Consider the following 102186-nt stretch of genomic DNA (forward strand, 5'->3'; position numbering starts at 1 on the left):
CCAGAGCCATCGAGGCCCAGATATACCACACCAGACAAGACCCAAGGTGTAGGTTGTGCAAAGAGGCACCTGAGACAATCCAACACATAACTGCAGGGTGTAAGATGCTGGCAGGGAAAGCCTACATGGAACGCCATAACCAGGTGGCTGGCATAGTCTACCGAAACATCTGTGCGGAGTATGGACTGGAAACCCCAAGGTCAAAATGGGAAACACCTCCAAAGGTGGTGGAGAATGACAGAGCGAAGATCCTGTGGGACTTCCAGATCCAGACTGACAAGATGGTAATGGCGAACCAACCAGATATCGTGATCATAGATAAAGGGCAGAGGAAAGCCGTTGTAGTGGATGTAGCGGTCCCAAGTGATGGAAACATCAGAAAGAGGGAACACGAGAAACTCGAGAAATACCAAGGGCTCAGAGAGGAGCTGGAGAGAGCCTGGAAGGTAAAGGTGACAGTCGTGCCTGTGGTGGTCAGAGCACTCGGGGCAGTGACCCCCAAACTAGATGAGTGGTTGCAACAGATCCCGGGAACAACATCGGACATCTTAGTCCAGAAATGTGCAGTGCTGGGAACAGCAAGGATACTGCGCAGAACCCTCAAGCTTCCTAGCCTCTGGTAGAGGACCCGAGCTGAATGAGGGACGGACACCACCCGAGGGGTGAGACGAGGATTTTATATATATATATATATATATATATATATATATATATATATATATATATATATATATATATATATATGTATATATGTATATATACATGTGTATATATACGTATATATATATTTTGTGTGTGTGTGTGTGCACCCACATGCATGTGGAGTGTTGCCACAATGCAAGGGTGGGGTGACCCTCCTAAGCCTTCTCCACCTTTCCTTCGTTCTATGGGAACCTGCACATTGCTAATCCTCCTTTTTGGCCTGAGAGAGCTTCTCCAAACAAATCATCCGGCTCTAAGGCCCACTGTTCCTCAAGTGGGCTTCTGCCTCTCTTTGCCAAGTCGCACCAAAAAAATAAATAAATAAAAAGGTCCTCCTTTCTTCTCGCTTTTCTCATATGCTCCACATAAAACAGCTACCTAGTGTGAGGCAAATCCCACTCGCCTCGATCTCTTTTCTTCTATGGGCCAGGGAAGGAGAAATGAATAGGGTGTGGATAAGACACACCAGCAGGGGATTGTCAAGTTGAAGATTGAAGTTGAAGATGACCCCTTTTAAAAATTTGGGCAAGTGTGACTAATGCTGTTAAAGACGTCATTGTTTGATTGCATGCAAAGAGCAAAGTGAGCATGAGAGATGCTGCACCTTATCCAGAATTTCCATTTAATTGCTTCACTGTGTACACACAGTAATATATACAGTATAATTAACTGGATAGCAGTATTTAACTCAAATGGTAAGGCCTCTTGTTCTTCCCTCCGAGTCCCTGTCTTCCAAGCCTTTCCAGCGTTTCTTGTCAGACAGTAGATTTTCAGTTCCTTATTCTACAATTTCCAATTCCAAATACAAATATTCTCTCATTTTGAATTTGATGCCTGTAGCACTTTCAAAAATAATAAAATAAAAAAGCTGGGACAGGTGCAGCAAAAGACTTGGAAAGTTGAAGAATGCTCAAAAACACCCATGTGGAACATTTCACAGGTGAACAGGTCAATTCAGCACAAGTGACTATCATGATTGGGTATAAAAGAAGCATCCTCGAAAAGCTCAGTTGTGCACAAGCAAGGATGGGCCCTACCAGGGTTGGAATTGTTTAAGATTTTTCATTGTATTTTGTTTTTATGTTGTTTTGTGTAGGGCTGCAACTGCAATAATTACTTTAATAATAGTCTGTTATTTATTTCGCCGATTAAGCTGTAATTTTGCTGATTATTATTGGTGTTTTATTTTCATCCCTTTCTTCAAAAACTTTTATTCAAATTAACAGAGCAGAAAAAATACATTAACTGATTCAGTTGCATGTAAAAATTACTTGTTACAGGTTGAAACAAAAACAACACGATAGATGTATAATATATTATATATCCCATCAGGGGCGGTTCTGGATCAATTTCACTGAGGGGGCCGGGCTGGGGCCAGGGGTTTTGATGTGGGGGCACATTCAACCCAGGGCTAAAAAGACAGATTCGAAATCTTATTTGACTTTTTATTTCTTCAGACTTTGAAATTGTAGTCATAACATTACAGTGATGAGAAAAAAACAGTATTAGGAGGGCTAAAATGTCTGCAAGCGTAACAATACGCCGTGTCCATCTGTTGAGAATATTCAAGCCAGGGGATGATATGGTACCAGCCTGCCGGGGACAAAAATTGCAAATACACTGAAGCTAGATGTTTTACATGCATATAATTATCCAAATTTTAAAAGGTAATGTCTTATATATTGATCCTGTTAAATAAAAATTAAAATAAAAAGGGAGACTAAAAAAGTTACACACACACACGCACGCACACACACGCACGCGCACACATGCGCGCACACACACGCAAACACGCGCACACACAAACACGTGCACACACACACACGCGCACACACGCACACACACGCAACTAGCACTCGTCGTGGTAATTTCCTTCTCTGCGGACTGCTTCTCATTTTCCCGCTCATTTTTAAATGGCGCAGCGCACTAAAGGGTCTGACTAGAATGTTAAATCACGCACTTTGGTTCCACCTTTCGCGTCGGCGACTCGGCACGACTGCGTAATCTGCGCTCGGAGGGGGGGCCACAGGGGGGGCCAGAATCGGTGCTTCAGGGGCACTGGCCCCCGTTGCCCCCCCCCCCCCAGAACCGCCACTGTATCCCATCCATTTATCATACTGCTTGTGTTCATTAGGGTTGGAGCTGACCTGAAGCCTCTCCCATGCAGCTTTTTTGGGCGAGAGGTGGGGTGCACCTGACAATGAACTGCCCACCAACCAATCGCAGTCAAGATCACAAAGAAAAGATGAATATCGTGTGGTTGAGGTAATTTGCATTCCCAAACTGTGTGTGTCTGAGTAGGAAATGGTGATTAAAGATCAACTTGATTATCAATCATTATGTATGGTTTAATTAAATTTGTATTGTTATCTGAATTTTAACCTGCATACCTTCATGAATAGGCAGCCCCTGGCAAAGTCCACCACCCGCTGTTGGAATAAAACATGTCTTCTGTAAAACGACCACAGAGGGGCGCTAATATAGTGCTATTTTTATTTGATTTTTTTTAACCTTTCTTTTGTTTTGTTACAGTTCTTCAGTCTTCCATCCATCCGTCCATTTTTAACACTGCTTATTCTGAACAGGGTTGCGGGGAGTGGCTGGAGCCACTCAGCTGACTTCGGGTGGAAGGCAGACTAGACCCTGAACTGGTCGCCAGTCCGTCGCATGGCAAAGAGACAAACAACCATTCACGCCGACATCCACGCCGTCACTGAGTGGGAACCGACCCCACGCTGACCGCAGACAAATGAGGCGAGTTTATCACGACACCACCAGTTTGAATGACGTCTGAATGATTAAAAAATATTAATAATAATAATAATAATAATAACAGTCAGGCTGTACACATTTCATATGATTGCATGATTTGTACTCCAATATAATCTCAAAGTCTATGAATACTGTATGTTAAGAACTGGAAAGTCATAATTGTTAATGTGCCTCATTTAATTCTGTGAAGGGCTGCCTCACTGTTTTTTTTAAATGAGTGACATGAATTTAAAATCCACTAATGACACTGTATTCATACAACACAGAGAGCAGGTGCTCATGCACAAATCAGTGATTATCTGGGATTTTCAGATGCATGCACACAAGCACAGTGACATTTATTGAAAACCACCATGCATACGAACACACACAGAAATTCAAAGCAAAACAAGTTCCTGTTCCTTGCGGTTTCAGCACACATGGGGCAATATTTTGTTCAACCCCACAGAGAGCACAAAACACAGCTGCACACATTTACGGCATACGGGATTACACTATTCAGTAAATGAGATTAAAGTGGTCATCATAATGAAGGCAAAAATTGGCAAAGTAATGGTTGCCAAGATTTCCTCAATTAAACGTGAATGTGAATGTTTGTTGGGAAATTACGCGATAATCACTAAATATAATGTTTTTTGTTTTGTTTTGTTTTGTTTTTAATTTTGCATGACTTCATCTGTACACAATTCCTCTTCCTCCAGTTAAAGTACAAATACCTTTTGAAGGGACAAGGCCTGGATGTGCCGCACTTTATTCTCTTTTTATCTTTGCAGTCCTGTTCATGCTGAAACTCAACATATAAAGATCATTTTAGACAATTGTGGATCGATTGTATGATATTTAAATTTAGATATTTAAATTTAGAAATTCAGAGAATTATTTTTAAATGAGTAGTGGCACAGTGTTCATTGTTGTGTTAATAAAGAAGCTGTGGTCATAATGGTTTATTACTAGTGGCTCAGAAAAACAAAACAAAACACAGCAGCATTTTGTGAGAAGCAAGAGCTTCTTTGTTTGCATTACCTTTTACTGTGGCCATCTGCACCTTCCTTCCGTGAGACTTAGTGTGCACTGCTGAAACCTCAAACGGGAAGTAGGTGCGGCTTATGTTGACAGACTGTGATGCACAATGTATATCCATTCCATGATGTCAATTGTTTGTCAAAAGACAGTGGTGTGAAGAACAAGAGAGCATGATATTTTTGATGAACCTTTTGTACATTCGATTTTTTTTTTTATGGACTTTGGGGTTTTTTTCCCCTCTGGAATTCAGTTGGACTAACAATTTTGGAGTAAATATTTCTTGGTTAACAAGCACATTTTCTCCAAGAACTGAGAATGAGAAATATTTTGTGCTTCAAAGGAAAGAGTGACTCTGATCTGTTGCGTATCTATATTTAACTTTGTTGCAATGCCCGCGATTGTTCTCGAGACTAGAGACTTTGCAAGTCCTCTGTTTTTGGTGAGGTCATGCGAGGTCCTATTTAGTTGTATTACATTCAGTCTGGTGACTGCACTAGAATCATCAGAGCTAACCAAGAATCCACTGCATCTTCAACACCTCCCCACCATCAAGATCTTCTGCATATTTACCTGGTGCTTCTTCTTCACAGTGACCCTGCTGATCCACCTTCTCAGCACCATCCAGTTTCACAGCTTCCTTCCAGTGTCATGGAAAAATCTGACTGCGACCGTGGCAGTTTTGGGGTCTCTGATGTGTCTCAGTGCCTCCGTATTTTTTCCATGGCTCATCATGGAGCGCCAAAAGGCCTGGCCACGACCCGTGGCGGCTGCCGTGACATCAGTCCTCACTTTCCTCGCCTATGTCTCGGAGTCCTACGTCCTCTGCTCCCAAGTCCAGGAGCAAAAAGGTTTTATGGGCAGCCTACCTGGTCTTCTCAAGATTGTGCAACTTTGGGGAGGTTTTCATGTGATTCCTCTGTTTGTGGAAGAAGATCATGGCCTGTCCAATGGATTGCATCGTTGGCAGCCGTGGGTGTCTGGAACGTCTTATGGCGTCTGTATCCTCATGTCTCTTGTCACAATGGTAGTAATATTGGGTGAATTTGCAGGGCGGTGTCGTCTCCCTTTTGACAGATTAATGGTTGGCTTCACGATTATTGGACTCCTGCTATATATGGTTGCTACCGTAATTTGTTTTAACAAGCTACTAAAGCTAATCAACAGTGAAAACAAAAGTTCAGAGCTGGTTATAATGGAGGCAGTGGTTGCTGTTATCACACTGTTATCTTATACTGTGGACCTTACATTCTCTATTAAAATCTTGTGTGACAGGAGTCACACATGAATGAACTCTTTGTGATAAATGTGAGTGGTGATATATATTTGATGAATGTTAAAAATGATGAACCATTGATTTAATGTTATGATCTTCACACAAGTGGTAATTCTTCAGTTAGAAATACCAAAAAACGTCATCCATCATGTGACCTCACAAAGGTCGCAGGTGTGTTGGAGCCTTTGCAGCTGACTTCGGGAAGCAGCCGGGTTATTCCCTGAACTGGTTGCCGCCAATCGCAGAGCACACGGACGAACAACCATTCACACTCACAATCACACCTAAGGACAATTTAGAGTTTTTAATTAACTTACCATGAGTGTTTTTGGAATGTTTTTTTTGGTTGTTTATTGAACATAAAAACATATATACAGTAATAATTTGACAGAAAATAAGGTAGATAAAATAGTAAAAAGAAAGAAATCAGTCTTCATTCAACAGTTATTATGTTCAAGGGAGTAGGAAGAAGTAAAAAACTTATCTAGTCCTACCCCGTTATGTGTTTATATCTAATAAATGATTTTTATATCAATCAGAAAAGAAAAAAAGTAAGAAGAAATAAGTCTCCATTAAGGCTCATACTTTACCCTTAACCGTGATATTTTTACAACTTTTGGTTTGTATCGGGATTATATACATCCATTCACCCTGTGAATGTGGGAGGAACCCGGAGTACCCGGTTTGTGAGACAGACGTGCTCACCAGCTCAGAAACATGTTTACATAATGTAAATAAATCATATAACTATAATATAAACATATACTCCTGACTATATGCACTATAAATTTTATTTAGTGACTCTTAAGATTGGATTCAGATTTATTTATTTATTGATGTTTGTATTTATTGCAACAAGATAAGATAAGAGAAGATAGCTTTACTAGTTATAACCTTTAATAGTCTCACAATGGAGAAATTCCCACTTCACAGCAGCAAAGTTATGAGAGGAAAAAGTAGAAGAACAAAAATAGGAGATGCTGGAAAGGCAGCCACTCTCGCGGCACCAACTTGAAGTCAAAAAAACACAACAAAACATATAAGACACAGGTAAACCTTCATTGTATTGCAATTTCCCCTTGCACCTTACCCCATGCATCAAATTTCACGCCTTATTCTTATTTTTTTTATCGATGTTTGGTGTTTTTCTCCTTTTTAAGAGTGTTTGCAATTAGGCATGCATGTTTTGCTTTGTGTTGTTTTCGTTGTGGAAAGAGTGAATTTCCCAACCATCCACCCATTCATCCATTTTACTGGACAAAAGATGATTAAGGTCTGCCTTTCGGAACGTAAATGGAGTGCATGCCCATATTTTTCAGTGTTATCCTAATACCAAACCATTACACTAGATGGCAACATTGTTTTTCCTTCACATCTGCCTCATCTGTTCTAGACTCACTAAGTAGCTGCTTAGAAACATCGCTCGAAACGACTCCAGTGCACGGTGAGGCTATGATCGATACTCGGTGCTTGACTATTTCGGCCTTTACGACAACCAATCGTTGTTTTGTGTGTTTTTTTCCCCTACCTATAAGGAATTGAGTCAGTTGTCAACAGGCGAAGCAGGACGGTGAACAGTTGGCCAACCGATGACACCCGTTTGTACATGTAGTGGTGTGGAAAGAAATTCGATTATTTTCAGGAAAATCTGCGTTCTTTGACGTATTTCGGGAAAATTAAGTTTGTTGTCCCCGGTAAGCTATTCTGTTTTGATTTTCGCAAGCCTGTTCTAACAGTGGCGAGGTAACCTTCGACCAACGAAGACTTGACTTGCCAACACTGGGATTTAAGTTGTAGCAAGCTAACCACTTTCTCTTTCGTGTATTTTGTTTTCTAACGTCTACTTTGGAGAGTTGAGGAAGACTGTCAATTGATGTTGGTATTAGAATCTATGTTTGCTCAACTAGCAGTGCGTATGTTTCGTGAGCGTTGCCTGATATTTGTCAAGAGCTCGTGAAGACTTTTGAAGCACAGACGTTTACGTCTCCATCGACTTGGAACACGGTTCATAATACTACTACCACTGCAGTCTGCTTGACAACACTCACCTATTATGTGACTGTTGTTGTACATTAGTCAAAGACTCAAAACAGTATATCCCACAATCGGTGTATATTTTTCTTTTTCACTCAAAATTATTCTTGTGGTATTTTTACAGAAGTCGCCTGAATATCATGAAGATGTGAAACATGACTCTGAAGTGGGCAGATGGACGTCCCCTGCTGCATTGAATGGCACTGAGAATACAAGGTAAGCACTTTGCCAGTAAATGTGAACTCATTATCGATCGGTTTCCTGAGCTACAAATGACCTTCTGTGAGGATAAAGTCCAGCCAGATAGAGAGAAGAGGGCGGAGATTGAAAGAAATATAGTAGGAACCTGAGTAGAATCAAATGTAAATACACAAATAAGCATATTTTTTAAGAATCCAAACACGTCTTATGGGACAAAGTACACGACACATACATGTTCACTGTTAATATACATACTGGAAAGGATTACTCAGTCATACAGCTTTCATCACATGGAAAGCCTAGTGCCCAGTGATGTGCATAAACCTTTTGGAAATAGAATAGGCAAATTAGCTCTCCAGAAACATAGCCTCAAGACAATTACTCAAATGTGGAGAAAGTTGCAGAAAAATCTCACGCATTCTTACAATTATTCCAAATTCTCAAAATTACTTATCACACGTGACAATTTGACATTTCGATCCAGATTTTAGCAAGTATCATGCAAGTTGACACAAACAATTTTCTTTCACTGGCCACATGAAATAATGTGGTGGCCACGGGGCCAGGAGTTTAACACCTGTGGCACAAAGCATTGCTTAAAAAAAGAGAGGTGAAGAGTGCAAGTGTCAACAATGGTCGAATTACCAAAGGGTCCAGTGATGCAGTAGTTGGTGTGCGGTCTGTTTGAAAGGCAAACAGCTGTGTCTCTACGTCTTGAAATGCGGTAAAACAGGTCGTGGCAGTTTTGTTTTACTTGGGGTTGTTTTCCCTCTTGTTTGTTGAATGCATCACACGTCAAGCTCAGGCAGAGCTTTGAGCAGCTAAACTAAAGATGCATAGCTTTATTTTGTCTTTTAAGAATAAGATACTTTTGTTTGTATTGTGTAACACTGTGTAATAGTAATAATGAATATTTTTGTTTTCATAAAACACAATAGTCATACTTAAGAAATGTGCCTTTTTTGTTACTGTATGAAGTATCCAAGCATTCAAATGAATGCCTTGGGACTGTTTGCAGTGTCCCCGTAGATATTTAAAAGCATTGAATTTATGAATTTGGAATAAATACCTTCAAAAGTGTTGAAAAATTCTTGAAATTTAATATCAGGGTCTTGAATTTGTGTGGAGAGACCCTAAGAAGTTGGCGCAACAGGCTGTTAGGACTGGATGGTTTTGGACAAAAGAATCATCACATTTTGATTGAGATTATTTGCTGTAACTTTGAACAGATTTCACTGTAGTTTTGCAAGAGTCAGGTGGTATTGAGTCAAGACAGCGAGTTGATTGTTTCAACTGCTCAACCAAATCAGTTTTTTTTTAAATTATTATTATTATTTTTTGGAGCCACTGTCAATTTATGTCACGGTTATGTAATTGTTCCTGGGTGATTTTTAGTGTTGCATCCTTTTGTAATTTTGCTGGTTTGCGATGATATTTCACCCCATGTATTGGACTTTTTCACGAAAGTAGCAGGCAAATTCATTGCATTTATCTGTTGAGAGGAGTTGGGGGATTTGTGAGTTTGTCGACTAGAGAAAATAGAGTGCGTGTGATGTTTAGTCCTTACCAATGATTTCAGAAAAGTGTTGTCTGCCTTTTACTAAAGCTTTAAAACTACAAAGACATTGTCTAACCACGTCAAAATGACCTTTGGAGTTTAGTTTTTCTCCAGTCACGTGCTCGTATTGCACCTCCAAGATGTTTTAGGTCGGCATGAAATGGTCTTAGTTTTAGTCGGAGTAACAGCATCCAGGGCATTTGAAATTTTCCAAGTGTTTTTATCCAGAAGTTCATCATCAGCAGTCTCCGCATTCACAGTTGGTGATACAGTCATGATGTTCATAAATGTCTTGCTTGTGTTCTCATATATATATATATATATATATATATATATATATATATATATATATATATATATTAGAGCTGTCAAACGATTAAAATATTTAATCTAATTAAAAATGCAACTGTCATAATTAACTTAAATGAACTAAAAAATTAATCGTGATTACTCACGCATTTTTTATCGTTTCTGAATTTCCCTTTATATTTTTTATCCTATTTTTCCCCATTTTAATGCTCTCATCAACATGGAATCATGAATCCGTTTTCTATGTGCAAAATGCAAATATTTACTGAAATAACAATTTCAATTTTCAATTTGACATGAACATTTTTCACTTGGAACAGTTATTCACACATAATCTCTCACACAATATTACTGTCCATCAACAACAGTGAAAAAAATATTTTGTCACACAACAGCAGCTTTAACAGCTCTTTTTATGGACTCAAAACAGAGCAATATAACATGATAAAGTGCATATCAAAGGGAAACTATAGTACTCAGCCTATAGTGGATTTAAACCATGGTTGCATACTTCGTTTTTCTCAAGTTTGCTTTGAACACAGCAGTCAGGCTATGTTGATTCTGTTGGTCCTTCTTGCGCGGAAGTCTCTCTACGGTTTGGTGTAGACATCATTTCAGATGACTACACTTGGTTCGATGACAACACTGGAGACGTTTTATTTTCGCTAGGTCGCTACCACTGCAGCGCACCGTCACTGTCAGACGAACACAGAGAAGCTCCACCCGCTCTATTTATATGGACACGGAACGCTGTAACCTTCCGCACAAAATAGTTCCAAACAGGTAACAATCGCATCAGTGGCATACATCGTATACCTGTATGATACAGGTAACTTTGGTCTTGTCAGTGGAGCAATCTGGCAACTTTTTAAAAGTAAACTTTCCATTCATAAACTCTTTAAGTATCTGTTTTCGGTGTCTCGCGCTGCCGTGGCTGGCAAAACAGACATGGGCGTGGACTTCTGCAGCGCGCTTGTTGTTTTGTTTCTAGTCTATTTATAGAGCAACGTAACATCCGCTTGTGACGTGTGCCGCGTTAATCTCGCGAGAAAAAAATTAATCCCGTTAAAATTAATTTAAATTAATGGCAATAAAAAAGCGCTAAACTGACAGCTCTAATATATATATATATATATATATATATAAGCTTTTTTTTGATTGGCACAATGGTTGTCTGAAATTTGGGGATCAGATATAGTTAATTCAAGTACACACAGAAATGATCTGAAAGAGCTTTAACATCAACACATCTTTATCATCAACAGATGAAATGTCAACACCTGTAGCGATAACGTGATCAAGAATGTGACAACCTTGAGTTTGTGTTGGACTTTTGGCATGTTGTAAGATACCAAAAGTATCAGATATAGTGTAAAATTCTTTGGTGCTTTTTTTTCAAGATTGTTAGTGCCACTTTTCATATAAATTACTCGCCAATTTATGATTTAAACACCATATGAACAAAAGCTGGCATACAAGTATCTTTTTACCGTTCATCATCATTGTATCATAATTACAGTGGGTTTGTGTGTCTATCGGTGAGATGGTGGCGAGGTTATTTGGCTGTGGCCCTACCGCTGCAAATGTTGCCTTCATAAGCTTATTTTGTTAACAATAACTTTGTTGTGAAGCAAGCAAATCTACTTTCCCGTCTGGGATGAATTAAGTATCTGTCTGTCTCTCTGTCTGCATTGAACAGTTTACCTCATGCAACTAATCAATTGTTTCACATGGCTTTCAATCAGGGATGAGCAATAACAATTTTTTGTACCGATGCAGATACCCAATAACTTCCTGCCTCTCCAAACGATGCAGATAAATGCTAACATGTTTTTCCCTTATACTACAAATAGATCTGTTGTTGTATCTTAAAACAAAGATTTCAATCCCGCTTCCTGCCAATGCAGTCGGCTCGGTGTATGATACCAAAAAGTGGTCAGCGACAATGTACAGTCCCCTTTTTGAACTCTGCGTATCACTACCTATTTATAAAGACAGTCATGTTTTGTTGGCACCCCCACTCGTGTTTTATGCACTATATTTAACAGGACGGCTTCAAAAAATAAATCACTCGCAGTGACATTTCTACAATGCACTTTGCACACACATACACGCGCACACACATCATTTTAAATAAATGCAGGACTCCAAACATTTTCGTGCTCCTATCCATTTTCATGTGGAAGTCATTTGAGACCAAAATAAACAGTGATTAAAAATACCACTCACCATAGCTGCACTTCAAGGACCATTTGGATTACAAGTTCAGTGCAATGTCACAGCATTTGCTATCCATTCATGCGTTTTCTGAACCATTGCGTTCGCTATTAGTGATTAGATTAGCCATAGCTCGGCTCGGCTCCCCCGCTTTTGTTTATGTTGCCTCGGCCGCCCACAACAAGCTCGTGTTCGAGCTGTATATTATTTTCAGAATAAACTATGTGCATTTGTGGTGGCTTTATGATTAAACTTTATTATTAACCTAATTTACTGATCTCAGACCTGCGCCATAGCACAAGACATGAGACGAAACAAAGCTACAACACAAACAACTAGATTACAATAAACACTTCACACAGTAGTGAGGTTGACATACAGGTGTAGCATGCGTAACAGAAAAGGCATGAAGTTAACAGTTGTATTTTTCAGTCATGAGTGAGTTTAAAACTAGACTGACGGGAGTGATTCCAAATTTAATGTGGCTTGAAGTTCATTCCAAAGAACACGAGCATATGATGAAAGAACTCTTTTAATATGTTGTGTTCTTGTCAATGGTGTAGTTCATAGCAATTTTTCTGATGAGCTTTTCCTGTGAACACTACTAAGGTATACAAGCAGATGTGAAATGTAAAGAGGAAGTTTATCCACAAGCGATTTAACAATAGAAATCAGTGTGTGGGTTTTCATTCTAATGTAGAGGGAGGATCGTTGTACAGTTTTATACAGAATGCAGTTGTGGGTTTGAGCTGATGCATCTGTAATGACGTAGGACTGAGTGGAACTCCTGTTGAAGAAGCATGCAAATAAATGAGGTCACTGTAGTCCAAGACTGATTAAAAAAAGTGCACTGCACTAACCTTTTCCCTGCTGAAAAAAGGAAAGCACTTCTGCATTCTAAAGAAAAAGCCTAACTTGGGTCTGTCTTTTTTTTTTTTTTTTTAAGGGTCATGGAGTTAAGTTAATGTTTCTTTCTGTATAATGTTCAAGGCAATCTTTTGTTGGAAAGTCATTAGCCTCAGCATCAGTAAACACCTTTACTCATTTAGTTTGTGCCAAGATGTTTAGTGCAGCTATCGCTTATAAAATCCAAGTCACTCTTTTAAGAATTTTGAGCAGAGTCACTCCCAATGAGCCACAGATTTTTTTTTAAACCATGACATAACCCGCACCATTATAGTCTCCCATGAGTTGTTCATTCACTTAATAACAATGTAGTCCTTTGTCACTCTGGCTTAACTAAGAAATGCTTTGCCCAATTACATTGCCCTGACAACAATGATGTATTGTTATGGTTAACTGGACACGATCATGTGAGCTCGGCTGTGATATGAAAGGAAAAACCATTAGGACATACTACTTTTAACCACTTAAATGAGCACCTTGAAAAATGATGTATTTAAGATATTCTGTTTAATTTTCTCCCTGTTATAATTTTGCCTAAAGACGAGGTAGCCTTGTACACATGAGAAATGTCAGCACAAATGGACGTGACAGGACCTCTTTCACATCAATTTTGCTTTAAAGAAACCTGCCATGTATAAAAGTTGAGTGTCCATAATTTGTATGAATGAATGGAAGTTCAAGTTCATGATGTAACCGTTGAAAGTTCAATTTGGAGAAAACGGGGAAGTCTTTGTAGCCACATTAGGGAGCCGTTTCTCTCTTTTGAACGTTCCAGTATTAGATATGGTTGTTTTCATCTTGGTTGGAGATGTCTCTGTTCTCCGCTTGTATAAAGCTATAGATGATTCTTTTTTAGGAATTTAAGGCCACCTGGAAGACGATGTTAACAGAGCAGCTATATTTAACATTTAAGCTATCGTTTGCCGCAACTTTGATATGGTGTAGTTGTCACATTTCCTGTCCCGTACGTAGTATGTTCCGAGTGAGAACTTGGTGGCACTCTTTATTGCACAGAGAAATCTGAAAATGAATACGAATGTACTGTTAGACCGCATAAGCATTTTTGATGCACGCTGGTCAGAAAATGAAAAAAAACACTAAAACACAAGCATACGTTCACCTACAATGCACGTTAAATATTTGACTGCGGAAGGGGTTGCTTTGGTTTATGATCAAGTTGAATTTAATAGTGGTAGAATATAACCTAAATTTGGATACAAGTCAGAACACGCTGTAGGCTATCACTAACGTTTTCTTGTGCAGTGGTAAAGTAAATGATGTTCAAAGTTGCAAGTCAGACATATTAAGTCTCTTGATAATATTGTGAAAGCAAACAAAGTCTGCAATACAAAATTCAATCTTTCAGTCAAATGGCCTGCAACTTAAAGCAAAAACCAAGAAAGTAGGACCATTTCTTTGAGGTAAAATAATGTTCATGTGTTTTTCAAACTCCACATCATACTGGTTTGATTACTTCTGGTTGTCATTTAAAGGGCATGTCAAATTATCAAGGAAGACATTGTAGACAAACGAGCCTCACTATTTTACCATTTAGTAGGAGAGTAAAAAGCCAAATGTAAAATAACTGCGTTATGTATCAATATATCAGATCTGTTTTTGATTACTTGCAATAATCAATTCGCAATTGGTGTAAGAATTGACACAAGAGAGTTGATTGTTGGGACCCGAACTGGAAATTAATTAAGGTATGCGTCATCCGGGAGGGAGGAGTTGCTTATGAGGTTTAAAGTATACTGTATTAATATAGAATATTGAATATTTTTATTGCTGTTATTTGTTTGTTTTCCCAATACAGTGCTAACTTTTGACGTTGACTTGAGAGATTGACACAATAACTGTTCTCAAAATTATGTTACAGTAGATTTTTTCTTTCCTTTTTAAAAAAAATCAATTTAGCTTAACCAAAAGAGTCAACCATACAACCCACTCAAAGTTCAAACAGAAATTTATATTTGTTTGATACATTGCCCTTCTGAAAAATGTTTTTCCACAATTTACTGCTATACAAAATGTGAATTGAAGAAATGAAAACTTCATTATCCCCCCCCCCCCCAAAAGAAAGTAATTTTCATTCATAACATTGGCATATTTTTATTGAGGAATAAAAATATTGCTTCAGGTCCCTGGAGTTAACCTTCAAAAATTATTCTTCAAAATTAGAAATCAGTTTTTGTTCCCGTGCCACATGAGGAATCGAAGGTCACAGGCATCCCATGAGAGTTTTCGGCTTTGCCGCTTACATGCAGTGATTTCTCCAGATTCTTTGGACCTTTTGTGGTATTAGGGACCGGAGATGATAAAATCCCTAAATTCTTTGCCATTGTATTTTTGAGGAGCATTGTCCCTAAACTTGTTTGCCTATTTTCTCACGCAGTTGTTCACAATGACTAGAACCTCGCCCCATCTTTGTTTGTGAATGGCTGAGCAATTCAGGGAAATTCCTTTTATACCCAATCAGGACACCTACTTGTTCTCAATTAGTCTGTAAACCTGTGGGATGTTCCAAACATGTGTTTGATGAGTGTTTGTTCCTCAACTATCTCAGTCTTTTTTGCCACCTGTCCCAGCTTTTTTGGAACATTTTGTAGCCATAAAATTGAAAGTTAATGATTGTTTGCTAAAGGTTGGTCAGTTTGAACATCAAATATCTTGTATTTGTGGTGATTAAACATAGGTTCAACATGATTTGCAAATCATTGTGTTCTGTTTTTATATATGTTTCAAGTCCCAACTTCATTGGAATTGGGTTTGTACATCAAATCTGTTGGAGAATGTGCACTGGGAAACGCTGTGGTTCTCAATAACCATGTTTACCTTATTTATTTTTAAAGCGGTTTTATATCTGTACAATGACTCGTGATTTTCAAATATTATTTCTGCACTCACTACTCACTTAACTAGTGTTGTCTTTTTCTTCTTACAGACTACGCGGGAGGACTGCAATGACTAGCCAGCACCCTAGCCATGCAGAAAGCACTTTCTCCACAGACAAACAGCCACCGGCTTTGGCCTCTAAGCTCCATGTGCGTCGATCAGAGTCAAATGAGACCCTTACAATCCACTTCTCAGCTTTTGGGAAGGAGGAAGAGGAGGAGGAGGAAGAGCTGTACACCACATCGGTCTCCTCCACATCCACCACTCAGGATGAATTCAATATTGTGACCGGAGTTGAGGCTAGTGAGGAGATGTTTGAAGCACAGCAATCAGACGGTTCCGGTGATGTGGCTCCCACAGCCCATTCTACCAAACGTTCACCACTTTCTACTTCTCACACCACTTCGTTGCCACATCTTGCTGAGCAAAAAGGCACAAGTTCGAACTCATCACCGACCAAATCTTTGAGTTTTCCGTCTGCTGACAAGTCCTTTCTAACTTTGATGAAATCGTTATCTTCTGACGTTGAGTCGAAAGATGGAGTCTCTTCTATGACTGCTCCCACAACAAGACATCGGCATATTATGAAATCCCTGGTTAAATCCTTATCGTCTGACACATCACAGGACTCTTCACCCAATCGCCTTTCAGAGTCCCGCCTTAATCTGCAACTCTTCAAGCAATTAACTCACTCCAGGATGCACAATACTACTACATCAGCAGCTAGTGATTCAAAAACAGCCCCTTGTTCACCGCTGATTTCGCCAGATAACCGCAGCTTCTTCAAAGTATCAGAGGTTGAAGCACGAATTGAAGACACTAAACGTCGTTTCTCTGAGGCCATCTACGAACCACTACAACTCCTGAGTAAGATCATGGATGAAAAGAGCAGCAGTAGCCTCAGTCGGCCAAAGGCTCTATCTGCCAGTGCATCCGAACTCTATAACCTGAACTCTGTCACTGGCCACCTTGAAAGCAACAACAACGACTGCATCAAAGAGGAAGAAGGCAGTGAATTGGAGCGGGAAAGTCCAGAAAGTGGAACCTCTGCTCCAGCAGATTCTCATGTGGCACCTTTTGGCATGAAGAGCCCCAACAAATCCTCCTCCTTCCCAATATCTTTGGATAAGTGCTCAATGTCTGCTCTTGCAAAACAAGAGGATGAGGACTTTTGCATTTTGTACAGCGAGGACTTTGAATCTAGTACTACCGACAATGATGTTGGTACTGGAACTGATGGGCAGCCTCAGCTGCCATTAAGCGGCACTACTGAACCTTGCATCGAGAATGAAACGGAAGATGCTGAGCCCTCACCTAGTGTGCCGCACAAGACCCTTTTCATCCTTACTATTCTGGTCTATGGGTTTTTTATATTGCCTTTGCCAGACCATGTCAGAGGCGTGCTGATTGGAGTGGCTCTAGGATTCTTCGTCACAATAGGAGTTGTGTGGCTGGCTGGACCAAAACATGACAGACCTTTCACATATTGTAAAAACCATGGAAAATTGTGGAATCTTCCACAATTAGACATTAAAGAACCAGAAATATTTAAGGTCAGTCAAAATCTATTGGTAAACGCAATTTATTAGTGAGGTATTCACCTAACATTTTCTTGACCAAGTAAATGCAAACATAAGTGTGTATTTATTGAAAGCTCATTGTTAAAAGTCTTTGTTAAAACGTAAAACATGTCAAATGTTCTTCCTCTTCAGGGCTGGATGAATGAAATAACAAACTATGACCCAGAAACCTATCATGCCACATTGACACACTCTGTGTTTGTCCGCTTGGAGGGCTCCGTCATCCGTCTGTCGAAACCAAACCACAATATTGCTCGACGTGCCATACACAACGAACCAAAACCAGATGTAACCTACATCAGTCAGAAGATCTATGATCTGACCAACAGCAAAGTATGTTCCTGAATGACTTGTTTCCGCCATAAAAGCAACACGCGTGCTTTATCTCACACCACACCACACGCACGCACACAAACACACACACACACACACACACACTCACTTTCTCTCTCTCTACTACATCAGGGGTCACCAACCTTTTTGAGACTGAGAGCTATTTCTTGGCTACTGATTAATGTGAAAAAGCAGTACCTGTTTGATATACATGCTTAAATTACCGTGAGTAATGTTATTATTATAATACTTGTATGTTACTATTAGTTTGGGTTTTTTTCTCATCAGTTGTTAAATTCATGCATGTGAAGAAAGCCATCAATGGTTTCTCATAGTACTTAGGAAACAGATAAATATCAATATGCCACACTTATATAGCACCCTGCCAGTCTTTACATTTTCAGTTAATCATTCTACAACATTGCTAGAAAATCCTAATATCCCATCACTGGTGAGCTGTTTTGTTTATGGGCTACTCGTGTAGTCCTTGGGGGTCTAACTCGTGCCTGTGAGCACCACCTTGGTGACCCCTGCTCTATGTAATTTTAAAGTATATTTCACCAATGTGCTCCAAACCATCTTCTAGGTGCATTTATTGCCTCAAAGCCTGGCCAGGAAACGGATATGGAACAAAAAATATCCTATCTGCATCGAACTTGGAAAACAGGATGATTTCATATCTAAGGTGGAAGGTGACACCAGTGAGAACAGAAAAGAGGGGACAGGAGGAACTCAAGAGCCAAACCGGCCAATGTCCTCCAGCAGAGATCTGACTCTTTATCTGTTTGGAAGGACTGGGAGGGAGAAGGAAGAGTGGTTCCAAAGGTTTATGTCAGCTTCTATGCTGAAGATAGATTTGAAGAAAGTTACAAGTCCTGCAAGCTCCAGAAGTGGTGAGCACAATCATTTATTTTCCTCAAAAACATTCTCCTTTGCTGCTATATAACTGTTGCTTTTAGTAAATGATTCATTGTTGATTACATCATCATCCATAAATACACATGAATATCAAATGAAAGCCTCTGAAAACTGTCTATTCCTCAGCCCGTTTTTTTTTTCTTTCAATTACTGCCCACAGCGCTCAGCTCTCACAGTCGGAGTAGTAGCCGCAGCAGTCTGGATGAAGCCCTCGCATCACAGCCCAGGACAAAAGATTCCCCAACAGCAGGCAGTGTCAAAACCCAGCTTTTGGACTACACTGTCTACATGGCTTCATTATTGACAAAGCCAATTGCACTCAAATCCCCAGCTACCAGCTCTGAGCTTCACTGTCCCCAGAGCAGCCCTGGAGCTGAAAAGAAGGTATCATCATTGGATAGTAGAATCACGAGCGCTTCGATATTCTTACTTGTGTGTATGTTTGTCAACATACCCGGTATTGTTTCTATAGCTTCAGAGCCCCACCTCAGAGCAGGAACAGCTCAAGGAGGAGGGGGAGGACGCTGTTGCCTGGGTGAATGCAGCTGTTGGCCGGCTCTTCTGGGATTTTCTGCGGGAGCCTTACTGGGCTGAAGTTGTCTCCAAGAAGATTCAAATGAAACTCAGCAAGATACGGGTGAGCAGCTTGAGGCCCATTTCATGATTCCTCTACAAGTGTAAGAATTTTAATCAGTGAAGAAAGTCATTTTGCATGTTTGTCAAGGTTTAGAATGGGGCACGCGAAGGATTCAGACAGTGGCGTTTTAATTTAAGATTTTTTTTTAACTTTAGCATTTGTTTCCTGTCTTCTAGCCATTATTTGTTTGACAATAATATAGTTGCAGACTCCATAATAGATCCTAATTGCTTTTCTTCTTCAATTTGTTGAGATTGTAGTCTCAGTCCCATGCTGGAAAATGTTTGAGCACAGACATATCCACAAGGGACTGACATGTACAAACAAGGTTTCTTGGGGTGTTATTTCTCTGTAGTTGTGGTGTATAGAATCCTCAATTCAAATTAAATCGAGACGTTGTGTAAAACATAAATAAAACGGAATTCTTGTTTTTCAAATCCTTTTCATTATACATTTAGTTGAATGCACTACAAGGACAAGACATCCAATCTTCAAACCGATCACATTTTTGATACCTTTTCAAACATTTCAAAAAAGCTATGAAATGTTTACCACTACGTTACCTCATCTTTCCTTTCCTAACAACACTCAAACATTTGGGAACCGAGAACAGCACATTTTCAATGTTTGTAGGCGGATTTCTTTCCCAGTCTTGCTTGATGCAACCCTTGCAGCTGCTCAACTGTCCAAGATCTCTGTTGACTGTATTTTGAGCTTCATAACATGCTACACGTTTTCAAGAGACAGATCTGCCAAATGTAGCGTGACGTTTTCTTCTTGAAATAAGCAGGAGCATTCCTGAAAAAGGCGTTGCTTGAGTGGTAGCATATGCTACTCCAAACCCGTATGTACCTTTCTGCATAAGTAGTAATAGTAAGCACACACCCCTATGCCATTAGAAGCTGGTTTTAACATTGCCCTCAGGGGAAAACACTTAAATTTCGGAAAAAAAATGTCATCAAAAGGTTTTTATGTTGTCATGAGGTGGTTTTTGAGACATGTCAAAATAAAAGTATATTGTAAAAGTATCATGAAAACACATTTACTTTTTGCATTACCACGTCATGTGACAATGCCTCCAGCAGCTACAGCGACGAGTGCTGGTTTGACGGAGGACAGACGGGAGACATAGTGAAACATGGCTTGCTGTTGGGAGGCCGCGCCGGGAGTGGGGGGCCCCGTCTGAGTGAAGGGCACAGCGAGCATTGTCCCGCTGTGCGGCGAGGTCGAGACAGGGGAGCATTGTAGGACATGGCAGTGCGACGGATACCGAAACCCCTTGGCCTCCCCAAGCCTTTCCAGGTCCACCTGGAGCCGGTCGTGGTACACCGCAGCGGGGGAAGTGCGCCCGGCCAGGGGGCCGTCGTGCCCCAGGGAGGGGATGACCATGGAAATTTATCCTGCATGCCCTTTACCTCTCAATGATTTCACGTCCTGTTGCGAGTCTCACAAGAACATTTCATGATATTTTACAAAAATTACGAAATCTTGCTAGACGGGACGTTACGAGTTAACTGGTGGTTTTCTTAAGTGTTGCTGAGCCCACATGGCAACTTCCTTTACGCAATGATGCCAGCTTTTTGTATGCAGTGCCACCTGAGGGATCAAAGGTCACAGGTTTTTAATGTTGTTTTGTTAGTTTTTGGCCTTGCTGCTTTCCAGAGATTCTCTGAATCGTTTGTGATATTAGCGAACGTTGATGATGAAATCCCTAAATCCCTTGCTTGTTGAGAAATATTGTACCAAAACTGTTGGTCTTTTCGCTCACGCCGCATTCTTCCTGGTGAACAACTGAGCCTTCCAGGGATTCTCCTTTTTTTACCCAATTGTGACCTTAACCTGTTTCCAATTAACCTGTTCACTTCTGGAATTTTCCAAACAGGTGTTTTTTTGAGTTTTTCTCAACTCTCCCAGTCTAAGTGTTGCTCGTTCCTGTCTCAGCTTTTTGGAAACTTGTTATAACGACCTCCCTGTCTACGTTCATCAGTTTGAATATGAAATATCGTTACTTTGTTGTTTATTCCAATTGAATAGGTCAAAATGGATTTGAACTCCTGTTTTTATCTGTGTTTCACACAAGGTCCCATTGGAATTTAGGATTGTACTTTTTGTCAATTTTTTTTAATGTTATTCCAAATTGTAAAATATGTTTGGGGGAAAAAGTAATTTCTTCTTCTATTTTCCAGTTGCCATACTTCATGAATGAGCTAGCCCTGAAAGAATTAGACATGGGTGTGGCCACGCCGAAGATCCTTGGCGCATCCAATCCTTCCATTGACTACAAAGGTTAGCAAAAGAAAAGAATTGGGGCTGTCACTAACAAATCTCTATAGAATCGGTTATCCTATCGATTATCCCATGGATTATTTGGGATTTCCGTAGTGCATGTTTTAACAAGGGTGACAAATACTTTTTTACACAGGGCCAGGTAGCTTTGACTAGGTTTTTTTCTTTAATACAGTCACCATTTAAAAACTGCATTTTATATTTACTTGGGTTATCCTTTTTTTTTTTTTGATGACCTTAGACATTGAAGTTGGGAAACTATGCAAGAAATCACCGATATGAGAATGGGAGAAATACTTTTTCACAGCGGTGTACATATTTACGGACTATATTACGTAAAATTACAAACAGCTTTGCTCACAGAGTTATTTTTGGGAATTGACAACTAGCAGCTGTTTGGTTGTTTAATTTCACACTTGATGGCTGCACAGGCACTCCAGAGGCACAATTGTATAAAACCAATTCTGGCTGTTTTGTCTCTCGTAAAATATTTTATTTTTCTTTCTTGGCTTGAAAACAAAGAACACATTTGCACCCTTTGCCTACGCTGACATTTCACATGCAGATTGCATAACCTCTACTGGAATGAACAGGCACTCTGTGAGAAGTTGTGGATTTGAAGAATGTTCAATTTATTACATGCCTGAATGGCCAAACAGATCAACAACAACCGTGCTAGCAGTTTTCATCAGGAAATGTCTTGTCCAAGGGTGTCCATTACGTCGATCGCAGACTGGTTCAAAGTCGATCGCGAGTGGTGTAGAGGTGAAAAAAAAAAACCCAACCATGTGTGCGTCTTTGTGCATGTTAGTAATATACAGTATATATTTTTTGTGTTGATGCACACGGCACCCTAATCATTATATCAGTCTCACTTTCACAAAAAAGTATTTAAAAAATAAAATTTAATAAAGCAGGTAAATCTTTAACCTATGGTGACACGTCACCTGCGTCACCGGAAGTTGTGAGCGCTCAGCAGTCTGCAATTGCAGCTTGTGATCAGAGCTGTTGCGCTATATCTTTTATCGTCATCATTATTCTCATTCATAGTTTGTTTCACATACAATTCACAGAGGGCACGGGCAAAGAATCGGAATCTAGCGGGCCGAGGGAAGCACTTTAAAACGGTACTTGTGAGCTACGATAGTTAACAGGCTGCAAAAGAGTGTCGCATGCCTCCGTGTCATCATGGCGTGCGTGTGTATGTGTGTGTGTGGTAACGGGTCGATCGCCGGAGGTTGGTTGATCGAAAAGTCGATCTTCAGCAAAAGAAGGTTTTGAATGATGGATTTATGAGATAACAAACCTCTTGTTTCCTCATTGTTTTGTAAGGTTAGGCGAATGAACAACCCAATAAATCTGCAACCAAATTACTGGTAAATGATAACCAATCTGTTTAGGATTATCACACTTTCTCATTCCTGCCTATATTGCAAATCCCTATAGCGCTTCTTAAATTGGATTATATTTGTGCACTGTTTCAACCCTGTGGCCCGGGGGTCGACTGGTTAGTGCGTTGGCCTCACAGTGCAGAGGTGCAGCGTTCGATTCCGGCTCCGGCCTTCCTGTGTGGAGTTAGCATGTTCTCCATGGGCCTGCATGGGTTTTATCCAGGTACCGGTACTCCAGTTTCCTTCCACATTCCAAAAATATGCATGGCAGATTAATGGAACACTCTAAATTGTTCCAAGGGGGTCTGAGTATGAGCGCGCTCTGTGTCCTCTGCAATTGGCTGGCAACCGATTCGGGGTGTCCCCCTCCTACTGCCCAAAGACAGCTGGGATCGGCTCCAGCACACCCTGATGAGGATAAGCGGATAGGAAAATGGATGGATGGATGTTTCAACCCCTCCACTCAAAATATTCCATGCCAATTTTAATTGCATCACCTTCTTTTCAACCTTCTTCATGTTTGGTAATGCTGCAAGTAAGCCATGACAAAGGAGTAGCAACTAAGTATTGCCTTTAAGATAAGAAAACCTTTATTAGTCTCGCAATTCCCAATTCACAGCAGCAAAGTTATGAAAGGAAGAAGTAGAACATTTATATGAATAACCGTACTTTTCAAACTTTATGAAGAAGTATTCACGCAATTTAGTCTCGTCGGTCAGCCTAACTTTTTTTTTTTTTTGGAATGGGGGAAGAAACCGGAGTTCCCAGAGACATCCTATGCATACAAATGGAACATGAGCCAAAATTCAAGGCACTTGATCGTAGCACTATTCATGTTGGCTTACAAATCGGCCCACTTTCAAAATTTTAGCCCTCTCATTTTAACTTTTCCCCCACAGGTCTGTGGTTTGACTTGGACATTTCCTACAGCGGTTCCTTCCTGATGACCCTTGAAACTAAGATGAACCTGATTCGCCTGGGCAAGGAAGGAGAAAGCCTCCGTTTCGGGGAAGATGGGTAAAGAATCCAAATGATAATCATCACTAATTGAAAAAAAGGGGACTTGGTTGTTTCCATCTTCTGTTTTATGGGTTTTCCCCCTGCATATAATATATATAACGCTACTCTTCGTCTTCAAAAATCACGTTTTGTCGAGTCAACTTCACCTGTTTTTCTTGATTTTTCTGACTTCTCTTCCTCCTTTCTACTTTCTTGGATTCTGCTTTTATGCTGCGGTTGTACGGATACATTTCTGTTGTTGGTAAGTGCTGATTGACCACATTCATCATTCTATGCCTGCTGGGTTTGGGATGTGGCATTTTATATCTATAAGTGTAGTGAATTCAATATTATTCTCGAGAACCCCTTATCAGAAATGTAGAGCAATAATATGTCGAGTTAATCGACAACTATGTTATTAATATGCAATGTGCCTGTACATTCTTGGGGGGTAAATCACACAGAGAAGCGTGTTATGGGTTTGCACAGACCGTGGAGATGTGATACAGGATGTGAACAAGGGGGGCCCTGCAGTAATTGAATTGTATGTCTGTTGGTGTTGTGATAGATCCAGACCCCGAACTTACTGCCTGGCTGACAGTGATGAGGAGTCCTCCAGCGCAGGCTCATCGGATGAAGAAGATGCCACTGAGCAATCAAATGAAGTCCCTGGAGCAGAAGGGTGAGGAAGGGTCTCTAAATGTTATCATCTGTGCTGCAACAAGCTTGTGTTGGGCACCTACTGATGTTTCCCAGAAGAGGAGATACTGTATTTTCCACACTAAAAGGTGCACTGGATTATGAGGCACCTTCAATTAATGGCCTATATTTAAAAAAATTTCATGCATTATAAGATGCAATCTACAATGCATCCACTAGATAGAGCTATGCTCAAGGAAATGCTGACAGAACACTACACCCTGATTTATATAGCGACGATCAGATGTCAGTAAAACTTATTTAATAAAGCAGCGACACAGCTCATTTAACCAACAGCAAGTTATAAAATTGACTAATTAACGTTGAACTCTCTTGCCGCCGCTCTATTTCCGTGTTCAACTGCGTAACCGATCGCCCTAAGTTTGAACTCTGCGCTGTCAATATGTCTCGAGCAAGGAGCCATTTTAGGGTCGAAATATTACAGTAATGACCATACACAAGGCGCATCCGATTTTAAGGCGTGCTGTGGGCTTTTACGAAAATGGAAGGCTTTTGGGTGTGCCTTTTAGTGCGAAAAATACGGTACTCATTTTCCTATGTGTCACTGCACAGTGACCCATAGCTACTACATTGCTGAGTAATTTGGTATCGGTGACTCGCACTACCGGAGAACCAAAGCATTTCCTTGTTTCAGCTGAACCAAAGCATTTCCTTGTTTCTTTCAACTTGAGTGAATGCCACAGATTGTGGGCACCATGCTTCCCTCTGCTGATTAAGAAATTAAATACAAGGTGCCTGATTGCTTGTGAAGATTCAAATTCAGCCAGGTCGTTCAATTCTCGGTGCCTCGTTATTAGATTGTCCTATGAGATTATCTTTATGTCTGTGGTGTGTGAAGTGTGGATTTGTCCCAATAATGAGGACCAAAGGAGTATTTGGTTATTACGTGTTCAGTATCTCTGTCCAAAAATGTCCATGTGTGGAGCGAAAAGCTGATGACTCTCGAGCTGTTTGACTCAGTGGATGAACAAGAAAGTTGGAGTCAAGAAAAGAAAATCTGTAAAAAGTATATTCCAAAGATCGCCATTGTACAACGCTCCAGCAGGTCACGTCAGCGTGTGTCCGTGAGCATCACTTCTTTGATTTTGAGTGACCAGGTATTATCACTCGTGATTTCTGTTTCTGTGGTCATTGGTGGTGGAAGTGGATCTTTGTGAATGTGCGTGTGCGTGTGTGTGTGTGTGCATGTGTGGTGCTCAGTGTTGAGATTATTGAAGCACCCCACCAATAATACGACAGTAGCTGTTAATTGCCTGATTTTTTTTTTAAAATCTTATATCGTTGTGTGAGGTCTGCTAAAGCTAAAAATAAATAAATAAATAACAAAGAAAAAAAGAAGTGTTGAGAAATCCTAGCTTGTACCTGCGCTAAGACAACCAGAACAGTCCAGTTGCAATCAATTGAATGACCTGAGAAAGTTGTGCTCTTTTGTACTGGTCTGTACATTTTGTACTGATCTATTGCTCTCAAAAGTGGCAACATATGTACCGTAGTCAGGTTCATCACAGTGACATGCGGTGAGTTCATGACTGATGAATCCGTTGCAGGATAGAGTGAATAAACAACTTCAGATTTTACAATGTTATCTTGTAATTTTCATCTAGATATGCTTTTGTTGGAGGACACAAACCCAGCAAAATCATGCGCTTTGTCGACAAGATCACCAGGTCCAAATACTTCCAGAAAGCCACGGAGACAGAGTTCATCAAAAAGAAGATGGAGGAGGTATCCAACACCCCTCTCCTTCTAACGGTGGAGTTGCAGAAACTGCAAGGAACTCTTGCTGTCAATATACCACCCCCGCCCACTGACAGGATTTGGTATGTTGAAAGAGAGTTTCATCTTCATACTCTGTTGTCAGAGATTTTCTCGGACAAAGTTAAAGAAATGACTCGGCACACAGGAAAATTGTCTTCAATATCGGCGGGAGCGGATCTCTGAGAGCGAACGACGGTTAGTTGCTCCGCGATCACACTCGAGCTCCCTTCCCGCCAATTCAGGCTTTTATTGTAACATACAAGGAAAACACTGCCCCCGATATTTGCATACCGCACCCACGGTCCGGCCCCTCTGTAGTGATTGGTTACCTGTGTTAAACATGGAACCACCAGTACGTTGGCGCCTTTTCTGTCTGGTCTACATCGAATTGACATGTTGCAGACTTTGCGGATGGCCAATGTCGCCTGGGCGCGACGGGTGTTCTCAACTCGTCTTTTGTTGTTGAACCGCTGTTCCCGAATTATTCATTCCCCTTTTGTGACCGAGTTTCACCCTCTCCCCCGTGATCGCCCACCTGTATTGACGTGCTAATTGTGGACTTCAACAGCCCTCCGGCTTTGTGCACAGGAATTTGGGGGTGCTGGATACGCACCCAAACGTTTAGATGTGCCCAGATTAAATGAAACTTTAAACATGATACAATTTTGCTCATAGATTCCTCTAACACCTGTGAAATGAATATCATGCACTTTTAACATCAAAAACTGCAGTGAGTTAGCTGCCTTCTTGTTGTCGTAAATGTAAACTTTTAACCGAATGTTTGGGAATATGTTTTTCAGGTATGGCTTTAGGAAGCCCCCGCACTTGGAATTGAAGGCACGACCTAAACTGGGAGAAAGAGAAGTGACTCTGGCTCATGTTACTGACTGGATCGAGAAAAAACTGGAGCAGGAGCTTCAGGTACTCATGCGCCGTTTATTGCATAGCATTTAGATTCCCAGTCACTCAATCTTAGAAAGACAAACATCTCTATGTGTTCAATTAATGATGTCGTGCTGATCAGTAGTTCAATTTTATCCACCATTTTAAAATTTAGTCTCAGTTTCAAGCCTGTTTCAATCACGACTGTTTTTGTTTGATGACAGTGAGTCAACCCTGTCCCGTTTTAGTCGACTATAAGTTGAGCATTTTCATCTTTATTTTACTCCCAAGAAAATGGAATTTTATTTGTCTAGTTCTAGTCGACAAAAACTCAACTCTTAACTCAACTGTATTTATAGAGCACTTCAAAACAGCCATCGCTGTATACAAAGTGTTGTACATGGAGCAAATATCATACATGCAACAATAAAACAAACAAAGACAGTAGAAAGCACAAAACGGTAAAACTAAGATCAAGTTTGAGTCATTCCGAGTCAAATGCCAAAGAATACAAGTGAGTTTTGAGACGAGTTTTAAAGATGGTCAGCGAGAGGGCTTGCCGAATGTTCAGTGGGACGTTCATTCCAAAGAAAGGGACCAGCAACGGAAAAGGCTCGATCCCCTCTTAGCCTCCACTTAGTTCTTGGTACTTCTAATAATGTCTGGTCCGCAGACCTGAGGCACCGGGCATGTGAATCGTGCGTGAACTTCATCGAGAGAGTTGGTCATCAGTGCCAAGAAATCCTATTATTTTGGTCTCGTCTTTGTTCATGAACGAAAATGTCCATAGATTTTTGCCCGGTCTTTATTTAATGAACTACATTTTCATCTCGTTTTCACTCGTCCACCAAATTGCATACTGATTTAGTCCCAGTTATCAGTTCCCAGCTCTGTTCTGCATACGACGAAAATTGAAGTCTAGATGTGATTAGCTTTTCTTTGGCTTGCCTGATTGCTTACCACAGAGATATTTTCAGAATTGTGACAGTTGAATTTTGGAACATTTTATTTTTATTTCCTTTGTTTCCAATTAGAATTTTTTTTTCCCCCCATATATGAATTGGAGGTAAAACAGATTCCTGGGATTCATTTTGTTTATACATGAGTCGAAATGTGTAAACAATAACCAGTCAATGATCTCGTCACTCTTTCTCTGCTTTTTTTCAGAAAATTTTTGTAATGCCAAACATGGACGATGTGTGGCTGACAATCATGCACTCAGCCATGGACCAACGAACCGCTGCTGGTACTTTGGCTTCTTCTGCAGCGGACCAACAGCCGTCCCACCCGGAGACCGACGGCACCAGCTAGCCACAAAAAAAAAAAAGAAAAAAAAAAGCCTGTTTACAATACAGTATTCCCCCTAAAATACAGATAACCCAAAGTGGAACTTGGGGTTAAAGTTGATCGGAGATTGACAGAAACACTGTCGTCTCTCACTGTGTGAATGCTTTACAGTATCACCCAACCGATAGGAAATGTAAATGAACAAGATCGTTAACACAAATACTGTCACTAAAGAAGAATGTATGTGCTGCTCTGATATATCGCATTTGTCACGTTTGGAAGGATTTTCATGGAAGAAAAAAAGGTAATGGGTGATTGAATGGCTTGGTTTTAGCTCTTAGGGCGCGATGTCTGACCTCCTTCTTGCGCTACAGATATAGATATATAGCATTCACCAGATGTCTTAAGGCCTTCAAAAAAGAAGACGCTATTGAGGCCATAGAAAGCGAGCAGACAGCGTAGCGGGTTTTGAGGGGGCAACTAAAATGTAAAGCAGGGTTGTTGTTGATCAGGTGCTCACGAAAAGTATTTCTTTGTGCTGTGATTTCAACCTGAATGCCGTCTTACGCTTATGCCAATAACGCCCTTGATCCATGCCTGTCTGGGAATAATGCCCAAGGGCAGAAAATGAGAATTTACTGTGTACATTCCATACCTACAAGTGAACACAAGTGCAATGATCTAAAAATGCTGCGTCGACTAATGAATGATGTGGAAGAGGTGTAAAAGTCTACTGAGAAGTTTTTTTGTTTAACACATCTATTGAAAGTACGTGTGGGTGGTTTTGCTTCTTTAATGATAAAATGAAGAGTGTAACTTTTTGATTGAGGTATGCAAATGACTGCACGGAGACGTTTTCCTTTTGACGTTCTTGTGATAAAACTATGTACAGTGTGTTTCGATAATTATGTTGGTGTCATTATCTTTGCAACGTTTATCTTTAACAAACATTGAAGGGTTTGAAGTAAATTGAATTCAGCAACTGAAATGAAAGGCCAAGCTTGCAGAGGGCTCTCATTACCATTTGTAAACTCATCCTGTAAGTGCGACTGGTAGTCTGTTTGATGATGCAACGGTACTCTTTTCGCAAAGACTCGCTTGCCAAGAATGTATAGGCTTGTAGGTTACTTTTTTGGGAGAAAAATCGATATGTCATACTTCCAACGTTAACCAGTCCTACCATTGTGAATAAAGTGCCAGACATCTCTGCTAAAAGGTACACACGCATCCATTACAATCAATGTTATGTGTTACCGTAAGTTACAATTGCTACATCACGTTTATCATTGTTTACAGGAATCCCCCCGCCCCCCCATTATTGTAAGTATCCGCGATGAGTCAATGTGATTGTTTACCCATATGCCTTAGTAGCAGCTTTTTGTCAAGTGTATTTTACACAAAGTGACGGGTGGCTTCTGTTTCTGTCTACTTTGGAATGAATTGAATCACGATTTTGAGGGTATATGAAGATCGCAGCTGTTTGTGTCTGAATTATTACTGACCTGTTAAAATGGATGTGCAATTTTTAAGGCCAAATTTAGTCATTGTGTATCTATCTTATTTATGGAGCAGAATAAATCTCAAATTGATGAAATCTCTTTTTTATTGGATCAGGGGTGAGGCCGGAGGTACCAGGGGTACGGTGTTTTTTGTCTCTCGACGTGACTGCTCTGAATGGTGGTGTTAGGTACAAAGCACACAAATGATAAAGTACAAATTTCTGACGGATGAAAAAATGCATCATTTGGTGACTTCACTTGCAGCTCATTACAAGTGGTGGGTAGTCATGAAGTCATACTTAAGTATTTTTACACCTTGGTTACTTGAGTTTTTATGATAATTTTCCAACCTACATTTGAAAATCAAGTACAACTTTATTGTCAAATGTGCTGTATGTGCAACATATATGTACTGTATGTACTTTATACTGACTTTGTGAAAGTACTGTAGTCTTAATGTTTTTTTTTCCAATCTCAGCAGAGAACAGATGTAGTTCAAGTCAAACATGGGCGACAGCTTGATTGAGATCCCGGTGTCCAATAAAGTGGAAAAAAAAGATGGGACTGCAGTGACATTGAGGGACTAACCCAGGAAGGTTTAATGCCAACAGCAACATACAGTATTTGGAGAAGCAAGATATTACCATTGTGGGTTAAGAGAATTGAAAACAATTTTTTTCGGCTCTTAATTTACCATTTGGGTTACTTGTGTCACAACGTTTGCAAAGCTGTTTGAGAACACGCATTGATAGCATAAGAGTTGAGCCAATGCTCGGATCTAGCTCTATAGCATCATGCTGGACTAAACACTTCATGTCAAAAGTGTATCACGTGGCCAGCCTGCTTAATCACTCCTGGAGAGTGTCTCGTCATCGTTTTTGATGAGTCCCACCAGAGTTACTGTATGTATGTCATCCGCAAATTTAATGAGGAGGTTTTTGAAGCTGGATGCTGGAGTGCAGTCATGGGTCATGAGAGTGAAGAGGAGGGGACTCGAACTGTCGACCTTTTGCCACATTGTGTTTTGTTGTATTTATCATTAAGATAAGATAAAAAAACCTTTATTAGTCTCGCAATGGAGAAATTCCCAATTCACAGCAGCAAAGTTATGAAAGGAAGAAGTAGAACAACAAAATATAGGAGCTGCTGGAAAGGCAGCCACTCTCGCGGCGCCATTTTGAAGTCAAAATAACAAAAATAACACAACACAACACATAGGACACAGACAGTCGTGCAATCTTCACCACTTTTCTGCATACACTTTGTTGTCTGAAGCAGTTATAGATGAAAGGGGAGAGGATCAAAGTGTCCTTTCACCAGTGGATCAGAGACGTCATGCTGAAAATGTGCACACGTCTGCTACAAGCTAAGTTTTGAAAGCAAACACGAAGCTGTAGCGTCCATTGACGAAAAGAGATGAGTTCACTTCTCCTGTCCCACGTAATCCGCTTCAAACTTCAAGCTGCGACTCCCAGTTCCAAATCCGCATCAGCGCTCCGCGCTAACGCTCCTTTCTTCTCATCGTCGGCTCCTCAAGCCTTACATCCATCCAGCCGCAGACCGTTCAACAGCACCGATCTCTCCGCTGAACAAAGCGGGGCTGTGAAAAATGCTGCCCATTACAGGCGCAAGACACAAGCGCCCCGGCTGTCCAGCAACGACAGTCAAATGGCGCCGACATTCCTCCCAGTCAAAAACAGTGCTGGTATACCCATGCTGCCAAGAAGGCGCAACCACCAAGCACAGAGTCTCCTCCTTGATGAATGCCGTGGCCAAAAAATGCTGAAAAAAGTCCACATCAGGTCCACACGACGTAACAACAAACACAAAATGACAAAACAAACACAAAAACAACAAAAAAAGCAAGGCTCATGAGAGCACTTGCTGACGGCTGCCTACTCGGGCGCCATCTTGACTTCAAAATTCTGGCGAGGTCTTTTGTTTGTAAAACTTGCCTGCTTGGTTGAATTGCATTTGAGCCCTCACCCTGCTTTTTTGCGCGTTTCTGTCATGAATTCAAGTACTTTGGAAGGAGTCTAGGGGTGGTCTAGTGTCCCCCAGAACTGGTCTGCTCCTGGGACAACAAAAGATGAATTATTATTATTATTATTTTTAATTCTGGCATTTATGCAGATTTATTCATTCATTCATTCATTTTCCGATCCGCTTATCCTCACGAGGGTTGCGGGGGGTGCTGGAGCCTCCCCCAGCTGTCTTCGGGCAGTAGGCGGTTGGACACCCTGAACCGGTTGCCAGCCAATCGCAGGGCACACAGAGATGAACAACCATCCACGCTCACACCTCGGGACATTTTAGAGCATAGGTGTCAGAACTCAGGTCCCGGAGGGCCGCTGTCCTGCATGCTTTCCAAGTCTCCCTGTTGCAACACACCTGATTCAAATGATCAGCTCATCAGCAAGCTCTGCGGAAGCCTGACATTGAATCTGTTCATTTGAATCAGGTGTGTTGCAACAGGGAGACTTGGAAAACATGCTGGACAGTGGCCCTCCAGGACCTGAGTTTGACACCTATGATTTAGAGTGTTCAATCAGTCTGCCATGCATGTCTTTGGAATGTGGGAGGAAATCAGAGTACCCGGAGAAATCCCACGCAGGCCCGGGGAGAACATGCAAAGTCCATACAGGGAGGCCGGAGCGGGAATTGAACCCAAGACATCTGCACTGTGAGGTCGACGCGGGAACTCCTGGACCACCCGGCCGCCTTATGCAAATTTTAATTTTACTTAATTTTCAAAGTCCGGATACAACCTTGATTCCTGATACAGTTCGCATTCACCCAATAGGTGAATGTGTTTGCTGACAACAGAGAGATAATTTCATAGTATTATTTCAAATCCAAATCACGGGTGCGACTATACATGCATTTATTTGTTGCGCTTTTATTTTGAAGGTGACCAAAGCACAACATACCAAGCATAACGTAATGCAAAGTCGGAACAATCGTGGTGGCGGCTGGCTTCACTTCGTTTTTCCGTGTGGACTATGGAGGCAGATTTTTGAATTGTAGTTCCGTATGACATTAGATTCGGTCTTCCTTCCGCGGAAGTTTAGGGTTGCCAAGCAACCCTTTGCGGTCCGCGGCAAAACTATGGAAGTGCAACGCTAGCGACTCTGGGTAAGTCGTCAATTAATACTAAATACACATGTCGATTTGTTCAACGCTGGTATAAATTTTGCGTCAGGATGCAACCTACTACCTGCGTTAATTAAAACGATGTTAAGTAGTTTTGTTCATAGTTTTTCAAATTGCACTTGTTATTTTTACGAGCCGGTCGTAATTAATTGTCCGCGTCAAACGAATGATTGCATGTTATCGTACCTAATGTGGTTTTATTGCCAACTATTAGTCTGGATGGAGAGAGCCGAAGAGCAATTCGCAGACGGGGAGGGGTGGGTGGAGGCAGAAGAGAAGCAAAACGAGCTGCTTGTTGACAGTGAACAAGAGGAGGCCGACGCTGGAGCAAATATGTCCCCTCCACGGGTAAATGTGTAGAGCCGACAACCAGTTTGAAGACGATGTATTCAATTTCAATAATTCCATTCAAATCACCGTCATTTTTCTCACATCAGCCAGGATCAGAACCTGTTGATGTGGGCCAACAGTCTCAGGCCGACAACACTGGTGCTGATGGAGACCCTGCTGCAACTGGACTTACTGGTCTTGGTCTGTCTTATATCTCATATACTGTATTCTAAGATTTATTGCAAAGAAAAACAATGTAGTATAAAAACGACAAATTCCATAAAGATCTAGTGCAGTGTTTCTTAACCTTCTTAGAGGTACTGAACCCAACCAGTTATTATGCACATTCACTGAACCCTTCGTTAGTGAAAAATAAATGTTTACAAATTCAAGATATGGAAAAAAACCCCGCATTCATTAAAAACAGAAAAAAGTAAATAAAAATTCATGAGATAGGTATACTTTTTTTTTTAATTGTGATAGTACGTCAGTCACACGTTGACTACTACGCAAACTAAATTTCCCACAGCATCGATTGGACAAGCAATACAATGTGATCATCTGCAGCCAGTGATGGCCAAGCAGGCGTGTCATTACTAATTGACATCTTGAGTCGGGTCTGTCTTACCCTCTATGGCAGAGGCTCCGTCGAACCCCTGAAACCGATTCACCGAACCCCTAGGGTTCGATCAAACCCAGGTTAAGAACCACTGATCTAGTGTGAGCTACTTTAAAATGGAGCATGGTATACAGGCATACTAATTTAGTATTACTAATAAGCATAATTGAATTTTTGCATAACTATTCATGACAGTCTTTTATTTATTTTTTTTAAATGTGGTATTATGACTTTTGTCTCTTTTTCAGAACAGGACAATACTTCCCGGGTTGGGTCACCAAGCCACTTTGTAAACTCATCAGAGGACGTGGACGAAGAACCACTGATGGAGGATGAAGATGAACTGATTGTTCTTGATTCTGAACATGTTTGTAGTACCTTCAATATTTCTGAAAATACTGTATATTCATTTCATGGTAGATGTCATTTAAATTCCAATTCTGTTCAATTTAGAGAATGTATGGTAGTTGTACATTCTGGAAAATAAACCAAAAAAAACAATTTTGACGCTCTGGAGCTGTGTTTTCCAACTTTGTGTAGTTAAATGTTGCTGTTTAGAAATCACTGCTCTCAAGAGACAAGTTTGCTCCTGGATTTCTTGCAAATGTGAACAGAATGATTCAGATTTCATGTTGGACATGTTGACAGCCTCTGGTTGCAAAGAAGCAAGCTGCGCTGAAGAATCAACTAATCAAGGAACTGGAGAGGCTCACACTGGATCTAAGGGAAGAGGTTAGATTAGCTTGATTTTTCATGGGGACGCACAAAGAAGTGTGTGCTTCACATGCACTTACTGTTAACATTTCCCTGATCACTCATTTTATATTTATAGGCTTTTGTGTGTGTGTGTGTGTGTGTGTGTGTGTGCGTGTGTGTGCTTTCTGCTACTTGTGCAGTTGGGAATTGAGAAGGCAGAGGTGAGCCAAACAGAAGAAATATACGTGCAGTTGTTCAGGGAACAGGAGAGGCTCAAACGACTCCAGACAAGACTAGATGGCCAACAGCAGACCAAGATCTTGGCTGAAGGCAAACATCGACAGGTGCAAGAGGAACTTGAGGTGGTAAGATCTTGCCAGTCCAGCACTACCAGCCAGTGCAACAAGGAGAGGGCCAACGGTGAGATGCTCGGATCACTCCGAGATTTATTTTCCTCATGACTTTTAATAAACCCTGACCTCATCTTGCATGGAGTTGTTTTGATGTACAGTATTCGTCACTATATTGAAGTAGAGGTGCTTGGAGTGCTTACTTGCAAATGGCCTTGGAGTATTTTTGGAAGGACTGGCCAGTGTTTAATGGTTTCCCCAATTCTTAGGATGGTTTACCTGTTCAATCTGTGCTCCCTGAATCGACAAAAGTCGAAAAAGATGCAATGTCTGCTCTGTCTCGATCTAAACAAAGTGTACATACTTGGGCTGCAACTAAAGATTCATTAATAATTCAATAATAATAATTGATAACACAGTGGTACCTCTACTTACGAACGTCTCTTCATACGAAATTTTCAAGTTACAAAACGCCTTGACAGGAAAATATTGCCTATTGTTACGAAAGAAATTTCAAGACACAAAAGATAAAAATACAGCGTGGGCTGCTACTCGCAGCTCCGAGTTTCCTGAACGCAACATAGCTGCTCTGCCATCGGCTATTACCGAGCACCATCCTGGCATCCCATCGGCTAGGTGGGACCTCTTCCGTATCTGTCTATGTGTGCAGATAGATAAATATGTGTCAATGCAGCGTCCGCATCATTCGCCCCTCAGGCCATGAAACCTTCCGATAGTTTTACGTAAATGTGAATCACCCAGAAAAAGTGTTCACCAGTCGGACGATCACTCACTATGCTGATGTTTGCCCAAGACATATTCAAAGGATTGTTAAAAGCCTTGGATCAGTTCTTTACAAAACGCCAGTCAAAAACCACTTCTGAGCAAGAGAGCATGGACTAAAGAGGGCAAAAAAAAACGATGATGACGCAGTCAAAAGTTAAATGACCATCATTTTTATTCTTTACTCTATTCTTTGTTTTTTACATTATGCACAACTCTCATTTATTGTGAAATAATCAAATTGTAACATGTATTTGTTACATATTTTTATGCATTTTTATGCTTTAGAAAACATTGATGTCTGAATGTTCAGGGGGCTTGCAACGGATTAGGGCATTTACATGGAAATCGCGTCTCTACTTACAAAATGTTCTAGTTAAAAATTGTCTTCCAGAACCAATTATTTTTGTAAGTAGAGGTACCACTGTAATAATAATTCTTAATAAATAATTCATTTTTTTTCCAATTTAAAAAACAACAAGCTTTTAACCCAGAATCTTTGTTATGAAACAAACGTTCTAACCAGCCCGTCACCATGCTGCCAATGTACAAATCACCTTCACGTGGATTTTTCCTATCCATAGTATCCAACCTACAAACAGAGCTGGACAAACTGAACTCGCACCTCAACTTCACACAAGAAGTTGGTGAAGATCTGCATTCTAATGTCAAAGCCATGAAGAATGTCACACGCAAAACAGCAGCTCAGAAGTCCCAAGTCGAAGAGCAGAAACTCAAACAGGTGAACAGGTTTCGACACAATATACAGTGCCGTGAAAAAGTATTTTCCTGATTTCTGTGTTCTTTACATATTTATTACTCACAAAGATTTCAGTTCATCAAACCAATTTAATATCACACAGAGACAACCAATGGTGATTTCATTGACCAACGGGAAATAAAAATTAAAACCTATCTGGCTCTATGTGTAAAAATTAATTGCCCCTATTGTTAAATCACAAAGTAGCTGTGACTAACGACAGTTTTGGGAAAGCTGAGTTCAATTTCACTGAGTTTGACACCCTAGCACCACATTTGTTGAATCAAGAAATCACCTCAATAGAATCTGTCGGACAAAGTGAAGGAGGCTACAAGATCTCAAGAAACAAACACATCATGCCACGGTCTGAATAAATTCACGAAGAAATTTAAAAAAAAAAAGGGATTAAATCTGATCAGTTTGGAAAAGGTTTCAAAGTCATTTCCAAGACTCTGGGGCTTGAGCAAACTACTGTCAGAGCCGTTATCCACAAATGAATAAAACTGGGAACAGTGGCAACATGACTATTTCACAGCACTGTGTAGAATCCATTGCATCCATTACATTTATGACCGCACCAACAGGACATGTATGTGGAGCACCTCACAAAGGGCTTGGAGCGAGTGACACAACAGAAGGATATGTATGAGGTCCAGACCAAAGCCCAGGCAGAGACAACGGAGGCAACCAAGGAGGCTCTTTCTGAGGTACGTACAGCACAACATACTGACAGTTGTGGACTGTGAAGGAAACGCATTCTCCCCAAGTTGCAGTGAAAACAAACATTATTCTTTGTTGAGACATTGGAGCCCTTTGTATATCTATATCAGGGGTGGCCAACCAGTCAGAGACGAAGAACCAATTTTGTTTTACCGTATTACTGCAAAGAGCCACATCATACCCTTCCTCGTGCGCGCTCGCACACACACACACACACACACACACACTTTTTTGCCCAAAGATCGACTTTTGAAGCGACCAACTTCCCACGATCGACCCGATCGCGAACGTGCAAGCATACATACACACCCACATGCGCTCGCATGCACGTGGGTGCCCACCCGTGCACTCGCATACGAATTGACGCACGCCACGAAGAGCAACAGTCCGAACGGGCCGAAAATGAACGAAAGCTAAGGACACAAACAAATAAATCTTTTTTTTCCACCCATTTCCTCTTCCCACCCCTTGCGGTCGTCTTGGGACCAGTTCACTGGCTCCCGGTCGATTGCGATCGACGTATTGGGCACCGCTGCCTGAAAATCAGAGGTAATTTGATGACTAGCTTAGCGCCGTTGTTTGCGCATGAGCGATGATGCAGTCATCTGATTGGTTGCCCTCTATGTCAATCAAGTAATAGGATTGATGGTAGGCTGACGTAGTACGTTCTGTGTATTTAGCGCCTTTGTTTGAATGGCATCGCCACTGCCGAGGCATTCTCAAGGCTTATCATGTGAAAGCCCGGGAGCCGTATTGAACCAGCCAAAGAGCCGCATGTGGCTCGCGAGCCGCTGGTTGGCCACCCCTGGTCTATAGTGTTCCCTCACTTATCGCGTTTTATGGGGACCGAGAAAGTCAGTGAAAAACCACAAAGGAGGGTTGACTCCACCCCTTGGGAATTTTTTTGTAAGTGTATGTGGGTACCAGCATGTTTAAAATATGAAAACAGGATTTATACTTGACATAAATGCCCGAGTAGGCAGCCGTCAGCAAGTGCTCTCATGAGCCTTGCTTTTTTTGTTGTTTTTGTGTTTGTTTTGTCACTTTGTGTTTGTTGTTACGTCGTGTGGACCTGATGTGGACTTTTTTCAGTATTTTTTGGCCACAACATTCATCAAGGAGGAGACTCTGTGCTTGGTGGTTGCGCCTTCTCGGCAGCATGGGTATACCAGCACTGTTTTTGACTGGGAGGAATGTCGGCGCCATTTGACTGTCGTTGCTGGACAGTCCCGGGGCGCTTGTGTCTTGCGCCTGTAATGGGCAGCATTTTTCACAGCCCCGCTTTGTTCAGCGGAGAGATCGGTGCTGTTGAACGGTCTGCGGCTGGATGGATGTAAGTCTTGAGGAGCCGACGATGAAAAGAAAGGAGCGTTAGCGCGGAGCGCCGATGCGGATTTGGAGCTGGGAGTCGCGGCTTGGAGTTTGAAGCGGATTACGTGGGTCAGGAGAAGTGAACTCATCTCTTTTCGTCAATGGACGCGACAGCTTTGTGTTTGCTTTCAAAACTTAGCTTGTAGCAGACGTGTGCACATTTTCAGCATGACGTCTCTGATCCACTGGTGAAAGGACACTTTGATCCTCTCCTCTTTCATCTATAACTGCTTCAGACAACAAAGTGTATGCAGAAAATTGGTGAAGATTGCACGACTGTCTGTGTCCTATGTGTTGTGTTGTATTATTTTTGTTATTTTGACTTCAAAATGGCGCCGCGAGAGTGGCTGCCTTTCCAGCAGCTCCTATATTTTGTTGTTCTACTTCTTCCTTTCATAACTTTGCTGCTGTGAATTGGGAATTTCTCCATTGCGAGACTAATAAAGGTTTTCTTATATTCTTATCTTATCTTATATTTGAGACAAAGACTACAACAGTACACGTAGTCATTGAAATCTTCGATTATAACACCTTATACAGTAATTAACATTCGTCAGCATTGCCTTCTGAGGGAGAGACGAAGACACTTGTGTTAGTCTCATTTTACACTCTTGACGGCGTGGCCGCCGTTAGCCTCCAGCTAGCTACTGACCAGCTATCGCCGTGCAGCCGATGTGTTTATGATAAGACAATTAATCGGTAGTGATGAGGAGGAGGCGAAGAGAGACCTGCTGCTTTTTTCGGACAAGCCCAATCAGTCTCTCTCTCTCTCGAGCGCGCACGTAGCAAACACAACAGAAAAGAGTATTCCTGAGAGAGGCAGGCGAACAATCAGATAGTCAACAGCGTGATGAGACACTGATCAGAGTCAACAGCGTGACAAGACACAAGGGAAGATGCTGGGTAGGGCTGCGAAGATGGGCAGCCAATCAGCTCACGGGATAGATCCACTCTGGAAGTGGTTCATTGGTCGACGCCGCGCTGGAACCAGTCATGCGTACAGTCATGTACAAAACCCCTAAGTCATTTGGCATTTCTTTCTGAATACAGTACTTTGTGAAAAAAACGTGATGTAGTAAAGCTGCGATAAATGAAGCGCGATATAGCGAGGGATCACTGTATTCGAATTGATGTGCTGATGTCTCACAAAAGATTTGTTGAAGATTTTAATTGGATCAGCCATTTTTTTCACCAACATGTTTCACTCTCTGTCATTAATATTGTAGATCAGAGAAAACTCTGAGGTTAATCTTTGAAACGGTGAAAATGCACTAAACCTGTGGGGCATTGTTGTATCATTTCGTGTGTGCTTGTGTGTTTACGTTCTTCTACAGGCGGAAATGCAAATGGTGTCTCTGGCGATGTCACAGAAACACCTTTTACAGCATTGGAACAGGAGCCTGGTGGATTTGAGGAGGCAAGATGAAGACTTCAGAGCAATGCAGGAGGCTCTTCGGTCAGAACCGACTTCAACATTGTATTCGTGTGGAATTCCCTTGAAGTGGGAATTAAAACAAAACATTCAGTCGTAGCAAAATGCGACTGATGCTCTCCTCTGCAGTGAAAAAGGAATAAAATTCACAAAACACGAAAGTGAAGCCGTGCATCATTTTTTCTCATTCAGTTCCCCGTACTTTCTTTTTTCCACAGCATGGCTGAGCACCAGGTGATCGTGCTGAACAGCGAAATTGAGGGTATGAAAAAATCCATCTCTGAGCTACAGGAGGAAAGTGAAACTTTGACCATGCTGCTTAACTGCACCGATATGGACTGCGACGTCTCCAAGAAGATGATCAGTCAGAAGCAGAGCCAGCATGAAATTCTGCTGGCCGAGTACAGCATCTACCTCCGTGCTCTGGGGCAGACTGAGCGGACGCTTGCAGAACTCACTAAGGTTGACAGAAGACTTCTAATGAGGTAGCTGTGACTTGATTGGCCACAGAATGAATGACTTTCCTCTCTTTCTTTAGGAGGACAGCACTCTTCAGGCTGAGGTCGCTGATCGGAGACGAAAGTTGGAGAAAGACAAAGATAAGCACTTGGAGTTAGAGAACAGCATCATGACTCAAATGCTACAGAAGTTCATGGACAACAAGGCTGCTCAGTATTATCAGCGACTTACCAACAAGAAGGCCTCCCTCAAAAAGGAGAAGGTAAACTTTTAAAAGAAGAATCTGTGGTATTGGGGCTATCATGGTTACATTTCTATGTTGAGGTTCAAACTTCCGCATAATTTTCATTTCAAAAATACTACCGGTTAAAAAGCTGAATCAAATCTAGACCACAGGTGTCAAACCTAAGACCCCTGGAACAGATTCAGGCTGCATCAGTTTATGTATTGATGGAAATGGATTTCACTGCCAAATGCTTCGCGAATCTTTTTCCTCAACTTCTGGCTCTAAAATGAATCATCCCAAAATGAGTTGGATTGAAAAGATATTCATACAATGCAGGGACAGTTATATTTCACCCTTTCATGCAACTTGTAACCTGATAACATGATTAGCTGTCCACTGTGGTAACCGCAGTCCGACAGGGTAAAAAAATCTAAAAATTCTATTTACATTCTGTATTCTGTCGTCTATATTTTTGAAAGCCCACACAGGCAAAGAGAGACAATAGTCAGGGAGCAGGCTAACATCTGACTAGTTATATGCTGAGGCAATTATACATTTACCGTACTTTATATGATCTCACACTTTTAACAGGCCCACAGGAGGCAGCCATAAAACATCAAATTTGACATACAGTTTGAAAATAGCTTATCGGTATGTGTTAGCACGGGTTGATATTTGATACTGTTTCCCTGCTCGTATATTGTTCTTTAAATTCATCACCCTCTACTTTTAAATGAACATTTTATGCTGACAATGATGATTCAGACCAATCTGACATAACAATCCCTTCTGTCCTATTAGGTCTATCAGTTGTGGCATTTAGAGAGTCAAGTAATGGCCGCAAAGGTGGAAAGTAAAGTGATTGACGAGAAACTGGAAAACTTGGCCCGATCACAGAAGGAGCTCGATGAAGAAATCAGAAAGTACAACAAGGTGGTCGAATCAAATCAGGCTGAGAGTTCCTCCATTGATGCACTTATCACACAGAAACTGACTGCTATCGCTAACTACAACAAAAAAAAGGATCTCATTGCAGCTCGCACCGGGGTAAGGAATCCTTGATTGTTTAGCATATATTGTGAGGATTTGGAACATCGGTGTCAGATTCAAGGTCCTGGGTCCAGGTCCGGCTCACCACATCATTGTATGTCATCCAAGAACTCTGTACCTTCATTTTTAACAGACACAACAAGCATTTTAATGCATTCCTTTCTTCACACACACATGAATGAGATTGTGTTTGCTGTAATGTCTTTGTTTGCGGATGTTGTCATTGATTATAATCCATCGACCGTGTATAATTGACACTAATTTTAATACAAGATATGTCTCAATTCGAGCCTGCCTATCAGATCTGTGTAAAGGTTCATTTCAAATAGAAGTTGTTGAAAAATAAACAGTATATAGTCGTTAATGTCACTCGTATGAATATAATGGCTAATGAAAATTCGCGTGACACCCCTTTAGAATGTTCTATGCCAAATAGTCTAAATTGAGTGTATGTGTGTGTGTGTGTGCGCATGCTTGTTTTCACAGCATGAAGACCTCAGTCCTCTGCAAATCAAAGTTGAGGCAATAAAGACTCAAACTGAGGAATTAGCCGAAAAAATCAAGAATGATCAGCAGCTGTGGCTGAAGCTTCAGGAAACACTTGTGGGACTGACCCTGGAGATTCAGGCATACAACAAGGTGTACAACAAGCTTCAGGCAAAGTACACTGTGACCTGTCAAAAGAAGATTTATCTGGAGCGTATGTTACATGTTTTATGACACATTTTTCCCAAATAAAATCAGATTTGTCATTTGCAAAATGTAATTCATGAGTGCTGATATTCACCGAAACCGCGACCAGGCCATCTTGAAGTTGCCCACCGTGAGGAGAATGAGGTGGAGAAGAGCAATAAGATGCTTCAAAGAGACCTGCTGAAGCTCAACGCGCTTGTGAGCAAAAACACGCAGCTGCGCGATGCTTTGGAGCAGGAGAACGCTGCGATAGAGACTGACTTCCTTCACAAACTCAAGGCATACCCTTTCTGTCTGACACAAAATCTTTTTTCTCCTTCAAGTGGTTTTAATGCTCCGTCTGTAATGTTATATGATTAGGTGGCAGAGCGGGAATCTATCGAGGTGGAGTGTAAACTGGAGAAGGCCCGGGGGGAAAAAGAGAAACTCCTCAGCAGTTTGGTGGAGGCTGAGTCAGTCGTTTGCTCAATAGGAATTCACATATCAAGTAGACGTGCATCTGCTGTAGTCACGCGTTATTCACCAATGTATGCAAACATCTGTGTGCGTTTTATGACAGGCGACAGATCATGCTGTGGGAAAAGAAGGCTCAGCTTATGAAAGAGACACGTTTAGTTGTGGAGGAGGGTCACGGAGACATCCAGATAACCAAAGATGACATTCACCGGATGGAGGTACGTGAACTGGTTCTCCTGGAAAACGTGTATGAGTGCTGCTCATTACATCTTGGCAGTGATTCCCTCGAAAATCTGAACCGATATAATTCTGACATTATATTGATTTTATATCATTGATAAAACTCTCAATGTTCATATAATCTTAATTCAAGATGGCGCTACTTAGGATGCTTTCAGGTGTCCAGGGAGGGCTTGGGGCGAGGGTTTGAAACCGCTTAACACTGTGCCTATGCACAGTGGAGCGACTCTTCCATGAGGGTGTTCCCTGTTGATGTCTTACCTGGACCGCACTGAAAAGAATCATATGATCGAGCAAAACGAATCGCTTTATGAATTTATTTTCTCTCAAAATGGAAAATTGAAATGGATGATCACACCTATTTCGCTAATTTGATTTGAAGAAATCAGGACAAAAACCAACCACTTTGATTGTCGCTGCTATTGCCAGATGGAGAGAACCATACAATGATAAAAGAAGGTGGGGTTCTGGTGTCATCAGTCAACAATAAGTGTTGCTAACCTATTAATGCTTTTGTTTTTGTCATTTATGGTAATGTAGTTTCTTGCACCTTAAATGTGTTTTTTTATGTGCTAAACAGCGGCAGCTCAATCAGCTGATGAAGCAGCGGGAGCAGCTAGTGAAGGAGAGTGTCATAGTCGTGGAAAGGAGGGGAAACATCATCAAGCGCAATGATGCCCTGGCCCGAAGCACGAAAAAGCTAATTACGAAGGGAACGCTAAATCTCATCAATGATGGCTTGCGGCGCAAAATAAAAGAAACACAAAAGGTGATACTTTTTGTCTTTTGTCTGTATACATTATTCGTTGTGTAATAACCTAAAAATGTATGTTTTTAAGATGGTCAAAGAGTGGGACCAGGAGCTCAAAGAACTGCAAGAGAGCCGGTTGAATCTGAGCAACATTGTTGCACATCAGAAGCAGCAGCTGATGAACCTGTCTGGCACCAGTCGTGACCTTGAGACTGATCTGGAAAAAATCCAGGATGCCAAAAACAGGGTATGTTGTCACATAAAGTAACGCATATACCATGCCATTGTTTGTCCCAAGCCCAAACAAATGGGTAAATCTCAACAATATGCGCCTTGGAAATTTTTCGAATGCAAACTATGTGACATAGCAAAATAATAAACACTGCATATATATATTTTTTAGCATAGCATGATATGAGCATGAACTTGAACACCAACTAAGGCTACTTTTTTTAACCGGTGAAAGCATCACAGTCGCAGTTTTCCACTCATCTTTTCTACTTCCTTTTTAGGACCAAGCTTACCTAATGGAATTTCAGAGCAGGACTAAGAAACTCCAAGAGGTGACTGATGGGAAATATCGACCGTCATCCTCAACTAGTCAATCAGTGGAAGCCGCGACACAGAACCTAAACGAGCGCTTGCTCGCTATCGGCACCATTATCCACCGTGTGTGCGAGGAGTTCCCCATTCACAGAGAAGCTCTCTGTGCTCTGTTACTGCCTTTGGAAGCAGGCACACACAGTCTCCAAGAACAGGAAGCAACATGTGAGTGATATGCAAAAAGTATAATGACCGAGAGTACTGAAGAGCTCTAGGAAACATTTGAAACTCAGAGCCCCCTATTTAGGTCTGATGGATTACATGGAGGCAGTGGTGTAACGGTAATACGTTCATGAGCAGGGCAAGATGTCTTTTGGCGAAAGGCAGGGGACACCCTGGACTGGTTGTCAGTCAGTCACATGTGCACATAAAGAGAAAGGCACCCATTCACGCTCGCCTACATGCACTGTCAACAATGAGTGGGAAGTGAACCCACACTGCCTGCTCAAGTCAGGCAAGTAACCCCCTCCGCCATCAGTGATGCAAGTAATTGTAGTGGGTATACAGTGAAACTCCTCTACAACGAAATCATGTTTGCAGCAAGACATTTTTCACAATGGGGTTTTTCACTGTAGCAAATTTGATCTCAGATGTAAACACACACACACACACACACACACAAACGTATGTGTACTCTTTATTTTTATTCCAATAGTGCATAAGTATGAGCATACACTTACTGTATTTGACACTTCATATAGTCAGTGTAGAGAGAGAAAAAGGGAAAGAAATTGCAAAATTTACAATCAGCATTCACTTTCAGTTACGTCAATTTCATGGATAATGTCTTTTATTTTGCTTGCTCCGTCTTTCATTTTGATCACTTTTACCCTCTCTTCCAGCGTCAGAGCTCTTCTTGTCGTAGCTGCTTGACATCCAAAAGTCCGTTTTGTACCCATTTTAGCAATGCAACGTTCTTGCTGCATCTGAAACTAACAATAACAAATACTTCCTGGACTACTGCGCATGTGTAAACCAGTGTGGTGGTTGCTGTTGCCGTTTCCCAACGAAGCAGTAGAGGTCGCTGTTGGATTAGACTTCGTTGTAGTGAATCTGGTCGCGAGGCAAGAGCAGAGAAAAATATTTCGTATAACGCAACGGGGGGGGGGGGGGGTTTCGTTGTATGGGTGGCAGGAGAGTGGGAATGGTGTTAATGCATGAAGATTTTTTCACACTAGGGGGGTATTTTCGCCCATGTAGGTTTCGTTGTAGAGGAGTTTCTCTGTAGCATTCTGTTTTTCCTAATTATGTTGTCCTTCAGTTGCTGTTATTTCTAGTCTGTCTATACTCTTCTGCATGTAACCACCAACTAGATATCTTGGACTACTGCTGGTCATCTCAAACCGTGCCGCTCCATCAAATTAAATAAAAAATTCTAAACTTCAATCAAATAAAAAAGGCCAAGTGGTGTAGAAAATGAATATATGGGGGGAGGGGGGGGAATAATTTTAAAGAAATGACAAGTCGTGGGGCATCACGGTAGTCGACAGGTTAGCAAGTCTGCCTCTCAGTGCAGAGGTGCAGGGTTCGATTCCAGCTCCGGCCTTCCTGTGGGGAGTTTGCATGTTCCCCAATGCCTGTGTGGGTTTTCTCTGGGTACTCCGGTTTCCTCCCCCTTTCCAAAAACATGCATGGCAGGCTGATGGAACACTCCAAATTGTCCCTTGTTGTGAGTGTGAGTGTGAATGGTTGTTTGTCTCTGTGTGCCATACGATTGGGTGGCAACCTCTTCAGGGTGTACCCCGCCGACTGCTTGATGACGGCTGCGATAAGCTCCAGCAAACCCATGATCCTTGTGAGGATAACGAGATTAGAAGATGGATGGATGACAAGTAGTGTTGGTTAAAAAACAGAAACAAGGTAAAAAGGTAGTAAAATTGATCAAGGCCTGAGGGTTAACATTTGTCGTCTTTACTAAGGTTCAGGTTGAGGTTGTTAACATTAATGGCCAACAATGATACATATTGTCAATTGCAGTGTGTCAACATATCTTAAAGTCACAAGTGTTCTTTCAGCGACTGCAGGTGTTAAATTTGGCGAAGAAACTTTCATCGATGCATCCTCTTTTGATGTCAGGTCTGTTGCGTCTGTCATATTCAGCGGTGGTGCTGTTGTTGTGGTCCAGCTCTTGCCGCAGCTCCTTCTTCTGTCGTTCCTGCTGCCTCTGTAGGATCATAGCCGTACGTGCCGCGTTCGAGCACCACCGAGCATATTGTTGCTTCTCTCGGGTCCCCTCCAACTTGGTCATCATTTTCTCCTCAACTTGAAGGTTCCAGAACTTTTTCATCTGCTGCGAACTCTCCGGACGTGGCCTCCTGTCGTAGCTGTGAAAAATACCCGGTACCCCCACCTGACTCGGCCGTATCTCTCTCGGGTCGTCTTTGAGTTCCCGTTCGTACCGTTGCCTCTCTTCAGCCATGGCCTGATTGAACTCGTTCATTTCGACCGCGTTTTTTTTCCTCTTCTCCATCTCGGCGTTTTCCAGTCCCAGAGCTACATTGTCGATATGTACTCTGAATTGGTCGTCGGCCAACTTTTCCATTCTCTGTCTTTCTTTCTCCACGGCTTGCTCTGTCTGTTGCTGGAGCAGCCACTCTCTCAATTGCTCTTTCTGTCTGTATACTCGGCTTTCACTGTCCGGGTCCTCCCCGGCCATTCCAGGAGGCATCATGTGTTCCACTGCTTCCTCAGAGTCATCCCGGTTCAACCTCTCCTGAATGGCACGCTCATACTGTTCCAGAAAATTGGTCCTCTCCATTGCTTGTTTCTCCTTTTCTTCTTTGACATGGAGAAGGTACGCTTGCTTGCTATCATGTAGGAATTGGGCCTCAAAGGTATCCTGTTCCAGTTTTTCGGCATCTTTCCATTTCTTCTTGTCATCCAGCTGCTTTTCAAGGCCTTCTTTATCGATACCAATGGTTCTGAGTTTGTCGTTAAAAATTCTCTCTTTTCTTTCTCGCTCATTGTTGCGACGTCTCTCTACACTTGCCAGTTCAAATTGAGAGCCATTCCACATTTTGCCTGACAAATCAATATGCAGTCCGTGTTAAAATTATCAGCCTGTTGAGAGTGGTTCACCAGCACACTGACCTACAATCCACTAGATTTCTCTTATGGCTGGTCCTGAAACACAAAACGCACAAAAACAAACAAACAAACAAAAAAACATTCACACACCAAGATTTTATACAACTAAGATTGTTTATATGCGTCTTGCTGGAAATCAGACAAAGGACTTTAAAAACAATATAATACAGTATTTTCCGCACTATAAGGCGCATCTAAAAGCATTCAATTTTCTCAAAAGCTGACAGTGCACTTTGTAATCTGATGCACCTTTTTATGATGTTCCAGTCTCTTGATATCCCCCCATTGAGTTGTTTCCCTGTTAGTGTCCCTGTGCCATCTCGTGGTGATTCTTAGCAGAAACCAATTGTAACCTAATAGGGTTCTCTGCCTGACAGTAATTGACATGTGCAATCGCCAACACACACTCAAACAGAATTAGCCATTATGAAATAAAGATAATACCAAAAGCATAGTTAAGACGAAACGAAGGAAATAGGAGACAAGCAAGACTTCTAAGGATAATTAGCCCCTTGTGGAGGTGAGTCCACAAGGTTTGTGTGCCTTTTTGTTGAATCAAATGTCTTCGTAACTTTTGTCTTTCATTTATTGTTTGGTAATTCCATTTGTATTTATATGTTTCATGTCCGTGTTTGTGACCAGTTCTTATTGTTACAGCTGCAGCAGTTGTGAAGGATCTACATCAATAAAGCTGTATTGTATTGTATTGTATGGTATTCCTTTTAGCGTAGCTCTATCTAGTGGATGCACAGCGCGACCGCAGCCAGTAATTGTAGCTTCTATTCTATGTGCCTTATGATGCAGTGCGCCCTATATATAAAAACTGTTTTAAAATAGGCCATTCATTGAAGGTGCGCCTTATAATCAGGAGGGTTTTATCGTGCAGAAAATAATTACTGGAAAATATGATTTTTTCTTTAAGTTTTTTTGTTTAAATCATCTCCTTGACAATTATGACTAAAAGCAATCTTTTGCACCACTATACTTTTAGTATGCAACGATATATTTAGAGAAGAGTCAATCTGCCTGAACTGTAGAAAAAGGGAATGGCTTAGTTCAAGAATGATCATTTCAATACGGGACTGTTCCTCATACTGGTTTAAACAATGAAATTGGTAAATATTTCTTCAAACAATCACTTTCACCATTTCCATCCACGGCATACTCATTCAACAAAGACATTTACATTAACTCGGAATGTGGCCAGGTTATGAATTATTTTGTGGTTGATAAAGACGGTGAGTTTAAATACCTATGCAGCATAATAAGTGCCATGAGCACGTATTTGCAACCTTCTACCATTTATTATTGTTTTGCAGAGATTGCCCACTTTGTTTCCGATCAACAAACAAATGCAACGATCAGACAGAGAGCCAAAGTGAACATAAAATGCAGTTTTCAAATGGTGCGTTGATTTATGTATCTCTCTCTGACCTCATCATTTGTAGCTTTCTAGATTGTATTTGAAGAATCTAACACAAAATTGCAGCGACAGTAGGTTGGGATGGAAGGGAGAGTTGCAGGTTCCTAAATTATTCAAATCAATTGACATTTTTTCAAATGAAATGAGTGTTGACTATCAAGAAGTCAAGAAATTTCACGGTGACTAGAACCCGGTATAACGTACAACAGGGGTGTCAAATTCACTTTTCTCACGGGCCTCATTGTAGTCACATTTTCCCTCGGAGGAAAACTGTGTGTAACCGTATAAATGTTGACTTATTACATATACAGTCTACAATACTGGATAACTAGTTTTGAAATAAAAAATCTAGCACAGTAGTGTGTTCAAATGTTGTTCAAGTTACTGTCATAACATAATAAGAATGCTTGCAATAGCTCAATATTATTATTTATTACATGACGCTTTGAAATTTTGTGACAGATTTTAACAAGCATCATGGGAGTTGACCTGATTAAATTGTTTTTGCGGCCCATATAAAATGATGTGGTGGGCCAGATCTGGCCCCCGGGCCTCAAGTTTGTTATCTGTGCAATAGACCCCTGGAAGAATCCTGAACTTCAGCAGTACTTCTTTGTTATTTGGTCTAACATCTAGCTTTTTATTTCATCTATTCGTTATTTTACTTATGGCTTTGGAAACGGCAGCCTGACAAGTTTTTGTTGTTTTTGTCCAACATCACCACTGACAAACAAAAGCCCTCTTTGGTACTTAATAACCCGGTTTTGTCTCACCGTAGGCAACACCGTTGTCTAGTCTGCCAGGTTAAAAAAAATCAAATAAAAATAAAAAACGCACACACACATTACACTTGATCCTGGAATTTCCTGACGTACTCCAAGTAAACTATTATAACTCTACTTCAAAAGAGTTATAAGTTATAACCCCTCAAAAAGCTTACAACGCTTGCTTTTCTACTCACTAATCCGATCTACTTGATCAACGACAAACTCAACACAACTCATCGCATCACCTTCAAAATCAAGGGAATTCAATGTCACCCTGTCGCTTAAAGGGGTGACATCGTCCTTCGACAAAGCCCTCGGCGCCTCGCTACCCGGCTGAACTCATCCTTCACATATTTACAAGTTGTGTGATCATAAAGTTTTCAAAGTCATACATCACCAAGAGTAAGCATAAAGGATGACATCACAGGAATAATATACAATTGTGGACATTTTGGAAATGGAAGTGAACTTTTTTTTCTCAGTGTCTGTGCCACAAGTTTCACACTACACTCTGTATGTTTCCATCATGTGCGATCACCAGTAAATAAAAGGAATAAACACATGAGTCTCACTGATATTGTACCAATTTAGCGGCAGCATTTTGCTTTTTTTTTTTTTTTTTCCGCACCGGAACCGGGTGGTCATCTGAGGTACAACAGTATTCAAAAATATTTGGACAACTTTTGCAAGCGGCAGTGGGCAAATATTCCCCAGTCAATGTGTGCCAGCAATCCAGTGGTCTCGATCCGAAGACACGTCGATCTGGTGGGGAAAATTGTTCGGTTCACACCGAACCGAATAATGTTTTTAGGATTCCAAATATGCAGGATTAGACAAGGTGCGATTACAAAAATGTTTATTAAAAGAAAATCGCACCGACAAAGTATTAACTGGAATTGCTGGTCACAAGCAGCCAGGAATAAACAATGCATGAAACAAAAGGTGCTTGCAGAGGCAAGGTTCAATAGAACATAGAATATATGCATACATATATATATATAAGAATCAAATAGTAAATAATAAATACTTATAAACTAGAATCTACGAACAAACGGGGGGTGACTATGAATATATCGAAAGGTCTAGAAAATAAACGCACCAGCGAGCAAGGTCAATAATCCGACAACGAGACATGATCTCGGCAGCATGGCCAAGCATGATAAGGAAATGTGGAACGGGTGCGCCTGCTGGAGGGAAACTCCCTTCCCTCCAGCCGGAGCTGAAACCCAAATCAAGACAGCACAGGACAAAAATTAAGTTTGCAGATTCAGGTGCGCCCCATCCACCTCACCACCGTTTGCTGAGCCTGAAGTATTTTATGTGTGTGATGCTGTTGTGGTAAAGTTCTTCCATTTATGTCTTGCAAGAAAGAGGTGTTAGTAACAGTTCAGTTTTGTTGTTGTTTTTTTCATTCTAGGTTATGGCCAGCAGAAACAAAAAGAAGTGCTGTGAAGTCTCTTGACACAAGTTGGACAGGAACACTCAACATAACCTGCAGCAAGTGTAAGAAATACATATGCAACAGAGAGTGAACATCATGTTTGGTATCTGCTGGTGTAAACAGGCAAATAATTCAATGATGTGTTGAGTCTGGTTTCCTTTCTGAAGTGTGTTCAGTTTGTCTTCTGTATATTGACCTCAATGAGTTATATGTCGTTTCAATGAATACAAATATAGAGTTGTGAAAGATCTTTCTTCATTTGTAAATCAGTTTTTCCCACTCACTCCACTTGATTATCACTGATTTTGATTTCTTTTTTTATTATTTTTTATTTTTTTAGTTGTACATGAATTCTTAAACGGGATCTAACAAAGATAAAGGGCAAACATTAACCTCGTTTGCCATTCATATGACTTGGATTTGGGATGACATAAACACCTATTGGGTATTTTACAGAAAATTATTGCATTATTTTGAAAACCCAAAACTCGAGTGAGGCCACTCGATCCATGAACACCACTCAAGGGTTAAATTACGACAGATTCTTTTAGGGGCGTGACTTTTAGTGTTGACATCATTTTTACATTCAGAACCTATTGCATAAGTGCCAATGTTCAGCCCACTCATGTGTCCCTTTAACAGTTTGTGCATCTATACTTCATTGCAGCTCCTTCTGGTATACACGACTTGGGGGATGGGTGGTAGTTCAACACTTGTCATTCAGACAAAAAAAAAAAAAAGCGCTCAACTCCTGTAAAGGGACTCAAGAATCTGCAGTTAGATTACCGGTCGTAATATTTCACAGAGGATAAAGAATATATGCCTGTGAGTAATGTTATTTCACGTGTTGCCCCATTTGTGTTCCTGAAACCATGATGACACAGATGTGATTCATTAGTTCGCGTCTGCCGTTTCCAAGTATGTACAATGCCGGACCACTAGTCTTAAGTCGAGTACAATTCAACTTGATTTAAATAGCACTTTCACAACAGCTACAACTGTAACAAAACCAGGATTCTGATTATTGCGTTTGTAGAAATACTAGAAAGTGAATTTCACACTAAAATTCATCCAATTTTGTTCATTTCAGCAAGGCGGCCATTTTGCCAGAAGCTGACATCACAGTTGCTCAAGGCTCAGGTTACGCCCAATCATGCCTCAGCTTGTGATGTCACATGACTAAACTCGGAAAAACCGTTGGTGAGCCCTGTGCCGTGGCAATTGCCGTTAGTGGTAGTTCAATTTATCAAAACGAATAATCACAATTGTTGTGAACATTACTGCTCATTGAAAAAGAAAAGACAAGACAAGATTCAAACATTTTTGGATCAGATTATCCAATCAGTTACTGTATTGAATATATCAAGCCAATGTTCTTTTCCAAACGATCACTTCTGAAATCAACTTGGAAATCTGATGCTGATTCTACAGAAAGTTGCACCATTTTTTAAATATATTGAAACAAGGCTTAAATTCTGAACATGGAAGAACAATTTTCAAGGATATTAGACTACAGTATTGCCAATGAGTCATTCTCCATCATGTTGCACAGTCAAAGAGTGAAATTACCTGTGATGGCCACTTTTTTGACAAACTAGTCACGATTTGCATTTTGACATTGATGCTGAAATACGCGCTTGAAACTCAGACCTCGAGTTCCATAAAAGCACTGCTTTGAAGCGTCCGTCAAATCCAGGGACACCAGGATTTTTTTTTTCGGGTGGCTGGACTGATAAATAAGAGGGCTGAGTAAATTATTTATAATTTTTTAGAATAGCAAATAAAATGCTGGAGCGATTAACTGGAGCTCCACAAATTTCTGACAGAGCTAAAGCTTTCAAACGTCAACCTTAAAATGTTAAAATATGAAACATGACACTTTATAAAGTAATGTTTAACTTCTTTCTGGTGTGGCAGCACCGTTTCTTTAGCATTTAAATTAATATAGGTTATAAATGATTCCCAAATGATTATATTGTTTTTATTTACATTTTACACAACATCCCAATTCCAAAATGAGGTGTGGAAAAAAAGCTCATATGAGACTTTTACAAGATTCTATGAAACACTGAAAGTCAACCTGCTTTTTTTAAACCTAGCTAAATGCTTTGGGGCACAGTCATGTTGAAACATAAATAGAGACGGTCCCACACAGTTGTAAGCGTCCAATTGTCTAAAAGGTCCAAGTAAGAAAAAATATTTAAGATTCAGGGGGACTTGAGGGTGTGGTTCGGTTCCAACTCTCTTGATTCAGCTATGCGGCTGCAAAGTGGAAACGTGTCTACAAAGCGGCAGGGAGTGTAAATGACGTATTGTGAAAAAGAATAGGTGTTGAATTCAAAACAATGGACGAAGAATAAGCAACTGCACATTCCACCAAGATTTAAAACAGGAAAACATAACCACAGGTTCCACCGAGATTTGAACTCGGATCGCTGGATTCAGAGTCCAGAGTGCTAACCATTACACCATGGAACCCGTACACACAAAACGCTCAAACTGCTGTGTTTTAGAAATTAGTCTTCGCTTAATATGTAAACATCGAAACAAAAATCATGTAAATCGGGGTGCGCAACCGTTTTTGGGGCCAAAAATCTACTTTTCGATCAAACCTCCCGTGATCGACCCGTTACCGCACACGCGCGCCTACGCACACACTGAAACGTATAGCATGATGAGCAACAGCCATCAAAGCCCGTAACGAAACGGAAAAATAAAGTAGACCCAAGGGTTTGTGGGTTTCACACTTTATGTGCGAAAGTGAGATGCTTTGTCAATAACAGTCTTGTCCATAAAAGTGAAACACGAATCTCGTCCACTCTCCTGCAATCAATCTACACACACACGAAGGTGTAATTTTGATTCAGAAGACTGAATTTGTCATCAAAATCTAAGCGATAGTTCGCTTCAGAACATCCCTCCAGAGTACACTCGCTGTTACGTTTATTGACAACATGACTTAAGTAATGTGACTGACTGTCTTAATCATATACAATAATACAGTACAAGCACTTGTTGTTCTGCTGTCACTGACATGTTCAGTGAGGACACAATACACTTTTTTTCATGTACCAGTTGTAATGGAGCATGCATTCCACAAGATGCCAGTAAGTCGTCGAGAACAACCCGTTTTGTGCGTGCGTGTGTGCGTGTGCGTGTGCGTGTGCGTGTGCGTGCGTGTGTGCGTGTGCGCGTGTGTGTGTGCGTGTGTGTGCGTGTGTGTGCGTGTGTGTGCGTGTGTGTGCGTGTGCGTGTGCGTGTGTGTGTGTGTGTGTGTTTGTAGAGTCTATATATTGTCATAGTTTGTTTGAAGATGAGTGTGAATGGTTATGTGACATCACTGTGAGTGACGAACGCCTGACTCCCAGTTTGTCAGCCTCTTCATGGAAAAATATACATGCAGTGTATGTGACACAAGTTTACTTTCAAATTGTGGTTTGCTAAATAATCTGCATCGCTGCATCAAAATGTACCATTTTGGTTGAACCTACACCAAAGGCGATCTAAATTATTGCAAGCCTCATGCAATTACTGAATGATGATACTCAACAACCCCCATGCCCACACAGGACACATGCACATTCCTGTTATACTTCAAGCATTCTTTGATCTGTATCGGGGCTTAGTCCGCATAAGCCTAGCAATGAGTAGTGTCCAAATTAAGACACAATATCCTATTACTTTACGCAGCTTTAAGAAAGAACTTGTCTAGTGTGATTAGGAATGTGATCATCATTCCTGGTCAGGAACACTCAAATAGTTGTAAAATTCTTTTGAATCTGTCTGTATTTCCAAAGGAAAAAAAAGGTTGACGACACATTTCAAAGAAGCCAAAGTGAACACGTGTCTTTATATTTACCCAAGGTTTTGTCTGAATAGGCAAGAATATCATTGGCGCAGTATGTAGATGTGTGGTGTCACACATTTATGAACAATGAACAAAGCCATGCATCACCCCAGATCTACCTAAGAAAAAGGCATGCAATGGGGCTCCCTAACATTACCAGTGAAAGTCATTTTAATGATTGGGGTTTTTTTCTGCTCATGTTGTTGTTGATCCTGTGTGACCTCGACTGTGTCTGACACTTAACAGCACTTTGTATTTGCAGTTTTAGGGACCCCCCTTCAACATATAGTAAACTATTTTTGTTCTCCCCGCAGAGGCACTCTCGGCCCAAACTTCACCCCCTGCAAACACATACTTGCACTCACATGCAGACGCGTGGCTCAGTGAGTGGAAAAGTACTGGACAAAGCAGCACTGGGAGTGTGTACTATCGCAAAACATTGGCAGCCCCCTTGTGTATCTACACATGGGAGAACAACATCAACCCTTGATTAGTCTCGCAAGGACAAATTCAATTTGACACTTTGCGCATCGTTTCAGTTGACTAGAACAAAGTGGCTATTCAATAATGGACGCAATGTCAGTGGCCACTCACAACAAAGCTTTTGGCAGTTTGGCTGTTAAAGATTTCAAATATTAAAATAAATGAAGCATTCCTAAAAACAGATCCCAAATAATTGATTGAAAAAGGAGGAAGCGGTGCAGTGGCATATCATTTGGTCAAGACACACAGCAAAATGGGGAAACAACTGCAGAAATGTTGTGTTGTTGATACAGCTATCGCAATAACATCATTTGGTTCATTGTATTCACCATATTGGTTTCATACGGTGCAACTGTTTGACGTTTACGTTCTCCATATTTATGTCACAGAAAAACTACAGTTCTCACTCGTAAGTCACCTAATAAGGTCTGCTTGAATGACCTACTGAGGGCCGATGGCGCTGTGCCAAAGCCAACAGGAGCAGGAAGTTAGATAGACATACAGCCAAAAAGAGCAAGTTATGTAGAATGACACGATATCATTTCGTAGCACTTTCGATCGTGTAATCAGATTGTTCCGATGCTGCTCGCATGCTGGGATTTGTTGTTATGTAGTCATCAGCGTAATTCATTTCTTTGGCATGGCTTGGTAACAGCACGGTTCTGTTCTGTCAAACATTTTTTGGGGGGGATGGGGGGGGGGGGGTTGGCAGTTTGATGAATTTTGAATGGAAGCTCATCTATTCAAGGGCAGAGTCGTGATGGTGCACCACTGGTTTCCGTTAGGCCTAAAATAATCCTGAATCAATTTTTTTTATTTTGCTCCCAAAAGTTTCTTATTGCCTTTGTTTAATTCCATTCAGTGTGCAACATAAAATCCACCTGACAGATTTTGAGGTCATATGGGGAGCAAAGTGGGATGGGTTACATTTCGCCCCACAGTTCTGAGGTCTTGGGTTTGAATCTCGGCTGCGACCTTCTTGGGTGAAGTTAACATGTTCTCGTCCGTGCTTGCGTGGCTTTATTCCATGTTCTCCAGCTCACTCCCACATTCTCGAAACATACGTCATGTTAACCGAAGACTCCAATTCTCCCAAAGGTGCGACTGTGAGTGTGAATGACGATTTGCTGGCAATCAGACGAGATGAATCTGAACGAGGACCTGCAGTAACCATAGAGAAAATGTATGGAAGAATGTTAAAGCTACCTAGCGATAGCATGATTTGTAAATATAATTCCTGTCTTCAATATTGGATTTCAATATATAATATAAATAAACCTGGACTCACCCCTATCCACCCATTTTTAATATGCTTTTATTTCTATTTTATATTTCTATTTATTTACTGTATATACTGTTTGTCTTCTACCCTTTCCTTTCATAATTTTGCCACTGTAAATTGGGAATTTCTCCATTGTGAGACAAATAAAGGTTTTCTTATTCTTATTCTCATTTAATTCAACTTATGGCTATAATCAACATGTTCTGTAGGCATGACAATTCTTTTTTTTTTTCTGTAGGTGGTATAGAAAATAAATGAATGGAAGCTTAAGACTGTATACATAACTGATCGAAGTGGCTCTGAAAGGGTTTTGTGCCTGTCGAAAAGAAGCCATGTGTGGCGGTCGTCTCCTCTCCAGGAAGGCCTTGGCATGACTCAGATGTCAGGTCTCAAATGACTGAATGAGTGGGTGACATGTCAGATCAACTGCTCACCATAAATGCAAGATCATCAAGAGGGCTTGTCCAAATAAAAGAAACCATAACAATAAGAATGCAAGATTGAGGTTTGAAAATGAATTACAGGAATATGACCTTTGATGACAGGGAATGAAATGAAGTTGAGAAATAAAGTAGTACAGCACCATAACTATTCTCTCCATGCATTCTCGATGCCGCTTGCCCTAATTAGGATGGTGGGCGCCCTGGAGCCTGTCCGAGCTGACTTTGGCCAAGAGGTGGGATACACTCTGGACTATTCCTTGTAGCTAATCGCAGGACACTCAACCACTCACACTCACATTCACACATAGAGACAATTGAGCACACAACCGATGCATGTTTTTGGGACTGTGGGAGGAAGTGAGAGTACATAGAGATAACCACAGGGTAAACGGCAAGATTCAAACCCAAAATCCCAGAACTGTGTGGGAGGGCAACTTGCTGATATGATATGTAAATGAAAATAATACCTCCCACTAGGTTTGAAAACATATTCCATAACAACATGTGTGCTCATGAATTTCCATGCAGTCAAGTGGCAAAAAAGCAAGTCTCGGAACAGTCTGCGCCAATGTGCCTCGAAAAGGTATTGATTGCGGTGCACCTTATGGTGGCTGTTTTGTTCTTTTCTCGTGAGTGGTCTGAGAAAATAAAGTGAGAAAGGAGAAAGTATTAGGCTAAATAATCTCCGACGTGGGCATCTCCGCCTTTCATGTGCTGAGCAGACATTTTTTTTTTTTTTTTTGTGTCGCAAGTGTATGTTACATGCATGACCTCTACCTTCTGGGGTGGGGACTGATGTATACTTCTGACCAATTTACGTAAATGTCTGGCTATCGACGTATACTATACAAAGCCTAACCCAATGTTCCTCATCTATCCCCCAATATGCTTTAGCTGCTTTTTGGGCGCGAGGCAGACTAAACACTGAACTGACCAATCACAGGCCACCCCGCGGCCATGTGGAGCCTGCTTCAAGTCATCGACTGGCAGAAGAATGTGGGCCAAAAAACAACAACTTAAGACTCAACAAGTGTGGACACTGATATCAGCTGGAGAGGATACGGCAATGGACAACCATCCCTCCCGCCCTCCACGGCTGTGGTGTCCTTGAGCAACACACCATTACCCTGAACGTCTCTCCAGGTGCTTAGTCGGGGCCCCCCGGGCCACGAAGCATGTTTGCTGTGTTCGCTCTTGTCAAGGGTTAAAAGCTAAGGACAACGTTTATGAACGTGTACAACATGTGTTCATGCTCATGACAATAAGGCTGATTCCTCTTTACATATATAGACACAGAAAACCATTCACACTACTACCATCACTGGGTGGGAAATGACTCCTCGTTGCCTGCACAGAAATCACGCCGTTAATTACTTTTACTGGAATCATCTTCACATTTTAGTGTCAGTGCCATTCGGTGCAGTTAGACCGATTGTTGAAATACCTTTTGACAGGGCAGTGGCAAAGTCGTGATCACGTCAGCCTCTCATTCCAGAGGCCCGCCGGGTTCAATTTTGGGAGTGGGTTTTCTGTGTGGAGTTGGCATGTTCTCCCTGTGCTTGCAAGTGTTGCGCCAGCTTTCTCTCACACTCAGAAGCCTCAATTGTGCATAGGTGTAAATCTGAGTTTGAATGGGTGCGTACCTCTTGCCCGCCTTGACAGCACTTGGTAGCTCCTTCAGCCAGAGACTGTTACACCCGCGCTGCAAGAAGGAGAGATACCGACGCTCGTTCCTACCGACTGCTGTCAGGCTGCTGAATGAAAAATATAATGATGTGATGTGAAAAACAATAGTAAATGACACAGCCACCTTATCTATATCTATATTTATATTGCACTTAATTGAATGGTGTGCATTGAAACTGTAACATTTATTTTTGTGAATGCAAACACTTTGTTTTTCTTCTTTCTTCTTTCTACCCACAATCTTGCTGCTGTAGACTGTAAATTTCCCCAGTGTGGGACAAATAAAGGATATCTTATCTATTTGCTATTTGTGCCATGTGATTGGCTGATCACCAAGCCAGGCTGCCCCCCCCCCCCCCCCCCGCTCTCTTTCACTGGGATAGGTTCCAGTTGGCCGGCAACTTAAAAATGGCATTTGTCTATATTACCTAATCGACCAGACCTAATGAAAAGACAAGCACGATAGAAAATGTATGACTAGATATCTTTTCAACATGTTCTTATGTCATTTCCAGCTCAAATAAATCTAGGTGGCAAATTCAAATGCACTTTCACTCCAAAGTTAGCCGAGTTCGAAATAATTTGGCTCATAACGGTCGCGTTGATTTTAAAATCCATTCAAACCCACAATTGTACCTAGAATGAATCCGTCGACTGATTTCGTGTGACAATTCCTTTAGAAGGAAATATCGTCACTGAGGCCGGCTGATACAAGCTGGGGAGCAGCAGCAGCAGATGCTGTGAAACTTGAGCCTGCTTCTCTTTATTTGAGGCGTTTGTTGATTGCATCCACCTCTTATAAATAGAATGAAAGTAAAGTAAGAGCTGTCTTTCTCCACTTTAACCTCCTCCTTGAAGTCGATGCAAAATAAGGCAGCTGCCGAGCTTGCCCTGTGCTAACTTCACAGTTTATTATTAGCGATTTTATTGAAGTGCGATTATATGCGGTTTTGCTTTCTTTGCCCTCTCCTCTCGAAAAGTGTGTTAGATTTTGTGCTTTTATCTTTTCTGGAACATGTTTTGGACTGTATAGGTCAGATGGAAATCGGAGTTTGACAAGACTGAGCGAAAGAAGACAAGCAGCGTCCTGTTTTATCAGTCAACTGCAGAATGTTCCATATGCAAATGAGGCACAAAGGCCACCCAGCATAGCTGATGGTCAGCCTCCAAGTCACTTAAGTGGTTCAGAAGCGACAGAAGTTTATTTTATAAGAACGTGACAATTTCAGTGGTCTGTGTCAACAGTTAGAATGGAAAAATTACTTTTGATTGTATGGATAGAAATAGTTGGGTTGAGTGCCTGCATTTCATTTTACACTTAAACAATCAAGTCACTCTTCATGTATTTGCCTGATTCTGGAAGAATTTTGCCAAAATGTGACGGCACAAATTGGTTAAATTAGCCAGAGACGCCTTTTGCGTAAACGCTATTAATCTGAAGTCTGGACACACAGGGGTGACCATCTCCTGCTGTGGAGGGAGACTCGGGGCCTCTTTGGAAAGTCATGCCTCCCACCTTTATGGCACCTTTCCTTCACCTTTAATAATAATAATAATACATTTAATTTTGAAGGCGTTTTTTCCCCCCTTCACTTCACTGTCTAACTCAAATACAGTATTTTAAAAAAAATAGCATTGTTTTTAAATTGTTATGGTCTGTTGTCTTCATTTTTGTTTACATTACATACCCTGAGGGTATGTAAATTTAAGAGCACAATGTTGACTTGCCCCCACTAAAGTGCTATTGCTGTGTTTTTATTTGAAAAATAAACATCATGAAAACCATGAGAAATTTCAAGAGGAAAACGCGTCAAATGTGTGGTACGCCACATGCAGTGTGCATATCGGTCATTTGCAGAGCATTATGAAATCAGGTGCGGTCCATTGAATAGCTACTTGAAAAATGTGGACTTTTGAATCTTTTTTTTTGGTACATGACAAGACGATTGCCAAGGACATGTAGTAATTCAGGCACTGTAATCTATTTTTTGGGGGTGTGGTGGTGACACCCTGCATAAAGTGGATAATCTCTACCACAACACCTGATTTAATAAAACCTGGAAATGTTTTCCCATCCTCTATTATATTACTTTTTTCTCCGCCTTTGTTTCCATCTCCCAAAGCAATTGTCTTGCAGTCATGTCAAAGAAAGCAATGTAGCCGGTATTTTATTTTTTATTTTTTAGATCAGTTTTTATTCTGAGAGCTCACCCCATGGGAATTTATATTCATTGATTACAACGCAGGACCTTGCCAAGTGGCAAGAGAGAACAGCCTTCACGAAAGTTCAGCATACAGTTCCTGACATGCATAATAGTATAAAACCACATACAGACAAGGAGAGAGAAATAAAATGGAGCTCACTATTATTATTATTATAAAACTATTACCAGTCAAGGATGTTAACAGGAGACCTTTGGAAAACCACATCATTGGAAATCAAGTATTACTGCCCCAAAATTGATCCAAAAAATGCCAGACAAAAACTCCACTATGAAGGCATACTTGTCCGTTGGTAAGGACTGCATGTAGTGCTTTTTGGCAGCAGTCTTCATTGTGACCGTTCCGACACGTAACGCTGCTAAAAAAGTGCAGGCCAATCCGAACATAAAGTGATACCATGTCTACATTCATTATTCAGCAAAACCGGGGTGATTTTTTTTATTCATTGTTCACTTGAGATCATACAAATACACATTTGTGCCTTTCCTCTAAAACTAACAACGCATGGCAATCCACTTTGATATAAAAATAAGAATCAATGTACAAATTGTGATCAGGCTGTACAAGAGTATGAAACATTTAGAACTCACATCTATTCAAAAAGACGCATGCAATGAGTTCGGTTTTATTTCAACAAGAAGTCTTTGGAAAACAGATTTTGGCCACCTGACAAATCGTTTAAAATGGCATTCAGAAACATGTGCTCAGCTCTTGCGCCCACTACACAAGGTCTTCCATACACACCCAGTCGACAGCATCAATCAGAAGTTTCCAGGCAGATCAGTTTCCAGTGATTATTTAAGTAAATTGTAGGTTAGATTGTCACACATGCTAGTGCATTGTACAAGAAAATCTTTGGAGGCTCAGAACGATACCGTCATTTCTAAATGGCTCGGCTCTGTCGAGAATACTTCTGCTTGAGAATGATTTATTCACATTATGGGCATGTTCACAAATGATGGGCGCTTTCTAACTGGCTCGGCTCTGTCGACAGTATTTTTGCTTGAGAATGTCTTCACATTATGGGCATGTTCACACACTGGTGAACTGGTTGTTGGTTATCAACGAAGAACAGTTGTAAGTTTCTTTTTAAACAGTGTAGCTGTCCATTTTATACCGACATGGCTACAATGCAACGTGCTGAAACAACGAGGTTGTTCACAGGATGAAGAGTATTCTACAAGCATACATGAAATTGCGGTCAACACCACAACCAAACTGTGCTGAATCGGAGTAATTGATGTCATGATTGCCTTTTGCAGCTTGTTTCTGGAGTGACAATGCGTTGCGAGAAAAATAATCTGTAGAAGCCGTAGGACTGTGACATATCGGTGAAAAGGGAGTTACAAAGTAGCTCACCGGTCTTCAGTTGGACTGAATATTCCTTTCCTTTCTTGTGCAGATGTGTTGCACATGCACTTGAGTCAAGGGACTACGTTTGCATCCAAAAGGAAACATCTTTTTCCTGGTGTGATAAAATATATTTCTACCAATCTGTACAAATCCAAGATCCATTCAACAAAAACAATTGATCAATGCCATCCTCCTTTCTTTTCCACATGGAAATGATTTGAAAAGGCTGCGCTCCCTCTGTCCATTGCAAAGATGTATGATTAGCTGATAAGAAGACTCTGTCATTGGATGTTTTTAATGAATCACATTGTATGCTACACTGGTTAATGGGTAGTTAACTATCATAACACAAGCTAAGTTGACGTTTTTTTCTATGGTTTATTTGATTATAGAAGGAAGCTGATAACAAAGACGGACGCTAGGGGACTCAGGGGACATATTGCCGATGTTGGGCTGTTCGGTATGTGACACAAAGTCCGAGATTCTGACCAGATTCGATTGAAAACATGAAGCCACTCCTGTTAACGGCCCTGGCCGAACCCCCGTTGAGCAGGCGAGCGCGTCTGCCTCTCCCATCGCGGCTCATCTTTTGCCCGAGAGGCCCCTCAGCAGCTGGTGTCCAGTTGCTGCTTGGATGCGAGCATCTCTTCGTTTTCTTCAGTGGTCTTCTCTTCGACACGTTTGCTCAGCTTGCGCTTCTTGACCTTGTACACATCCCACTTCTCAGGCAAAAGATCGTTGTCGAAAGCCAAAGACAACAGCCAAGACACGGCGACGATGCTGACCAGCGAGCTGAGCATGATCACAGTGCGGAAGGGGAAGTACTGAGTAAGCTTGCCCTCGGCATTCAGCCGGCAGTTGGGGAAGTGGATGACCGGCGGCAGGCTGACGAGGGGCTCGCCGCTCATGATTCTCAGAGTGATTCCCATTAGGAAGCCCATGGTGGCCCCGTAGCCATTTGACGCCTTGAAGAAGAGGACGCAGACCAGCTGAGGGAACATAATGGTGTAGGACATGTCCACACCCACCAGCCAGAAGACCAGCACGCTGCTGTCCAGGAAGGTGAGGCCAGTGCCAGCCAGACCGACAACGACCACCGAGATCCGGATCACCCACTGCATCTCGCAGTCCGATGCCTGAGATGAGAGAGACAGACAGTGTTTCAAAATGGTGATTTTGAATGAAGGAAGGAGCAGCTGATGTCGCCTGGAGGCCAGGCCAAAGACTCAGTCGACATACGACAGAAGATTAACATGCAGGGACATATTATATGAACTTTTTTTGTTGTTTAATTTCATGAATGTTGTGAACTTATAGTACTCAAAGGGCTATTTTTAACCAGGATCTTCATTATTCACGAGCTTTATTGTAGAGAACCTCAAGAAAATACAGTAAGCATGTGACTGCAAACTGATTGATAGGTTAATCAATACGTAATTCAGTTGCAGTAAGAGTACAACACACTTCCGTCTGCAGCAACCGATGTCTGTGGGGAAAGAATTAACATTCGCTCCAGAAATTGGTCAAGACAAGACATGATAACTGTCACTTTCTTTTAACGAACCAAATGGTTCATTCATGAAAAAAACAACCTTTTTTTTTGAGTCACATATGTGCAAACACCAACAATTCCACCTGCATGTCAGCGCACATTATCATTGACATTCTCACCTGCTTCCGAATGATGTTCTTGTAGATATTGGAGGAGAACAATGATGCCGAGGACAGCAGGGCTGAGTCCATGGAGGACATGACAGCACCGGCTACAGCTCCGATCCCGATGATAGACACGTAGGTGGGCGTGAGGTACTGCAGGGCGATGGGGAGGATGGATCCTACTTCCCCACGATCATATGGAGTTGGCAGTCCATAGGATGTCGAGTTCCAATCTATGGAATGGTTAGAGAAGGAGAAGCGATTAGGAATGAGGAAGCGTTGCCAATAGAAAAGGCCTAATTGTCTGGACGCCACAAGTCCTGCAATTAAGAGTGGAATGTACCAGTAGATGCAGCCACAGCTCCCACCAGCACTGAGGGGATACCCAGCACCAGGCAAAAGGAGGAGGAGATAAAGCAGGTGAATTGAGCCTGCTTGTAAGATGAGGCAGACAGGATCCTCTGGTAGAACGCTTGGTAGGCCAAACCACCGAGAGCCTGTCACATACACAGTCAACCTTCTAAGATATCATCACTGTCATTTTCACACCTCTTAACAGCTGGCATCGATTCTATTTGAAGCTCCCTTTGAGGCGAGAGCCCTAAAACCGAGCAGAGTGTCGCAAGTGATATTTTTACGATCCAGCGTGTATTTATAAAGCGTTCCTCGACTAACCAGCAGCATGAAGTCGTCAAACCACTTGCCGGCTTCATTAAGCTCCACCTTGCCAACCCAAGGAGCCTGGAAGGTTTGGTTGTAGGCCGTCAGTGAGATGTCCACAGAGTGAGGGTTGGTCAGCAGGAAAGGGACACACACCCACTGTGTACACAAACACAAAGCTCAGCTGATTTCGCGATGCACTCAGTTCAGGATGTTTCCAGTCTGCCTGGAAACTAGGAATCTAAACAGCTTCTCTTGGCCATACGAAAGGCGCCCATACATACATACATATACATTTATTCAGTCATTCATTTTCCGAACCGCTTTATCCTCACGAGAGTCCGGGGGGGGGGGGTGCTGGAGCCTATCCCAGCCGTCTTCGGGCAGTAGGCGGGGGACACCCTGAACTGGTTGCCAGGCAATCGCAGGGCACACAGAGACAAACAACCATCCACGCCAACACTCACACCTCGGGACAATAGAGTGTTCAATCAGCCTGCCATGCATGTTTTTGAAAATGGGAGGAAACCGGAGTACCCGGAGAAAACCCACGCAGGCCCGGGGAGAACATTGCAAACTCCACGCAGGGAGGCCGGAGCTGGAATTGAACCAATTCCAAATATATACTATATATACATGTACATATACACACTATTCGACAATACTGGTTTCCAATTCGCAGCAAACCCCAACACTAGACCCCACCCTGCCGACAATTACCTCCCAAAGTGGAATATGGACCTTATTTAAGACACTGAGAACTTAGCTAAGAGAACACAGCAGGCTAATGCAGTTTACATCGCGTCAAATACAGAAAAGAAGCGGGAACATCCATAGTAAGCACTTTTCTTGATTCATCAGTGCAACACTCTGCAAACTCCCTTTTCCAAGATGGCTGCACCCATGAACCCAAGCTTTGCAAAAATAAACAAATAAATAAATGAAAAGAAAGAGGGCGGCCCGGTGGTCGAGTGGTTAGCGCGCCAACCTCACAGTGCAGAGGTTCAATTCCAACTCCGACCTTCCTGTGTGGAGTTTGCATGTTCTCCCTGTGCCTGCGTGGGTTTTCTCCAGGTACTCCCAAATTCCAAAAGATTGAATTGAGATTGAACACTCCAAATTGTCCCTTGGTGTGAGTGAGTGCGGATGATTGTTCTTCTGTGTGTGCCCTGCGATTGGCTGGCAACCGGTTCAGGGTGCCCCCCGCCTACCTCCCGAAGACAGCTGGGATAGGCTCCAGCAGCCCCCGCGACCCTAGTGAGGATAAAAGCGGTTCGGAAAATGGATGGATGGATGGACAATGGTCTGATCATGTAATCACTCAGCTCTATGTCTCACCCCTTTTGGAAGGCAATGGATGGGGTGTAGGACTGACGTATACGCTGTGTTAATAAAAAAAAATGGGAATTTGGGGTATGGGTTAGTTTCTGATGGAATACTGATCGGAAAGGTGTTCTGACTTGCTGGCTGTCATGGGGTAAATATATATTGACGTACCAGGCTGATAAAGATGAGAGTGAGCTGGATCACATCTGTGTAAGCCACAGAGTAAAGCCCTCCCAGGAGCGTGTAGACAACGGCAACGACGGCGGAGATGACAATTGAATAGACGTAAGAAAGGTCCAGGATCACACTCATAGTTCCCCCTGGAACAAAACAGCATTGTGATGAGCTGCAGGCAACGGCTGGGACAACATTTGCACATACATCCAACACTGGAGACACATGCAACGTAGTGTATTTTTGTGGCGGGTTTAAGTTACTTTTTATGTTCTCAACCTGTCTTTTGCTTTTAATTTTTTTTCTCTCTCACAGACATACATACACGCATATACTTGTACATGCATCCACTTTTAATGAGCCATGTATTACATATTTGTTTGGGCTTGTTATTTAATTCATATCCTGAAAAACAACAACCGCATAATACAATTGCCTAACATAGCATTGTCATCGAGGTCAATAAGGTTACACGTGCGCAGATATAGTGTTGTATTAAACATCTTAAAAACAAATCCTAAAGCATAACAAGCAGACATAAAGCAACAAGATTAAAAACAGAACCAAAAAGAAGAGAAGCAGCCTATTGATTGTGACTCCATAAACCCTTAACAGTCGACACTGATCATTAAAAGAAAAAAAACTGTTCTTGTAGTGAAACAACTGAAAGTGTAAAGAATAAGTAAATGTATAGTAAATAAGTGAACTTAAAAAAAACACATCTTGTTACTCAAACAAGGCAAGCAAAACGTGACTACCTTTACTGTCTCTTCTCCCACATTGCCAGGGTCCCCCCAGCCGTAGCCTGCAGCCACACCACAACAATGTCCTTAAACAGAGAAGGGTCAGATCGCCACTTATAACCCCTCTGACCTACCATGCCCACCCCTAACTCACTCCAACACCCTTTTTTGAAAAAATACTCTCACTTCTTTGGGTTCAATGGTTACTTTGACTGCTACGGTTCGGTTCGTTCACGCTTCTTCTCTCCCCACTTCATGTATTAGTCATATTCGTCATTAAAAGCCTACGGGACCCCTTACCTACTAACGTTTACATAACTTTGACTAGTCGTCAACGATCTGTTCACTCAAATGCCAAAATGTGCTGAGTGAGCTCAGTGTGAAAGCACAAGAAAGACACTGTGCCCTCCGCATTCACGCGTGGTGAGTGACATCCAATGAAAGATGACAAATGTCCAAAATGCCACTGCCACCTCTTTGCTTTAACACGCACCCACAATTCCTCAGTCTCACTGCAAATTCTTTGCTATGATTTGATTTAAGAATTCATAATGTACAAATAAAACAACCCTATGGTGAATGTCAGCACTTTTTGGGGACAAAATGTCCCACAAGAATGGTCTTTTGCAGGGTGCTGAGGTACAGGTCGATGCTAAAATGTGGGAAGGGAAAAAAAAGGTCTTATCATTAGTTTTTAGATGGATTTTAGCGAATCTTGCATGAAAAACCTTTCAAATGAAGGAATCTGTATGGCCCCGTTCAATTTTAGATAACTGTCAATGCCATAATGCATTATTATTTATTGCCAACAGTCTTGAATGTATATCCAGGAAGCAATGTGACATTCTATTCTGATTCCAGCTGTGAACTTAATCTCTTTGGATACGTTTGCACCACGCAAGCACGCCATCGCTTTTATTACCGAAGCGACCGTATGGCTCGCCGTGACATAACATTGACTGAATTGTAAAGCACTCCTGCTTGGTATGCTTTACGGTTTTAGTGGTGCATCCCTTATCTCTTGTGTGTTGAGCTGTGCCCTTTGCCACCGCGCTAAATTTAGGATCCAAAAAAATAGGAGGTGGAATGAGAATCGGCGCCTGTTTGGCCCCACGAGCTGCACTCGGGTAGGCCAGAGAAAACTGGCCGCTATATGCTCTCATGTTGTTTTTAGATCCTCTGCCTACCTGGATACACGCTGAGTGTCTGAAGAAATACGCATACACACACACACACACACACAACATACACCATTGATCAATTCCAGAAATTTGACGGTGGCTTTGTGCTGTTGATGCCTGACGGCATATGAAGCCCGCCCTAATGCAAAAACGTTCTCATAATCAACCGCAATGCAGTAGGCAGACAAACGATGCTTAGAGTGTACATCAGATGCACAGTTAAGATTTACAATAAACGATAAGCACATTCAATTGTATTGAAGAAAAAAAAAATCTTGAATAAGCAGGCAACTACCAACAATCATCTTTTTCAATGAAAAACAAGGCGGTTGGTTAGAAAAAAAGCAACAATTCTCCAAATACTGTAAGTGAATCTGCAGGTATGTGGTGGTCCACTATATTGCTATGTGAGCATCTGCTTTTGTGTCTGTGGGTGTCTTCAGCAGCGAAATTGGTTTAGAAAAAAAGTCTCACAAACATTGCTTTTGTGGCGTGTCCACATAGTCTACAGCACTACCATGCTGACTCAAACACAGATTTCACATTTAGAAACATTACAGACACATGAAGTGATGTAAAGGCGCGTATCATTGAACCGGTCAAAGAATAGAAAAGTCTCTCATGATTAGAACAACCTGGTTTGAATAATTGATCACCTTTCACAATCAACAGGCTGCTCGATGTTTAACCCCCCTTTTCAAATACCACTGGAAAAGAAGACAGCATTAAAACACACACGCAAAAACATGACATACGCTCTCACACTGCACAACATTGCACTCACAGCCAGCATAACGCACACATGGATACACATGGCAACGCATCCTCGGGGTGTCCCGATACAACTTTTTCATGCCGAGATCGATCCGATACGAGAATGATAGAAGCTTGTATTTATTTTGTTGTGTTTAGTACAAGAGACTTGATCAAGTGACACTATTTGAACAACAATCAGCAACGGCGGGCATGAGAAAATAGGACCAACTTGTATCAAGCATTTAGGTTACCTCAATTCAATGTATTGCTCTTAAATCACATAGAAGCATCTAAAACCTTTTCTTTTCTGATTGATTGATATAAAAATGATTTATTAGATATAAACACATAACGGGGTAGGACTAGATAAGTTTTTTACTTCTTCCTACTCCCTTGAACATAGTAACTGTGTTGAATGAAGATTGATTTCTTTCTTTTTACTTTTTTTTTATCTACCTTATTTTCTGTCAAATTATTACTGTATATATGTTTTATGTTCAATAAACAAACAAAAAATAATAATAATAAAGTAAAATACAGTCAAGGATATTGAGAAGTAGCCCGAATAAAGTCACTCAACACAAATTGTACTCTCTGTGTGCAAAATAACAATTCAAGTCTACTTCAGTACATTCAGAATTACGCATTCAGTTCATGGGGACAACAGAGTCGGAAATGGACCAATATGTGAGATTTGGGATGTAGACCAATCTGAGACTGTATTTTTGGCCAATATCGAACCGATGTCCATACCGAATCGGGACACCCCTAAAAGCAGCAGGAATTACGGTACAAAATCATGTTCACTTATGAAGAAACAATACAATAACAATTTGAATTTTAAAATAATCTATCAATTCATCATATGGGGCATTAGCTAATGTGTGCCCATATCAGTTTGGGATCACTCATAAATATGATTTTTTTTAAAAACAACTTATGAGGTCATGAATGTAAAGCAAAGGTGCCCAAAGTCCGCTCCTCCAGAGCCCCTATGCAGCCGGTTTTAGATGCCCCCCTGTTCCAACACACTGCACTCAAATGATCAGCTCATCATCAAGCTTCCAGAGGCCTGAGAATGATCAATCAGGTGTGTTGGATACAGGGAGACATCGAGGGGCTCTCGAGGACTGGACGTGGGCACCCCTCATGGAATGGATCATCTTGAGCTTTGTTTTGTTGAATCAATTTCGAGTTCATTCCATGTTTGACAACATAGTTGAAATATGGTCGCTACCAACAAATCAGTGGACAGAATAGTAGCTGACTGTCGACAGACACATGTCCTCTTATCTTAAGTGATCGTCACCTTTCAGTTAGTTGTGTTGTTGCTGTACATAACTGTCACGTTGAAATGTCTTTGACTGTCACGAAAACACTACCAGTCATTTTATTGATCGCACTGGAACATTGCTTTGTGTAACAAACAAAGTTCACACTGGTGTCACTCCAAATAAGTTGTCAACATAAATGAGTGCAAAGCACTTTCAATATAAGAGTACTTTTCTTTTATGAACATCGGCTTTTCGAAATGATCCCAAACTTTTACCAAGTACTGAGCTTGGCGACAACACGCGTGCGTCGTTTATGCACTGTATATTTAAGCAATTATGCGGCATGGCATTCTCAGTTGACAGCAAGAGCATGTACGCATGCCTTGCTCATATAACCGAATAGCTGTCCTTGACTTACTTTGGGCCGAGGTGCCCCCACCCCTCACCACCCACCAGTACAAGGACTTCACAGCTTTTACAGGAGTGTAAATAGTCATAATTTAGTCCTGAGGGGAACGTTTCAACAAGTGCAGGAGTAAACGTTCCTGTAAACACCCCATCATGGACATTTGAGTGCCCACTACATCAGTGGTATGCCTCATCAAATAAGGATTGTACTCATTGTGTGCCTACATGTTGATGGCTGCAAGGTGCATGCACACATTCTGTGTCACACACGCACTTCGACGATACGAAGGAACTCACCCAGGCTGACAAGTGTGCGCGACACCCACAGTACATCGGCGATTAATGCGGGAAGGATCAGAACACTGCTCAGGAAGTTGCCATACTTCTTCTGGAAAGGGTCCATCATGGTCACATACTTGTTCTCTCTCATGGGCTTTGCAAAGAAAAAGCCGCCTGAAAGAGAACGGAAAGTATTGGTGCAAAATAAAGATGTTACATTCCTATCACTGGAAAACAGGGACAGAAAATGGCAAGGAGCGGGTTCAGGAGAATGACGACGGTACATGTGGACAGAAAGGAAAACGAGTGTTCGCTGGAGATAATAAAATGCGCTCAGCTGAACACAGGAGTCCACGTAGCCAAGAGCGGCACGTTATATTTGCTGATTTCTCTACTGCTGAACTCTCACACTCTGCCGGCCATTGTGATATTGGCCCAGCGCGCTGGTCACGTCACCTGTTGCAAATGTGTATGCGATTAGAGGTCGCTTTGCTTCAAGTCATCACTTTGCACCTGTTGCCTCATATTACCATCCTAAACTGATTCCTCGTCGTCGTATTTTTAACCTGAGAGACAGTTTTATAGTTTTGTGCAGTCAGCTAGCTGATGCGGGAGGGGGGGGGGGGGGGGTATTGAGGATCTGTCCGTTGTCACCGACACTATTATTGGTATGAAAAACAGAAAAGCAATTTGTCTTTTTTATTTATTTATTTTTGTATAAGGTCATTTGTGTTGATTTGTAGTTAACTGTCATATGGCAGCATGCTATAGAATGAACGATGTTGATGGATCCTGAAGAGCCCCCCCCAAAAAAAAGCCTGCAGATCAAGTTCCATTTAAGTAGGTGCATTGTAACGGTTACTTAATGTACAGTAGGACAAACTCCTGTCAGCATCTAATTTTACGGACATTTCCTGCTACTTGCCGGGGTCTCAATTTCAAACCCTTTACACTTATGTGTAATCATTTGGTCTAGCGAGAGAAAAAAAAAAGTGTGTGATAGGTAGGTGGGGACTGACTGAGTATTTAGTTCTCGGCTTCAGCCTCTGTGTAACAAGGAGCACTCACCCAAGAAGAACGTAACAACGTAAGGCACCGGCATGAGAGCCCACACTGCTCCTAATGTTGGATTGTATGTGGCTTCAGCTATACCCAGGATAAAACCTCCTCCTACCCATGTGGCTGCAAAGACATTTATTTTGAGAAAAAAAAATCAGTCAGCTGTTATTTGTTTTCTTCATACAAATAAACTAGCACTTTTCTTTTTTACCCGTAAGGGTGAAGACGCCCACGAGCAAGTTGATGTTCCGTCCGGCGAGTAGTGTGATCTCCATTCCATCTCCTTTGCACTTTTTCTCCTCCTTCCTGGAGCGCATGGATGCCCAAATGCCCGTTCCCAGAATCAGCAGGTAGAAGGCCGCCATAACCACCAGACCCGGCACGTTCAAAGCCATGGTTGGCTATTGTCTCTGTTGAACAGGAAAAGGCGCATAAACACACACACAAAAAAAAAAAAATGCATGTGTGTTCACTTGTGTCATTCTTTTTCAAACAGATGTATTAACTTGGGGAAAAAAATTAATACTGTGAAAAGGGAAAGGTTGTGGGAACTGTGGAAGGGCAGTGAGCGGCTGGATGTTCATGTTCAAATGACATGATGACTTTCTTGGCAGACAGGAGCATGGGGTAAAAAGTAGGGGGGCGGGGGGACAACAAGGTGGTACATGTTGGGCTAACAAAGGGGGAAAAAAACAGAGGCACGGGTGGTCTCACTATGTCTATGGCTGAACTTACAAAATCCTGGAAGTTTGTTTTCCAATTATTGTGTGGTTGGATGGCCCAAGTTTTGACCCCAAACACAGGAAGTGGAAACAACTCAAGGGAGATCAGTACACGAGATGAGACTATGTACATTTCTTTTATGGTCCGCTTCTTCTGTAGTCAATTTCAGAAACATCTATGCAACCGTCATCAGGCGCCAGACAACATCAGTGATCTATCAGAATTATAAAAGGAGGAGTAGTGTCTTGGAAAACATCATTCACCCCCCCGCCCCTACTTTTGACATAAATTCAACCAGTCATTTTTAAGGGAGGAAAAAAACAAGACATAACTCCTAAGTTAAAAATAAATCAATTAAAAAAAACAATGCATTATAAGACCAGAATCAAATTCGAGCTGCCGAAAGAATGTTTGGACATTCACTTGCATATGGGTATGGGGTGGCGGGGGGAGGAAATGTTTGTCAAGGGAAGGGACTGTCACGTTGCAAGGTGGTGGTGGACCCCAAAAAGCAGGCAGGAGGGAGGAGCAGAGTGAACTTGACGAAATGTATTTAATAAAACACAGAGAAAACTGAATCCAAAACAAACAAAGTGCGAACAACCAAAACAAATCCAAAGTAGCAAAACAAAACCATGACTGTGGCAAACAACTAACAGGAACAGAACCATGACAGAAACAAACATGACAGTTGCAAGCAAACAAACAATGACCCGACACGGAGTGGTTGTGCCGGGAGTCCTTTTAAACAATTACATAACGCCATAACGACCAACAGGTGTGCAGCTGCAGAGAGAGCCCTACAGTGCCACCTGTTGGTCACAAACCGAAACCCGGCGTCCTATCTCGGATCTATGACCCCGCGGCCGAGAGCAGTTTACCTCAGAGCATCCTACCGGACCATTGCATAATGGGGGCGCTTAGGTGGGAGATTGAGCGGAAGGTCCAGTAGGCCTAATCAAGACAAGGGCACGGAAAATCCTCCTGGATCCCCCGCACCCTGCCCACCACCTTTTCCAGCTACTCCCCTCAGGCAGACGCTACAAATCCATGCGCACCAAATCCAGTAGACACTTAAACAGCTTCTTCCCTCTAGCCATTAACTCCTTAAACAGTCACTGACGTAGTCACTCTTCTTGTACTACAAATACTGCTACTGGTCACTCTAAAATTGTTCAATGATTTTGTTGTTTACGATGATACTAATGCAGCGTGTTATACCGGAGACAAATTCCTTGTGTGTTCTACATACTTGGCCAATAAAGATGATTCTGATTCTGATTCTGATTCTAAGAGGGAACCCAAGTTCCGGCTGGATGTCCCACAGAAAGACTATTTGTGCCCCCACATCTGCGCGCGGAGGTGTTGCAGTGGGGGCACACATCTAAGGTGGCATGCCATCTCGGAGTTAACCGGACATTGCATTGAGGGAGGGGTACTGTTATGTTTCGGTTTGCGACCAACAGGTGGCACTGTGGGGCTTTTCCCTGCAGCTGCACACCTGTTGGTCGTTATGTCGTGATGTAATTGTTTAAAAGGACCTCCGGCACAACCACTCCGTGTCGGGTCATTGTTTGTTTGCTTGCAACTGTCATGTTTGTTTCTGTCATGGTTCTGTTCCTGTTCGTTTTTTGCCACAGTCATGGTTTTTGTTTTGCTACTTTGGATTCAGTTTTCTGTGTTTTATTAAATACAATTCGTCAAGTTCACCCTGCTCCTCCTTCCTGCCTGCTTTGTGGAGTCCACCACCTTGTAACGTGACAGGGACTGAAACATGCAAGCCAAGAGGAGTGTGTGTGTGCGTGTGTGTATGTATGTGAGTGTGTGTATGTATGTGAAGGCATAGAAGGAATGGAGGGGGGGACTAGGACCGATGCCAAAGTCAACAAATGCCTGAAAATTCACTCATATGGCTTGTGTGATCTACCAGTGTGTGTGTTTGTGCGCGCGCTATAGCACACAGCTCTTTATCATAGCACACATTGCAGAGTTCATATCGGGTAACCGTATAGCACTGGTGCTGGGCCAAAAACCTCCAAATTTGTTCAATTACAAATTGTTTCACAAATTGATACTGTTGGTCAGTCCCAACGCGACTGTGCTATTTTTACAAATGACTGGCCAATCTGAAGGGTTGAAAGTGGCCCGCTCTCTTTGGCAATGCAATGTCAATGGCCGTTTCTCAATATGGAGAACGCAGAGTACAGTCGTGAACAGCCCGAGTACGGACTTCCTCGGAATACATGCGAGAACGTTTCTAGGAAGTATGAGCGAGTCTTTGTAAATAGGAGTCGCTGTGTACTGGTGATTGTATTATTTGTGCATGATGGCACGCACACACATACATGCTACATGTGGAACGGATTTTGAAAAACATTTTTAACAGTTCGGTTTGACTGTTTCGCCTTGGTTTGCACGTGTCCCTTCGGATCACGGGTACTCACAACTCATTTAGGAATTGAATGCAGTAGTGTGCAGTATCGCTTATGGCAGCCAATTGGCACCAATGCTATTTCTGATGACTAATATGTATTTTTTTTAAAAACACTAACTGCAGACTAATCAGGTGGTAGAAATTGCTTTAAAAATGTGTATTTCCCAAACATTCATTCCAGTCTTGTACAATCAGGTGAACGACAACAAAGACATCTCAATTTACTGTCAATACAGATACTATGCTGTGTTGTATTAATAATTGTTTACGTGATTTTTTTTTCACAGAGCCTGAGTTCTTTTTATTTATTTGTTTTTTGGGTCAAAGATATTTTATTGTTCTACATTTCAGTAAAAGTGTTCAATATTCTTGAAAATGTAAAGATAATTGCTCTTCGAACGGATGTACTTTTATTATTTTATACGTAAAAAAATGTTTTTAAATACGATCGTTCATTGTAATAGTGTCTGGGAAAATATTTCATTCTGAAAAATTTGTTTTTATCTTCACAGGTCGAGATTTAGTCAAACACATTGGAAGCACATTCAAAGGTTGACTATGTCTTGCATAAGCGAGGGTATACTTGGCATGCCACTTCTAAAACACATTGGCGGAAAGTACAGAAAAAACAACTCATGTCTCGAGTGTTCCTGGGCAGTGTTATCTCGGTACGAGGGAAGGAAAATTCCCTTTCGGCTGCTGCGATTTTTCATTAGCTTGTAACACACAACCCAGAACGGGTTACTGTCATTGAGATGACACAATCACCTTTCTGTCAAACATTTCAATGACTGGATGTACAGCTAACGTGCCATAATCAAACATTACCGCATTCGTGGCGTCTTTAAATTGGATGTACTGGATTTATTTATACTAGTCGAGGAATTTGAATGCAAGAGTAAACAAACCTCCTAGACATAACGTTGTTTGCTGGAGCGTCTTGTTCACTTTGGACTAACGTGTGGTAATTGTGTGAAGGCTTTCACAAGTTCACCAGTGAATCCTAATATTAAAAATGTTGTTTGCCTTAGCGGTTATTTGAATTCAAACAAAGTGCACATTTAGGTGTTTGCAGATTGCCGGTTATTTTCGAGAGCCCCCTCCTTATACGTATGCAAGATATTTCACACTCAAGTCAGACAGAGATTCCTTCGTGGGGAATAGACCGATTTTGAAGTTGAGGGGGACTCCCCTTATAGCTTCCTCCGGCGCTACACACAGCGATTGCGCATCATCTTCCATTTCTGGAAATACTCATGTTACAGTCTTCTCGAAATACAAGACAAAAAAGAATTACTTGAAGTATCTAAGGCAGGGGGTACCCAAGTCCAGTCCTCAAGCTTGTCTCCCCCCCTCCAACAAATGATCAGCTCATCAACAAGCTGATAAGCAACCGGATCATTTGAATCATGCGCATTGGATGCGGGAAACGTGAAACAGTCTTGCTGATCGGACTTGGGCAACCCTGATCTAAAGTGATTCGCTTACATTTCATTTGCCGTTCGGTGCTCTCTTGGATTAATGGCTTGTGTCGATGTTTATGACTGGATTCAACATAAGTTGGATAACTGCAATTTTTTTCATTTTCTACCAAATCATGAAGACATCTGAAAGAATGCCAAATTATTTGTCGATTTTTTTGTCAAGATCTTAGCTGATGTCAAAATGGAGGTTTTCATGTCACATTTAGTCTTGTTGAGCATGTGTGTCGAATAAGCTTATCAGCCAGGAGACACTGGGCGTCAGGTGGCTGAGATATTCTTGTTTCCCTCCCTCTTTTTTTTAACACATACAGATGAACAAAGCAAAACAATTGTATCTTTTGTGAGCTATAAATTACCTAAAACGCCTAAAACTGCTATAAATTTACTATAAAGGAGTGTTGTAAACCACAGAGGTAGTAAAAAAAACAACAATAAAACCTCAACCATTCATTGCACTTCAAATTCAAAGGCCCATATTTCTTCTGAATGTTGGCTAGTTGAAACATGATTGATTTGGGGTAAATATTGAAACAGCGCTCATCTTTGGGCCAAACTGTTTTTCTTCACTTTCACAATAAGTCATATGGTGAAAATTCCCCGCTTACGAACGCATACATTCAGGGCGGTGTGGGCACTCTCACGCATAACGCTGCGCCATACACATGAGCCAAATCACACTTTATTGTATGACCTCCGCACCTCTAAATTGCACTCACAGTCTGGCCCCAAATTGTTGTTTTGCTTGAATGTTTACCTGACAGAAGCACATCACGTCGCTGCTGTAACAAAACATATGTCCTCTTTCACAGTTTCAATGGTAGTAAAAAGTCACCTCAGTTTACTGTATACTCTCTGTACATATTAGAAAAATGGAACTTTGGCAGGATCACATTTATACCATTCTGGGGGTTTCTTGGTGAGGAATCAGCCTTTTTACATGGCCGAAAGCAACAAAAAAAAAGTTGATTTTGCATGATAAAGACCCTTGGTGTAAAAATAAGTTATTTCATCCCCATCATTTTTCTTGCGTCAGCTTTTATAGATTGTTACAAAGCTCACATTGTTGAAATATTTGTGTATATTAAAGTTTAATACATTGATGGAGGGCTTTTTTTTCTGTCTGAATTTGAAATGTACTGTGTCTTGACAATGCGTTATTATTTGATTACTATTGTGTTTGTGGAACAATTATACATATACAGTGTATGTATATATATATACACACTACTATGAGCACATACGGCCAAACTGCATGCAAAGCTTCACTAGGTTAATTTGTGCTGATTATAAGAAAAATGAACCTTCGGCTTGCTGTTCAATACATACATACATACATACATATATATATATATATATATATATATATGTGTGTGTGTGTGTGTGTGTGTGTAAGAATTAGAGAGATCTATATACTGTATACAGTACATATATATTTACAAACATATCACACACACACACACGTACACAGTATGTTTGACTTTACCTACTGACATTTGAAGTTGTTGCATCAGAGGGCTCAATGTAACCTTCAGCAGCGTTTGGCTGACAGACAGCTGGCACAGCATTTATTTATTGCCAGTGTAACTGAAGTAACTTCAGACATGAGGACACTCTCGGTCTAAATAAGCAGTGTCCTCTGATACAGGTGCAGAAGTGTGACTTGGCAAAGCCCAGCTATTACTATCTATGAATACCTCCCTCCCGAGCCGCATGTCTCCATTTCCCTGCCTCTCAGTACTTTTCCGCTGCCGCTCACCACATCTCCATCACGCCTGCGATCTTATAGATGGGTTATTATCCACTACTATGAGCACATACGGCCAAACTGTATGCAACGCTTCACTAGGTTGATTTGTGCTGATTAGAATAAAAATATAACCTTCTGCTTGCTGTTAAAGGCTCAGTAAAATGTGACCTGTGTGTTCCTAAACACCAACATTGTCCTTCAGAGACAGAACACATTGAGAGCCAACTATATCGTAGTCAAAATCTAGCCTTTGTACAATATACGGCCTGAAAACTGCCTTTGCATACCCTTTCTCCTAGTTGATATTATGACACGTTGTTTGGAATATATCCACCCCAAAAATCTTTCGTCGAGTCTAAAGACGCTGGTTTAAAATAATGACAGCTCTGTTATCTTGATATGACAATAATTCCTGTTTCGAATGAGAGGTCCCTAGTTTCCCCGTCTAGGAAATACCACATTCCTGATTCCTGAACTGATATAAAAATGTTCACTTGTGACTAACATGTAAGTTTACATCCTACATTTGTAACACCTTTTCCAATGGTTTGTGTTCCATCAAATACGGGTATTCTTCCGGGCTATCAAACGCCCAATCGCGAATCTCGTCAGTTCTTGTCTTCTAGAGTAGCAGTGGCAAATGAATCACAATCCTACAAATTCACAAAACAAAGACAAACTGTACACCACGGTGACGTCCCCAAGGTATGTGGCCCCAACAGTCTCACTCAACCATTTAAAGCACACTTGAAAAGAAATGTAAAGCAAACAAGTATCCATGCATTATAAAGGAAATGAACTTCATGCACACGGCAACTAAAATGGAGAAAAGAGGATACGCACCCAATTCTGTGTTACACAGAACGTCTCAGACCTTTGCGATGATGGGAAGATGGAAGAGAGTGATGCTTTTCTTACAGGTCACAGAGCACGCAGGATGATTGAGTCCGTCCAAAAGAAGAGGTGAGAGTTGAAATGCACTCAACCAGAATGGTGTCACACACTGCTCAGAAAGAACACAAAGAAAAAGTACAAAAATTGTCTAATTAACTCAATTGTTATTTAAGTGGTTTGTGTTAAAAATAAATAAATAAAGGAAAAAAAAGAAAGCTGGCCTCAACTCGGACTCAATGAGGGAGGGTGGAACTCTCTGGAAGCGGCACCCTTGCCTTTCTTTTAAAGCTCTCCAGGGGGCGTGACTAAGTGTCCAAAGTGAGAAAGTGGGGGGGGGGACGTGCGTGAACGTCACCACAACCACCTGATTGGTGAGTGGTCGCAGGCCCCCGTGAGCACAATTCATGGGCATGGGGGATGCCTTTTTGGTCCTGGAGAGACACTACAGCACCTCTTGCTGCTCGTGACCATCTCATTAACCTCTTTCTGCTCATGCCATTTTCCAACTGGATTTAAATAAGATCTTTTCACAACACCCCCATCCAATGTTCCCTCTAAGCCGCGCGCGTGAGCAATTGCGCACTTTTTTTCACCCTCATGGTGACAGCTGGCGCGCACCACACGCACACTTTATTTCTACAATCATTCCTTCATTTCCTTCACCATTTTAATCTATAAACAGGACAGCAGACTATTGCCACTTCCATGAGTTTCAGTAGTGCGACCGAGGGTGCGCACTCAGTTGTTCTTTGACAGTTTGATGCATACATTGACACTCATTCATTGACACACACCACAGACCAGACGAGAGGCTGCCGGCGAAGCGCGGACGGCTCCCTTAAGGAAGTCCAAATATGGACATACAGTAGTTTCCCAGCCCCTTGAATGAGGCTCTTTCGCACGCTTAGAGGTCAGGTGACTAGTATTATTTGTGTTTTATTAAATGCCACATAGCTCCGGCCTCCCTGTGTGGAGTTTGCATGTTCTCCCCGGGCCTGCGTGGGCTTTCTCCAGGTACTCCGGGTTCCTTCCACATTCCAAAAACATGCATGTCAGGCTGATTGGATGCTCTAAATTGTCCCTAGGTGTGAGTGTGGGCGTGGATGGTTGTTCGTCTCTGTGTGCCCTGCGATTGGCTGGCAACTGATTCAGGGTGTCCCCCGCCTACTGCCCGGAGATGGTTGGGATAGGCTCCAGCACCCCCCGCGACCCTAGTGAGGATCAAGCCGTTCGGAAAATGGATGGATAAATGCCACATTTTCCATTATTTGTGAGTGGATAATGTGTGACTATCGTTATACAGACTAACTTAATAATGCTTAAAATAACCTGTGTGCTTCAATAAAAGTAACAAACTTGGGCCGATTTTATTCATGTCATGAATCTCCATCCGATGATATTTTCTATTTTGACTCAAAGATAATTTGAATGTTTCCGTATCTTAATATATCATGCACTTTCTTATGACCGCAGGTTTTGGACAGGTGTGATACTAGTTTGGCCTCTGTGTGCATGTCTGATGTTGCTCACCGTGATCCAATGAATGCTCAGGGAGTTTTTGTGAATGCTTAGACTTGGACGGATGGAAAATTAGAGGGAACATTGCCCCCCCCCACACACACACAAATAACCGCTCGCTGTGTATGTGTATACAGCTATATTCCCTTGTGAGGATACACGGATCACAAAATGGATAGACTATATATATATATATACTTCACTAAACGAATATAATTAATGATTTAGCTCTGTGTCTCACCTACCTGTTGTGTTTCACAGTGACTTAACAGCCAGCCTGACATATCACACCAAGATCCTCACACCCACACCATAAGGGGGAAAAACATCTCCTCTCCCAGACTGCCCATACTTTGTTGCCCCCTTTCAGTTTGATTGGTGTGTACTGTGTGGATGTGGGTGCCTCCTTGCTGAAGACTTTCACAAAGCCCACCTTGTTTCAGTCCATATGGTTAACTGCATGAAGTAGTGAGTAAATCACATGGGAAGAAACTTTGTAGCAACAGGAAAGAGTTCCTGAAAGAAACTTTGTAGCAACAGGAAAGAGTTCCTGAAAGAATTGTGCTCTCCTTGGCATCTTTTGCCTCCAGCCTTTATAAGCGCAATTTGTATCACCTAATGTGATCCATTAAGGTAAAAGAAAAACAATATGTTAAAAATGTCAACTCGTGGCTCCACATAATCAAAACATTTTTATTTAATACCCACTTTACAAACACGCAGCCTATCATTGTAAAGCTACTCTTGGTAAGGGATCAAGACACATTTCCTAATTAAGGAATTGGTCAGACCTACAGGACAATTGTATGCTTCCAACTTTGTGGCGACAGTTCGGCGAAGGCCTGTTTCTGTTCTAGTATAGAAAACAAGGACACACTTGGATGACTTTGGTGTGAAAGAACAGTTTTGGATAGGGGCAACCAGCGACATACGACATCTCCATTTTCAGTTGCTGCTGGTGCAGTGATTACATGGTCCAGTATGGTTCTAGGTCCAACAATCACCAGCCAACAATATTGTCAAAAGCCAAGTCAATGAATACACATACTAAACACTAACGGGATTCATTTGCGTCATCCGATCAAACTTGGAAACAAACATGACGTACAACTGGGAAAAGTAACGCACAGGGGGCACCTTCCTGGCACCAGAGCCGACCAAAGTGAAACGCTCCAATGCAAAATTACAAGTTAACAATTTCTTGGAAGACTTTTAGGATGTCTTGTGACTTTGAAAAGAACAGATAAAATTCGACTAACACTAAGAAACACAAAGGACAAAAAAGTTACTCATGGTGTGAAATAATTTGTCCACATTAAATACATGGGCTGCCCGGTAGTCCAGTGGTTAGCACGTCGACTTCACAGTGCAGAGGTACCGGGTTCAATTCCAGCTCCGGCCTCCCTGTGTGGAGTTTGCATGCTCTCCCCGGGCCTGCGTGGGTTTTCTCCGGGTACTCCGGGTTCCTCCCACGTTCCAAAAACATGCGTGGCAGGCTGATTGAACACGCTAAATTGTCCCTAGGTGTGAGTGTGAGTGCGCATGGTTGTTCGTCTCTGTGTGCCCTGCGATTGGCTGGCAACCGGTTCAGGGTGTCCCCCGCCTACTGCCCGAAGACGGCTGGGATAGGCTCCAGCACCCCCCGCGACCCTAGTGAGGATTAAGCAGTTCGGAAAAAATGAATAAATACATGTTGGTATGATGACCTCAGGGTGAATTTAATATGTAGTTCCAAATAAAGCAGGATCATCGAAAGCTGTTAGTCAGTTTAGATTTAGATGTTCCCATTTCATGAGTATGTAGAATCAGAGCTCAAACAAAGCTTGTGCCAAAGGGGAAATTCAACTCACTCTGCAGTGTATGTTGGGTTGCATATCACACAGACAGTGATTTGCTAGACACCAGTTCAGGGTGTACTCTGCCACGCCCAAAGTCAGATGGGATAGACTCCACCACACCTGTGACCCTAATGAGAAACAGTACATAGAATGGATGGAGGGATGGATATCACAAAGAAAACCAGATCACATCAAAGACAAACATGTAAAGAAAGACATCAGAGTGCAAGAGATGCCCATAACAGTGCTGCACCACTTCAGCCATGGGGTGAGGCCAGTGATTTGCTCAAAGGCTCCTTGACAGTAGCAAGGGAACAGATTTGCATCTCAACAACAATTATTTGCTGGTTACATTTTGCCTGCAGCGGGACTAAAACTGTGACCTTCGAGCTTCAAAGTACTCATAGGAATTACAGTACTAGGACAAGTCGACCGAGGGTGAGTTTGATTGAATGCTTTGGTAGCATAAAGGCAGAAAAAACAGGGACAGGCATGCCATTGAAGAACGTGAAGCATGGATCATTAAAGGGGAAGTCAATTCAAAAATGTTTTCAGATTTTCGTGATGACTGTGAACCCAAATACTATAAATACATGAATAACTCATGTTGATATCAGAGGCCAGTAAAATCTGTTTCTTTGTATACGATTACATTTATTTTAAAAGGGGGATTGGGAACAAAAAATGCAACATCGCAATGTTTTTGAATATGAAAAAAAAAACTTAAGTTGACGTGCATAATTTGCTTTGGTGGGCCACATAAAATGTGGCGGGCCAGATGAGGCCCCCGCGTCTTGAGTTTGACACCTGGGATTTAGAGTCTTCACTTGACCTACAATGGATTTTTTTGTAATTTGGGAGCAACCCAGAGTACTCGGAGAAAACTCACACAGGCTCAGAGAGAACACAACACAGGAAGGCCAGAGCCAGGATTCGAATCCACAATCTCTGAACTGTGTACATATAAAGTACTGTACTTCATTAGTGTTTCTGGTACTATGCACTTGACTGAGAACTTATTTATTAAATTAGATTTTATTTTTACTTGTTACATTTTCACACCAGTATCTGTACATTTTAAAAACAGCCATTACTTTAGTTTTAATGCCTTAAATAATAAATTAGACCTAGAAGAAAAAGCCTCAATAGCCGATTCTGGGCTTGTGGGCAAATGAAACATTACTTCCAGTCCCTTACATCCCAATTTGTGATGTGCAATTATCCATAAAAATAAAAATAATGGAGACAGAGAGGGCTACCCACAGATTAGGGGTGCGTTGGGAGATTCAATCTGTTGTCCTAACTCTACTTTGAGTATGAGTGTAGTAGAGCGCACTTGGAATATATTTCCAGAAGCACCCGTGATTACAGTACCGTGCATCCACTTCATGTTTCTTGCAAAAATTCCCAAACTGCAAATTGGCTTCACTCTTCAAAACATTGAGCTATTGCAAACATTTTTCATTGCCGTGGCCCCTTTTAAAATAATTATACAATTTGAACAAGTTAAACTGGCTTTTGACTTTAAAACTAGTTATTAATCAACATATTGGGTCATGCAATCGAAGGCGATCATGCATTTATTTGGGTTCAGTCATCACAGCTCTCTGAAGAAAATCCGAACCAGTATGTGGCGGGACAAAAATTTGTTTGACACCCCTGGCCTAGCGCATCAGGGAATACAGATGGAAATAGTTCAGGCAAAAGCTGCTGATTTATAACATGAAAATGAACGGGAGGGGAGCGTGCGATGCCTCGGAAAACACAGTCACAGTGCAGCACACTGAGTGCAACTGAATTGCAGTTGCACGATGTGGCAATGTCACAAATTATATTCGAAATATCAGAGGTGTCAAACTCATTTTTGTCGCAGTTATGTCTTCCCCCAGAGGGCCGTTATGACAGTCAAACCAGAAAAATGTTTCATCGTCTCATCGTATTATTACTTGTACACAACAAATTAATGGACTAATAGTTTGGGAATCAATCAGGTCAAGGAAAATAGTTTGTTCAATTATTCCATCCATCCATCCATTTTCTGATCCGCTATATCTTCACATGGGTCGCGGGGGGAGCTGGCGCCTATCCCAGCTATCTTCTGCCAGTGGGTGGGGCGGCACCCTGAAACAGTTGCCAGCCAATCGCAGGGCACACAGAGACAGACAACCATCCGCGCTCACACCCCCGGGACAATTGAGAGTGTTTTTTGGAGTGTGGGAGGAAACCGGAGTACCCGGAGAGAACCCACGCAGGCCCGGGGAGAACATGCAAACTCCACACAGGGAGGCCGGAGCTGGAATTGAACCCGGTACCTCTGCACTGTGAAGTCGACGTGCTAACCACTGGACTATCGGGCCGCCTGTTCAATTATTGTTGTATGTAAATCGGGTAACAAAATTATTACAAAACCTCAACATTCACATGACAATTTGACATTTTGGTCCAGATTTTAGCAACGACCATCCACGTTGACACACCTGAGTTGCTTTCGGAGGCCAAAAGAAATGTGTGGTGGGCCAGATCTTTCCCCTGGGCCTTGAGTTTGGCACTTGTGCTGTGTGTGTGTGTGTATCTCTCTCTCTCTCTCTAAATTATATATATATATATATATATATATATATATATATTTTTTTTTTTTTTTTAAATTTAAAAAATCCAAGATGTTTATCCTGAGGAGGGGCATGGTGAAGCCTATCCTAACTGTCTTTGAGCAGTGGGGTAGGGGATTATATGCTGAACTGGTTGCCAGCCAATTCCGGGTCAGACTTAGACGGACAAGCATTCACACTCACAATCACAACCAGGGATAATTTAGAGTGTTCAATTAACCTACCCTGCATGTTTTTGAAATGTGGGAGGAAACCGGAGTCCCCAGTGAAAACCCACATGGGCATGGGGAGAGCCAGTTGTCCACCATGTTAATATCTATATCTATAAATATACTGTGGAATGAACCTATGTGTTTTACATTTTGAATTGAACTACTGAAACAACCACTGTCCTGCTTTAACATGGGGCCACGGATTCTAAAGGCTCTCTTCTTGCCCGCCAATCAGCAGGTGTTTCGGTTTGCTTATTCGCCAAACTTTTTCATTTTAATGCATGTTTTTTTTCATTCGTATTTAAAGAAGAATGTGTATTTCGATTTTTCATTCAGATCTAGTTAGCTATTGCATTTAATTTCTAAAGAAAGACACAAAAATAGTTAGCACCTATTTGTGAATCTGTACAAACGTTCATTTGAAGCCATAATATGTTTAATCACACTTTAACCTTTGAATGAGTTTTGAACTGTAACGTTGCTATGTTTTCCAAAATCGCTACGACTCAAGTGCAGTCGGACAACGAAACTGAAACACCACCTGAAGTCAAGCTCCCGGCTGACCGCACCACGTCCAAGCCGGTTCGATTCCATAGCAACCGCAAGTGATCGTGCGAAACGTTTTTTTTTAACCGAGTCAGTCATACTCACATTTCTGTTCATATTCTTTTCTGCGTAAATTTTTGTTGACTACGGCACTTATTTTCCTTTGAAAAGGTGCGTTTAGACTTGCAGCGAAGTAGAATTTTAATGCAGTTTATGAGCGAATCGACGAGAGTTAATTCTGTCAGCAACGAAAACGTGTGTCGCGTTTGACATAACGTCAATGTTTGTATGGTCCTGTTTTTCAGCGTCCACACATGACGATTATGTGCTGTCATAACTGTATATCACACAATCGTAAAGCGTCGTCCTTTCTTTGCCAGCAGCACAGATGCGTTGCTTTAGTCACACTTTAATAACGCTGTGGGGAAAGATCATCATTGATAGACGTATATGTGAGTTTAAAAAAAGAATTAACATTAAGTCGACTTTTATTCTCCTCCCACCCCCCAAATGCAAATATAATGAAAATGAAGTGATTTGTGAGAAGATTGGATCATTCGTCCAGATGTTGTATGATTTGTTTGCACGCATAGTGATTATCACGTACTTTGCTTGGTTGGTTTTACATGTAAAACTAAGTCCTCCTGTAATTTAGAATGCTCTACATATGTCGTAAAAGAGATCAAATCTGTTATAAAAGGCAACATAAATCCAACCATTTATGTGTACATTTACATGCATGAAAGAGGCAATAACTAATATTCACTCTTAATCATTAACAGCGTGTGTGTATGTGTGGCTCTTAGAGTCGGTGAAGTCAGTCAAATCTATTGACAGTTCCGAACGCGATATTACAGAATAAATGTGTGCCCCGTACATGGAAGTTGGTTAGTTTTCTGCTCTGCTGCCTTTGGATTAATGGTTCATGGAACCCGTCACCGTTTGCTTGATTATTTATGCAATGGCATTATTTCTCTTGTTACAACCAGCAAAAACAGTACCGGTGTTGGCCAATCTTTTTGATTGTTTCATCAAGTGATTGACGAATTGCCTTTTGGAGCCAAAGAATAGGAAAGCAATTTTGTCATTGCACAGTATTTGAAATAAACCACATCCATTTACATTACATCACATTAACTTTGAATGGCAAATAATGTGAACACATTTCAGCATGACAGTGAAAGATGAAATGGCATAGGCAGGCAAAGCAACAAAAGGCAAGTAGTATAACCTCAGTGCAATACAAGTGTGTATATTTATTCCATACTCCCATTAGCACAGATACAGTTTACCCCACAACTTTTACTGAGAAAAGCACCTCATTCATGTAAGAACAACCTCACAGCACACCACCAAACAAAAACACCAAAATAACAATCATCATGTCTCAATGAAGAGGCGGCCCGGTAGTCCAGTGGTTAGCACGTCGGCTTCACAGTGCAGAGGTACCGGGTTCAATCCCAGCTCCGGCGTCCCTGTGTGGAGTTTGCATGTTCTCCCCGGGCCTGCGTGGGTTTTCTCCGGGTGCTCCGGTTTCCTCCCACATTCCAAAAACATACGTGGCAGGTTGATTGGAAGCTCTAAATTGTCCCTAGGCGTGAGTGTGGGCGTGGATGGTTGTTCGTCTCTGTGTGCCCTGCGATTGGCTGGCAACTGATTCAGGGTGTCCCCCGCCTACTGCCCGAAGACGGCTGGGATAGGCTCCAGCACCCCCCGCGACCCTAATGAGGATCAAGCGGTTCGGAAAATGGATGGATGGATGTCTCAATGAACACATAACTTTTGCAGAAAGCCATGAATTATTCTGTTGTATGCCCAATGAATGGCAACAGGTGGACACAGTTTTGTCCTCCCTTCTGCCATCTAATGGAGGAGCATTTAATTTCTCTTCCTTTCACCAGTAATTAATTAATGGTTTTCTGTTAAATGAAATTGCATAATTTCAAGGTGCACTTGCTGGGAAACAGTGGAAAGACAAACAAAAATGTTGCGAAAGTTACAAATGCATTTAAATCTCAGAATAATACCAATGTTGTTTTAAGAGGGAGGAAAGTCAATCACTTGCACATGCTTCTTTTTCATGTGAGGTAACTGTATAATTCACCGAATTAAATCATCCTGGCCTGATTAATTTCCATCTTTAAGTGGTAATTAAGGCACGTACAAAGTAATTGGTTCACATTGAAATCTGATTAACAAATGGTTACAAGTAAAATGTCAAAAAAACTGTATGCAAAGTAGGTAGGTAGGAGACAAAAATAAGGAAGGTAGAATAAAAAAACCCATCTGCCACAAGAAATAACAGTGGAATTGTACTGCAATGCTTGTCTATGGATATGGTGGAAGTTGCAGTCTAAATAGACCAGCGAGTAGAAAGCAGGGGAGGATAAAAAGACACCAGTAATACAAATCAGCGCAGGGCCATCTGTCACAGCTGCAAGAGAAGCCTTGGAGCAAATTCAAGAATCAACACTTAATGAGTAAGATTGCTTCGTGGTGCCACTTTCACTCAAATAGCAGCATTGAGAAGATCTGCTGTACCGATCATTCATAGCATTCTAGAAAGGGAAATTGCTGCGTCTCGTGTAGAATAGCTAGTTTGGAGATGGGAATTAATCCTGATCAGTACAGGGCGTGAGCTCAGGGTGTCCCGATCAGATTTTGATATCAGCCCCCGGCCCCTAAAAAAACAACAGCATCGGATTATATTGGTCGACATCCAAAATCTCTGATATGACCACTCATACAAGCAGTCCTTTCCAGACTCCGCTCCTGCTCTTATATATATGAGGGTCATTCAATAAATAAGGTGAAATTTTCGTTATAAGGACTTCTAATTTAAAAAAAAAAAAAAAAAGCTTACCGGTACTTTTTTTTCGGTTTTACTTCTTTTTCACATGGATTTCATTTCTATTGCAGGTTTAAAAAAAAAAAAAGTTTTGGCCATTAAAAAAGATGGCCGACCAGGAAGCATGCACCAGGATTGAACAGTTTTGTTTGCTGAAGGGTGCAAACCAGTTAAAATTCATAGGAGAATTTCAAATGTATGGTGCTGCATGTTCCAGCTGAAAACCATTTTTTGTACAGTATTTGTCCCCCTCCACCCTCCAAGAAAGGCCACCCTTTGTGGCCAAACATGGTTCTCCAAAGGTAGTATGATGACCAAGTGTGGAGACACCCTAGCTTCGTTTTTTTTTTAAATTAAAAAACAAATCAAATCAAGTTCAAAGAATAACATGGTGATAAAGGGAGCCAAATTCAAAGTTGCTTGTCTTTTCACAATTCAGAAATAAACAACAAATGCAACAAAAACAAAAAGGGATGTTAAAAATGAACTTCAGTGAACTGGATTAACAGACACTGACTTTCCAGACAATAGAGGTCAGTTGGCAACACATCTGAAAGAATGGGGATCAATTCTTGGTCAAGGTAGAAATTATTATTGCAGTGGTGCTGAATGAAGTTTTATTGTTTCAGATTCCTGGCTTTCAGTCCAGCCCTTTGTACTGTTTAGACTCACTTTTGTACCAATGAATTCTTCTCAGCAAAAACAAACAAATAAGTGGATAGAGGCAGCAGAAAATAAAAGACTGTAGAGTGTATATTTGGGGCTTTTAAATTAAACTATTGTACTGTAGCAATCCATTTACCCATTACACTGTAGTGAGCTTCCTCATTAGCCTTACTCGTGTTGATTTGGAGAATTCTAGCTGACTGCAAATAAGATTCACACCATAACAGTTTTTGTTAACTGGTTTTGTTGCGAAGTAAAATGAAGTTCATTCAAAGCATAATTGGCCGTAAAAATTATTCTGGAACACAAGTGTGGCAGCGACACCAAAGGAGGCAGACGTGCGCACACAGCTTCACGTTTGCGCCCTTCTTCTTCGATGCAGATACCGACAGTAGCTCGCTCTCATTAACATATTGTATGGCCATTAATGTCGTTGGCCAGACTGAGGATTTTTGCGAACGTTTGTCTAGCTTGCGCTCACTGTGCACTGTCTGTTGAAGTGTCATTCTTGGCATTAAAATGACTCAAAGCATTCACTGACAATGGGAGTGATCAAGGAAGAATTTCATCGCTGGCAATATTTTTAATGAAATGGAGAGACTTTTGAAGCTCAAAGAAGATAAGGACGTAACTATTAAAAAAAATTTGAAATGTCTTGCTGCTAACCAAATGCCAAATAAACGACTCTGTTTGGCTCATACATTTGGAAATAAGATTCTAACATCAATGCCTCATCAGCCATGAACCCCACCGCAAACAACCATTCCATCCGTCCTATGAACCATTTAGAATTTTGATTAACCAAACATGCATGTTTTCAGAATGTAGGAGGAACGCTGAGCAAAACCCTGAGAAAACCCACGCAAGCATGAGGAAAACGCATTCCACTCAGAAGGCCTGAGATTCTGAATCCAGAGCCTTTTGACGGTGAGGCAGACATGCTCGCCACGGTTCTGCTGCCGGTATGAAGTAAATTCAAGCCACAAATCTATTTTCAATTTTGAAAATCAATCTATATGGTTGGATGGGCAACCCGGTGGTCCAGTGGTTAGAGCAGAGATGGGCAAACTACGGCCCGCGGGCCGAATCCGGCCCGTTGGTCTTTTTAATCCGGCCCGCCGAAGGTCGGTCCACAATTAAGGTTCGATGTGAATGATTGCATTCATTTCAATTGGACTTGTAATGACAGGCATTTCACCGCCAGGTGGCGCATTGACTTGAAGTTGCAGAACACAGGGAGGGGGGGGGGGGGGGGGGCGGGATCTTTTCGACCACCGAGGACCTCTGTATCGCTCTACTTCTACTGGTCTGATCACAACCCATCTGCAGAAATGCACAGGCTAAAATAGGTCATCAACAACACTGTCGTCATTTTAAAAAAGTATATTAATACAGTACTGTCATGTTTTTGTTCTGTTGATGTTTGATATGGACTGTCAACAAATGCAGTTTATTTTTTTTAATGTACCATAGCTCGTGCTGACCTGGCCCTTCTGTCAAATTTTAAAAGTCAATGTGGCCCCCGAGCCAAAAAGTTTGCCCACCCCTGGGTTAGAGCATCGACCTCACAGTGCAGAGGCCATGGGTTCGATCCCGGCTCCGGCCTTCCTGTGTGGAGCTTGCATATTCTCCTCGGCCCTGTGCAGGTTAACCTTTTTGTGTCACGGACCACTTGAGACAAGTACAAGCTGTTTGCGGATCCAGAACAATTTTTTTCATTGCTTTTAAAGAGCTGGTACTGACAACAAAGATAATTACTGAGTAATTGAACATTTCATTAACATGGAGGGTTTTTTTCATTATTTCTGACTGTTAATCTACTGTACAATCACATAACAGTGAACTACAAAGAAAGACAAATCTGGAATAATAAATATGCCTTATAATGTAAGCATGATAAGCTATAATCGCACATACGGCATTAGCGTCTTTGCTACTTGCAAATGTGACTGGTCCAAAAAAATAATAATCACATGATCGATTGCTGCTTTCATCCGGTGGATGCCGACTAGTTATTAGCGACTAAACTGCTAATGTTTAGGTTGGCAGGCAGTGCAAACTCTACCTTTTCATGCCTTCCATTTCATCACTTGGGTGCTACTTGTTCAAATGATTCAACAGGTTTCTTGAATTGTTTTGTTTTTGGCGACAGAGCACGCACAACAGCTTCCTCCTCCATAACACTCTTGCGATACCGCTGGGGGAGGAACTTCTCTTGTCAAAATAGCTTCATTTTTAGAAGTTCCATCAGCTACGCGTTTAGCTGTACTTTTGGTTAATTTGTTACTACAGTAATCTTTTCTGTTTACTGCTTCTTTCATTTATTGGCGGATTCTGATCCAAATGGGTCCGTGGACCAGTGGTTGGGGAAAACTGCACTAGAGGACTAACCGAGACTAATATCCTACTACAGATACAGTATAGGGGCAGACTTTACAGGGATGCTGTTTTTTATTTTTACAAAAAGAATGCTGAACTGCTGAACACAGTACATTTAACACAGTGGTTCTTAACCTGGGTTCGATCGAACCCTAGGGGTTCGTTGAATCAGTCTCAGGGGTTCGACTGACCCTCTGCCATGGAGGTTAAGACATACCCGACTCAAGATGTCAATTAGTTATGACACCCCCACTTGGCCATCGCTGGCTGCAGATGATCACATTAGATCAGGCATGTCCAGGTCCAGGCCTGGAGGACCGCTGTCCTGCCTGTTTTCCAGATCTCTCGGCGGCAACACACCTGATTCAGGTGATCAGCCCATCAGCCAGCTCTGAAGCAGCATTAGAACGTTCCTGATGATTTGAATCAGGTGTGTTGCTTCGAGGGAGAGCTGGAAAACACGCAGGACATCGGCCCTTGACGACCGACTTTGGACACCCCTGCATTAGATTGCTTGCCCATTCAGTGCTACAGGAAATTTAGTTCGCTCAGTCGTCAACGTGTGACTATCGTGATAGTATGTCATACAATTTTTTTTTTTAACTACCTATGCCATGAAATTTGATTTCCTTTTTTCTGTTTTTAATAAGTGTTTTTTTAATGTCTTGAATTTGTAAAAAATCATATTTTTATTTTTCACTAATGAAGGGTTCAATGAACGTGCATATGAACTGGTTGGGTTCGGTACCTCCAACAAGGTTAAGAACCACTGATATAACAGGAAGCGTCAGTCCACCAACCACTGTATTCCCTACACTCAGTGCTCTGATGCTGGTTTTTGTGACAGAATGACATTGAAGTACATGTGTGTGCAGCATGCATTCTAGTCCAGGACCTTAGTGCGTGTTTCACAAATTGAAGGTTGGTTTATGTTGCCATGTTTACTCTGAATTTTATTCCTTAACCTTCACATCTTCGGCAGCAGGTGTACTTGGTGTCACCCGCACGGCCCAGGAGTCCAGACTTTATGTGTTTGGCTCGTTGTTGCGCAAGTGAATAGCTCCCATAAGGTCAGTATAACTATTATTGTTGCCGGCACGGACAGGGTGTGACTGATATTGTTAACACCTTCCGATTCTGTGGGTTAGTTTCATCGTGGCAAAATGTGGCACTTGAGACGCGTCTGTCAGGGAACTCACACATGCCGTTTGCAGTTCTTTTCCAGTTGTTTATGTCACTACTTTCCAAAGAATGACCGACCATTGGAAATGGGTTGATTGGCTAATGTTCAAACTTCCTTTTGCACATTTAAACCAAATCATTCAAGTCAGATCAGTCACAGCCACAGCAACATGAGAGCATTGCACTGGATTTAGATTTCACTTAGTGAACAACAAAGCTTTCCTTTTCTGCAAAGAACAATTGGCAGACTCACCATTTGCACACCATGACTTTTCCGAAGGGGCTGATAAATTGAACGTTTCATTTGGGGGCAGAAGCTGTTTTTTTCTTTTTTTTTTCTTTCTTTTCCAAAACATAAATGACTGGGGCGTCCAAATATGAAGACAAACAATTCTTCATATAAACAACTATGAAGAATTTCAGCCTCTACCTCATCCATGCTTGTAGCTTTCAGATGACTTTGGGCAAGACGCAGGGTACTCCTTGGAAATATTGCAGGGGACTTTGTCATGTAACGTGACAATATAGAGCAGGGTTCCCCAACCTTTTTTGCCTCACGGACCGGTTTAATGTCGGACAATATTTTCAGGGACCGGCCTTTTAAGGCCGGATAAATACAACAAAATAATATGACCGGCATGAAAACTGGTATTTTCTAAACATAATAATAAACCCAAACCACGACACGAGGAACGTCCTATCTGGCCGCGACACTCTCTGGTCGCTATGGTAACGTTTAAACATGCCTTCAAAATAAGATACGGCAAATACAAAGTGCATGAAAAATATGACTCACCATCACCGCATATTATGCAGACTGGGCTTGGTGCGTGAGAATCTCCCGTTGTGATCAATCCGTATTTTAAGTAGGACTCCTGACACGGCTATTAAATGTAGCCTTCTTTTTCTTGAAAGTCGTAGGCTCCTCCTCTGTCTCCTGGCTGGGCCTTTCCCCCTCCCCAGAGAAACTTTCCAAAGACCTTTGTTTTTTACTAATTTTGCTAGCTCCTGGGTTTCATTTTAGCGGTAACCTATCACGTGGCTGAGAAGCGCGGCTTCACCTGCGTCAAGAGTGACATATTGTAGACGGATGAAACAGGATCTGGGAATTTTTCAAAATAAAGCATCTTTCAGGTTCCGAAATTAATAAAATGGAAGTAATGTAAGTTATGTATTCTTTCTGTGTGACCCGGTACCGAATGAGCCACGGACCGGTTCCGGTCCGCGGCCCGGGGGTTGGGCACCTCTGGAATAGAGGACCCAAAAAAGCAGGCGGGCAGGCAGGAGAAGCGGGGTGGACTGAACAAAATGTATTCAGAAAAAACACTTGCAGGGGTACACTTAAAATAATGAAATCAAAAACACACAAAAAAGTCCCGAAAACCCAAAAAACGTTACAAACAAACAAACAAAGAAACCTATGACAGTAACAAAAACAACATGACAGGAACACAAAAATCCTACCAAAATTGACAGAACCCAGGAAACTAAATTCAAGCAAACAGAAGAGACAACAAGGATCACCTAATCAAGACAAAGAGTTGAGGGAGGTGATAGGTTGACACAAGGGACCCGGATGACAACAGGTGGACACAAAAACAAACGAAGACATAAGCACATAAGGAAAAAAACAAAACATAACGCATTTCATGCCCAATCACCTCTTGTTTTAGTTCAAGAAATGCTATACAGTGATCCCTCGCTCTAACACGGTTCACAATCCGCGGCTTCGCTGTTTCATTGATTTTTTTTTTTAGTGCAGTTTTTTTAATGCTTTTAAACAGTGAATTGCGTTCTGCATCCTGATTGGCTAAGGCACTGACAGCGTGAACAGTCTCCGCACCTGGTCTCTGTACAGCTTGCCAAATTTACCTTTGCAAATTTTTGGTCTTTGGTTTCATTGCATCAGTGGCGGATGCTTGTCTGTCAAGGAGGGGAAGCTCAATTTCGGCCTACATCATAAAAAGTGTCCGTTTATTTATACGTGAATTCTACTCTCTGTTCCTTTTTTTAAAAAAATGAAAATGAAAAGGATGCCTTCACCATAAGATCATTGGCTCATTTTGCTGTCAATCAAAAAGAGATTCAGCCTCAGAGAGATCATCCAATCATCATGAAGAAAAGCTGAGCTTCTGCACGCCCACTGTCCATAGACTGCCAGAGACGCTTAGCGTCCGGTAGGCGGGACAAAACTAGCATTTATCCAATGACTCGTCTTGTTTCAATGCATTGGGACAACCAACTCTCTAGACAGCGTCCACGCGATCGACGCTCAGCGTCCACACAGTTTAAAGCACAGTGAAGCTGTGGGAATGAATGACAAGAGAGTCGCGTCTTAACCAGTAACAAGAAGCTGATTCGGAACAAACGTTGAGCGCGTTGTAGCACATATTTAGCTTCCCTTGCAGTCTTAGAGCAATTCGCCTCGGCATTGGATACATACTTCAGTATTGTATAATAACTGTAAAAAATAAAGCTGACTATCAAGTACAAAGTACAACTTTATTGTCATACAGCACATTCGATCAAATTTTTTCAAACAGCATTTGAATTTTCGTCTCACATTTTTTTGCTTTTTTTTAAATAAATCCTACTTCAATGATTTCACTGATCACTGGTTCTTTTTGGAATGTAACGCCCGCGATAGACGAGGGCTTACTGTAATACCGTACATATCATGCATACTATAAACAGTATTTTGCCAGAAACAAGCAAAAGCAAAAAAACTCAAACTTTGCCATGTTACATAGAATTGCAATTAGGTGAGTTTTACTGTGAAAATGGAGGATAGGTGCTAAGACACACTCTATGAATAGGTGACTTGCCTAATGGTGAATATGTGGAAATCAACTATAGTACAGACTTCCACTAACTGTGTTCACTTAAATGTGTTGTGGAATCTGTCCCACTGTACTAATGTGTTGTCCTTGCAGTGTGTCACATTTTCTTTATCGCCAGTCAGCTTATCATCGTTGTATTTGACCATGAGATACTCCCAATTCATTTGCTCAAGTTTAAGAACTTCCCAGAGTACTGCTTGCCAACCCTAATACTCTATGAGCTATCAGCAAATACTTGTAGTGTTGTTGTTTTTTTGGGATGACGTTATGGCGTTATTAAGAGGTGGATTACATCACAAGATACTCACTGAAGGCCTCGGCCCAAAATTCACCATCTGCCACTGGGTTCTAATGATGCCCAGGCATAATGACTTGTAATTACATTCAGCCATAACTGTTAAAATGACACGTGTGCCACAGCAGCACCAGGTGATGCTCATTGAGAACAGGCTTAAGAACGTGCATTTTTTTTAGAAAAACCTGATGTGGCCCAGCCTGACCCAGACCCTAGCTCCACCCCCTCCCGCCCTCACCACTGATGTAAATTGAGTTTGAGACCCCTTTAAACCCATCGCAGTGGCACCCAGGAAAGCAGTTCAGATTAACAGTGTCTTTCTTTTTTTCTTCCCACACTTATCATGGAATATGTTTTTTTCTGTTTTGTTTTTTGTCTTTTTACATTCCCCTCCAAGTCAATGATTAGAACCAGGATCGTCCGCAGTTGCCAATGACTTTGATTTGACATTGGAAATTACACGACTACTTTTGTTAGTTGAACATTTTTGATTTTTTTTTAAATTTAGATGCCATTTTGGGGCGCGTATTCAAAAATCGAAAGCTGTCCGTGTGCTGCGTGCCATTTTAAATGTGGCCAGAGGGGGTCAGTGCTTAAACAGTTTACTCGTTTATATCTGGACAATACGTCATGTGCTTCAGTGGCAATTTGCCCACCTCTTGACCCAAAAGACAGCTGGTAAAAATTCTCAATCACCAGGAACCTTGAATTGGACAAAAAGCAGAACATGGATGGATGCGTGCATGTGGAAAATTTTCATTTTGCCTTGAAAGAACAAAATATTCCGTCAGAGGGCAGAGAACCCCTTTCACTGGAGTGAGAGTAGCCTAAAATAAAATAAAAAATCTACACCCGTTTGTCTTGGAGCAGATGTAGATTGAGTGTGTCAGCCACCGCTTCACTAATACATGCAATAGGTATCAAACATCAAAAGTCTCATGTTAAGTTTGCCAAAGTAGAGAAAATACATCCACCAATTCATATGGAGGAATATATCCAATACTTTGTTAAAACTAAAATGAATCACACCTTTACAAAATGTCCTGTTAAAATGACTATCTTTCTGTTGAATGTATATTTTTCATGGAGGAAAAAAAATTTAGATTATCCAACTCCTTTTTATCAAACACTGCATTTTCTTGCCATGCTTAGCTTCTATGATTTTCCAGTAATAATTATAAGCTACAGCATCCAGACGGCACTGAGGTGAAGAGCAGAGCTGGTTATGTAAAACAAGCAACAGCTGAAAACAGGCATCTAATCAGCAGTGAAGCTTAGGCACAAGAAATGGATTAGAGGGAGTAGGTCTTCAAAATGAACAGGAAATGAGCAGAACAAGATGCAAACAACCATTCATTCCTGGAGGAAGCTGAAATACTTGCAGAAAAGCAACGCAAGCATGGGGAGAGGATGCAAATTACACAGGAAGATTCAAATGCCTCAGGCAGGGGTAAGGAACTCAGGTTCCTCGAGAGCCATATCCTGCCTGTTTTAGGTCACTCTCTATTCCAAGACACCACATTCAACTGATCTTGATCGTTTCAGGCTTGTACAGAGCTTGCTGATGAGCTGATCTTTTGAATCAGACTCTTGAAACAAGAATCTGGCCAAGAGGATTGATGGCTTTGACAGCAGGTAACTCAGAACCATCATGAACATCAGCTGGCACCTCCCTGTTACTAATTCAGACCTCAGAAAACGTACCCTTCAGCCCCCCGCATCTTGAGTGGCCACCCAGAGGCGCATCCGTTGGCTTGGACATCTCTTCCGATTACCTCTGGAACACCCCACTCGTGCCATCTTTTCATTCGACCCAGCTACAGCCGGCTGGAAAAGGCCACGCAGCAGACCCCACACCAGATGGCTTGATGTCATCAGGGAGGATCTCCAGCACCAGGGGCTTACCCTGGAGGACGCAGCGGACCTGGCTCATGACAGTGGTCTTTGGTGGACCGTGGCAAAGCTGATCGGCTCTACGCACTGTGACAACCCTGCCGAATAACACCGGGCCTCATATTGCAAAAGCATGTATTATTTATTGCGTCGATGTAGAGAGGTCTAAAACAGGCAGTATATGGCCCTCAAGGAGCCAAAGTTCCCTCCCCCTGGCCTAAACCCAGAACTGGGAGGCAGACGTGTTTATCCCTTGATCAGCGTGCTTCCTGCTATGATTTTGAAAAGTATATGGGCGTAAACATTTAGAATCATCACATTTAAAAATTACATCAGTTGTCCTGGTGCTTGTTTCCCAAATATATTAGTAGGTGTGCATGGACAAATGAAAGGCAACAACTGTGCACTTTCTAAGTTGCTTTGTAGGTCACTTCATTCATTGACATTCCGAGTAGATCCGGTACATCAAGTACAGGCAGTCACGCTGATTATTTGCAGCAATGACTGTTTATTTTCATGGCCTCAAATCAATTTCAGTTTTGGCAATTCAGTGCAACTCTGTGGTAGCTTCTTCGCACTAATTTTTCCCAGTTCTTGTGCGTGTGTAACGTCAGATCTGATGTTTTGGTGACAGCCACACTGGCATGTTGTTTATCTGTTTAAATGTGTATTCAGCTGCAGCGGTGGGTTGTTTACATCCGTGGTTTACACGTGTACTCAAGCTGGTGCGGGGCACCGTCACGTTGCCACTATAGTTCGGGTGCTCCGAAGCTGTTGGCCTTCGAATGAGACAAACTATTTAGCACGGAGGTAGTGCTAACACATACAGCATCCATATCAAACTCACGTGGGACACACTAATATTAAAGTTTCATATCAATTTGGGGCCTCAAACTAGCATCCTGTGGGTCACATTTGGCCCGCGGGACGCGGGTTTGAGACCAACTGGTTTACAGCATATGACACATTTCATGGCAATAAAAGATGAAAAAAGATTCTTCAAAATACCTGTATGTGAATCTCATACGGAGGCTCTGCAATATTACGTTTCTGTTCCTGTTACATAAGCTCCACATCAGCTGCTTCACATGCTGCACATCTCATTTTTTTTCCGGAACCACAGCAACAGCCACAGTTACATGGTTGTTTTGACATCATTCAACACCACTCTCATACAGAAAAGAATGTGTGCCAAAGTATCATGTTTAAATTATGACGTAAGTAAATGGGCTTTTAAAATAGGCTGAGCCCTCCCTTCACACAGCAGCCTTTTTAGGGGGCTAACAATCTCATCGATTTGTGTCAGAGGTATAGGGTGACAGTCTGACAATATCAAATCATTGCTTACATAATCTTCAATCTAATAATAATCTTATTCAACAAAGCAAATGAGTGGTCACTGGCTAGTCAGTCATCGTGACAATCGCCAGGCCAAGGATGGTACGTACGACGACTTGTTGCCTTTCATGTTTTACAGTATGTTACAAAATTACAATTCATGGTGAAAGGGAGTGAGGCTGTGGTTTCAAACCCGCGGCAAGTCAGGAATACTGGTACAAATTGCTACGTTTCAACAAAGTTGAACTTCATTGTCTTTATTTTGAGTTTGCAAATACCTTAAAGCGCAAGTGTCAAACTCAAGGCACGGGGGCCAGATCTGGCCCACCATATCATTTTATGGGGCCCGTGAAAGCAAATCAAAGATGTCAACTTTCATGATGCTTGCTAAAATTGCGACCAAAATTTCAAATTTTCATTTGTAATAAATAAGCGTGATACTGGAAGCATTGCCTTATTACCAAACCCCTCATTATAGTAACTTAAACAGTAGGCGAATAAACTCTTATTCTTGACTTCTGTCTATGGTTTCAGTCATAATGGCCCTCCAAGGGAAACTATTTAAAATCTGGCCCTCGACAAAAATGAGTTTGACAACCCTGCCTTAAAGAATAAGGTCTATCATATAGTAATGGTTATACAAGAGCACCTGCTTGCTGGAGCAATATATGGTGATTTACATGATCCAATTAGTCATCTAATTACAGCTACTATCGGTAACTGGTCAACTCACAAAATAATTGTTTGCAGCAATCCGAGTTGAGAATTGTTATTGAATAGCCTACACACAGACTGAATTAGGGTTCAACATGAAGCTATATTATTAATGTGATATGCATCAAACTTTTCAGTGAATGCAGAAATGAAAACCTGAACTAGAGGGTGTATGTGTGTGCCTGCGAGCGGGTGTATTTGTGTGGTTAAAGTCTGCAGAATGTTACCTCTAATTTTGCATGTGCCTGAGCATTCACACAAATGCCCTGAGCATCCTTTGGACAACGATGAGCAACATCAGACATGCAGACAATGGTCAAACCAGAATTCCGTTTGTCCAAAACCGAAGAACATAATAAGTTCCACGATGCAGGAATGTCACGAAAGAAATCTATTAAATATCATTGAAGAGAGCTTTGTGACACAAATAAAATCAGCCCACAGGTACTTGTAAGCAGAAGTAATTATTAATGAAGTGTCCATACAATCTGGGTAAATATGGTCCCACATTGTACACTCATAAATAGTGGAAAAGATGTGATGGAATAAAGCAGAAAAAAATGTATACTTATCTGACCTCTAAAACATGGGAAAGAGCCTCATTTTATGGGATCATAAGCTACACCAGGGGTAGGGAACTCCAGTTCCTTGAGAGCCATGTCCGGCCTGTTTTAGGTCCCTCCCCACTCCAACACACCTTCCTCAGTTCCCTACCCCGGAGCTACACCCATTTTTGGAATTGTGTGTCAATCTATGCTTCAAAATTAACTATTGTAGAAATGAGTGTCCACACTTGGTCACGCTACCGAAACTGTAAAGGAAGTGGGAATGGTGTGGTGTCCTGTTTGTAGATTAAACTGGGGTGGAAAGGAAGGAATCAGTGTAGAAATGTAATATGTGTGTATGGTGTGTGCCAGCCTGATCATGTGCGCTGAGAGGGTGGGAGAAGAACACAATTGCTCACACACACACACCTTAGAGCAGGGGTGTCCAAAGTCGGTCCTCAAGGGCCGCTGTCCTGCCTGTTTTCCAGCTCTCCCAGGAGCAAAACACCTGATTCAAATAATCTGGATCGTTCTAATGCTGCTTCAGAGCTGGCTGATGAGCTGATCATCTGAATCAGGTGTGTTGCAGGCGGGAGAGCTGGAAAGCAGGCAGGACAGTGGCCCTCCAGGCCTGGAGCTGGACATGTCTGCCTTAGAGGAAACATTGAGTATGCATAGGTGGAGTTAACTTATAACTGAAAACCTCTGCCCTCCCAACTGAACCTACTGCCACCCCCTTGTCACACACCAAGTAAAACTGTCAAGAACCGGGAGCGGGTATTAGAATTAAGTATTACGAATATATATGAGCATCACAATTTTATTTCAAAAAAAGTTTTTGTTTGGATTGGTTTGTACTGTAGGCTCGTGTTGTTTTGTGCATACAGCAGGCAGTGTGATTTACAGTCAATGCATTTTTCAATCTTCAACAATTACAATTAGCTCTCATAATAATCTGGGTGTTACTGAACAAAACTATGACAAAATATTTTCTTGCAAAATAACTCAAAACACAGTGTTCTAAACGAATATGTACAATCAATTAAAAAAGAAAGAAA

The 102186-nt window shown here is 41.6% G+C and overlaps 5 protein-coding genes and 1 non-coding gene across 6 annotated transcripts; 3 read left to right on the top strand and 3 right to left on the bottom strand.

Annotated features, from left to right (window-relative positions):
- The first annotated feature begins 4632 nt into the window (after positions 1 to 4632).
- On the top strand, positions 4633 to 5787 carry LOC147200675 (myeloid-associated differentiation marker homolog). Its single transcript, XM_086119565.1, has one exon. The coding sequence runs from the start codon at positions 4886 to 4888 to the stop codon at positions 5780 to 5782; it is 897 nt and encodes a 298-aa protein (XP_085975691.1). The 5' UTR covers positions 4633 to 4885; the 3' UTR covers positions 5783 to 5787.
- A 1518-nt stretch (positions 5788 to 7305) lies between these two features.
- Positions 7306 to 30275, top strand: LOC147200676 (testis-expressed protein 2-like). Its single transcript, XM_086119564.1, has 13 exons — positions 7306 to 7464; positions 7929 to 8020; positions 15940 to 17443; positions 17603 to 17803; positions 18390 to 18696; positions 18882 to 19105; positions 19194 to 19358; positions 21545 to 21644; positions 23935 to 24052; positions 24603 to 24716; positions 26359 to 26574; positions 27313 to 27433; positions 28562 to 30275. Exons 3-13 carry the CDS (start codon positions 15959 to 15961, stop codon positions 28703 to 28705), a joined length of 3195 nt encoding a protein of 1064 aa, XP_085975690.1. The 5' UTR covers positions 7306 to 7464; positions 7929 to 8020; positions 15940 to 15958; the 3' UTR covers positions 28706 to 30275.
- A 3027-nt stretch (positions 30276 to 33302) lies between these two features.
- On the top strand, positions 33303 to 45451 carry LOC147200677 (coiled-coil domain-containing protein 40-like). Its single transcript, XM_086120334.1, has 18 exons — positions 33303 to 33681; positions 33771 to 33864; positions 34531 to 34649; positions 34931 to 35014; positions 35179 to 35398; positions 36696 to 36853; positions 37456 to 37578; positions 40297 to 40418; positions 40613 to 40856; positions 40933 to 41115; positions 41881 to 42126; positions 42616 to 42829; positions 42932 to 43101; positions 43183 to 43274; positions 43382 to 43496; positions 44099 to 44287; positions 44358 to 44516; positions 44782 to 45451. Exons 1-18 carry the CDS (start codon positions 33415 to 33417, stop codon positions 45043 to 45045), a joined length of 3063 nt encoding a protein of 1020 aa, XP_085976460.1. The 5' UTR covers positions 33303 to 33414; the 3' UTR covers positions 45046 to 45451.
- Positions 45452 to 46790: 1339 nt separating this feature from the next.
- LOC147200678 (RIB43A-like with coiled-coils protein 2) lies at positions 46791 to 47888 on the bottom strand. The gene has a single exon (XM_086120464.1). It carries the CDS (start codon positions 47886 to 47888, stop codon positions 46884 to 46886), a length of 1005 nt encoding a protein of 334 aa, XP_085976590.1. The 3' UTR covers positions 46791 to 46883.
- A 6108-nt stretch (positions 47889 to 53996) lies between these two features.
- trnaq-cug (transfer RNA glutamine (anticodon CUG)) lies at positions 53997 to 54068 on the bottom strand. The gene has a single exon. It is a non-coding gene; the product is annotated as a tRNA-Gln (tRNA).
- Positions 54069 to 61492: 7424 nt separating this feature from the next.
- LOC147200680 (high-affinity choline transporter 1-like) lies at positions 61493 to 79945 on the bottom strand. The gene is made up of 9 exons (XM_086120598.1): positions 79655 to 79945; positions 72635 to 72833; positions 72433 to 72546; positions 71383 to 71538; positions 66721 to 66869; positions 65239 to 65382; positions 64907 to 65060; positions 64579 to 64796; positions 61493 to 64043 (listed from the first exon to the last, which is right to left on the bottom strand). The coding sequence occupies exons 2-9, from the start codon at positions 72816 to 72818 to the stop codon at positions 63513 to 63515; spliced, it is 1650 nt and encodes a 549-aa protein (XP_085976724.1). The 5' UTR covers positions 72819 to 72833; positions 79655 to 79945; the 3' UTR covers positions 61493 to 63512.
- Between the last annotated feature and the right edge of the window lie 22241 nt (positions 79946 to 102186).

Source organism: Hippocampus guttulatus, chromosome 9 (genome assembly GCF_054856545.1).
Source record: "Hippocampus guttulatus isolate MCC_2025c chromosome 9, RoL_Hgut_1.0, whole genome shotgun sequence".
Taxonomy (NCBI): domain Eukaryota; kingdom Metazoa; phylum Chordata; class Actinopteri; order Syngnathiformes; family Syngnathidae; genus Hippocampus; species Hippocampus guttulatus.

Coding starts and splice junctions, on each gene's coding strand:
- LOC147200675 (XM_086119565.1), top strand. CDS start 4,886: ATGCCCGCGATTGTTCTCGAGACTAGAGACTTTGCAAGTCCTCTGTTT.
- LOC147200676 (XM_086119564.1), top strand. CDS start 15,959: ATGACTAGCCAGCACCCTAGCCATGCAGAAAGCACTTTCTCCACAGAC. Junction 24,717..26,358: donor GAAGTCCCTGGAGCAGAAGG/GTGAGGAAGGGT, acceptor ATTTTCATCTAG/ATATGCTTTTGTTGGAGGAC. Junction 27,434..28,561: donor AACTGGAGCAGGAGCTTCAG/GTACTCATGCGC, acceptor GCTTTTTTTCAG/AAAATTTTTGTAATGCCAAA.
- LOC147200677 (XM_086120334.1), top strand. CDS start 33,415: ATGTTAAGTAGTTTTGTTCATAGTTTTTCAAATTGCACTTGTTATTTT. Junction 44,288..44,357: donor AAATAAAAGAAACACAAAAG/GTGATACTTTTT, acceptor TATGTTTTTAAG/ATGGTCAAAGAGTGGGACCA. Junction 44,517..44,781: donor TCCAGGATGCCAAAAACAGG/GTATGTTGTCAC, acceptor CTTCCTTTTTAG/GACCAAGCTTACCTAATGGA.
- LOC147200678 (XM_086120464.1), bottom strand. CDS start 47,888: ATGTGGAATGGCTCTCAATTTGAACTGGCAAGTGTAGAGAGACGTCGC.
- LOC147200680 (XM_086120598.1), bottom strand. CDS start 72,818: ATGGCTTTGAACGTGCCGGGTCTGGTGGTTATGGCGGCCTTCTACCTG. Junction 65,383..66,720: donor CTCTCATCTTTATCAGCCTG/GTACGTCAATAT, acceptor TTGTGTACACAG/TGGGTGTGTGTCCCTTTCCT. Junction 65,061..65,238: donor TTGACGACTTCATGCTGCTG/GTTAGTCGAGGA, acceptor TGTATGTGACAG/GCTCTCGGTGGTTTGGCCTA.